General features: G+C 55.5%; 4 protein-coding genes across 5 annotated transcripts; 2 read left to right on the top strand and 2 right to left on the bottom strand.

The window, feature by feature from the left end:
• Nucleotides 1–9,629: 9,629 nt before the first annotated feature.
• PPFIA4 (PTPRF interacting protein alpha 4) lies at nucleotides 9,630–43,311 on the top strand (the record flags this gene model as incomplete). Of its 2 annotated transcripts, XM_080358137.1 has the most annotated exons (29): nucleotides 9,630–9,866; nucleotides 18,304–18,405; nucleotides 19,060–19,224; nucleotides 19,810–19,884; nucleotides 21,738–21,833; nucleotides 22,250–22,471; nucleotides 23,155–23,301; nucleotides 23,425–23,563; nucleotides 24,170–24,249; nucleotides 25,585–25,716; nucleotides 27,283–27,345; nucleotides 28,324–28,415; nucleotides 30,327–30,468; nucleotides 30,708–30,913; nucleotides 32,003–32,243; nucleotides 32,431–32,466; nucleotides 32,996–33,129; nucleotides 33,282–33,445; nucleotides 34,014–34,107; nucleotides 34,350–34,431; nucleotides 35,059–35,259; nucleotides 36,403–36,465; nucleotides 37,569–37,595; nucleotides 38,519–38,694; nucleotides 39,992–40,089; nucleotides 40,739–40,914; nucleotides 41,125–41,193; nucleotides 42,005–42,182; nucleotides 43,253–43,311. In XM_080358137.1, the coding sequence occupies 29 exons, from the start codon at nucleotides 9,630–9,632 to the stop codon at nucleotides 43,309–43,311; spliced, it is 3,696 nt and encodes a 1,231-aa protein (XP_080214263.1). The 2 variants fall into 2 exon arrangements, with proteins under 2 accessions (XP_080214263.1, XP_080214264.1); XM_080358138.1 differs by lacking the exon at nucleotides 37,569–37,595.
• A 2,404-nt stretch (nucleotides 43,312–45,715) lies between these two features.
• Nucleotides 45,716–51,414, bottom strand: MYOG (myogenin; the record flags this gene model as incomplete). Its single annotated transcript, XM_080358184.1, has 3 exons — nucleotides 45,716–45,837; nucleotides 47,559–47,640; nucleotides 50,935–51,414. The coding sequence occupies 3 exons, from the start codon at nucleotides 51,412–51,414 to the stop codon at nucleotides 45,716–45,718; spliced, it is 684 nt and encodes a 227-aa protein (XP_080214310.1).
• A 13,642-nt stretch (nucleotides 51,415–65,056) lies between these two features.
• LOC308049117 (adenosine receptor A1) lies at nucleotides 65,057–90,024 on the top strand. Its single transcript, XM_080358552.1, has 2 exons — nucleotides 65,057–65,436; nucleotides 88,971–90,024. Exons 1-2 carry the CDS (start codon nucleotides 65,096–65,098, stop codon nucleotides 89,602–89,604), a joined length of 975 nt encoding a protein of 324 aa, XP_080214678.1. The 5' UTR covers nucleotides 65,057–65,095; the 3' UTR covers nucleotides 89,605–90,024.
• A 3,957-nt stretch (nucleotides 90,025–93,981) lies between these two features.
• Nucleotides 93,982–104,366, bottom strand: MYBPH (myosin binding protein H; the record flags this gene model as incomplete). The annotated part of the gene is made up of 10 exons (XM_080358222.1): nucleotides 93,982–93,992; nucleotides 95,811–95,997; nucleotides 96,426–96,562; nucleotides 97,379–97,538; nucleotides 97,693–97,832; nucleotides 98,173–98,368; nucleotides 98,920–99,008; nucleotides 101,539–101,706; nucleotides 103,651–103,785; nucleotides 103,979–104,366. 10 exons carry the CDS (start codon nucleotides 104,364–104,366, stop codon nucleotides 93,982–93,984), a joined length of 1,611 nt encoding a protein of 536 aa, XP_080214348.1.
• Between the last annotated feature and the right edge of the window lie 9,401 nt (nucleotides 104,367–113,767).

Here is a 113,767-nt window from a genome sequence, read left to right as displayed (position 1 = left end):
TTTCTCTGGTGTTGCCAGCAGTCCCGTCAATACAGCAATGCTGACGGGTTTTCATGGAAATCCTCTACAAAACATTATTATTGCAGGTGATTGGAGTGGGATTGCGGCAACAAGCTTTGGGGGATTTGGTTTGTATTTCTAATGGTTTGGGGTAACTCCTCCTGCCTACTGGGAGGGGTCGGCAGCTGGGTGAGATACAGCTCATGGAGCTTGTTGTGGTGACCATGGGGTCACAACAACCCCATGAATGCTACAGGCTCGGGGAAGGGTGGCTGGAAAGTGCCAAGAAGCCACCAGCATCCTGGCTGGTACCAGCACTGGTGTGGCCAGCAGGCCCAGGGCAGTGACCGTCCCTGTGCTGGGACCTGGGGAAGCCAAACCTCGAATCCTGGGGGCAGTTTTGGGCCCCTCACACCAAGAAAGGCCTTGAGGTGCTGGAGCGAGTGGAGAGAAGGGAACGGAGCTGGTGAGGGGCTGCAGCACAAGTGTGATGGAGCGGCTGAGGGACCTGGGGGGTTCAGCTGGAGAACAGGAGCTGAGGGGAGACCTTCTGATCTCTGAACTGCCTGAAAGGAGCTTGGAGCCAGGGGGGTCGGGCTCTGCTCCCCAGGAACAAGCGCCAGGAGCAGAGGAAACGGCCTCAAGTTACACCAGGGGAGGCTGAGGTTGGATTTGGGAACAATTTCTTCCCCAAAGGGCTGGGGGCATTGGAACAGGCTGCCCAGGGCAGTGCTGGAGTCACCATCCTGGAGGGCTGGACAGACGGACATCAGGTTCTCAGCACATGGGGCAGTGCCAGGGGTGGGTTATGGTTGGACTCCATGATCTTGAGGGTCTTTTCCAACCACAAAGAAGATTGTGTGATTCTATGATTTTCCCTTACTTCACCATCACACTGACTGGGCTCTCACATGAGCTTCTGCCCACACTGGGATCCTCATGGATTTAGCAGTAACTTCAAACCTGTCGGCCTCTCTCCCCTCCGTTGTGTTTTTGGCTGTTGCAAACCCAGAGATGATGTTGGAAGGTGAGCCTGGGCTTGCAGAGTCTCTTGGCCAGGCTTTGGGATCCCACTTGTCAGAAGGATCACCCAGCTTGGAGCCCCTCCAAGGCTCATTCCCGTCTGTCATCTCACCCCAAAGCGCAAAAGCACGACGTCTGTATGTCGGTGTGTCTTTACCCCAGCAATCCCTTCCCGTGCCAGATTCCTCCTTGCAATAAACCGAGATTACTCCTTTCTCTGGGGTCAGCTGAGGACATGCAGCCCATTTTGGAAACAGGGAAACTGAGGCAGGGACCATGACATGACCAATGCAACACAAAAGAGGGTGACACAATCCTGTAAATGGGCATACGTGACCGAGTTTGGGTGCCAACCCCTATGAGGGGTGCTCACTGTCCTCTGCACCTATATCTGTGCCAGAGGACCCGGCAGAGGTTTCGACTCGTTGTCTGACAAACTTTTTGTTGCGGAACAATTGTGTTTCTGCACAATGGCGAGGAGCAGGTGGCTTTCTGAAAATACCCACTGGAAGTTGTGTGTAATGCCTCCCCTCCTACTGGGAACTATAAATATCGGTTGAATACTAACGCTTACTTCTCTCTGCAAAGAAACAGCCAGATCTGGACATTTTTCCTCCTGGTTTCTCCTCTGGCTTAGCAGCTTGGAGCGAGCAAGGGCTGGGGATGGGAACTGCTTTTTGGTTTTGGAACAAGGCTTTGGGGCAGAAGCATGCCCATTAAGGTAAGATATTGGGAGTATCTGTCTTTTATTGCCTGCCGTATCCTCTGTCCCCATGCTTTAGGGGCACCTGCTGCTCCTCTGCTACCTCCAAGACAGGTCCAAAAGCTGGAGATGCTCCCCACATGTCCTCTCTTGCCATGGTTGCATCTCCAGCAAGGGACAAGTTGGACATTGTCCTCTGGGAAGCAAAGGACACGTTGCTGCAGGTCTGGGGATCCCAGGTGACATCCCAAGCCTGGATGTGCAAGGAGGCACCATTACATCTTTTCTCAGGTCTCCATCACAACCATAGTGTGGATCTCCGCAGCGGTGACTCTCCTTCTCCAAATCCATCTCGCCTTTGAGTATGTGAACCTCATCCTTTGCTACTGAAAATTGGCACCTTATTTCTAGCCAGAATGCCTCATTTCCCTTATTATCGCTGGGTGTCCTGGCCACGGGCTGTCCCTGGCAGCAGCCGGGTGCCATCTGTGCGGTGCCCTGCCGTCGGGAGGCTGCACTCGGGAATGTGGAGGCACCGTCGCCATATGGACCCCGGGGTAAGTTGGATCTTCCTTGTCCCTCTCAGGGGACTGGAGGTCCCCAGAGGCCACACTGCATCCCAGGAGTAAACGTAAGGAGCTGCTGGGATGAGGCAGTATCTGGTGAATGGTTTTCTTATTGAAATGCAGCTTTTTCCCTGTGGATCAACTTTGGGAGGTTCAGCTGGAGAACAGGAGCTGAGGGGAGACCTTCTGATCTCTGAACTGCCTGAAAGGAGCTTGGAGCCAGGGGGGTCGGGCTCTGCTCCCCAGGAACAAGCGCCAGGAGCAGAGGAAACGGCCTCAAGTTGCACCAGGGGAGGTTGAGGTTGGATGTGGGGAACAATTTCTTCCCCAAAGGGCTGTGGGGCATTGGAACAGGCTGCCCAGGGCAGTGCTGGAGTCACCAGCCCTGGAGGGTTGGACAGACGGACATGAGGTTCTCAGGTCATGGGGCAGTGCCAGGGGTGGATTAATGGTTGGACTCCATGGTCTTGAGAATCTTTTCCAACCAACGTGATTCTGTCATTCTATGATTGCCCAGGAAGCAGAGACCAGAGCGGTCAAACTTACAGCCAAGGCTGCTCAGGGCCAGGCTTGTAAAACTGGAGGAAACCTGTGGAATACCCAGAGCAGGGTCTGTGCCCAAGCATGGGGATAGAGGGGGGAACAGAAGGATGGAGGGAGGCCCTGGGGTTCTGTGGGGCTGTCCAGAGGGATGTGAGGAGCTCCTGGCACACGTGGGGCTCAGCTGGGTGTCCCCAATGCAGACAAACCCCATCCGGACACTGTGGTAGGGCAGAAACACCTTGGGAGGTGACATCTCAGCCCACAGCACAAGCACATGGCGGAGGTATCACAGTATCACAGTATGTTTGGGATTGGAAGGGACCTGGAAAGCTCATCCAGTGCAATCCCCCCATGGAGCAGGAACACCCAGATGAGGTTACACAGGAAGGTGTCCAGGCGGGTTGGAATGTCTGCACAGAAGGAGACTCCACAACCCCCCTGGGCAGCCTGGGCCAGGCTCTGACACCCTCACTGAGAAGTTTCTTCTCACATTTAAGTGGAACCTTTTGTGTTCCAGTTTGAACCCATTGCCCCTTGTCCTATCACTGGTTGTCACCAGCAGAGCCTGGCTCCATCCTCCTGACACTCCCCCTTTACATAAACATTAATAAGGTCACCCCTCAGTCTCCTCTTCTCCAAACTAAAGAGCCCCAGCTCCCTCAGCCTTTCCTCACACGGGAGATGCTCCACTCCCTGCAGCATCTTGGTGGCTGCGCTGGACTCTCTGCAGCAGTTCCCTGTCCTGCTGGAACTGAGGGGCCACAACTGGACACAAGATTCCAGATGTGGTCTCACCAGGGGAGAGTAGACAGGAAGGAGAACCTCTCTCGATCTACTGACCACCCCCCTTGTAATACACCCCAGGTACCACTGGCTTCCTGGCCACAAGGGCCCAGTGCTGGCTCATGGTCACCCTGTTGTCCACCAGGACCCCCAGGTCCCTTTCCCCTACGCTGCTCTCTAATATGTAATTCCCCAACCTATACTGGAACCTGGGCTTGTTCCTGCCCAGATCAAGACTCTACACTTTCCCTTGTTAAATTTCATCAGGTTATTTCCCTCCCAACTCTCCAGCCTGTCCAGGTCCCGCTGGATGGCAGCACAAAGGCACAGGTGTCTCTGAGACCTGCCACAGGTGAAGATTTCCGCTTCTAGACTCTACATTGCAACGGCAGTTCCCACTGTTCAACCAGGGCATTTCAGCGTTCTCTTTGTCTTGTGTGCAGGAATAATCTCAGTTTTCTTAGCCGCTAATTGCCGCGTCTCCTGTGAGGGTAAAGTGCAAAGCGGGCTCCGTGGGTTGATGGAGATGTTGAGGATGTTCTTCCTTTGCCATCCACAAGCCGTCCCGTGGCTCGGTGGGTCAGGACTGACCTCCCATGGGGCAAACACCTGGAATCGGTGGCCGGGACATGGTTCCATGTGCGGGATGAGCTTGCTGGAAACGTACGGGTACGAGTAATCGTGTTTAACGCAGCATCACAAGGAAAAGGTGCAAAAAGAAAGCGCTGCAAGGAAAAACCAACAGCAAAAGGGCATCGCCCTCCATCTCCCTCCCGAGTCTGGCTGGGCAGGGGTCAGCAGGGGACACCGGGACCCGTCCCCGGCTGGTTCCGTGGAGGAGAAACCATCCTTGTGTCGGTGAGCTGCTGGTGTGGGCTCTGCTGCTGCTCTTTTGAGGCCGGCTTGGGCGGCTGATGAGGATTTTCCAGGAGCAGAAAAGATCAAACTGACGTTTTTATGGGATGATCAATCTCGGCGAGCTTGTTGCCTCCGAGGTGCGTGTTCAACCCTCTTTGCCAGCTGCCTGCTGGGGCCATGATCTTGCTGACAGAGCCGTGGAGGTTTTTGTGCTTTCTCTTGTCAGGGCTGAGATGAGAGCGAAGCTGTTCAGAGCAAAACCACCAGCCTGTCCCTGTCTCGGTGCACGGGCGGGTTTGTGCGGGGGTCAGTTCGGGGTGGAACAGGGAAAACCGGGGTGTTCCGTGGGTGCCGTGCTTGGCACCACGGACCGAGCATCCTCTGGGCACTCACACCCAGCGAATAATCAGCTCAAGGGCAAAAAGAACCCCTTCGCTCCTCATTAGCTGCTTCATATGTGGGCAGCATCGCTGCAAAGCAGCCTCTCCAAGCGGGCAATGCGTGCTTGTGCTCATTTCCATCCCGAAGAGCAGGGGAAGCATCGTTTTGAGGTGGGGGGGCAGGGATAGTAGAGCAAGCACGTTTTCACTGGCAACAAACCTGCTTCCAGCAAGTCTGTGCCTGGCAGCCCCGTGGGACTAAAAATACCCAGCAAAGGGCTGGAGCGGCGCAGTGGCTGTTTTCGCAGCTCACCAGCTGTCTCCTCGCATCCTCGCTCCTCTACCCAATGATTATCCCATCAGATAAGGCCCTCTAAACCCAGGCGCTAGCATTTATGTAGTTTTACCAGATAACAGTTGAAAGGTTGGGATTCGTGGGCAGCGTTTTGCTGCTAATTGCGAGCAGGCTCAGGCTCCCCCGACACCCAGCGCTAAAGGGCTGCTTTGGTCTGTCCTCGCTGCTGCGGAGGTCAGCGGCAAAGTGTGCGATGCGTTGAGTCCATCTGCACGCTGGCGTCCCCACGGTCCTTAAAAGTGACCAGTTGCTCGTGCAGATCTACCGTAGGAACGCTGGGATTTGCTACGCGGGGATGGTGTCTTGTGTATGAACCGCCAGCTGGGCTGCCGGGGGAAGGGGTGCCTGGGAATGGGTGATTTGCTGTTGCTTTTGCAGAATGGAGAAAATCCCAGGGTTTGAGGAGGTATGAAAATGAGGAGATGCTCATGTCGAGGGGAGCTGAACCGAGGCAGGAGCTTCCTGCATGTGTGTGTGTCCCCATATGTGTGTGTGTCCCCATATGTGCATGTGTCCCCATATGTGCGTGTGTCCCCGCACCCGTGCATGTCCCTATTCCTGTGCACGTCCTCTGCTGGGAGGACAGGCTGAGAGAGCTAAGGTGTTCAGCTGGGGAAGAGAAGCTCTGGAGAGACCTTATTGAGGCCTTTCTGTACTTAAAAGGGGCTGATAAGAAAGCTGGGGACAGACTTTTGAGCAGGGGCTGTTGTGATAGGACAAGGGGTGATGGTTTTAAACTAAAGGAGGGAGATTCAGGCTGGACATGAGGAAGAAATTGTTGTCCCTGAGGGTAGTGAGAGCCTGGCCCAGGTTGGCCAGAGAGGTGGTGGACGAACCATCCCTGGAGACATCCCAGGCCAGGCTGGACGGGGCTCTGAGCACCCTGAGCTGGTGCAGATGTCCCTGTCATGGCAGGGGGGGCACTGGGGAGCTGGGAAGGTCCCTCCAACCCAAACCATTCTGTGATTCTTTGAGTCACTCAGCGTCGCCTTGTCCCGAGCACAGTTTTATGCTGTATCATGTCTTTGCTGAGCATGCTCAGGAGGGCAGAGCACAGATGCTTTGGGGAACTGTGAGGTGGGATGAGTCTGTCCTGGACCAGCATCAGTGCTGTGCAAAGTCCTTGTGACCCTGTTGTCACCGTCCCCAAGCTGTGCTCATCACCCCCATCCTCCCTTCCCAAGCACAGCAGATAGAACAGGATACAACTGTGCCCAGGAGCAGGTTGCAGTGAAGCGAAGTAGCACATGGGTTTACCCAAACCACCCATGCATGGCTGAACCATGGGGGAAGCAAAAAGAGAATGAGCCTTTGGGTGATGCTTGGGGTAAATCTCTGTCTCCTCCTGCCCTATGTGGGTCCAGCCCCTCGGGTTATCCCCACAGAGACCCGTGTCTGCAGAATCTCCTTGTGGTAAACGGTAAGTGGGTCTCTCCTTTGCAGCTGGGATAAATTTCCATCCCATTATTGCTCCCGTCAGATTTATGTCTTGGCCATTCCCTGCAGCATCTCCCCTCCCTGAGTGCCTGCAGGGCTCTTCCCTCCATGCCTTGATTGATATCTCTTAATTCACCTGCTAATTCATTTAATTGCTCAGTTTGGGACATGGGGACGTGGCTGATTTAACCGTTCATGCCGTGCTCTTGGGGCCATCTGGTTTTCCGTGGCAGGGATGTGGTTTCTCCATGCTCATCCCACAAGCAGAGGCAGAGCAGCAAGATGAGGTGTAAAAGTTGCCTCTTTTGGGTTTTGCACCTAAATTAATAGGGATAAATCAGATTTTTGCTCTTCTTGGCCGTGCTCGTGTGTGGGTACCACTGGGGCTGCTAATGAGGGGAAAGAGGGCTGGAAAATGTTTTACCTGCTTAATTATTGGAATAGGGTTCATGTCCAACAGCCCAAGGGGGCTGGAGTGGTCCCTCCCTCTGTGCTTGTTCCTCTACCAGCCTCCTTTGTACAGGGATGCTGTGGGGACACAATACAAGTCACAGTTATCCTGTCATCAGTGTCACATAGCCAGGAAGGAGCATGAACAAGCCTCAAAGGTTCAGGACAGCGTTATGTGCCTGTAACAGGTTTTATCCTACTTGAGGAGTGCGACTTCAGTCTATAAAGTAGGAGGAGGTGGGACAGACACCTGTGGGACACCCTGTCCCGTGTCCCCAGCGTGCAGGAACCGGCTTTCAGCGTAATGCACTGGGTGCACATTGAGGGGCTGGTGCTTTTTCCAGAGCTTTTCTATTTTTAGAGGGCTTTTTGTGTCAAACTTCCCGTAGGCTGATGAGCCAATGTCATCCAAAGAGCAGAGGTCCAGTTTCCCCGGCACCGGCACCGTGTGTCTGCACATCTGGATGTGCACAAAGGCAACTCCTTACGCACGCTGCTTTGAACGGGAGCAGCGCCCGCTGTGCCGCCGAGCTGTGCGACACCAGCTTTTGTTCCAGCCCAAAGGGCCAGAACGGGCTGATCCGGCCCATGGCAGGTCCTTTTGTCCCTGTGCGTGTGGTGGTTTGAAAGGAGGGTGATATTCAGACTTACGGTGGTTCAGCTGGAGAACAGGAGCTGAGGGGAGACCTTCTGATCTCTGAACTGCCTGAAAGGAGCTTGGAGCCAGGGGGGTCGGGCTCTGCTCCCCAGGAACAAGCGCCAGGAGCAGAGGAAACGGCCTCAAGCTGCACCAGGGGAGGTTGAGGTTGGATTTAGGAACAATTTCTTCCCCAAAGGGCTGTGGGGCATTGGAACAGGCTGCCCAGGGCAGTGCTGGAGTCACCATCCCTGGAGGGTTGGACAGACAGACATGAGGTTCTCAGGACATGGGGCAGTGCCAGGGATGGGGGAATGGGTGGATTCGTTGATCTTGAGGGTCTCTTCCAGCCAGAATGATTCTATGATTCTATCTGTTGTAGAGACTAAAAACTTGCTAAGTAAAGTGGGACTATCCCATAACCAGCGTTAGACCAGTGGCCCTTGCACTGAGCTTATACCCTTGCAGACAACACCTGGCAAAGGTGGCTCTATGGGTGGGCTGGTCCCCAGGGCAGCTGTGGTGACAGTGGCACATCGAGCCTCGCTGCTGGGGACCCTCGTCCGGCCGCAGTGGGCTGAAGCTCCCTTGAACATCTGTGTCACCAAAAAGCCCTGTCTGGCATCTTACTTGTGTCTGGGATGGGGACATCGCAGCCTCTGACACTGGTGGGTTTGGGCTGTGGAAGTGGAGCTGAGGCTGCAGGTACCAGCATCACCCCTGGGTTCAAATCCCTGGCTCCAGCCATGCTTTAATCCAGCCTAAATCTAAGCTGCTGCCCAAGTTGGCAGCTCTGCTGCTGCCTCCATCCCCCGTGTAGAGATTTGACTGACACTCAGTGGCCAGTCCCACCACATCTGTCCCTGTTGGGGCGCCAGGGAAGGTGGGGGTGAACATTAATCTGATCATTCAACTCATTTATTGCTGTAACTTCATGCCAGGTTTGGGCCAAACTCAGGTTTGAGCCTGGTTTTCTGCAAAGGGAGAGTTTCTGTGGCTGGGGGACACTTAGGCCATGGGGTCCCTGGGCCATCAGGTGCTCCGCAGAGGGGACAGGATTTTGGGACGGGATCTCAGCCCCAGATATGTGAATGCCAAAGGCTATTTAAGGATTTGGGGGTCCCAGGGATGCTGTTCCCTGCAGCTCCATACCACACGGGACACAGTGGGGTGCCACAACCTGACACAGCCCATTCATGGGTGCTGAGCCCACATGTTGCAGCCCTCTAGGTTTTGGTGGGGGGCAAAGGGTGCTGGGCAAGTGCCCTGGGCATTTTGAGGGCAGCAGGAGGGATCTGATCTCTGTCCCCTGTTCTGTAGGTCACTGCTGTGTGTTTGAAGAGCTGTGATGCCAAACGGAGACACATTCCCGCACCTGCGGTGACCATCCCATCCAGCCGTGGGGACAGCGGCCCATCGTCACCGGGACCCTCCTCAGCATGTCCCACCAGCCCAAATATCCCCCGGACCCTCTCTGTGCTGCCACCAGCTTGGCCACCCCACTGGGACGAGTCCTCAAGGGTGGCTTTGTCCCCCTCTGAACACCCCGTGGCTCACTGATGCTGCAGCCCCTCCGAAAGGTGTCAGAGAGGTGACACAAGGGACCCTGGCAGTGACAAGCAGTCGAGCGGAGGGATTTAAGACGACGAGGGCCTTGTCAGCGCTAAGGACGTCCCTCCATCCTCACCGGAGTGATGCCAGCTTCTGCTTAGCACCCAAGAAGAAGGGATGGGGGATCCCCCCCACCTTCATCACCCTATTGTCCCCTCCCATGCTGGCTCCCTTGACCCACGGGAGCCCATAGCGATGTGATAGGGGCCTCGCGGCTCAAGAGCACCCACCGCCCCCCGCACCGGGCACCTTCAGGACCCTTGCCCACCTGTCGCGCCCCACCATGATGTGCGAGGTGATGCCCACCATCAGCGAGGGGGACCCTCTGGGTCCCCCGCAGGGCTCCGAGGCGGACGCCGACTTCGAGCAGCTGATGGTGAACATGCTGGATGAGAGGGACAAGCTGCTGGACACCCTGCGGGAGACCCGCGAGACGCTCTCTGTCACCCAGAGCCGCTTGCAGGAGACCCTCCGGGAGCGCGACCAGCTCCAGAGACAGCTCAACTCGGCCCTCCCGCAGGTAAGGACCTGACCCCGGGGTGAGCAGGAGCCTCCGCTGAGGGACACGAAGGCCATTGGCCACTTGGATGTCATTTATAGCTCACGCCTTTAGGAAGGTCCACCTGATGTGACAGTGGTGATGTTGCTGGGTGTGTTGTCTCTCGTTCCAATACTAAAACCTGTGTGTATTCCCAGGCCAGTCCACAAGCAGCTCAGACATCTCCCATTCTCCCCTGTACCCTACTGGTCTGTGAGTCGATGGGGGCAGGTGTGGGACTGCAGTCCCTTCTGTTACACAGAGGAATGCGGACAGAGAAGGGGCAAAACCTCCTGAGGACACGCCAGGTCCGATCTAAACCCTCCCTGACACAACTTGAGGCTGTTTCCTCTCTGAGGAATCCCTGCTCTGCTCTCACAGGGGACAGCAGCTCAGGAGGAGGACAGCCTGTGTCCCCATCCACAGAGCTGGACTTGTCCTGGTTCTGCTCGGTCTCCCAAAAGCAAAACACCCGGCAATGCTTCCCCATGGCATCTGGGGTCCCTGTGGATGAGCTGTGCCCTGTCCTACTGGGTGCAGCAGGGCCACCGCCACCTCCCGTATCCCCGCTGCTCCGGAGAGAGCAAGCCAGGTCACCCTGAGCGCACACCACCCGCCCCGCCGCAGCGCCTCGGATTAAGGCACCGCGTGGATTTAGTCTCCGCTGCCACTCCAATAAAGGGACCGCGGTGCCTCGGCGCGAGCGGCGTGCGGACGGAGCAAACTGGGTCAGCGCAGAGGGACTCAGTGGCAGTGCTGGCACCCACCAGGCTGCCGGCTGCCCCGCGCCAGCCGGGGCCGTCCCCAGCCCCCTGTCCTGCAACCAGGGATGTGATCGGGGGGTGACAGATGGGAGCTACCGCTGCCCCCCGCCGCCCTGCCTGTCCCCGCATGGGCAGGGGGGCTCAGCGCACGGGCACAGTGTTCCCCGCTGCCCGTCGTGCCGCTCGCCCTCGAGGGAGATGAGGGCTCGGCATGAACCTGGGGAGCAAACCCAAAGCTGTTCACCTGCCCAATGGGACTAATCCCAGCATGTGCATGTACCAGGTAAGCAGGACGCGGTGGGTCCCTTTCCCGGGGGGTTGTGCAGGGGCTTTCCATGGGCCTGTGCCATCCTTGTCCTCCTCTGTGAGCCCTTGTGCCCAAGAGATTATTGTAACATCTCAGACCCTGTTGGGACGGGATTTGAAGTAGATTGCTTGGAGGAGGGGATTGCTTGAAGCTGGTGAAGGAGCTGGAGCACAAGTGTGATGGAGCGGCTGAGGGAGCTGGGGGGTTCAGCTGGAGAACAGGAGCTGAGGGGAGACCTTCTGATCTCTGAACTGCCTGAAAGGAGCTTGGAGCCAGGGAGGTCGGGCTCTGCTCCCCAGGAACAAGCACCAGGAGCAGAGGAAACGGCCTCAAGTTGCGCCAGGGGAGGTTGAGGTTGGATGTGGGGAACAATTTCTTCCCCAAAGGGCTGTGGGGCATTGGAACAGGCTGCCCAGGGCAGTGCTGGAGTCACCATCCCTGGAGGGTTGGACATGGACATGAGGTTCTCAGGACATGGGGCAGTGCCAGGGGTGGGGGAACAGTTGGACTCCATGATCTTGAGGGTCGCTTCCAACCAAAATGACTCTGTGAGTCTAAGAAACCTCCTTTTTGGGGCAGGGTTGGGCACCCAGGGGGCTGACAGCCCTTTGCTGGTGTCACCAAGCCCTGGTTGTGTGGTGGCTGTGCTGCCTGGCGATGTCGGGTGGGTGCTGGCCTGGGATGTGACACTGTGTCCTCCCAGGGCACAGCAGCAGCTGGATGTGTCTGTGTCGGCACAGGATCTGCATTGTCGGCAGAGCCATCGGTGGGGTGGGCAGGGGATGTATGTGTGGGGCAAACCCCGGCGTGGGGCGGGCAGGGATGCTCCATGATGCTCCTGCCCGTAGCTCCTGTCCCCCCTTGCTCGTGCAGGGTTTGGCTGCCACGTGGCCACGCCACCCCGCTCCAATCCATGGGGACATCCCTCAACCCCCAAAAGGCAGAACTCCGGGGCGATTTCCCGGGGAAACTAAGCTGCCTTAATGCGTCTTACATGATTTATTTATTCATGTGGGAATGCTCAACGCGACTTAATCGGGCTGAAAGCTCTCGGCTCCAATCCCTCTGCCTGTGCAGGGGGTGTGCGGCTGAGGACCAAGTCCTGGCGAGGATTGGGGGGCTCTCAGCAGCCCCATGGGGCTCCCAGCTCAACCCCTGCTCTCCTGGGTGTAGGAACCACCTGGGAATGTGACATGCAGGACTCCAGGTGTGTCCAGATGTGTTCCAAGAGCATGGGGTGGCACTTAGTGAGATGGCACTTCTCCCTGCCCTGCCGAGACCTGGGGGTTTGGCAGGAGTCCCTGTCCCTATTTGTGTCAGGAGGAGAACAGGCTCCCAAATCTCACAGGAGCTGCTCTGCTTGGGGCTATTGATGGCCACGAAAAACTCCTGCGATTCTTCCTTCCAGGCCCCACTCTGCTGAGCCTTTGCTGCCTCTTGGGGCTGCCAAAGGAGCTGAGAACTGGACTTTTTGGCGTGGGCAGACACCCTAAGACTCCTCAAGCTCCCTGGACATCCCTTTGCAGCTGGAGAGGGTCCTGGCATGAAACAATTACCCCAAATCCCTCCCATTTAGCTTCAAATTATATCTAGAGTTAGTACTTGCAAAAAGCAACATGGAAATAGGAACTGCAGAGGCTGCAAGCCGAGGGAAAATACTCGTTGGGTGAGACCTTTAAAGTGTCTCAAGGTTTTGGGGAAGGACGGAGGGGTCTGGTGGTTCAGCACTGGAGCTGGTCACCCTCCCACAATACCAGGATGCTGAGATGTTGGGTTCCTACTCGCTCAGCTGCACAATGCTCCTCTCCAAACAATCATGGGTGGAAATACACATCATGACCACAGGTTGAGAAGGGAGGACACCGATTCCATACAGAAGATCCCTGCAGAGTCACAGAGCTGTTGCAGAGCGGTCCAGGACATGTCACCGCGCTGCCCAGCGCCGGCAGTGGGTGATGGTCGAAGCACTGGGTTTACCCAGCAGGATTTAATCTTCGTAATCCCATGCTACACGCTGCTGGGGTTGTGTTTATCCCTTCAACTGTGACTTAGGGCTTTCTCGTCGTTCCGTACCGCTCCTGGGATGAGGAGAAACCACAGTGATGGGTCTGCAGGCTCCCAGCGCAGGCAGACGGACGGGGCTCCATCCCTTACGTGCCGAGTCAGCAGTGCTGCTTTCCCATCGCGGGCATCCTTCCCACATCACCCTCCGGCACACGCCTGGCCCGTCAGGAGCAATCACTCCAATTAGGGGCTTTAAAATGCCGTTAATCCCGCAGCTGGAGCTGGTTCGTTCCCGAGGCTCGGGCGCATTGGAGCAGCGACCGCACTCCTGTCACAAATGGGGGAATTTTGCTTGTTTTGGTGCAATCTTGCTGCATTGCTGTGGATGGCATGGGGAAAGGCAGAATCATAGAATCACAGGACGGTTTGTGTTGAAGGCACCTTCCCAGCTCCCCCAGTGCCCCCCTGCCATGAGCAGGGACATCTGCACCAGCTCAGGGTGCTCAGAGCCCCGTCCAGCCTGGCCTGGGATGTCTCCAGGGATGGTTCATCCACCACCTCTCTGGGTACCTGGGCCAGGCTCTCACCACCCTCAAGCAGAAGACGGTTCTGGGCAGAGAATTTTTGCATTTCAGCTTTTTCATGCTATGAATCTCCTCCCCCTGAGCTTCCTAAACCTTTCCTTGCCTTCTGTCTCCGTGTAGCTGGTTTCTAATCTCCCTCCAGCTCTTCCCCATTGATGCAGCCAAGGAGAAGACCCAGAACCCCAGGCGTGCCTGGCACTGACCAAATATCCCAACCCTGAGCCACAACACCCTGTTTCAATACCTCATGCGGTGTTCTGGGTCTCCCTCCCTGCTCCGACAGTGCAAAGAGCATATGTCCCCTTGCTCCCTCCTGCCCTAGAACCTGGGACTGAGCCCAGCCAGTCGCGCTTGGGGTGGTTTGGTTTTAATCTAAATGAGCCATTTCCCAGGCTGCTGGGCTCCCTGCAGGGCTCCCAGGGCTGTGTCTCATCATCCGTGCTTTGAGTGAAGATCAGGCACCTCTCCTTCACTTTCTAATCCATTTATAGGTGTCCCTGCTTAGGTTCAGAGCTTATTGGAGCCGGGGACAGGCAGCTGCATCTCCTGGGAAACTCTTGGCAGAGGAAAATCACCCAGATCCTCTTTATTACCACTTCTCTGGGACTTATGGCAATGGCATAGTGATGGAGTGGGGTGAAAGCTGTGTTCCACAGTGTGACACTGCAGCCAGCAGCTGGGGACAGCTTGTCCTCATGTCCCCAAACTCACCTGGTGCTGCCGGTGGCTCAGAAGCCGGGTGGCAGTGCTGGGGCAGACGTCTGGCACAACCGGGGCTGCTGGAAGGAGCTACAGGTGGGTGCTGGAGTGATTTATGCCTAATTTTTATTCCCAAGGCATCCAAATCAGGATTTCAAGTGCCCCCAGCCCTGTGTGCTCAGCTGACCCTTCCTGCTGCCCCGTCTCACCGCAATGGTGTTGAGAGTCAGGCTCTGCTCCCCAGGAACAAGCGCCAGGAGCAGAGGAAACGGCCTCAAGTTGCGCCAGGGGAGGTTGAGGTTGGATCTGGGAACAATTTCTTCCCCAAAGGGCTGTGGGGCATTGGAACAGGCTGCCCAGGGCAGTGCTGGAGTCACCATCCCTGGAGGGCTGGACAGACGGACATGAGGTTCTCAGGACATGGGGCAGTGCCAGGGGTGGGAGAACAGTTGGACTCAATGAGCTTGAGGGTCTTTCCCAACCAAGATGATTCTATGTTTTTATTTTTGGTGGTAAATGCCTCTTTTTGCAGCCTTTCCCCAAGGAAAAACAGTTATGGTGGTGCCTTTTATTTACTGTGGGATGCCCCAGCCCTGCTGGGTGCAGGGCACAGGATCCAACCAGCCGCTCCTGGGGGTCCGGGGGGCTCGGAGAGGAGCACCCGCTGGGATGGGTTGGGCAGGAGCTTTGTGCTGTGCCAGGAGCGGAGCCACCGCCTCGCTGACCCGCTGACCCGTGGATCGCATCGGGCTTGCAGGGTGGGGGCTGCTCGTCTCTCTCCAGTGGATTTTCTCTCTCTTAATCCCCTTGCTTTGGGGATGGAAGCCTGATTGCGGGCGCAAGCTGTACAGCTGGGCCAGCCCGAGCGGGTGGTGAGGAGGGCTGAGCGCTGACCGTCACCGTCCCCAGCGTGGCATCGCACCCCCATTCCCTTGCTACCCCCACTGCTTTGTCCTATCCATCCTGCACTCCCCGTATCCCTGTTCACACCGGCAGGGACAGCATCCATGCCCATGGGGCAGAGCAGGAGATTTCCACCCTTGGCAGATATGGGGGTTTGGATCTTTAGCGTCCCCACTGGGACAGGGTCCACAGCCAAGGTGTCACCCGTTGTTACAGCTTGGGCTGCTGAAGGACATTCCCGGGGCCATCGCAGCTGCGACGATGCTTTTACTGAGCTCCTTCAGCCTCGCCGCCAGTCTCCTGATGTATCGAGGGACTGGGGGAGTGACACATCCCAATGTCTGAAGCAGCCAGCGGTGCACGGGCACCTGCTCCAACACCTCTCGCTGCTGCTCTCGCTCCCCCACCGGCGTTCCCAGCCCCGATATAATCCCCGGGGATGCTCGCGAGCTGCTGGCTCTGGCGCAGCACTTGCATAACCCAGCGGAGCCACACGTGTGTCAGCGGCTGTGCGAGCGGTAATCCCCGCCGGCGCACAACGCGGCTCCGGGAGCTGCTTGGCCAGCACAACCATCCCTGGGGAAACAGCTCTGCGGGGGGGGGGCAGGGGTGCTTTGGAGGGCTCTGAGATGGTGCAGAGGTTGGAGAGGGAGGTTTGGGATGCTGTGAATGATTTGGGAGACAACTGATGGGGACACAGATGACCTAAAGGCTGGAGTGGTCCCTGGGGAAGCGATCGGTCTGCCCTGGTGAGGCCCCATCTGCAGAACTTGGTCCAGTTCTGGGCTCCCCAGTTTAAGAATGACAAGGGATTACTGGGGAGAGTCCAGTGGAGTCTGCTAAGGAAAGGCTGAGAGAGCTGGGGCTGTTCAGCTGGAGAAGAGAAGCTGAGAGGGATCTGATCAATGGGATCAATATCTCAGGGTGGGTGTCAGAGGATGGACCAGACTCTGTTCAGTGGTGCCCAAAGCCAGGGTGAGGGGCAACGGGCACAGACTGAAACACAGGAGGCTCCATGTGAACATGAGCAGAAACTTGTTTGCTGGGAGGTGCCAGAGCCTGGCCCAGGCTGCCCAGAGCGGGTGTGGAGTCTCCTGCTCTGAGCCATTCAAACCCCCTGGACCCACCTGTGTGATCTGCTCTGTGACCCTGCGTGAGCAGGGCTGGGCTGGGGATCTGCAGAGCTCCTGCAGCCCAACCAGCCTGGGGTCCTGGGATCCTGTGATTCTGTGAGTGGGGCTGGAAAGGAGCTGAGGGACTCGGTGATGCTGGGGTGAGGATGTTGGGTGGCAGCAGCGCTGAGGCCTGGGGCTGGGCAGCAAAGCAGCTGTTTGTAGGGATGATTATGACCTGGGCTGCTGTGATTGCTGTTTCGCTTCCTCCACGTGGCGACGTGCTCAGGTCCTGTCCCCCTGTGGGGTGACAGCATCACCGGTGACACCACCATCCCTACCAACCACCACAGCAGTGTGAGCAGGTTGGGGTGGGAAGGGAGAGGGAACATCCAGCTGGGACAAACGGAGATTAAAAAGCTCTTGATTCCTTGTAGGGACATCAGCTGTTGCAGGAGGTTTCACTTTGAGCTGTGCAGAGCATTTGATTCAGCCTAAGCCTCAACGTTTTGCTTCAGTTTGAAGGGGTTTTATTTATTTAACTTGAAAATTAAAGTGAAAGAGAATTTCATGCTGTAAAACGCCTCTCAGCCCCCAGTGGAAATTTGGTTTGTTAATGCTCAATCAAATCCTTCTCAGCTTCTTCTGAAACCTTTTTCCTTTTTAAATTCTTCTTGACGACGCTGTGAAACTGGTGTAAATTCATGAAGCGTTGCCGCATTTGCATTTTTCACCCTGAAAAATCCCAGCTGCAAAATGTTGCTTAGTCCTGGCAACACTTGGTGACTGAAAGAGCAACTGGGAGCAATGGGCAAGTGTCCCTGAGCTAATCCAGATGCTTGGTTTTCATTTAAGGGAAAATGAACTCTTCCTGCATCTGAGGAGCTTCACAGCGAGTTTTCTTTCCCCTCCGACACAGTCACAATCACGATTGCACCTGATTCCAAGGAGCCCATCGTGTCCCAGTGGATGCGCTGGCTTTGCAGCTCTGCTTGGCCGTTGCCCTGTGCACATCCCTTCCTTGGTGGCTGTCACCTCCCTGGGGGCAGCGGTGAGCAGAGCAAGGACTGGTGGCATCTGCACATCTGCTGTGCCCCATCTCTCGTGGGGGTTCAGCTGGAGAGCAGGAGCTGAGGGGAGACCTTCTGATCTCTGAACTGCCTGAAAGGAGCTTGGAGCAGGGGGGTCGGGCTCTGCTCCCCAGGAACAAGCGCCAGGAGCAGAGGAAACGGCCTCAAGTTGCACCAGGGGAGGTTGAGGTTGGATGTGGGGAACAATTTCTTCCCCAAAGGGCTGTGGGGCATTGGAACAGGCTGCCCAGGGCAGTGCTGGAGTCACCATCCCTGGAGGGCTGGACAGACGGACATGAGGTTCTCAGGACATGGGGCAGTGCCAGGGGTGGGGGAACGGTTGGACTCCATGATCTTGAGGGTCTCTTCCAACCAACATGATTCTGTAATTCTATGATTTAGGGTTTGGGCATGCCCCAGAAGAAGCTCAATGGCATCCCACATGTATGACTGGGGCAGATCTCACTCTTTCCTTTGGAAGGAGGTTTTGTCTGATGCCAGGTCCTGAGGCCATGGCAGAGGCTGGTTCAGGGCCGGGGGACCCATCCTGGCCGCTGTGGTTTGCAATGAGTTTTAGCCCAATGGGATGCACTGGGGTGGGTGCTGTACTGGGTTGCATCAAGGGGACCGTGAGGATGGGAGCGTGCTGGTGGCCTTGACTGGGAGGCTTCAAATGCCATCGAGCATCTCTGGAGCTGTAGAGCCATATCTTGTGTCATGGACATCAAACCAAATGGGGAAATATAAAGATGCTGCATTCTCCCTTCTCCAGAGCTCTTGGGGAAGCCGGGAGCAGATCACCTCCTAACCTTGCTGTGCTTCTCCACTGATTTCTCCGTGTTCTCCATGGCGTCCCATCTCGCACCGGTTGGGTCCGGATGGGAGACACTTTGTGCTGGTGATCCTGGCGGTGGGGCCGGGACACCGGCTCCATCTCTGTGCTCTCTGCTCACGGTTTTGTCCTGATTTCCCGCAGGAGTTTGCGACGCTGACGCGGGAGCTCAGTGCCTGCCGGGAGCAGCTCCTGGAGAGGGAAGAGGAGATCTCTGAGCTGAAAGCCGAACGCAATAACACCCGGGTAAGCACAGGAAACTCACTGCCTGGCTTTTGATCCCCCTCTGCTCTGCCCTGGGGAGACCACACCTGGAATCTTGTGTCCAGTTGTGGCCCCTCAGTTCCAGCAGGACAGGGAACTGCTGCAGAGAGTCCAGCGCAGCCACCAAGATGCTGAAGGGAGTGGAGCATCTCCCGTGTGAGGAAAGGCTGAGGGAGCTGGGGCTCTGGAGCTGGACAAGAGGACACTGAGGGGGGACTCATTCCTGGGGATCAATATGGAAAGGGGCAGTGTCAGGAGGATGGAGCCAGGCTCTTCTCGGTGACAGCCAGTGACAGGACAAGGGGCAATGGGTGCAAACTGGAACACAGGAGGTTCCACTTAAATTTGAGAAGAAAGTTGTTGGGGGTGAGGGTGGCAGAGCCTGGCCCAGGCTGCCCAGGGGGTTGTGGAGTCTCCTTCTGTGCAGACATTCCAACCCGCCTGGACACCTTCCTGTGTAACCTCATCTGGGTGTTCCTGCTCCATGGGGGGATTGCACTGGATGAGCTTTCCAGGTCCCTTCCAACCCCTGACATTCTGTGATCCTGTGAAATATAGGACATCGCAGGCTGCTGGTCCGATATCAGTGTCACCAGCCCCTGGGGTGGTGACGGTCTCATCTTTGTCCCCTTGCAGCTCTTGCTGGAGCACCTGGAGTGCCTGGTGTCGAGGCACGAGCGGTCCCTGAGGATGACCGTGGTCAAGCGCCAGGCCCAGTCGCCATCCGGGGTTTCCAGCGAGGTCGAGGTGCTCAAGGCACTGAAGTCACTCTTTGAGCATCACAAGGCACTGGATGAAAAGGTGAGACAGGTTATTGGGACCTGTCCTGTCTCTCTCTGAGCATCCCCCGCTTAGAGCCAACCTCCCAACCCTCCTCCTTCCTCCCACTGTGGCCATTTTTTGTTGTTAATCTGGGTGGTGACATGGGCTCCCTCAGGATGTCAAAAAGCCACAGCACCCTTGTTTTAGGAGCTGGTGGGGCTGCCAAGTGGCTCCTGTGGGTCTGAGGCTGTCGGGGACAGGGATCTTGCTTCCCTACCTCACTCACGTGGTGGTGGTGAGCGCTGGCATTTGGCCACTCTGGTTCAGTCTTATGGTTCGTCCTGATTCATATACCTCAAACAGCTCCTTGCTCTGCTGAAACACATCTTGAAGCTACCCTGGCCATGGGTCTCTTGCAAGAGTCAGTTTGGTCCAGGCTGTTTCTCTCCAACGTGCTTTCGCCGTCCCAAGTGATGGGCTGGAGCATCAGAGCCTTTGCCGTGGGTGTGGATCCACCCGAGCTGGGCTGTCAGCCAGACAAACGGGCCTGGGAGTTTGCCTGGACCCTGGGCACCCTTGTCACGGATAAATAATGATCTTTCCTCTTGTCTTACACAATTGCAGGTTCGGGAACGCTTGCGAGCAGCCTTAGAGCGAGTGGCAACCTTGGAGGAGCAGCTTGTGGACGCCCATCGGCAGGTAAGAAGTGTTTGGGCAGCCCGGGCTGGTTACATTTGTGAATTCTTCTTGAATTTGCTGAAGTACCATCCCCGAATGATCGTTCACATCAGAGAAATGGCTTTGGGGCATTTTTAATGTAAGGCTTTTATTCTATTTACATGAAGGATTGTCTGTATTTAAGGAAACCTTGTAAGTATTCTGAAAACTTCTCTCTCGCAGGCAAGGTTTCCTCTGTCATTTTGCTGTGTGCTGTTTATTTTGCTCACAACAGTAACCTGAACTTGAATCATTTTGAGGACTGAGAGTGAGTGACCTGGGATTTTCCCCACATCAGCAGGGAAACGGTTGGACTCCATGATCTTGAGGGTCTCTTCCAGCCAACATGATTCTGTAATTCTATGATTTAGAGTTTGGGCATGCCCCAGAAGAAGCTCAATGGCATCCCACATGTACGACTGGGGCAGATCTCACTCTTTCCTTTGGAAGGAGGTTTTGTCTGATGCCAGGTCCTGAGGCCATGGCAGAGGCTGGTTCAGGGCCGGGGGACCCATCCTGGCCGCTGTGGTTTGCAATGAGTTTTAGCCCAATGGGATGCACTGGGGTGGGTGCTGTACTGGGTTGCATCAAGGGGACCGTGAGGATGGGAGCGTGCTGGTGGCCTTGACTGGGAGGCTTCAAATGCCATTGAGCATCTCTGGAGCTGTAGAGCCGTATCTTGTGTCATGGACATCAAACCAAATGGGGAAATATCAAGATGCTGCATTCTCCCTTCTCCAGAGCTCTTGGGGAAGCCGGGAGCAGATCACCTCCTAACTGGGCTGTGCTTCTCCGCTGATTTCTCCATGTTCTCCATAGCGTCCCATCTATCACCCAAACCTCGCTTCTCCCTGGCATGGGGACTTCGCTGTCCCCAACATCCATCCCTTTCCATCTTGGAGAGATATTACCCCTGTTTTCCTTCCTGAAGTTTGTGTCCAGCCGAAAGGAAGCAGCCATCCTTAGACCCTCTGTCTGGCCAAATTTCCTCCTCTGTCCAGTTCCCGGGTTATGTCTCTTGGCACGTCCCCAGGCAGTGCCTGGCTTCCGATCACCCCGCAGGGCCCTGTCCCCATCCTCCCATGGCAGAACGGGGTGCAATGCTGGTGTTTATCCCCTGCTCCTGATGGCCACATCTGCACCAGCTTTGGAGTCTGTCTGGCCGCAAACCAATTAAATAAATTGGGAAGGAGTCCTGGGATGTGGAGCTCAGAGCTCAGCCCCTCACCAGGAAAACCTGGAGGGCTGGAGGGTGTTGGTCTCTTTTCCCCAGGAACAAGCGCCAGGAGCAGAGGAAACGGCCTCAAGTTGCGCCAGGGGAGGTTGAGGTTGGAATTGGGGAACAATTTCTTCCCCAAAGGGCTGTGGGGCATTGGAACAGGCTGCCCAGGGCAGCACTGGAGTCACCATCCCTGGAGGGTTGGGCAGATGGACATGAGGTTCTCAGGACATGAGGCAGTGCCAGGGGTGGGTAACGGTTGGACTCGATGATCTTGAGGGTCTTTTCCAACCTAAATGATTCTATAATTCTTTAATTCTAGAACCTGACTATTGGAGCTCGGGCTCTTTGTGTGCCTGTAGCAAGCACCACTCTGTCCATGTGAGATGGACGGGTTTCATCCTCCATCAGTGCTGAGCCTTCATCTCTGCCTTCCCCTCTCTTCCTCACCCCGTCCCTCCAGCTCCTCCCCAGCCACAGTCACTACCTGGATATGACACTGGAGGAACCCAACGGGGAGCCGGTTCCAGGCCTGAGTGCACCAGGACTTGCCTCACAGCCAGACCAGCTGGTCCCATCTGCTTTCTCTCATTAATGAATCCCCGTTGTCACACAGGTGGCGGCTCTGCAGCAAGGCGCTGCGCGGGAGGGCCCGGCGGGTGAGCGGGATGAAAGGGAGCCCAAGGAACCGGCGCAGAAGCTTCCCTGGAAGGTGAGAACCCCAGGAACCCCTCTGACCACACTCACCGAGGCCATCGGTTCTCCATCTCCCCCTTACTGACTCCAGGGTGCTGAAAACCTTTTTCCCCCGTCCCCTGAGTCCAGCCCCTGGGAAATTCCCCGATGTCCCAGTACAGGCTGTTTCTGAGTGCCGATGCTCCTGGGATCTCTACTTCCCAGAGATGCGCTGGGAAACCCTCAGACATCTCCGTTCCATTGTGCCTGTGGGAAGCCATGTCCCATTCTAACACAGACTCTTGACAGAGGGTCCCAGAGCCCCATGTCCCCACTGTCCCCCACCTCCCCGGGTCCCTACGGGGCCACATTCCCCCATCGCACACTTGCAGGTGATGCCAGCTTGTGTGTTGGGGCAGCCCAGCATCTGCCTCCCTCTCTGCTGCCTTGCAGCGCCTCTCCAACGGCTCCGTCCACCCGGACGATGAGGCTGGGCGGGTGGTGGAGCTGCAGGAGCTCCTGGAGAAGCAGAATTTCGAAGTGGTCCAGGCCAAGGAGCGCATCTCTGCGTTGGCCGCCAGCGTCGCCGAGCTGGAGGAGGATCTGGGCACCGCCAGGAAGGATCTGATCAAATCGGAGGAGATGAGCAGCAAGTACCAGAGGGACCTCCGAGAGGTTAGACACTGCCCTCTCGCACGGCCGAGCCTGTTGCAGTGACATTCACAGCAGCTTTCAAAGCTTCTGGGCTGGGAAGAGGTTGTAATCCCTGTTGTATGTGGGGTGAGGGCAGTGTTCCCCAAAAGAGGCCACTGGCTTTGGGAGATTGTCCCCAAGTCCATCAGCAGGACTTCGCTGAGGTTATGAGCAGACACTGAGATACCCGGGTGTGCTGCAGACCTGGGGCAGGGAGTTGTGTCCATGCTGGAAAGTGTTTTTAGGACAAGAAGAAATGACCTCAAGTTGCTCCAGGGGAGGTTGAGGTTGGATCTGGGGAACAATTTGTTCCCCAAAGGGCTGTGGGGCATTGGAACAGGCTGCCCAGGGCAGTGCTGGAGTCACCAGCCCTGGAGGGTTGGACAGACGGACATGAGGTTCTCAGGGAGATGGGGCAGTGCCAGGGGTGGGTTATGGTTGGACTTGATGATCTTGAAGGTCTCTTCCAACCAAAATGATTCTGTGATTGTCTGACTCTCCCTTTGTTGCTCTCCCACTCTGCTGTCTCTCATTCCTGTGCAGAGCAGGGTTTTCATTGCATGCTTGGACTTTAAGGTGTCCCATGTTAGGAGGAGCTGGATGGGCCAGTTATTCCCAAATTGGTGGTGACAGATGAGGATTTGACAGCCCTGTCGCTTCCCCAGGCCCTGGCTCAGAAAGAGGACATGGAGGAGAGGATCACCACGCTGGAGAAACGCTACCTGGCAGCCCAGCGAGAAGCCACCTCCATCCATGACCTCAATGACAAGCTGGAAAGCGAGTTGGCCAACAAGGAGTCCCTGCACCGCCAGGTACCGAAGCTGGAACCAATGTCTCCCCATCATCCTGGGGACTTGGGAGGGAAAAGTGGGTGCTGGGGATGGGACAAGCGAGCAAGCTGCGGTGCCGGACACCCATCGCGTCCTGTCCCGCAGTGCGAGGAGAAAGCCCGGCATCTGCAGGAGCTGCTGGAGCTGGCGGAGCAGAAGCTGCAGCAGACGATGCGCAAGGCGGAGACGCTGCCCGAGGTGGAAGCGGAGCTGGCCCAGCGCATCGCTGCGCTCACCAAGGCAAGTGTGCGGGGTGCTCGGAGATGGCTGGGGCAGCAGAGAGTGCAGGAACTGGGAGGAATTACTCTGAGGAAGAGGCAGGTTTGGCTCATGTCTCCAGTGCTGGCAGGACTGAGACACTCTGCTGTCATTCCCAGGCTCTGAGCTTTGGTGTCCTCTGTCTCTCCCGTGGCTGCAGGGACAATGCAGGGGTTTTAAGGCTTTCAATATACTCCGCACACACAAGGATTTCTCCCTTCCCTCAGCTCCTTTCTCCAAGGCAGAGATAGCCTTGGTGGGAGTGGGACCACTCTGGGATGAGGAGGAAGAGGAAGGACACAGGCTGGATCTGGGAGGGTGCAGGGCTGGAGGGAGGTGTGGATCCAGCCAGTCCTGCCCTTCCCAGGCGCTGGAACGGGTGCCAGTTGCTCACAGAGCACGTCTGTCTCCCATCACCTCGCTGGCAGGGCTGGTTGGGCTCCCAGCACACCGTGAGCCCGGTGGGGATGTGGGAGGGAGCACCGCATCCCGGGCGAGGATGTGGATGCAGGGATGGAGATAGGGATGCAGGACAACCTGCGTGGTTTTGGGGAGCATCATCCGAGAGGGCTGCTTTGCTTTTCCCAGGCAGAAGAGAGGCACGGGAGCATCGAGGAGCACCTCCGGCAGCTGGAGAGTCAGCTGGAGGAGAAGAACCAGGAGCTGGCCAGGGTAAGCACTGCTCAACCTGGGCCGGGGAGCCCTTGTGGGTCCTGATCTGGCCTTGGCTCCCCCTTTCCACAGTACCTGGGCACACCACAAAGGGCTGGTGTCTCTGAAACAGAATGGGAAGAGGAGCTTGGTTAGTCCTTTCCCATCCAGGTTCTCCTAAAGTAGAGCCACCCAGGAGCTCATGACACTGGGGTTTGCCCCTCTCCCAAGCACACAGATCTTGATGCTAGTGTGCCACATACACTCCTCTCCCAGCATCACCTTCTGGGGCAAGCTGGGACCTGAAATACAGGATGCTCCAGCTGCTCTTCCCCCAACCCTGGCTCAGCAGCAGAGCGAGATCGTGGGCACTGGAAGCAAAGATGCTGCCCTCAGGGACAGGAGGTTGTGTCGAGGTGTTGCAGGATGCACAGTCTGTGCTGTGCTGCTCAGGGCTGGGCTGTAAACGCAGGAGGTTGTGATACACATTTCTGGGGTCACCCAGGTGACATTACAGCCTGTGCCTTTTGGCAATCCCAGGCTGGTGGGGCTGCAGGAGCCCTGTAGATCCCCAGCCCAGCCCTCCTTACGCAGGGTCACAGAGCAGATCACACAGGTGGGTCCAGGGGGTTTGAATGGCTCAGAGCAGGAGACTCCACACCCGCTCTGGGCAGCCTGGGCCAGGCTCTGGCACCTCCCAGCAAACAAGTTTCTGCTCATGTTCACATGGAGCCTCCTGTGTTTCAGTCTGTGCCCGTTGCCCCTCACCCTGGCGTTGGGCACCACTGAAGAGAGTCTGGTCCATCCTCTGACACCCACCCTGAGATATTGATCCCATTGATCAGATCCCTCTCAGCTTCTCTTCTCCAGCTCAACAGCCCCAGCTCTCCCAGCCTTTCCTTAGCAGAAAGATGCTCCAGACCCCTCAGCATCTCTGTGTCCCTCTGCTGGACTCTCTCCAGTAATTCCTTGTCTTTCTTAAACTGGGGAGCCCAGAACTGGACACAACCAGGGAAGTCCCTGGTTATTTTGTCCCAGAGCAGAGATTTGGAGAGACCTTTGCAAATCCAGAGGGACCCATGTGGGTCTGGAAAGTGTCCCTGGTGCGGCTGTCCCTGCCAGATGCACAGGTAAGGCTTTTTTGAGGGGCAGGCAGGCAGGATCTCTTTGAGTCCCATCCTCTCTCCTCCTCATCCCTGGCTGGGGAATGGCAGAGACCAGCAAAGCCCCAGCAGTGGGTCCGATCTGTGCTGCTTTGTCCCCACAAGTGGGGCCCGGGGGATCAGCTCTGACATGGGGTGGCAGCAGGAGCAGATCTGCTCGATCCAACGTGGCGGTCGCTGTTTGCCATTGCAGGCCCGCCAGCGGGAGAAGATGAACGAGGAGCACAACAAGCGGCTCTCGGACACTGTGGACCGTCTGCTGAGCGAGTCCAACGAGCGGCTGCAGCTGCACCTCAAGGAGAGGATGGCGGCCTTGGAGGAGAAGGTAGTGACAGGGAACAGGGCATCCTGGGGGGCTGGCGGGGGGTTGAGGGGTCAGCAGCCCATCCGGCATGGACCCTCAACAAGCCAAACCCCGGGGGTGAAAGTACGTGCTCAAGGATGGAGAAATGGTCACATGCAGGATACCAGCCGGGCGCTGAGGCCGGTGGGAGCGCAGGGAATCATGTTCTGCATCACACCCCAACCTCCAGCCAGCCCTCGCTCGGCAAGACCCGCTCCCCACCGCCTTCTGTTCAGCAGTGGGATTTGTCTGGCTCCATTCCCCGTATCTCTTGTGGTGCAGCCTCGACTGCAGCCTGTGCTCGGCTGTTGGAGCAAAACCCCACTGCATTTTGCAGGAGAAGATGCAGCATTCATCCTCTCCCACCTGCCCATCCCCTCCACATGCTGCCTCAAAACCTTCCTGTCCCCCAGGCTGGATGGATCTGTGTTCTCCAAGCCAGGGCAGGGCCTGTGAGCAGCCTCTCAGCTCCCACCCCGCTCCTCCTGGGGAACTGGACTTTGAGGAGCCGGCTGGAGCTGCTGCTGCCCCAGTGTGAATGCAAGGAGCTGGGAGAGCACGGGGCTCGGAGTGAGGATTAAGCTCATGATGAGGGTGGTGAGAGCCTGGCCCAGGTACCATCCCTGGAGACATCCCAGGCCAGGCTGGATGGGGCTCTGAGCACCCTGAGCTGGTGCAGATGTCCCTGCTCATGGCAGGGGGGGCACTGGGGTAGCTGGGAAGGTCCCTCCAACCCAAACCATCCTGTGATTCTATGATTCTGCCTTTCCCTATGATTCTGCACCTCCTGTCCCCAACCAGACCCGTTTGTGCCACTGTGTCCAGTCGTTCAGCAGATGCCTGCATGGCACTGGATAAAAAGCAGGTCCCAACACATGGGACTGAGCCCAAATTCCCAACCCAGCAAGCAACAGGGAGCCAAATGGTAGCACCTTGTGAAGGTGCATTGTTTGCTCCCCAGCCTGCACCCAGCACTGCCTCATCCACAGGGTCTCTGCAGGTTTGCCATGGGCAAAAATGATGCTGTTTGGCCACCAGCACCTCCCAAAAAAGAGCACTAGGTCAGGCTATTGCAAACATATCTTCTTTTCCCCCTTCCTGGAGCCAGGGGGAGTCGGGCTCTGCTCCCCAGAAACAAGCACCAGGAGCAGAGGAAACGGCCTTAAGTTGCACCAGGGGAGGTTGAGGTTGGATCTGGGGAACAATTTCTTCCCCAAAGGGCTGTGGGGCATTGGAACAGGCTGCCCAGGGCAGTGCTGGAGTCACCATCCCTGGAGGGTTGGACAGACGGACATGAGGTTCTCAGGACATGGGGCAGTGCCAGGGGTGGGGGAACGGTTGGACTTGTTGATCTTGAGGGTCTTTTCCAACTGAAATGATTCTGTGATTCTCTGATCACTCCTGCCAGTCGTCCATCACACCATCCACACAGCGATTCCACGCTGCCCATTCTCGGGAGGCCATGCGGCCGTTTTCTAAACGGTCTCTCTTTTTCTTTCCCGTTTTTGTTCCTTTTTCTTTTTTTCCGTTATTCTTTTTTTTTCCAAGAACACATTGTTACAAGAGCTGGAAAATACCCAAAAGCAGATAGAGGAACACCAGCACGACAAGGTAAATGCCACTGCAGGGAGCCTGCCCTAATGCCTGTGCTTCCTCGCTCCTCACTCACAGGCTTCACTTGTGTTTCTAGAGGAGGGTTTACCCCTGTGCTTGTTGGTGCAGCCTGGCTACAAGGGACAGCCGTGTCCCCTTCACCCCCCAGGCTTTCTGAACCCATCACTGGATGTGGGGAGGATCTGCTCCATGTCCAGCTTGCAGAGGGACCTCTAGGTCTTCACACCTCCCCTGCACTCAGATAGAGCATCTCCATAGGGTCTGCAACACGAGTCCACATTGGCCTGTGCTGGAAAGCTGGAGGGTCTCAGCTTTTCAAAGCAACAGGAGGGTTGGGGGGCTGCATTCCCCCTTGCCCGGGGGTTTTGCTCTCTCAGATGCTCCCTGTTTGTGACAAGGACATGTGGGACTGTTCACGCTTCCCACCACGGCTGCTCAGCTCGGAGACTTGCATGACACTGCATGTTGCCCACCCTGGTTCATCCCATTTGCTCTCAGGACAGGATCCAGCCGTGCCTGGAGGATCCTGGCTCCTCACAGCCCCTGGGGACAGCACAGCCACAGCACAGGGACGGGTTCCCCATGGGGACAGGGCTGGCAGCAGGAGGGACACGGCCAGCGTTATGTTTGGCTACAGGTTCCCTTGCTGCCAGCCCTTTGCCAAGGTGAACACGCAGTCTGGAGCAAAATCAGAGCATCCCCCTGGGACTGATTTCCTTCATCTCCCAAACCAGCATCACTTCTATCTGGCCTGTGATCACCCCTTCCCTTTGCATCATCTCCCCAGCATCATCATTCATTGTTACCTGCATGAGCTGTTTCTTTAATGATGTGCCAAAGGTGCTTTAAATCTGGGATGGAGATTTTTAAAGGCAACACAAACCTGGAAACAGCTAAGGATATGGATTGCCCTGAACCTGGCTGCTCTCCAGAGCAAACCCAACCCCTGCCTGTCTCTTGTCTCACCCTGAACAGCGACGGTTGTCCGACGAGATCGACAAACTGAGGCTGGAGGTCGATCAGCTCAAGACCAGAAGCGGGACGTTTGTGGAGAGCGTGCACACAAGGTAAGGGCCACCTGCCAACCCCCCGGTCTGTACACACCCCACTCGCCTCCTGCACCCACAGCTTTGGGGGCATTTTGCTTTTAAAACCCCAAAATACAGTTGGCATCAGGTGTTTCTGGTTTCTCCCAGTGCGGGGTGGTTCATCACAGCAGGGTCGGCTCCGGCTGTGCTGTCCCCACCATGGATTTGTCCTGGGGTGGGACATAGGTTGTTGAGAATAGCCCAACCCAACCAAATGGCCCTAAATTTGCTCTTCTAAGGGAACAAAAAAGCCACTGAACGTAGTTTCTTTTTCTGCGCAAAGGGCTTAATTTTCTATGAAAACTGGATGTTCACTGAATACTTTTCCCTCTGTAGTGTGCTGGGGATGGGCTGGTGGAGAAGGGGGAATCTCTTTTGAGGTGTTGCAGGTAAAGGAGAATAGACTCCCCCAATTTGTTCCCCTCCTCTCTGCAATGCTCCTCCCACACCCTTTCCTTTAAGGAAAGGTCCCAGCTGGAGGTCCCAGCTCAGAGCACCAGAAGGAGAGGTGAGTCCATGGGGTCTCAGCCTCCAGCACTGACCGGGGTACCCAGCACAGCTGCAAAAACCACATCCTGTAAGAATCCTGGAGGAAAAAATCAGCAGAAAGCTTGAGTTACAGAGGCCAGAATAATCCCCCAGCTGAAATGTCAGCTTTTGTCTAAGGCTCCTTTATCTGTTTTTAGCTCTGGAACCGCTTGTCAGCGGCTCCACAGCTTAAATCCCCTTGAAACTTGGGCTGTGCCTTCATCTGCAACCACGGAGCTGACGCCAAGCAAGCTGCCCGGGTTAGCGGTTTCGTCTGTGTTCGATAGGGTGCTGGGCTGGGGAGTCCAGATCTGTGTCTGCACTGGAAACCAGACCCACGGTGGTGGAAAAACACTGATCTGCCTTGGACAACTGCATTTGTCATCTTAAATCAAAAAAACCCTCATGGCTCCCATGGGAATGCATGCAGGGAGTAGTGACCCTGTGCTCTGGGAGGGCACTTTGCTGTGTCGTTTGGTCTTCATAGAATTGGAAAACTGTTTTGGCTGGACAAGACCCTCAAGATCATTGAGTCCAAACATTAACCCAACCTTGGCACTAACCCGTGTCCCTGAGAATCTCATCATGGGGGATGAGAGATTGGCCATGATCCAGCCATGCATGTTCGCAGCCCAGAAATCAAACCATATCTTGGGCTGCATCCCCAGCCCCATGGGCAGCAGGTTTGGGGGGATTCTGCCCCGCTGCTCCGCTCTGGTGAGACCCCCCTGCAGTGCTGGGTCCTCAGACAGGACACACATGGACCTGCTGGAGAGGGGCCAGAGGAGCCACAGGAATGATCCGAGGCTGGAACAGCTCTGCTGGGGGACAGGCTGAGAGAGCTGGGGTGTTCAGCTGGAGAAGAGAAGCTCCGAGGAGACCTTATTGCAGCCTTTTTGTACTTAGAAAGAGCCCATAAGAAAGATGGGGACAGACTTTTGAGCAGGGGCTGTTGCAACAGGACAAGGGGTGATGGTTTTAAACTAAAGGAGGGAGATTCAGGCTGGACATGAGGAAGAAATTGCTGCCCCTGAGGGTGGTGAGAGCCTGGCCCAGGTTGGCCAGAGAGGTGGTGGCTGAACCATCCCTGGAGACATCCCAGGCCAGGCTGGACGGCGCTCTGAGCAACCTGAGCTGGTGCAGATGTCCCTGCTCATGGCAGGGGGGGCACTGGGGAGCTGGGAAGGTCCCTCCAACACAAACCATTCTGTGATTATTTCATGCGGAGCAGACCGGCATTGCTGGGGTGAACATCCACAGTGGCCTCATCCTCCTCCTCTGTCCAGTGAGCCTGGGCTGCAAGATGAGCATCCTTGCACGTCCTTGCATGGAGCAATGTCTAAAATGGAGCTTTCTCCCCAGGTCCCACATGGGCAGCGCCACAGACCTGCGCTTCCCGCTGAGCGCCGTGGTCCATGCCCCCGCCGAGCCCTTTGGGGCAGCCCCAGGGCTGCCTCGGGCACAGAAGGGCCGATTTGCCACCCGGCGAGAGGAACCAGCCAAGGTAACCCATCTTTGTTCCAGCATGGGGTCATGGCTGGGTTGGGGTCTCCTCCTCCCTTGCATGCGGGTCTCACGTGTCCTCGATTTGGAGCCATGGGGCAGTTTCCTTCACCTGAATGGGGGTGATGTGATAGGAAGGTTTTCCCCACTGAGATTGCGTTGAGGTGTGACTGGTGTATGGAGTTTGGCTATTGGAGACATGGGGATGTCGTGTAGAACCAGCGGACTTTGTTCCCCCAGGACTGGGAGCAGGCCCAGGCAGGCAGTGTCCTGGCCACGGGGCCTCACGCCTTCGACAGCGACCCCGACATCTCCGACGTGGACGAGGATGACCGCGAGACGCTCTTCAGCTCCATGGATGTGCTCTCTCCTGGTGGGCACTCAGATGCCCAGACGTTGGCCATGATGCTCCAGGAGCAGCTGGATGCCATCAACGAAGAGATCAGGTAGCAGCCATGGCCAAAACCCCCCATGCCTTGCTCTGAAATTGCTCGAGATGGGGGAGAAAACAATCTTCCAGGCTCTTGTGCCCTAAAATTGAGGTCTTGGTCCAGCTTCAGCCAGGAATCATAGAATCATTCTGGTTGGAAAAGACCCTCAAGGTCATTGAGTCCAACCGTTCCCCACCCCTGGCACTGCCCCATGTCCTGAGAACCTCATGTCCGTCTGTCCAACCCTCCAGGGATGGTGACTCCAGTACTGCCCTGGGCAGCCTGTTCCAATGCCCCACAGCCCTTTGGGGAAGAAATGTTTCCTAATATCCAAAGGAAACAGCCCTTCCTGCATGCAGCTCCCTATCTTTCAGCTGCACCTGTGCTGGCTCACGGAAAGTATCATAATTAAAGAAAATAAAGCCTCCCCATGAATATTTAAAGAAATCAGAGACTCCGTCAGCTCTGGTTGATATGGATCCTGATGGATCTTGCTGCCATTCCTGAATATGTGGGGCTCGAGTCACAGCACCCAAGGTGCATTTCCATGGGGGAGGGAAATCACAGTATCACAGTATGTTTGGGATTGGAAGGGCCCTGGAAAGCTCATCCAGTCCAATCCCCCTGCTGGAGCAGGAACACCCAGGTGAGGTTGCACAGGAACGTGTCCGGGCGGGTTGGAATGTCTGCACAGAAGGAGACTCCACAACCCCCTGGGCAGCCTGGGCCAGGCTCTGACACCCTCACCAGGAACAAGTTTCTTCTCAAATTTAAGTGAAACCTCTTGTGTTCCAGCTTGATCCCATTACCCCTTGTCCTATCATTGTTTGCCACCGAGAAGAGCCTGGCTCTGTCCTCATGGCACTCACCCTTTATACATTTATAAACATTAATGAGGTCACCCCTCAGTCTCCTCTTCTCCAAACTAAAGAGCCCCAGCTCCCTCAGCCTTTCTTCATAAGGGAGATGCTCCACTCCCTTCAGCATCTTTGTTGCCCTACGCTGGACCCTCTCCAGCAGTTCCCTGTCCTGCTGGAACTGAGGGGCCCAGCGGGGCCTGCAGGGGGGAGTGCGATGAGTCGCTGAGCTCCACCGCTCCCCCAGGATGATCCAAGAGGAGAAGGAATCCACCGAGCTGCGCGCGGAGGAGCTGGAGACGCGCGTGACGAGCGGCAGCATGGAGGGCCTCAACCTCACCCAGCTCTGCAAACGGGCGTCCATCCCCACCTCGCTGACCGCCCTGTCCCTGGCCAGCTCGTCCCCCCCGCTCAGTGGCCGCTCCACCCCTAAGCTCTCGTCCCGCAGCGCCGCTCAGGACCTCGACCGCATGGGCATCATGACGTTGGTGAGGAGGTGGCAGCGGTGGGGAGGTTGGACGGGGGTTGTGTGGGTGGCTGGGGTGGGAGTGATGCCCCGACATCTGCAGGGGGGTGACGTGGAACGGGGGTGCCCGTGTTTGCCTGCTCTGCGGGGGGGTTCTCCATTAACTGCCCCCCTTTCTGTGTCTCTCTCGCTTTCCCCCTTGCAATCAGCCCAGCGACTTGAGGAAGCACCGGAGGAAACTGCTAGTGAGTGGCTCCCATCCCGTTGGGTTTTGTCCAACCCTCCCTTTTCCAGCCTGCTCCTGGCTTTGTCCACACCAGGTCAGGGTGCAGCAGGCGCGGGATGGAGCTGGGGGATCCTGTAAGGTGCTTGGAGCCTGGGGGGCCTGGCAGGACATGGGGAGGTTCAGAAAGCCTTGTGTGTCCCCTCCGGTGACAGGGTGGCTTTGGGACATTCCCATCTGTGCTCCTCAGAGCCCTCTGCTGAGGGCCAGCAGCTTCTGTCCCCAACCTCTGACCTGGACCATGGGGCTGCGTCCTCTCTCCTCCTTGTTCCCAGGATCTTGGCCATACGGCCGCATCCTCCCCATCCACTTGGGCATCTTGAGCCATTGCCAGAGCTCTAGTTCAGGCCAGTCCTGGAGCGTGGCAAAGCCTCAGGGCCCTGGTGGCTCTTTTGGCCATGTCTCCACGGAGCAAGAGAGAGGCAGGCAGCAGGGCAAGGATGGAGCTGGGCTTTGGCCACCCAGCCTCATGGCTTCCCTTGCTTGTTCAGTCGCCTGGAGCTCGGGATGAAAGCCGAGAGGATAAAACCACCATCAAATGCGAGACATCCCCCCCGTCCTCACCCAGGACGTTGCGGCTGGAGAAACTGGGCCACCCTGCGCTAAGTCAGGAGGATGGGAAGAGGTACGTGGAGCATCTTTGGCTCTCACACCAGTGGCTGCTCTGGTGGTTTGGGGATTTGTGTGGGGCAGTGGGATGGTCTGGGGTTTGCCGTGGCTTGTGCGCTGCTCAGGAATAACCTCAAGGCTTTGCTGTTCCTCTCCCTCCGTCCGCAGCTCGCTGGAAGAGCAGACCAGCAACGCCAGCAGCACCAGCAGCCAGGACTCCCTGCACAAGGGCTCCAAGAGGAAGGGGATCAAATCCTCCATCGGGCGCTTGTTCGGGAAAAAAGAGAAGGGTCGCTTGATCCAGCTGAGCAGAGAAGGGGCCACAGGGCAGGGTCCGTGAGCAGCCCCGTTCCTGCGCGCCGGGCGGGTGAACCCTCGGGCTGGGCTCTCGGCACTGCCTGCCTCTGGGGTGCTGTTGGGGTGATGGGTGGAGGAGTGGGGACACCCCTGCTGCTTTGGGGGTGTTGTGGCCACTGGCTCTGGGCTCCCTGTGGCTCCAGGGCACTCGGATCCTGATCCCTGTGGCCCTTTCTGACCCGAGTGTGGTGTCACTCCTAATGCTCTGCGAGAGCTACAGTGACACCTAACACTGTGTCCTATCTTTAATGTCCCCAAATCTGCTTCCGTCCCCTTCTCGGTTTTGCACAGCCCTTTGGTGGGAGCTGCTCTTTGACCCCTAAATCCATTACTGCTTCGATGCTGAGCATCATGAAACAGGAGGGGGGCAGGCAGGGGTCCCCTTGGGCTTCCCAGGGATGCAGAGGACCCATGGGTTGGAAATAGAGATTGTCACCGCCTGTGCTGCCGCTGTGCATCCCCAACACCCTGGCAAGGGGACGGTGCCCACGCTGACCCCGGGGGACGTCACACTGACATGGGGGTGTCTTCCTCGGCCTGCAGTGGTGCTGACCGACGTGGAGGTGGGCATGCAGGACCCTCTGGGACTTGGCAAGCTGGGTGCTCAGGCCGAGAAGGATCGGCGGCTGCGGAAAAAGTGAGTGAACCTCCTTCCCTGCCCCAGGAAGAAAATGTCCTGCCGGATGGCCGAGAAGCCATGGTGTAGAACTGGGAACTGCTGGAGAGACTTCTCATCTTCACCCTCTCTTGAGCCCTGTTGGCTCCTTTATTGCTTTGCTGCCAGCTGGTTCTTACTGCCCAGGGTCTATTCCCCTTCCAGAGCTGTTCCCTTCCCCACAAGCCCCTGATAAATCCCTTTTCTGCTTCTGTTCCCTCCAGGCATGAACTCCTGGAAGAGGCTCGGAGGAAAGGATTGCCCTTTGCACACTGGGATGGCCCCACTGTTGTGTCCTGGCTGGAGGTGAGGCAGAGTGCACCCGTGCATCGTCCCTGTGCACCGTCCTCATGCGTCGTCCCCATGCACCGTCCCTGTGCATTGTCCCAGTGCACTGTCCTCATGCACCGTCCCCGTGTGTCGTCCCCATGCACCGTCCTTCTGCATTGTCCCAGTGCACTGTCCCCATGCACCGTCCCCGTGCGTCATCCCCATGCACTGTCCCTGTGCATTGTCCCAGTGCACTGTCCCCATGCATCGTCCCCGTGCATCGTCCCCACGCACCAAGGGCTTTGCAGTCACCGCTGGTCTGTAGTGTGCTCCACCAGCAGCTGTACAGCACCCTGCGGTCCCACTGTGCACATGGTTGGTGGTTGTAAGGTCTAGGGGAGCAGAGCAGATCCCCAGATCCCTCAGATATTCTGTAGAGCTGTGGTTTGAGTAGAGCTTTGAGCTGAAAGGCTTGGCGGGTGCATCCATCAGATAGAGGGGTGCTGAGCTGCCCGCAGGCTCTGTGCAAGGTGCAAACAGAAATGGAACCCCATATGGGTGTCCAACTTTGCTGTCGAGCTTCAAACAGGGTGGCCTTGGTCCCGCCAGAGGAGGATAGGGAAAGTCAACCGGGTATTGACGGGCTTTGCCCTGTTTTGGCAGCTCTGGGTGGGGATGCCGGCCTGGTACGTTGCTGCTTGCCGAGCCAACGTGAAGAGCGGAGCCATCATGTCAGCCCTGTCCGACACCGAGATCCAGCGGGAGATCGGCATCAGCAACGCGCTGCACCGCCTGAAGCTGCGTCTGGCCATCCAGGAGATGGTCTCGCTCACCAGCCCCTCGGCACCACCCACCTCGCGGACGGTACGTTCCACAAACCCCCAGACAGACCCTCCATGGGCAGGGGACACATCTTTCCCGGCTTTCCCCGACTCCTTGGGACCACAGTGCTCCATCGGTCAGCAGGGAGTGTCACAGGCAAGCGCAGCTGTGTAGGGGGTGACATTCGCTCCAACCCATGGAAGCACCAGAGACTTGTCCTCAGGCACAAAGATCATTTACAGCCATTGAGTGTGAAGCACTTTCCCATCTTGAGGAACCAGCAAATGCTCATGTCCCCACACCCAATGGTGTCAGCAAGAGCTGACCCGTCTGAGCAGCTGGCAAAGAGCAAAGCTCAGGGACTGGCTGCCCTGGAGAAGATAAAATCCCACCCAGACAGCACAGGTGTGATTTACAGGGCCAGCTCAGTTGTGTACAACCGGTTTGTCCATCATTTCAATACAAACCTTTTCCTGGGACCACATGAAATTCCTGGGGCAAGTCAAAGCAGCTGCAGATCCCAGTCTTGGCCTGGACAAACATGAAACGGATGGAAGGATCATGTCTTGTGCTGGTCCTTGAACCCCCTGAGGGGTTAATGGTGCCCCAGTAATGCCAAGACACATCTGTAGAAATGCAGACAGTAGAAAGAAAGGCCCCAAAGTGTCATGTGTCCCCTCAGATGCCCATCTGGGGTCACAGCTGTCACAGACAAGCCTGCAGGCTCCATGAAACAAAATAAAATGGCCTCAAGTTGCACCAGGGGAGGTTGAGAGTGGATCTGGGAGACAATTTCTTCCCCAAAGGGCTGTGGGGCATTGAACAGGCTGCCCAGGGCAGTGCTGGAGTCACCATCCCTGGAGGGCTGGACAGACGGACATGAGGTTCTCAGGATATGGGGCAGTGCCAGGGGTGGGTTAATGGTTGGACTCAATGATCTTGAGGGTCTCTTCCAACGGAAATGATTCTGTGATTCTATGAGCATAACACCAAAGTATAAATGCAGCCAAAGGTCCTTGCTGCACTCTCCCTGACCACACGGACAGCCCAGTGTCCCCGTGGGAGCAGGTGCCACCAGCCCAAGTTGTAAGGACACTGCGAGGTCTCCCCATTCCAGCTCCAAGCTGATCCTAATCCTGCCCTCGGTGCTGGTTCACCCTGACCGCTCCGCTCTTTTCCCTGCAGTCCTCTGGAAATGTCTGGGTCACCCACGAGGAGATGGAGAACATGGCGACTTCCACCAAGACGGTGAGGCTGGTGGGCCCCACCACACAGCGTATCAGTTACCGTGCTGAGCTCCGGGCATGCATTAACACACTAAAGCCCGGGAGGGAAGGGGATCTTTGCTGCATCTCATGTGTCAGCTCTTGGCCAGCATCGTGCACCTGTTTAGAAACCATCTTTCAGCCTTTAATATCCCAACAATTTCTAAAAGTGGTTTGAAAACCATCAGATGCATTTTCCTTATTCAAGCCCCCTGGGTTTTGCTGGGTTTCTGGAGCAGCTTGTCTGTTGGTTGTGCGTTAGAGGAAAGAAAGGGAAGACAAAACCCAGGAGTGATCTCAGGTAGCTGCATGAGACCGAGTCCCATGTTGGTTATCCTACACCCAAAGAACCATCTCATCTCCTGCTGACCTTAGCACACACAAATATTGTCCCTAGTGTCTGTCCCCACCACTCTGGCTTGGGGTCCCCTGGAGGGATACAGCCCTGCTACCCAAAGCTCTGGCTCCTTTGGAGAGGTGTAGGACCAGAATTTTGGATTTATTGTGTGAATTAGGCATTTTATTGAAGTTTTTTGTCTGCTGGTCAAGTGGCACAGACCTGTAACCAACACTTGTAACAGGTGGGTGGCTTTGAGGGACAGAGCTCAGTGTTACCACAGGGCCGTGTCGCTTTCCCTCGGCAGGTTCTGTGAAGTTGAACAAAACCAGCGCAGGTTGACAAGGGGAGAAATAGCTACAAACTGGGCAAACTGGGTTGGACAGCCCCTCTGGGGGCTGTGACCCATGAGCTGAGGCTTCTGTTTCTCTCTGCACCCGCCTGTCTTTGGGAGACCCAAAATCTACCCGTATTTCCCAGGAAAGACGTACAATCCCCATGTCTATGCCCATGAGAAAAGCCTCAACCTGTATCCTCCTTACTTGACTGAGAGTTGGGGTGAAACGCAGGGCCCAGTGTGGTTGGGGTGTCCCCAGCACCCCGTTGACAAGGCTGAGGTCCCCGAGCCATGGGACGACCCCCGAAGGGTCCAATGCTCAGCACACGTGGCACACGTGTCCATGGTGCGGGGCCGCCGGTACTGACTTTCCCTGTCCTTTCTGTTGACATGCTGCGTGTGTCACGCTTAGGACACAGAGGAGGGCAGCTGGGCACAGGTGAGGTCCCCGTGTCACCCTTTTCCGCGGGCGGTACGTGGGGTGGTTGTGGGAGGGAGAGCTGGACATCGCAGGGCACTGGGACATGAGCCTGGGGCATCAGTGTTCACCGAGTCCTTGTTGGAGCCTGAACCTGCTCCTCTGGGCATCTTTTGAGTATGGGCTGGTCCTCCTGGGACCTTGCACCAAGCAGTGTCCTGCTCTGCTTCAGGCAGAGTGACTTTGTCTGGGATCTCCTCTCCAAGATACAGATCCTGTGGTAAAAACCCCATGGAAGCGTGACCGGCCACCCTGCGTGGGACGCAGGTTTCGGGCTGCACACACATTCCATTTTTGCCTCTTTTTTAGCCCCAAGTTCAGGATCTATACCATGCACTGAAAAGGTGGGAGGAAAGAGTCCTGCTTGGATCATCTCTTGTGATTTTATCACTCTCAAATGTTTTACTTTTCTTCTGGTGGGTTTTATTTCAGTTTTGGACCCACAATCAGCTTGCGGTGAAAGTGAATGGGTATTTTTCTGCCCAAAACTGGCCTTTTCATTTCGAAGTCATAAAGCAGATCTTTTGGTGATTTCTAAGCTTCTTCAAAGTCAGTTGGGAAGGCACCAAAACATATTGCTTCATTTCAGCTTTCATGAATGTGCTTTTCCCAGAAGAAGCTGGTCATAAAGTTGAGATATCCCTTATGCTTTTTGGCTAATGCCTTGTCTCCTTGGGGACATCAGTAGAACACAGATCGTGGCCAACAGGACTCTTCCCTCCAGCTCCTTCAGTACAAACTAGGGTTAAACTTCTCTGGCCCAGGCTTGGTCCTCAGGACAGTGACCCCTGGGCTGCAGCACTGAGCTGTCACTGGTCTCCTGGGGATCTGGAGCTCCACCAAGCCCTGGTTTCTCCCCAGCTTCTCCATTTGCTTCTCCACAGACACTGGCCTATGGGGACATGAACCACGAGTGGATCGGGAATGAGTGGCTGCCCAGCTTGGGTCTCCCACAGTATCGCAGCTACTTCATGGAGTGTCTCGTTGATGCACGGATGCTGGACCACCTCACCAAGAAAGATCTCAGAGTGCACTTGAAGATGGTGGACAGCTTCCACCGGTGAGTCCTGTCCTTCGGGAGGTCGCTGGGGTGAAGGTCTGCACATGGAGCAAAGGATGTGGCAATTTGTGGGATTCTCCCATCTTGACCAGTTCTGGTGCTGGAGGGTGGCTCTTCTAGGCTCAACTCAGCCACCTGGTTGGGGCAGGTTGTATGGGCAGATGTTCTCCTTCAGCACACTCCTTGCAGAGGAACAAGTTTCTCCTGGCTGTGGAACAAACCACAGGCAAAAAAAGAGAAACAGGCTTGTCCCAACTGGTCCCCCACTGGCACGCAGAGCAGATCTTCCAGCAGCCCAGCCTGGAGAAGGCTTGTGCCATCTCAACCCCCTTGCCCAAACACCAGCGTCCTCCTCTGCTGCCCACCAGTACTCAGCTCAGGAATGATTGTGGTGGGAATCATGGGCATTGGCTCATTCCTCTCTCCGGCATGCAGACAGGGAGGGATGCATGGAGAGCAGGTGCTGGCCTGGCTGTTGAGTGGGCAGAGCAGCACCCCAGCCTGTGGGGTTCCACCAGCTACCCCAAACCATGGGGCTGGGGCTGTGGTTCCTCCCGTGAGCCTGGAGCAGCTCCCGTGGGCTGGTTCCCCCCAGCCACCGAGCTCAAAGTGTCATTGCTTGGATCCCTGCGCCTTCGAGCAGGTGGAACAGCATAAAACACAGCTCAGGCTGAGAGAGCTGGGGTGCTCACCCGGAGAAGAGAAGCTCTGGGGAGACCTCATTGTGGCCTTTCAGTGCTTCAAAGGGGCCAGTAAGAAAGCTGGGGACAGACTTTTTAGCAGGGCCTGTTGGGATAGGACAAGTGGTGATGGTTTTAAACTAAAGGAGGGAGATTCAGGCTGGACATGTGGAAGAATTTGCTGTCCCTGAGGGTGGTGAGAGCCTGGCCCAGGTTGGGCAGAGAGGTGGTGGCTGAACCATCCCTGGAGACATCCCAGGCCAGGCTGGACGGGGCTCTGAGCAACCTGAGCTGGTGCAGATGTCCCTGTCATGGCAGGGGGGGCACTGGGGGAGCTGGGAAGGTCCCTTCAACCCAAACCATTCTGTGATTCTATGATTCCATGATTCTAAAACTGATGGAGTGGGGAATTACTATGAAAGGGAGGGATGTTCCCTATTTTCCAGCCAAGATCTCTCCTTTGGGTTGTGTCAGTGCTGACCGAACCCTGCACCAACTCATCCTTTGGGCACATTTGAGCAAGCAGGGAAGTGGGTCCTTCCATGGGTCCCTCCAAGCCACCTGCCCCGCGATGCTGAGCCCTCCTGAGGGTTGGGTGACATCTCATGTCCTTGCAGCACCAGCCTGCAGTACGGCATCATGTGCCTGAAGAGGCTCAACTACGACCGCAAAGAGCTCGAGAGGAGGCGAGAAGAGACCCAGCACGAAATCAAAGGTCAGCAGCTACATCCGCCATCCAGCTCTGGAAAAGGAGATGAGGAACCTCCCAAGAGATGCCCGGTGATGGTCTCTCTCCTATCCCTTATTTTTAGCACAGCATTTGCCTGGGGACAAGGATTATTTCTGAGCAACCATGTCCACAGGGCTGTTCTCCATGGGGAACCTCCTGCAGTATTTCCCCAGCAGATTTCCCCAAGTGGCTTTATGCAGCTCACCCCAGCCAGGCATGAGAAGGGAGGATGTCAAGACAGGAAAGATCCCGTCTGAGCATCAGATCATCTTCTCCTGCCCATTTCAGATGCTCAGGACACCACCTGGCTGACTCAGCCTTTCTTATTGCTTGTCCTGAGGTTCTCTGCACATCTGACTGCTGCTTAGATTACATCTCATTATTGATAATGCCCCTAATTACACCAGCAGCCGTGGGCTCTTAGGATTAATTTCCACAGTTGTTTTCTGCCTGTTATTTCAGCATTAAGTTTGGTAAATTGAAGTGAGCTGTTCCTGGCACTTGAGCACTCTGGAAGGAGCATCCCAGGTTCATCCTGGGGCTGTGCAAAAGGGCTTCAGGACATGGTCAGGTCCCCATGCAACCAAGAGCATGGTCTGAGCTGGCTCTGAGACGTCCCCTCGCTCTATTGCAGACGTGTTGGTGTGGACCAACGACCAGGTCATTCACTGGATCCAGTCCATCGGGCTCCGCGAGTACGCGAACAACCTGGTGGAGAGCGGGGTGCACGGAGCGCTCCTGGCCCTCGATGAAAACTTCGACCACAACAGCCTGGCGCTCGTCTTGCAAATCCCCACGCAGAACACGCAGGTAAGAGCAGCAGCTCTGGGGATTTTAGAGAGTGGGCAGTGTGGGACACATCTGCAGCATGAGCCCACCAGCTCAGCTCTGCCTTTCCACACAGAGCACCTAGATGGCTCATGGGCTTTTTTCTCTGTTCTTCTCAGGGTTTTCTGGGATGGGGGGTTTGTGCTGGGAACTGCTCACCAACAGGGAGGGCTCATTTGTTGTTATTTTCAGGCTCGACAAGTGCTGGAGAGGGAGTTCAACAACCTGCTGGCCTTGGGCACGGATCGGAGGCTGGACGATGTGAGTACCAAACCTCTCCCATGTCCAGATCATGCTGAGCACCTGCTCTTGTGCAAGAAATGGCAGAGATGGGACCTCTGCCCTCTCCCTGCTTGTCCAAAGAGTCAGGTAGTGCCTCACAGACTCTCTAGAGCAGTCAGAGGAGCGGTATCAGTGGAATAAGCTAAAACTATTAGACAAGGCCCTGAAGAATGTGCTAATGTGCTGCCAGGCTGTGGAGGCAGGTGAGATAGAGTCTTGTGCATCATTTCTGCTCCTTGCCAGCTGCCTTCATGTTGTCTTGTAGAGTCACAGATGTTCTGGGCATGATGTATCTGTGACAGGTGAAGCAGGTGGGTTAGAGATGCCCCATTAAGCAGCCAGAAAGCTGTTTGTTTTGAGTCACTGAAGGTGGGAATTCACCTAAATATCTCCTACATATGGCTTTGATCCATGAGATATGATAGCAGAGATCACCGGGGCTCTCTTGATGGTACAGAGAGAAGGAGACGCCTCCAGATGCTGTTACCTGGCCAAGGTCAGATGCATCCCTGGGGGTCCTTAGTGGAACTTTTATGTTGACGTCCCAAGGCATCTGTGCAGGCTGGAGAGAAGAGATAGGCAAGCTGAAAAGGATAAAGCCTATGTTGGGGCATCCTGGAGAAGTCTCCTATGTCCTTGGCTCAATTTGGTCACACACTTCTGCACTGTTGGAGTTGGTCTCCAAGTACGAGCACGCCCTTGGTTGGGTGGAAGCAGTGCTGGCGTCTCACAGGGTTGGAAGGTCCTGCTGCCACTGCAGCCATGCCCGTAACCTGCTCTTCTCTCGCAGGGTGACGACAAGACGTTCCGTCGCACCCCATCCTGGCGAAAGCGCTTCCGCCCGCGCGATGTTCACAGCATCAACATGCTCAGCGGCTCGGCTGAGACGCTGCCCGCCGGCTTCCGCGTCACCAGCCTGGTGCCCCTGCCCCCTCCGTCCGCCCCCACCAAGAAGATGCCCCCAGAAGGTGGGTCACACCTGTGTCCCCACGGTCCCCTCGCGGTCCTGCTCAGGCCTCCCGGTGTGTATGGGGAACGATGTGCCACCAGGAGAGGGAGAGTCTTGCTGATCGTTATGCTGAATCCCAGAATGTCAGGGATTGAAGGGACCTGGAAAGCTCATCTAGTGCAATCCCCCCATGGAGCAGGAACACCCAGATGAGGTTACACAGGAAGGTGTCCAGGCGGGTTGGAATGTCTGCACAGAAGGAGACTCCACAACCCCCCTGGGCAGCCTGGGCCAGGCTCTGCCACCCTCACCAGGAACAAGTTTCTTCTCAAATTTAAGTGGACCCTCCTGTGTTCCAGTTTGAACCCATTGCCCCTTGTCCTGTCACTGGTTGTCACCAGCAGAGCCTGGCTCCATCCTCCTGACACTGCCCCTTTCCATCTTGATCCCCAGGAATGAGTCCCCCCTCAGTGTCCTCTTGTCCAGCTCCAGAGCCCCTGCTCCCTCAGCCTTTCCTCACACGGGAGATGCTCCACTCCCTTCAGCATCTTTGTTCCCCTGCCCTGGACTCTCTCCAGCAGTTCCAGGATTCCATGGGATCCTTGAGCTCTTGTCTGCTGTAAATGTTTTTTTTTCAGGAGGGTATTTCACACTCTGTTTGGGTGCGTGATTTCTCCCAAATAACAAGTGATAGGATGAGAGGAAACAGCCTCAAGTTGCGCCAGGGGAGGTTGAGGTTGGATCTGGGGAACAATTTCTTCCCCAAAGGGCTGTGGGGCATTGGAACAGGCTGCCCAGGGCAGTGCTGGAGTCACCATCCCTGGAGGGGTTTGAAAGCTCTCAAGATGGGGCCTCCCCAGGGCAGAGCAGAGGGGGAGGAACAACCTCCCACGGCCTGCTGCCCACACTCTTCCTCACGCCCCCCGGGTACCATTGGCCCCTTGGCCACGTGAGCATATTGGTGGCTCGTGGCCAACCTGTCATGTGGCTTCAGTGCACAGATGCTGCCTAATGAATGGTTTGGTGGGAAACTGAGGGTTAATTGGCACAGCCACTAATTGCACACTTTACTCTTTGTCTCATTTCCAGTTGGTGCCTCTGGGTCACCAAGGCTGGAGACCTCCACGGTCCGGACGTACTCCTGCTGAGGGTCAGCGTGACGGGACCCAGCCCGGCCCTGGGTAAATGCGAGGACCGAGGGTGGGGACCAAGAGCAGAGCACAAGGCCCAATGTCCTCTGCCCAGTGTCCCCCAGGCGGGTTGGCTGCTGTCACCAAGGTTTGCCATGGAGACCTCAGTGGTGGGGGAACACCCCGCTGCCGCCTGGGGCTCGCAGGACCCTGAGGTGACACAGAAGGGATGCTCAGCATCCCAACCATGAGCGGTTGGTCCAGCCCCTGGACAGACAGCTCCATTGCAGACCCCAGGATGCCATCCTGGGCAGGGGGTCCCACTAGGGTGAGGGGAGGAGAGTCAAGCACTTCAGGGAAACTCCCGGGACCCTCCCCCGTGCCAGGAGGATTTGTTACCAACTCCGTCTGAGTTTGCCAGCTTGTGGGCACATGGGCAGACAAGAGGCCCCATCCTCACACGGACTCTCCCACTTTGTTTCCCAGCACAACCCCACTGTCCATCCAGGACAAGAGCCCGGCCAGCGCCGGTTCCTCGGCCCAAACCAACAGACGCTGCTGTGGACCGAAAAGGACGCTGTCCCTTCTGCTTGTGCACCCACCGCTTCCCCCAGCTCCCCACATCTCCCACCTCTGGCTCGTCTCTCACCTCTCCCCATGCTGGCCGGGCTATGGATGCGCTCGCTGGGTGTCCCCATGCTGGCAGAAGTGAGGTACAACCCTGCGGAGCAGCACTGACACTCCACAAGTGGACTGTGATATTTGGAAACCTTCCTCTGCCTGGTTCATGTCGCCAATGGGGCTGCTGTGCTGACTCGCCCAAGCCCCGGGCATCAGGGACACTGCTGCCCGCAGGACGCGGAGCCCAGGAACATTCAGGCTCGTGAACGTCTTCACGCCGGGGCAAGCCGGGCGAGGAGCTGCCCCCAGGAGGGGCCACGGCCAGTGGTTGGTGCTGCACGGGGTGGTGCGGGGACCGGCCACCGTGGGGGCGAGGAGAGCGGCTGCCTGCTGAGGGCGCTGCGTTTTGTGGTGCTGCGTTTCGGGGTGCCGCGTTTTGGGGTGCCGCCAGATGCCACGCTGTGGGGAGGCTGCGCCTGCACGGCGGCTCCACGAAGGGCTGGAACCGCCTCATACGGTACCTGGCACCCACGGGACAGGGGACCCTCGTTGGGTGCCCGGGGAGACACGATGGGGACACCCAGCAGCCCGGGACGTCCCCGTCCCTTCCCTGCGGGTGCAGGGGAGCTGCTCTCCCCTCCTGCCGCCGAGCAGGGATCGATCCAGGAGGCTCTGAACTCTCCCCGTTTCTTCCCCGTAGGGTAGGATCTCCTCGTCTCCTCATGCCACGTTTGCCTTGTGTGGCCCCTATTTCTGATGTGATATTTATTGATGGCTGGAATGACCTTATACTTATCATGTGCTGTCTGGAAGTGCAATATCTGAGAGGCTATACAGTCATGATGTCTTTTCGGTGTATTATTTGCCTAATACAGTATTAAATATTTTTTTAATTTGAAGAGTCAGTGAGCCCTTTATATCGATGCCCTATTTCTTTCGTCATATTATTGGTACTGCATGGACTCCAAACCCTGGATCGGGTCAGGAAAGGATGTATGTGTGTTCCAATAAACAGGATTTTAAAACAGTGCTGGCTTGAGCCTTCTTTCTAGAGCCCAAATTAAAAATGTAATTAATCTTTAGCTTCCCCGAGAGTTTTTGGGGTACAGGACTGAGCCCCAGTGAAGTCACTGGTCTCTGCAGGGTGGATTGAAGTGTGGGACGTCATTTCCCAATGCTGAGTGACCATGCTGAGGTCCGGATGGATGTTCTGATATGGAGAAATCCCCAGCTTGGGAATTAGGAGAGACCTGCACCAAGGGGACGGCAGGGAAGGAAGCCCTGAGCAGTTCAAACAAATGCCTTTATTTAAAAAAACCCAATCCAAATAAGTTAGCAAAAATAATAATTAAGAAAAACAAAAACAAATGGCAACTCCACACAGAGATCAGTAGAAAAGACGGCGCGCAGCCTCCGCGGGGCTCAGCACCCGCGGGACACCAGCCGGGGAGACACGTTGGTCAAAGAGCATCTTGGAAAGGAAAATCAGCAAGCGAACCCAGCACACACATTGGCCCCCAAAATCCGACCGCCCCCACGCAGGGGGTGCAGAGCCCGACGCCGCGCGGCCGCCCTCGCGGGAAGCGCGGCCGCGGCACCCCAAGATCCCACCTCTCCCCATCGGCGTTTCCCAGCTGGGCGAGCGGGAGCGTTTTGCGAGGAGTGGGAATGGAGGTGAGTGGTTCCAGCGGTGTGGTCCACGACGCCGGAGGGGTAAATACGATTTCCAGCGGCTGGACCCTTCCAGCATCTTATTCCCACCCCGTCACCAGCTTGAAGAGCCGTCGGGTGTTGTGCCGGCTCAGTTTTGAACCCGCTCCTCCTGGAACGTCACGGCCACGTCCTCCACGGCGATGTTCTCCACGATGGAGGAGAGCGAGTGGAGGTTGCGGTCCTCTGCGGCGTCATCGGCCAGGAGGTGATCTGCAGAGAGCAAGGGCATGATGGTCCTGCTGGGGACAGGAACCATGTGCTCGGGACAGGGACCATGTGCTGGGGATGGGGACCGTGTGCTGGGGATGGGGACAATGTGCTGAGGACGGGGACAATGTGCTGAGGATGGGGACAATGTGCTGGGGACAGGGACCTGTGCTGGGGATGGGGACAATGTGCTGAGGATGGGGACCATGTGCTGGGGACAGGGACCAAATGCTGGGGACAGGGACCGTGTGCTGAGGATGGGGACCATGTGCTGGGGATGGGGACAATGTGCTGGGGACAGGGACCATGTGCTGGGGATGGGGACCGTGTGCTGGGATGGAGACCATGTGCTGAGGACGGGGACAATGTGCTGAGGATGGGGACAATGTGCTGGGGACAGGGACCTGTGCTGGGGATGGGGACAATGTGCTGAGGATGGGGACCATGTGCTGGGGACAGGGACCAAATGCTGGGGATGGGGACAATGTGCTGAGGATGGGGACCATGTGCTGGGGACAGGGACCAAATGCTGGGGACAGGGACCGTGTGCTGAGGATGGGGACCATGTGCTGGGGATGGGGACAATGTGCTGGGGACAGGGACCATGTGCTGGGGATGGGGACCGTGTGCTGGGATGGAGACCATGTGCTGGGGATGGGGACAATGTGCTGGGGACAGGGACCGTGTGCTGGGGACGGGGACAATGTGCTGGAGACGGGAACCATGTGCTGGGGACAGGGACCATGTGCTGGGGACAGGGACTGTGTGCTGGGGACAGGGACCATGTGCTGGGGACGGGGACCTGTGCTGTGGATGGGGACCATGTGCTGGGGACAGGGACCATGTACTGGGGATGGGAACAATGTGCTGAGTACAAGGACAATGTGCTGGAGATGGGCACCATGTGCTGGGGACAGGGACCAAATGCTGGGGACAAGGACCGTTTACTGGGGACAGGCACCATGTATTGGGTATGGGGACCATGTGCTGTGGACAGGGACTTTGTGCTAAGGACAGGAACCGTGTGCTAAGGACAGGGTCCATGTGCTGGGGACAGCTTCTGGCTCCACGTAGAGGAGACCCACAATCCCACCACATGGCTGGAGAGACCTGGGGACCCACTCCCACTCCTGCCCCGAGGGGCTGAGACCTTCCCCTGGAGGGGGCAACAGGGACTCAAACTTTTGGACAATTTTTTACATTTTATTGTCTGTTGGCAAGTGAGGTTTAAGTTTCTACCTCTGGGGGAAAAAAACAGGTGGATTTGGGTTGGGGTGACTGCAATAATGGAAAAAAGAAGCAGCAGCTGCAAAGGGGGTGTGGGGAGCCCGGGGCAGCGATGGATTGTGATGCTCAGTGATGCTCAGCACCTCTGCGGGCAGAGCCGAGCCAAGGGACAGTGAGGGACAAACCGTTGATGGGGACCAAGCTGCTGCAGACCAATTCCAGGGCTCACTAAGAACAGATATCGTGGGGAAATCAGGCAGGAGGAGAAGCCTGAAGTCCCTGAGCATCCAGCCAAGGAAGCACTGGAGGATTTATGAGCTCATTTCTCTGCAACAGCGGGGTGGGGAGAGGGGGACAAGGCTCCTTTTGTCCTCTACTCTGAGCATCTCCTGCTTGCAGGGGGTTGGCTCAGCGATGCTTTGCCCCAGGATGCGGTGTCCCCACAGCTGTGTCCCCCCAGAGCCCAGTGAGGGTGCAGGACATGGGGGTGACCTCACCTGCAGGGTTGGTGCCGAACTCCAGCTGGCTGCTCCACTCGGGGCTGCAGGACGAGCTGCCGGACCCGCACTCACCGGCCACCTGCAAGGAGACAAGATATGAACTGTGGGTCTCCCAGCCCCCAGCCCCACCAAACCCCACTGGCCACCACAGAAACACCCCAGGGGGACCATCCCCACACCACAATCCCTCTGCAGAGGTGGGAACATCCATCCTATCCACAAAGCTGCCCCGAGAGCCGACAGCATTTGGGGTCCCCATCACACATCGGGGCAGATGATTTGTTAAGCAGTTTAGCAGGGGCTGTTGCGATAGGACAAGGGGTGATGGTTTTAAACTAAAGGAGGGAGATTCAGGCTGGACATGAGGAAGGAATTGTTGGCCCTGTGGGTGGTGAGAGCCTGGCCCAGGTTGGCCAGAGAGGTGGTGGATGAACCATCCCTGGAGACATCCCAGGCCAGGCTGGACGGGGCTCTGAGCACCCTGAGCTGGTGCAGATGTCCCTGTCATGGCAGGGGGGGCACTGGGGGAGCTGGGAAGGTCCCTCCAACCCAAACCATCCTGTGATTCCATGAACCATAAAGGCTGAAAAAAATCTCAGTTTGGGACCCTGGACACAGGAGAAATGAAACTGTCCACCCACTGCAGGTAAAAAAACTGCTCAGTGACTCTGAAAAAGGGCCAGAGATGAACAAACACACTTTGGTAAAACAGCTTTTTGTTGAAAACCACCTACTCAGGCTCACAAAACAGAGCCCAGGGGCTGGACACCCCCAGGCCAGCCCAAGGGGATTTCTGGGGAAGCTCTTTTGGCAGTTTGATTTGTGGATTTGAGGCTGAAGGGCTATTTCAGAGAAAAGAGCTGACGGCCTGAAAAATGAGAGCGTTACTCAACGAAGCTCAGAATCAACTTCTTTTTGGTCTGTGTATCTTTATTTGGAAGTGGATGCCTGCCCGCTTTAAACCCCAAATATGATTTATAGCAGCAACCCCAAGGACCCAGCTATTTGTAGCAGCCTAGAAATGGCACCTTGAGTCTACAAACTTGTAGCTTCATGGGCTAATTCATTAACAGTTGGATTTATTTCCCACTGAAGTATGGAATTCTTACAGATAGGATGTTTTTTTTCCCCAAAAATGTTGGATTTCACACTCCATATGTGAACCCCATGGAGTAGGGACAACTCGGAGCAGAAGTGACACAGGAACAGCCCTGCAATGTTCTGGGCACATTTGCAGCGACAGCCAACAAATCAGACCTAATCAAACCCAAGTGGGTATATTGGATTTACGCCAGGAAGTCCAAAGTCTATATAGGATGGAGCTTAAAAGCCTTTTCAGTCCTTTATTCAGGCTCTGAATGTACCATGTTGGGCTACAAGGGTATTTTGTGGTTTGGTCCTTAAATCCCTTAGTCTGAAAGAAGAGGAATCTTGGTGAATTCCACTTTTCTGTGCCTCTTTTAAAGTCCTTCTATCTATATCTATATCTTTATCTATAATCTCTATCCATCTCTATCTCTATCTCTATCATCTCTATATCATTATCTATATCATTATATCTATATCATTATCTATATCATTATATCTCTATCTATCTCTATCTATCTCTATCTATCTCTATCTCTATCTCTATCTCTATCTCTATCATCGCTATCTCTATCATCTATATCTACAACTACATCTACATCTATAACCATATCAATATCCACATACATATCCATACCTATATTATCTATATCTACCTATATGTATCTATATCCATAGACGTATCACCTATATCTACTTCTACACCTACCTCTATCTGTATAACCCGTACCTATATCATCTATATCTGCACCTGTACCATCAAGACCTATACATATACCTACCTCTACATCTGCATCTGTCTATATCATCTGTATCATCTGTATTGATACCATCTATACCAACACCAGCACCTATATCTATACCATATCTATCTACACATTTTGGTATCCAAGTCCTCAGAGCTGCAGGGAAGCGCTTGCTCAGACACCCCGTGGTGGCGCCCCCGATGGTGTTTGCTCAGGGGCTTTGTGGGTTGTGTCACTTTGTAGGAAGAAACCAGGATTGTGTGTGTCTGTGAGTGGGGGGATTTAACTTTATTTTATGTTTTATTCATGTAATCTCCTTATTTTAACTTATTTTTAAAATTTAATTGGGGGGGGGGGGGGTGTGTTTGTTTTTATCTTGGTTTTGCCTTGATCATCCTTCTCAAGCCCAAGCACACGTGCTGCGCTCACTGCATTTCCAGCACTGGACCATGCAGCCCTCACTACATCCATACATAAATCTATAGATGTATATACAGGGAAAGACAGCTACTGGCCCTGCAAAGCATGACCCCCACAGGGTGTCACCCCCATAGGGTGCCGCCCCCATAGAGTACCACCCTTATAGGGTATCACTCCCATAGAGCAGCACCCCTATAGAATGTCACCCCCACAGGGCATCACCCCTAGAGAGTGTGACCCCCATAGACCATCACCCCCATAGAACATCACCTCCATAGGGAATCACCTTTATAGAGTGTCACTCCCACTAAGTATCACCCCCAAAGGACATCACGCCCATAGACCACCACCCCCATAAAGCATCACCCCCAAAGCGCATCACCCCCAGAAAGCATCACTCCCATAGTGTTTCACGCCTATAGAGCATCACCCCCAAAGCACATCACCCCCATAGACCATCACCCCCATAGGCCACCACCCTTATAAAGTGTCATCCCCATAAAGTATCACCCCAAAAGTCATCATCCCCATAGACCATCACCCCCACAGACCACCACCCCCATAGACCATCACCTCCATAAGGCACCACACTTATGGGGTGTCACACCCATAAAGTATCACCCCCAAAAGTCATCATAAAGAATCCCCCCCATAGACCACCACCCCCCTAGAACATCACCCCCAAAGCGCATCACCCCCATAGGGCATCACCCCCAGAAAGCATCACTCCCATAGTGTTTCATGCCTATAGGGCATCACCCCCAAAGCACATCAACCCCAGAGACCATCACCCCCATAGGACACCACCCTTATAAAGTGTCACCCCCATAAAGTATCACCCCAAAAGTCATCATCCCCATAGACCATCACCCCCACAGACCACCAACCCCATAGAGCATCACCCCCATAGGGTACCACCCTTATAGAGTGTCACCCCCATAAAGTATCATCCCCAAAAGTCATCATCCCCATAGACCATCACCCCCACAGACCACCTCCCCCAAAGAGCATCACCCCCATAGACCATCACCCCCATAGAGAATCACTCCCACGGGTCACCATTCCCATGCTGATGCCCAGCCCAGATTTGAGGACCCTGGGGAACACTTGGGGACACTCACCCCGGGCTGGGGGGCGGTGGGACGGAAGTGCAGGTCCCTCTGCTCCCGCTCCTGCTGGTTGAGGCTGCTGAGCAGGCTCTGCAGGCGCTCGATGTACTGGATGGCGCTGCGCAGGATCTCCACCTTGGGCAGCCGCTGGTTGGGGTTCAGCAGGGTGCTGCGCTTCAGCGCCTCGAAGGCTTCGTTCACCTTCTTCAACCTGCGCTTCTCCCGCAGCGTGGCCGCCCGGCGCCGGTCGATGGACACCGTCTTGCGCTTGCAAACCTTGCACGCCCACGGCAGACACTGCCCGGGACAGTGCTCGGCCAGGGCTGAGTCCTTCTCCTCCAAAGCCACCCTGCCCTCGGGACACAGGGCCACCTCGGGCCGCTCGGGGAATGCCGATGGCTCGTAGCCTTGCAAACGGGAGCCCAGGAAATTTTCCCCATCGTAAAACCTCTGGTCCGGGAAAAAATACGGGTTGGTCTCAAAGAGCTCCATGGGCGCGTGGGCGGCTCGGGGACGTGTGCGCGGCTCGGGGATGGCTGCTCCCTCTCCCCACGCCAACTGTTTGGTGCCATTTAAACCCCAGCGCTGACATTAAATCACGGAGATAAATATAGAAAACCTAAAGGAAACCTGAGCCCAGCCTAAGCTGCTGCCTCACATCAAAACTTGTCCATCTGATTTCATGTGCTCTCCCCGCGGGGATTACGCTGCCCTAGACCGCGGCCACGCCGGGGGGGTCCGGGGGAGCTGGCACGGTGGGGAGGGCAGCTCGGCCGCCCCGCGAACAAGGGCTTTGTTCGAGCCCAGGGGTGCCAGCGGGGATGGTGGGTGGCTGCCAGTTCCCCCTCGCATTCCTGCATCATCTGGTCCCTTCAGTTACAGGCTGGTGGGGGGAGCCCACATTGGCCTTGTGGCCAGGACACCCTTGTCACTTTGTCGCTGCTGCCCTTAGCCTCTCACACCCCTGCACCCTGTCGCCTGCTTTTCCTCCACCATGGGCTTCCTGAAGGTCTTTGGTCAAGTCTCTTATCCCAGAGCGGCACTTTTGGCACAAAATCCACGTTCGTGGCTTCTCCCCTGCACCAAACCCAAGGGACACCTTCTCCCATGTGTTCCTGCTGTTGTCCCACGCCAGCTCATCTCCATACCATCTGTACTTGCAGATAAACCAAATCCCCAACGCTGCATGCCTCTCGCAACAAAGATACATCAATCACCCCCTCCCAATGGGGAAACTGAGGCACAATCACAGGCCGGCATAAGCAGCAGCATGGGTGAGACTTTAACCCATCCCCAGCCCTTCCCTACAACTGCTCGACTATGTTATTCCAGCTTTGTCTTTTCTGAAGGGATTATTTCTCCTTCTTTTTTCCATCGGGAATGTCAGAAACCATCTCCCCTCTCCTCCTATTCCTGCTCCAGGCCAGATTCCAGCCGAGGGATCGGTCAGTGGAAAGAATGTCGGCCAAGCGCAGGGCCAACCCTGCCAGGATTTTCCTTCCCCAAATCCCCCCACCCCGGCACATTCCCTGCACCCGCTGCCAGCTCCCTGCCCCACTTTGGGTTGATTTCTGGCCTTTTTGGCACCCGCCACCATGCTCTTCTCTCTTCGCCGTAATTTCTTTGGGGCTAAGAGCTTTATAGCGCATCCTCAGTCTGATTCCAGCTCTCCCCAGGTCTCAGTCCTGGGATTTGCTCTCTCCACAGTTTTAGAATCTATAAAAAGTCTGCAGTAAGAAAAGCAGGACCCACAGCCCCGGGGTTCACCCTTGGCACAGCCTCTGCGCTCACCAGGGTCAATCAAACCCCCAACATATGCAAGAAGGAAAGAAATCCGAACACAGACTCAGCCCCTGTGTTGGGTGGAAGCACTAAAAGAGCAATGAAGAAGCAGGATTTGTCCCTGAGAATTGCCAGCTGCAGGCGTGAAGCCGTTAGGAGGGAATAACCTGAACCCAAGGGCTCCACATCAACTTCACGTCATCACATCCAGCAGTTTGACTCGCTCGTGGGGACCTTTCTCGGTGGCACTTGCTTGTGGACATGACCCTGGTGAGCTCCTCAAGCCGCATTCGGGTCCCTGGGCGAGCGATGCCCTGCAGGACCGTACAAATGGGGTTTGTTTAACTGCAAGGGGGTGTTTGGAGGATGAGGAACCTGGTGGTGACATAACTGGCTCCACGGGGCATGTGACAGACCCGGACAAGAGAGCAGTCAAACATTTAGCACTTCATAAAACACGGGCAGCATCGTTAGAGCAAGTGGCGGCCACCCCAGTGGCCTTTCCCTGGGTCAAGGCAGCCCCCATGGGCCACCAAGGCCACCGTGGCCCTGTGGCTGAGCAGGCAGTGGAGGCAGCTCATGGGGACAGGGAGGGAAGGTGACCCAGGACCAGCGCAGGATGGGAACTGGGGAAGGACCCTGCACAGGGGTGGCAGCTCCAGCACCTACATTCACTCCAGCGCTTTTTGGATGTCCCATCCAGGCTGTCCATGCTGTCACCAACACAGAGAGACGGGTAATGCTGTGCCAGCCCAGCTGCGGCTCCGCTGCTCCATCAGACCCTCTGTGCCGGGGCTGACCCCAATCCCAGACACTGTGGGGCGACAGGATGAGAGGAGATGGCCTCAAGTTGCGCCAGGGGAGGTTGAGGTTGGATGTGGGGAACAATTTCTTCCCCAAAGGGCTGTGGAGCATTGGAACAGGCTGCCCAGGGCAGTGCTGGAGTCACCATCCCTGGAGGGTTGGACATGGAGATGAGGTTCTCAGGACATGGGGCAGTGCCAGGGGTGGGTTATGGTTGGACTCAATGATCTTGGCGGTCTCTTCCAACCAAAATGATTCTGTGATTCTACGACACAGTGGGGTCGGTGGGTCCATCCTGGCAGTTATGAAATCAGGGATAACGATAACCATCATACAAGCGGCCATCACTGAGGGACGCCAGTGTCTGGAGAACCAAGGGTCTCCCATCACACCTCACACTCCTCTGAGCACCCCGCAAAGCCGGCTGTTGGGGGACGGCCAAGCGGGGTGGCTTTTCCCGGGTCCCTTGGGTGTCCGCGGCGGCTGCAGGCTGCGCCCTGGGTAATTCGGAGCCGGTGGGGGATTAGGGCTCTGCTGCCGGCTGTCAGGTTAGTAGTGATGGATGGGGGCGGCTGGGAGGGACACAAAGGAACGCTGTGTGAGCGCCGGGCAGAACGTGCTGCGATCCGTCACGGGGTGACCTTCTGGGCTGGCGGAGGCCTCGCGGGGACGGCTCACCCCGTCACAGCCGCCGGGGACGGGCAGCCACGAGGACCGAGCTAAAAATACCCATCCATTGAGAAAATCCCAGCCAGGAGGCTTTGTCCTTCCTCCTCTGGGGCAGCTTCCCAAGCTGGTGGCCAGATCCACAGTACAGGGTCATGGAGAGGTGCTCTAGGGGCTGCTCCAAATGTTTTGCATTCCCACTCTGGATGATGGTCTTGATTTGCTGAGTTTCAGGGAAGTACATAAGGAGGTTGCAGCCCAGTGCACATCCCTGTCTGGTGCATAAAGCTGCACACACCCAGAGCACGTCCCTGCTCAGTGCTCAGAGCTGCCCACACCCTGTGCATATCCTTGCTTGGTGCGTGGAGCTGCAAACACACAGTTCAGATCCTTGCCTGGTGCACAGAGCTGCACTACACCCTGTGCATGTCCCTGCTTGGTGCATGGAGCTGCACACACGTCACACATGTGCCTGCTCAGTGCACAGAGCTGCGCACACCCTGCGCACATCCCTGTCTGGTGCACAGAGCTGCGCACACCCTGTGCACATCCCTGTCTGGTGCACAGAGCTGCACACACCCTGTGCACATCCCTGCTCTGTGCTCAGAGCTGCGCACACCCTGTGCACATCCCTGTCTCCTGCACGGAGCTGCTCACACCCAGTACATGTCCCTGCTCTGTGCTCAGAGCTGCACACACCCAGCGCACGTCCCTGTCTCCTGCATGGAGCTGCTCACACCCAGTACATGTCCCTGCTCGGTGCACAGACCTGCACAGTCCACACTCTGGAGCAGCGATGGCAGGGGTGGTGCCGGCTGGCTCCTTCCATTGGAAAGGGCAGAAAAAGCAGCAAGTTTTAGGGCTGGTGATGCAAGCTGCATGGTGGAGGTAGCATCTTCAGCCTCAGCGTACAGCACCATCCCACTGATGGGGAGAGGGGTGGCCGGGACCCAGCAGAGCCCATTCTGCTGGGATTTCAGTGAAAGCAGTCCCACCAAAATGCCATTTCCAATGGGACCCACCTTCCTGTCCCCCGCAGGCACCCCACCACCCCACATCCCCTCTGGCTCTCCAGGCTTGCCGACATCCCTTCCTGCCGCCGTGACAAGTCGTAACATATTTAGGAGCAGCTGCAGGCGGCGGGAGATGCTTGGCCCTCTCTCCGCTCCCGGCCCAGGAATGCAGAGCAGAGCTCTCCTCCGACACCCGGGATTTCCGACGTGCCTGCTCAATGGAGATTTGGGATGGCGACAGCTGCTCGGCCGCGATGGGGCCACGGCAGAACCTGCCCCATCAACCCCATCCCCACTAGTACCTCGCACAGCCACCTCTCAGCTTGCTGGGGATTGGAACTGGTTTTAGGTCCAGCAATGGGGATGGTGTCCTGTTGTCTGTCCCCATTTGAGACAGGAGCAGAGGTGGCTGGACCAGCTGACAACACCTTCCTCACCCAAATGTGCCAGCTCTCCCAGTTTGGGTTCATTGATGGGTTGGGAGGGTGTTGGGATGGGGCTGCTCGTGTCCCTGCAGCACCATGTCCCCATGGGGCTCAGCATCCTCGGTCCCCATCTCTCCTCTCATCCCCACGACCCCAGGTGTCAGCCTCCGTGCCTCAGTTTCTCCATCAGGAAACCAGGGATAACGATGGGGGTATAATGTGCTGCTGGACAAAGGTTGTATTTTGATATTAACTGTATTTACAAGGATGGGTGTCAACAGGTTAAGCTGGTGGTTGGGCAGCCCCCAGTTCGCTGGATCTCAGTGTAAGGACAGTAGTGGGCGCCCCAACACACCAATCCACCACATCCCAGTTGGAGCGTATTAATGGCACCGTGACCCACAGACTATTGCCACCACCATGTGTGCCGTGACCCACCAGTTATTGGGACCCCAGTCTGGGGACCAAACCAGGTGCCCCAACACACCAGCCTGCTGGCTCCCAGTCTGGGGACCATACTGGGTGTCCTGCCCCCCCTGCTTGCCTACAGTCATTGGGGGATGTTCTGCCAGCACTAAACCTCATTTCTGCCCCGCTGTGACCTCCCTCACCCCATGACCCAGACGTGACCCTTCCCCTTCCCTCTGCAGCCCCAAATTGCAGCCGGAGGAGGGACTGACCCAGCAGGAACCCCACCAGCAAACCCAACGGGGGACTCTCCCATCCGGAGTCCCCCCATGCCAGGGACATCCTCGACACTCCATCCCCTGCTCGGTGGCACTGGCCGGGCTGTCCCCACATGTGTCACAGAGGGACCGGGGCAGACTTGGGTTGTCAACAAGGGTCTGTTTTCCCCAGGATGGGAGAGTCTGGCTGGGGTGAGCGGGGGGACAGGTGGGTGTTTGGAGGAAGCCCCATGGATGCCAGGGATTCAGCAGTGACATATGGTGGCTATTCGACCCCCTGAGAGGGACAGCTGGCTGGGCCAGAGGGATGGCGCAAGGCCCAGGGATGGGACCTGGGGACAGCAGAGTCCCTTGGCAGGGGACAGCCCTGAATTGGGACCCCTGGAGCCACGTGGGGATGGTGGAGCAGCCAGGAGGGAGCGAGTGGCTGCAAGCCAGGGGTGACCATCATCTTGTCCCTATGATGGGCACGATCCCGCTGTACCCCATGGCCCAAGCCAGGGCTGATGCTTTGGGATGAGGTTCTGGTGAATAGAAGGAAAAAGGAGCTGGTGACGCTGCTGTGGGGCTTTCAGGGCAGAAACTGGTGACTCCTGCATTTTTCTGTCCCCGCCCCATGGGACAGCAAATGTCTGGACAAGGAAAGGTGACCCCCCTATGTAAGACACGCTGCGGTAACTCGGATTGTGGGGAGGGAGGGTCGTGGAGATTTTGTGGCTTCGGGGTGGGATGCCCAAGGAGAGGAGGGACAGCAGACCCTCCCCGTGACATACCAGCAGTGTCCCCAAGGAGGGACACCCAGCCCATCCGGAGGGGCCTCTCCCTGCAGATTCCCAGCACAAGGAGTGGCTGTGGGCTCAGCCCAGGCTGGGTTTCCCCATTGCTGGGGTGTTCAGCCCCGTGTGGGGGTCGTGCTTCAGCAACACCCGGACTCCCACTCGCATGCTCAGCTGTCGGTCGCTTTGGCATGTGCTGTCGGGACTGGTTGAGCGGCTGGAGGATAATCCTGACCCCGCAGCAGTGACACCAGGGTCCGGGTGCTGCACCCATGGGGATCCCTGGGCCACCCACTGTGGGGGTGTCCTGCACCCAGGAGCTGATGGAGCTGGGGGAGGTGAGAGCTGGGAGGATGAGGAAGGGCTGGCAGCAGTGAGGAAGGCTGGTGGGTTTTGATGTAGGGAGCAAAAGTGGGGCAAATGTTTTTGGGCTGCTCCCCACACCCCATCAGAGGGGACCGAGCTCCTTCCAGCCTCTCTCAACCATCGAACTGCCTACGAGGAAAAATGTCTTGAAATGCAAATCTTTGGAGCCCTGAGCTTGTGACCGAGAATAACCCCCCCATTCCTTGGCCAGGTCACCCGAGGGTCCCGGGGGGGCTGAGGCCAGGGGCTCCTTGCCAGGAGGATGGAGAAGCCATCATCCCTCCAGCCGCTGCCGCCGTGCGGTGCAGCTGACGGGAGAGGGCACCAGCAGCCCGGGTATCCGCACATGGCGTCCCCGTTCAGGGCTGCACGCCCCAACCCAGAGGCCAAAAGCAGCTCAGATCCCTTCAACCCCTTTTTTGGGGGGGTGTAGGAAGGAAACCCCATCTGGGGTGCAGCCCCGTGGGCTGATCCAGACCTGGAACCCCTTGGGGTGACCCCCCCGCATCCAGCCCCGATTCCCCATCAGGAATAGCCCGGCTATTCATTTCCCACCCCCTGGGGAGAAAATCTTGAGATTTGTTTTTTCCCGCGGCGTAATGACCCCAGCAGGTGCTTTTCCTGCCCGAGGGCTGAAAATAGCTCCCGGGGTTTGGCTTCCTCTGGTTCCTGCCCCCCTCCCAGGCCCCCTGGTCAACTTTTGGGCCAAAACATCCCAAACCAGGGACGGGAGGCTCCAGGGAAGTGGGGGAACTTCCCGGAAACCCTTTCCTTTGCCTTTTTGTGCTCGGCTGGAAGTGGAATCGTCCTGGTGAAGGAAACTTTGGCCCCAGCTCTGGCAGCAACACTTGCCCTCGAGTCTCTCCTGGGGGCAGCTCAGCTTTCACCCCATTGGGAGGGACAGGAATGTGCCTTGAAGGTTTTTTCCTTCCTTTATATTCCTCCCGCAGGAGCTGCATCCTTTATCACTCATAGGATGCTCTTGCCCAGTGCCTGTGCCACATCTGGTCCCTTTGGCCCCATGGATTTAATCACTTTTGGGGAGTAAAATGACTGGGAGGACCTAAACCCCTTGGCCACCAACATATTTGGGTTGGTCTCTGCCTTATCAAGAGCTTTTATTTAGGGGGTTGAAACCTGGAGCCCATGTTGCCCCTGGAGTTGGGCATGTCCCTTGTCCCCAAAAGGGGACCCTGGGGTGCACCTGGGGCTGTATCTGGATTTTTCTTTCCCAGGGCTGTGTCCCAGCTCCTCTCTTAACCTGGGAGATACACAGAGACACAGCACCCCAGCTCCTGGCCCCCCACGATATTTCGGGAAGGCCGAGCAGGGGTGAGATGGGGTGTCACCCTCTTTCATCCCCACACGAGAACACACAGGATGGGGACATGGAGGGGGAACTGTCCATCCCCTGCCCCATCCCTGCATCTCCACCTTGTGTGGAGGAGATGGACACGTATGGCAAACACCGCTTTGGCTGGGGCTTTCTGTGGGAAAGGGCTGATCCTGGGGGAGCGGAGAGGAAATTTGGGGTTACACTCCCAGCTGCCTTCACGCCTGTTGGAGCTCTCTGCCCTCCAACCCACTGCTGTCCCAGCCCATCCCTCCTCCCACGGTGACATCCACATCCCCCTGGGGCTGGGTGAGCCCGGGCTGGGTCCTGCACCCCAAATCCCCCCCACCCAGGGCAGCCAGGGAATGAACAGCAGGAGAAGCAGCCGAGGCTCCCTGCCCCGTGTCCCCCAAGGCTGACACCGACTCCAGGCTGGTGGCAGGGGACTCGTCCCCGAGGAAAGCAGCCGGCTGTGGGAACATCACCACCCACCAGCTTGGGGTTGCTGTGTGCAATTGCAAAATGTCACATGTGCCGCGGCAGCGTCACCGTCCCGCAGAAGCCGTCCCCCGGGGAGCGCGGGCTGTTTGTGCTCAGACCCTTCGGGTGATGTTTGTGCTGCTCCGGGCCCACGGCGAAAGGATCCCAGCGGGAAGGGGAGAAGGGGAAAGGGGCAGGAGGTGGATCCCCTCTGCTGATAAAGAATTTTCCATGTCTCCGATAGGAATCTGCAGGTTTAAGCACGTGGGAAGGGTTTAAACTGCTTTTTCCTACAATACACAGGCCATGCCCAGTGAATTTCTGCTCTGGCTTAATTTCTGGAAATAAAATATCCTTAGATGAGTTGGGAGAAAATATTCTCAGATTGGTTTGGCTCGGAGGCTGCAAGAATCAGATGGGAGAAGAGCTTTTGCTTTGGAGGGTGGTGATGTGGTGATGGTTTTTAAGTGTCTGGGGAAAAAATCCCGGTTACCAAAATGGAGAGCTGCCCAGAAAGCTGAGAAAGATGCAGCAAGTGACAGCTGGAAGCTAAAAGTGGAGAATTGTAGAATAGAAACACGGGACATGTTTCGAAAGCAAGAAATACAAATTTTGGGAACAGCAGCCGCGGGGACGTGGTTTTGCTTTACGTCCCATGCAGTGGGGCTCTGCTCCATCCTCACACCAGGGACACTGAACCAGCTCAGCCGCTTCCCTCTGTCATTGTCACTCCTTTGTCCCCTGCTTTGTCCTTCACCCCACATCATCCACCACCTCTATGGGGTGCGGGGGATAAGAGCCCATGTCCCCAGGCCACCACAGCTCCAGGTCTGGGACCAGCCCTGGGGTCTCCCAGGCAGAGCACCCACTCAGCTATTCATCCCCACCCCAACATCTCCCCCCAAATCAATCAAAAAATTATACCATCTCGGACATCCATCAAGGGAAGAAGTTCCCCTTATTCATGTCTTGCAGTGAACCAGCACTCGCAGAAGCCACATTTTTCCTTTTACATTTTCCTCCTCCCCTCTCCCTTTTCCTTTCCTGGGAAGTCACTGTTTCACATGAGTCTTTGCCCCACAAGGATCTGTCATCACCGCCGCGCGCTCGGGAGCACTCACACCACCCGCACCACCACCGGCACCCGTCCCGCCTCCCTCCCCATGGGCACAGCTCGGCGGAGGTACCAAGTGCTGTCCTGCCTTCCACGGGACATTTCAAATAAAAAGAGAGCCTAAAAAAGCACTGGGTTTGTTTAGGGGTAGCCATGGAGTGGGGGCAAAGAGTTTTAACCATCCTGTAACCTGATTTGCACGGGTGATAAGGATTAACCCCCTCCCGCGCTGCCGAGGCTGCTGGAAGTGCTGGGCAGGAATAGCTCCTGGCCGGCAGCCGGGCTTGATAAAGCTCCCGGGGCTCCCTCGGGATTAAAATAAACCCAGCGTGTGGTGAGGAAGATCCAGCGGCGAGGAGGCAAAGGGCCGGGATGGGGCGCGGGGGCGCGGGGCCGGACCTCTGCTCTACCCGCCGCTGTGCCAAGGGCGGCGCTGGCGGAGGGTGCGCCGGGCTTTGGATTCGGTTTCTCTTCCATCGAGCGATGTCTCAGCAGTTCCTCCCTGCCAGCAAAGCGCAAAAGCTCCGTTAGCATCCGGCTGTGCCAAGGCGCGCGGCTTGGCCGGGGCCCAGGTGCCTGCGAGCAACATCTGGCTGACATCTGGCAGGGCACCCGGTGGGGCTTGTCCTCTTCGACCAGTGCACCGGAGCCTCATGAACATGGGGGAAGAGGGGACGTGGGGTACGTCCTCATGTCGCTACCCACTTGTGAATGGTCACAGACACCCCCCGTGACTCAGTTTCTCCCTCGGGCATTGGTGGTGCTGCCAACGCGCGGTAAAACCTGCTCTGAGCTGAAGTGCGCTTGGTGGAAAGGGTCAGTCCGCGGGGAAGCAGCTGTTTCACCGGCCGCCCTCTGGGATTTGCTGGTTTAAATTATCTCCCAGGAATCTTTTTCGATGCTGTGTCATTGCTGCTGAGTATCTGCTGCAAAGCCCGGACAGGGATGCATCACCCTGCAAAAGCGTGGTGCTCCTCGCTCCCAAAATCGCGTCCTAAGGGCCATGTATCCTGTTAAATGGGACGCAAACTGGGCACAAGTCATGGAGCAGCCCTGTATCCCCAGTAAAGTCCCGCCGGGGCTCTGTGTCACCGTGTCACAGGACCGGTGGCCCCAGGGCTGGTGTTGCTGGGCGAGTATCTCTCCGCAGCCTCTCAGCATCCTTGGAAAAGCTCCAGGTTTTCTCTTTGTTTGCTCCTTTTTCACCTTGTGCCATCTTGTCTGCACCCACCAGACCATGGCGCTTGGGGGGTCACTCGTCCTAATTAATATCTTGCAGAGACGTCAGCCCTTTAAGCACACAGCCCCGTGCTGCTGGCACCAACCATGCTCCTAATTAACTTTCCTAATTAAGAGGCCCCTTTCCATGACCAAAAGGGCTGTAAGATGGTTCCCGTGATGGAAGAGGTGGAGAAACCCTCAACAACTTGAACCCTGAGCACCCGGGATGGCAGCGCGGAGCTGCTCCTCATGTAGGTAAACTGAGGCAGGAGGGGGAAAGCTCAAACCCCCAAGAAAGGCTGAAGAAGAGGTGGGTGGAAATGAGCTGCCCTGGCCCCAACTTGCCTCTTTGGAAAAGCCTTTTTTGGCTGCTGCTGAGCCCTGGGGGTGTTTAGTCGGGATTTGGTGTTGTCAGCAGGGCAGGCTGGCTCAGCCGGCCCCGACACGCCAAACCCTCGGGTGCATTGCGCTGGCACGGAGCCGGACACGAACCGTTCCTTAGGTTGGGTCCTGTCCCCGTCTCGCAGGAGGTGCCGAGGTAGGATAGCTGGTGCAGGAACATTGAAACCACCCCGTGTCCCTCTGTGCCCTCCATCGTCCCACCTCTCCCGTCAGTATTTGCCTGTAGAATCATAGAATCAGTTCAGTTGGAAGAGACCCTCAGGATCATCGAGTTCAACCACAACCCAGCCTAACTCTGGAACTAATCCATGTCCTTAAGAAACTCATCTACATGCCTTTTAAACCCGTCTAGGGATGGTGACTCCAGCACTGCCCTGGGCAGCCTGTTCCAATGGCCAACACCCCTTTGGGGAAGAAATTGTTCACCAGATCCAACCTCAACCTCCTCTGGTTCAACCTGAGGCCATTAAGCAGCATCATCCAACACTTCTTTGGGATCATCATGACCTGTGGCACCTCTCTGGCCATTTTCTCCTTCCAAACCGCAGCAAGAGCCCGGAAGACCTGAACAACCTTTTGGGTGCTTGATGTTCCCCAGAAAAACTACCTTTCATGGGTTTTTAAGGAATCTCCACCACTCAACAACAACCTGGTGTCCACAAGGGTGAGCAGATGATGCCGTGTCCATCTGGCACAGGCTCTGTGCCACCACCTGCAACAACATTTGCTCGTTCAACCTTCGCAACCTTTGCCAAAGCACTGGGACAGTTTGCTGTGTGCTCGGGCACACTCCCAGCCAGGCAGCTCATTTTTGGCACACCATGGGGTTTTTTTAGAGGTGCTGCTAAAATTAAGTACACTGGGCCATGATGAGTCCAGGGAGGGGGAACAAACTGCAAATCCACTAAGGAACAGGAGTGGTTTTTTAATCATTCTGGTTAGGAGATTTGCATACAATTAGGCCAGGACCTGCCCGTGTTCGCTTCCGCATTGCTCTCCCATGATGAACCTGCCGGTTTTCCTGCTCTGCTCCCAGCCAGAGGTTGATTGCGGGGACGCTCACCCTGGGAAGCTGCTGGGCGAGGGGTTTAGGGGCTCTCTGGGGGTCCCCTTTGTGCCCCCACCCCACGCATTGCCACAGCTTTAGGGCTCCAGCTCTATAGGGGGGTAACATCTTCCTCCCCGCGGTGGAGGACGTGTGAGGAGATGCGCCGCGAGATGCTCCAGCAAACACGTCCCAGAAATAGCACGGTGTTTACGTGCACCCGCCATCCTCCGTTTATTTTTCTCTCTGCAGAGCAAACGGATCGTTGAAATCCAAGTCAGGTCCCCTTGCCCTGCTGCTGGCACAGCTCAATGGCCCAGGTGGCACGTTGCCACTGTCCCTGGCTGGTCACAGATGCTTGACCCCCCCAGCCCCATGCTGACTACTTGGCCAAGGTGGTGATGGGGAAGCCCATGGGCCACCAGCTGATGGAGGAGACCAGCACTGGGGTTGTGCTGGTCCCACAGCTGTTGCCATCCCTGCCCTGGGGAGTGCAGGCTGGGAGGGAGGAGGGGGCTGAGGGTCTCCCCCAAGGGGCAGATCTGGGTGTTGGGACATCCCTGACCAAGGCAGAGGAGACAAGTCCCACCAAAGGAGGGAGAAAGGATGTGGAGAGAAGCTGATGGGGCTTGGGAAAGCCCCAAATCTGAGACTGAGGCTGGTCCTGGCCCCTGCAGCACTTGGATAAACCAGCCCTGCTCCTGGGCAGGATGAGCCTTGCAGGTGCCTGGTCCATACCTGAGGGGGGCCCTGGGGGCTTGGCAGTTAAGCTCCACGATCAAGCCCCCAAACCCGTTGCTTCTGTGCTACCCAGCCCAGTGAGGGAAATTTTGGGGTGGCCATTTTCCCCCAAACCTCTCCCAGGACACTAAACTGAGTCTGGTCCAGCCTCAGCACCGGTTTGGGGTCACTGTTCCTTCACAAGCCACCTCTGGGAACAGGACAAACCCTCCGGCTGCCCCTACAGCTCTGTTTGTCACCAACACAGCCCCTATGCAAGGGACACTGTGCCCCGCCTCACCAGCATGGGGGTGCAGCCCCCCCAGCGCCCAAGGGTGCCGTCCAGTGGGTGAAAGGTCTTTGGGGCTCACCAGCAGTGATTTGGGGTGAGCCCTTGTCACCCAGAGCCCGGGCGAGCACCCCAGCACTTTGGGTGGGTTCAGGTCTGATTTGGGGTGCTGGGGCTGGACCTGGAGCGCTGGGTGCTCGTCTCCGCCCTCCCCCTGCTCCACTTCTCCACCCTCCCCCGGGATCCTTTGCTCACACCCGACCTCAAAAACCGGTTCTAATGCTAAAACCGAGAGCGGACCCGTGTCGGGAGCTCGGGGTTGGCGCTGCCTCCACTGCTCCCCCCTCTGCCGGGTGCCCCCCCGCTGCATCTCCCGGTTCTTCCCGGCCCCGCCGAGCCCCAAATCGGGTCAGTCGCTCTTTAAACGCCCGGAACGGCCGCACCATGTGATGCTCCCGCTCCGGCTGGGAACTGGCAGAGCCTGCGGGAGCCCAACGGTGCCGGGCACCGGGACCGAGCCCAGTCCGCTCCCCGAGCATCCCTCCGGCCCCCCCAGCATGTCCCCCCCGTTACCCTGCGGGTAAGAACCTCTTGCTATCTTGGGCACCCCCAAAACCAGCCCTCGGCTTGCAGGACAAGGTGAGTAGGGTCGGGACCGGGCGGGGGCGGGGGGGGGCGGTGCGAGGTCGGCGGGGGAGGAGCAGTTTGGGGGTGAGGGGGCCCCACTTCGGCTGCACCGGCCCCTCGGGGCTCTGGGGGGCGGCCCCGAGCGCTCCGCTGCTCCCCCTGGGGCTGCCGGCGGCTCCCGCTCGGTTGTAAAGCGGGATGGAGGTGGGTGCAGGATGCGCCCCGGGGAGGGGGCAACCCCAGGGGAGGCAATAACGGGAGAGGGTTGTTTTGTTTGTTGGTTTTGTTGTGTTTCCCTCCACCCCCCCCGGCCCCTGCACAGGCTGCATCTCGGCTCGCAGCGCAGTTACTGACCGTCTGTCTCCCTGTGCGTTTGCAGGTGACCGCGGGACCCCAGCGTGAGCGGGGAGGGGACCCGAGCATCATGGCACACTCCGTCTCAGCCTTCCAGGCTGCCTACATCTCCATCGAAGTCCTCATCGCTTTGGTGTCCGTGCCGGGGAATATCCTGGTCATTTGGGCTGTGAAGATGAACCAGGCGTTGCGGGATGCCACTTTCTGCTTTATCGTCTCGCTGGCGGTGGCCGATGTGGCCGTGGGGGCCCTGGTCATCCCGCTGGCCATCATCATCAACATCGGACCGCAGACGGAGTTTTACAGCTGCCTCATGGTGGCTTGTCCCGTCCTCATCCTCACCGAGAGCTCCATCCTGGCGCTGCTGGCCATTGCCGTGGATCGATACCTGCGGGTGAAGATCCCTGTCAGGTGGGAAAACGTGTCGGGACTGGCTCTGCAGTGGCTGCTGGGGGGGTTAAAAGGGACTGAGGATGCCCCAGACTCTGGGAGAAGCACTAGGAGAAAGGTCCTTCCTCCGCTCTGCCGGCCCGGACACATCTGGCTGCAGCAGCAACTGGGGCAGGCTGGGCTGGGGGGGGGGTGTCCCAGAGCCTCCAGTAGCTTCAATGGGTGGTCAGGGGGTGCTGGGTGTGCAGGCAGAGGTTGCATCTTGGCACCTGATCCCCATGACCGGGACAAATGTGTCCTACATGGGAGAGCACCGGCGGGGCGCTCCAGGGAGTGAAAAGGAGACGATAGATTTGTGTTCAGCCCAAGTTTTCCCTTGCCATGGGGAGCCTGGGGGTAATAACCTGCTTGCTAGTGGTCATGTGCGACACAGCTTTGTGGTTTTAAGGGACCAGAGGTGACAGATTGGGATGTGTTGTGGGGCAGGCACACCCAAGAGAGATCCCTGGCCATGGGGCTGCCCCACAAATGGCTCCTCTCCTTGTTTTTCTCCATCTGATCATCTGTGTCTGTTGTCAAAGCCAAGCCCATAGCAAATACCATTGGGCATAAATGAGGAGAACGCACTTTATTTGAACTTTGCTGCTGCAGGAGGAGATATTTAACCACTTCATGGCTGACTCCCTCCCTGCAGGGGGACCGGGGGGTGTCAGTGGGGCTGGAAGGGGATGTGACACCCACAATCAGTGCTGCTCGAGGGCAGCCCACACGTCCTGGTTGTGCAGCCACTGTCACTGGTCCCTCTTGCTCTGTCCAAGGACATTCGGGGCTCTGCAGGGACACCTTGGTCTGGCTTGTCTGCTCGGGGAAGGTTCCCGCTGCCGAGAGCACTGCTGGAAAACTCAGGATGGCTGAGCACACACCCAGCTCGTGTCACCCACTGACCCCTTTGCAGCTCCGATACACCCTCCGTTTGCCAGAGGGGTCCACGACCCTTCATCAGCACAAAGACCCCCCCAAAAGGGACCCAATGTCCTTGTGTTAGATGCTGCCCAGACCCCACTGGGTGTCAGACCCTTCCTGTGGCAGGAATCACCTTCCTGGACAGGGATGGGGACAGGAGGCACCTGTGTCGCGATTGACCCGCTGCTCTGATATGCTCGGTGTTCCCAGATCCACTGGGTCAGGCTGGAGGTCTGTTACTTTGGGACTTTCCCCCAGCCACAGGCTGCTCAGCGATGGAGCAGAAGGGAGGGGGACACAGGCCAAACCCCCGGTCCCTGCCCACCCCCTTCCTGCCGCACACGATTTCACAGCCTGTTCCAAACTTTCTCCCTAAGTGTGATTTTATGTTACGAAAAATCCTCGTCTTCCAGGCTGTCGGTGTAACCGGAGCGATTCTCACCCTGTCAGTGCTCGCGGTGCTTTTTTGGTCCTCCTGCATCCCCAGTGCGATGGGGATGGGTTCAGGTGTGGGAGGACCGTGGCTTTATACATAGCAACACTGCCTCGCTCACATCTGTCATTTTTCTAACAAACTCTGTCTTTTTTCCTCCCTTGCTGCCTCTGAGCATCAAATGAGCCTTTTTTTGAGGAGATTTCTGCCGTGAGTCCAGGAGCTTTCCTGGGAGCAACATTAAGTTATTGCTGTGTATAGTTTGGGTGGGTTTTTCTCGTGCAATATCGACCCTGAATTTTCTTGTCTCATTTTGTGCTTGAGCACTCGGCATCATGAGATTTTCCTCTGATGTTTTGTAGCCTGTTTTAATACTGAAAGTTTTCACAGCCTCAACAAGAAGGGTTCGGCTTCACCAGCTTTCCTGTTCACTTATCCCTGGATGTTTCCTTCTTTCCCTGGTGTGAATTCCCAGCAGTTGGCAAATGTGATGATTTTAGGTGATTTTGTGCCCTAGGCATAGCAGCAGCAAAACATTGTAGATGGCAAATAAGACAGAAAACACCACTAAAGAGTATTCCCAGAATCTGAAATGCCTCAAGTTTCTCCCAACCTGTTGCTAGATGCCAGCAGATGATACTGCAAATGTTTTTCCAGTGCTGACAGCTCAAATTGTGGCTTTGTGGTGCCGTCCCTCACTGAAACACCGAACCCATTCGTTGTGCAAATTAGGACAGGATGCTGAGAGCCTGTGACACTGGGGCAGGACTCGGGCCCCTGGTGACACATGTGGCCACTCCTGCCTGGGAGATCTCAGGGGGAGCTGCCAATGTCCCTGGGGGTCCATAGGGAGTGATGGCATCTCAGAGAGATGGGGAGTGATGCAGGACGGTATGTGCCTCAGCAACATCCCAAGGACAGGCAGGACATGGAGTGGGGACATCCCTCTGGCACATGGCCAGCCAGCGTCATAGAATCACAGAATCATTTTGGTTGGAAAAGCCCCTCAAGATCATCGAGTCCAACCATAACCCACCCCAGCACTAACCCATGGCCCTGAGAACCTCATGTCCGTCTGGCCAACCCTCCAGGGCTGGTGACTCCAGCACTGCCCTGGGCAGCCTGTTCCAATGCCCCACAGCCCTTTGGGGAAGAAATTGTTCCCCAGATCCAACCTCAACCTCCCCTGGTGCAACTTGAGGCCATTTAGTCCCATGAAGGGGTGTGCATGGGTTTTCACATCCCTGCCACATCCTGGCCAACTGGGGAGAGAAGACAACAAGACTGTTGGCTGGGAAGTGTTGTCTGAAGGAGAAGCAAAGTCACCACTGGCTTTCTGTTTAATTAGGCGGAGCGGGGACTGGAAGCGCAGCTTGGCAGGGAGGGGGGAACACGGTGCATCGCAGCCCAGATCCAGCTCCTGGCTGCCCACACACACCTGGCCCTGGGGCTGTGAGTTTGGGGAACAGCCCACGGGTTTTCTCCTTCTTCAGCAAACACGTGGACCCGGCTGCTGCCACACATCTGGCTGGAGAGCGAGCCCTGGGGGGAGATCGGGAGCTTTGCTGTCCTGGGATCGGGGTTTGCTGGCAGCATCTTGAGCAAATGGTGCTCTGAGACATTTGTCATGAGCCTCAGGATGGCAGCGGGAGATGCCCAAGTGGCATCTGCTGCTCCATCTTGGCCTCATATGGCCATGTTTCCCAGGGCCACAGAAACATGGAGTAACATCGGCCACTTGTGTATGGTGGAAGCAGGTTTGGGGGAATGGAGAGGAGTCTCTAGGTTGGCAGCTCATTTCTCCTGCTCTCGGAGGCAAACCCAAGGCATGCCCTGTGCCCACAGCATGGTTGAGGGAGTGAGATATCCCACCAAGCCCTCTACTCTCTGTCCCAAACCCCTGGGTAGCATCCGTCCTCACTGCTGGGTGCTGGAGGAGACTGCCTCCCCACAAGGGGCCTTTTCCCAACTGTGGTGGGATGCAAGAGCATCACTCCAGTTGAGAAGGTTAGAGCAGAGGGTACCAGGCTCCCCAGCCTCCACAGGAACTGCTGGAAACCACCTAAAATAGATTTGCTTCCTTCATGCTGGTGGAAAAGCTCACATGTCCCCTCTCGCATCCGGTAGCAAGGCAGGACCCCCGTCCTGTCACCCCCCCAAGCCAGGCACAGCGGGGTCCCCCGGTCCAGCCCAAACTTCCCTCTTGCAGCCACACTTGAGGAAGATGAAACAAGTTCAAAGGGAGGGGAAGCAGCCGGTCGGGGCCGTCCGGCAGGAACCGGCCCCTCGGCGTCCCTGCGGTGACCGGCGGCAGGATGCTGGAGGGGATGGTGCCACAGGGATGTTTGGGGTGGGATGTAGCTCCTTTAGGATGCTGGAGGGGATGGTACTGCAGGGATGTTTGAGGGGGATGTAGCTCCTTTAGGATGCTGGAGGGGACAGTGCCGGGGGGATGTTTGGGGGGAAGTAGCTCCTTTAGGATGCTGGAGGGGACGGTGCCGGAGGGATGTTTGAGGGGGATGTAGCTCCTTTAGGATGCTGGAGGGGACGGTGCCACAGGGATGTTTGGGGGGAAGTAGCTCCTTTAGGATGCTGGAGGGGATGGTGCCACAGGGATGTTTGGGGTGGGATGTAGCTCCTTTAGGATGCTGGAGGGGATGGTGCCACAGGGATGTTTGGGGTGGGATATAGCTCCTTTAGGATGCTGGAGGGGACGGTACTGCAGGGATGTTTGAGGGGGATGTAGCTCCTTTAGGATGCTGGAGGAGATGGTGCCACAGGGATGTTTGGGGTGGGATATAGCTCCTTTAGGATGCTGGAGGGGACGGTACTGCAGGGATGTTTGAGGGGGATGTAGCTCCTTTAGGATGCTGGAGGGGATGGTGCCACAGGGATGTTTGGGGTGGGATGTAGCTCCTTTAGGATGCTGGAGTGGACGGTACTGCAGGGATGTTTGAGGGGGATGTAGCTCCTTTAGGATGCTGGAGGCAACAGTGCCGGAGGGATGTTTGGGGGGATGTAGCTCCTTTGGCTCCTGCCTGTGCTCCAAGGATGGTTTGGGTGTCTTGGCTCTGCTCTGTGATGATGTGTTGGGCTTTTTGGAGAGGGTCACAGCAGGAGTAGTCGGTGTCCTTGGGACATGCTTGAGCTGCTGGCGCGGGGATGCTGGATGGACCGTTGCAGCTTGGTCCCATCTCAGGGTTTTCTTGGGGGTTTTACCCCTGTCTGCTTGTCTTGGACCAGCAATTCTTTCCACAAACGCTTTTAAATATGTGCCAGGAAGAAAAAAACCTGGACAGATCTGTTGGTAACAAGAGCCTGTGGACATGGAGTCTCTCATTCCACATCAGGGACCCCCACCCTCTGTGCCTGGGCTCTGACATTAGGGTGACCCCCCCAGCCCTCCAGGATCCCGAGGAACCTCTCGCTGGGCCAAGATGCATTTTGTGTTGCCGAAGGTTTCAAACACACGGGTGAGGCTGCAGAGCTGCGGAAATTAGACCAAACCGGGCTGGAAATTGCTAAGAAATGAGGGAGGCAAGAGGCTGGGACACAGGTCTGTGGGTGGCTCTGGGGATAACTTTGGCATTTTCTGGTGGTTCCAAAGTTCCCTGTCCTGAACGTGAGGAGATAACCCAGCTCAGGGATGGCAGGAGCATCCCTTGGACTGCAAGTGGGAGGTGAGGAAGCCTTGCAGGCAGCCTGCGAGTCCCGGATGGACACATTGGTGGAAGGGGAAAGTTTCTCCCCCTTGACCACGCTGTTTTCCAGGCTTTTGCGGGGATTGCAGTGCTCTTTCCCCTTCTCTCCAAGGCTGCCAAGAGCCACAGGCATGGGGCCAGCTGGGGCTGGGTCACAGGGAAGCCCAGGAAGTCTCGTCGCCTTCGTCCAGCTGGGTCATGGAGCGGGACACGTGTCTGAGACGGTTTTCCCCACTTTCCTCTGCCGAGAAGTCACAGAGGGTCTTGGCAGGATGGGCTCCCTGCTGCTATGGGATGGGGGATGAGGAGGATGTTGGGATCAGACCCTGCTTTAGCCTAAATATCCAGGCACTAAAGCACCAAAGAACCCATGGAAAGTCCTTCCAGCATTCCCACCATGATATTGACAGGAAACTTCCCTGGACACTTGGGCCCTGAGACCCAGCAGATGTGTCCGGGATGGAGATGGGGAGGGTTTCGGACCAGGCTGGGACGCATGGTGACCCCAGTGCCTGTGCGACCTGGTCCCCTGGGGACCGTACCCACCGAAATGGGGAGGTGTCAAACCTCAGAAACGATTTTTCAGGCTGGCTCAAGGGTTCTAACTTCTGCATCTGAGGTGACATGTTTGACATGTCCCCAGGGAGGCTGGACATGTCTCTACCCAACCTGTCCAACACAGCAGACAATAAACAAGAGTGATCCTACCTAGCCAGGCAAGTGAATGAACCATGTCCTGGCTCTTCTGAGGCTTATTTTTAAATTCAGAGGGAACATTTCAAAAGTTTCCAGGTGACCAAGAGCCAGGAGCGTGAGCTCAAAGACCTGTGGGGACCTCGCACCCAGGAGCTCATCAACCTCCATTAGGCAATGAAAAGATGCCATCCATCCTTACAGGCCCTGCCCTGCAAAAGCAGATTGAATTTCCAAGGAAAACACTCCCATTTTTCCTAAACTTGAGAAGTTTTGGTGACTGGCAGGTCCTTGCAGCCGCCTCTTTTATTTCTTCCCTGGCTGCCTTCCACCAGGTGTATTTTTAGCAAATAAGGGTGATCTATGGAGACCTTCGTTCCCAAGGAACAGGCAGATCTGAACCAAGGATGAGGGAAAAAAGGCAGGAATGACAGTTCAGAGATGTGCTGGAGACTCGGGGCTGTTCCCAACTGCAGTTTCCAGCACCCTGCACCAGCTCAGCGTGTAGGTGCTAAATCAGAACAGCGTTTCACACCGAGCTCTGCTGGAACCAGCCCAGGGTGCACGGACAAGCTGTGCCGGTCCGCGACCAACACCCTCCTTCTGGTATCACCAAAATTCTCAGAGCCTTGGAAACGGGGAAGGGATTTACCAGCAGGTTAGATCAGTCTTGAGATCCTGGTAAATACCCAGGTGAGCCGGTTTGCAGCCCGAGTCTGTGATCTGCAGAATAATTTGCAGCTGAGACTGTGCTAAGTCAGATCAAAGCTGCGCGGGCTCTTCCCTCGGCGCGGGGACGTCTGGATCAGCTCGGCCGGAGCCTGCACAGCTGCTGCAGTGGCACCACGAGACGTTTGCCGACAAAATCAGGTCACTCGAAAAAGCTGCAGATGCTGCTGTGCCAGCCAGCGGGAGATTCAGGCTGTAAAAAGTGTCCCCAGCTCTGGGGCTCTGTGGGGCAATTCTGGGGTTTGTGAGTGTCCCCCTCCTTGGGGTGCTGTGAGGATCTGACTGGAGGATGCTCCGTTCTCGGTAGCACAGAGGGAAGGGGAGAAGAGCAGTGAATAGTGTGCAGGAATGCTCTGGATTTGCGGATATTCAGGGTTGTTCCCAAATATTCTGCATGGAAAGGTCAAGGGGAGATGCGTGGCCTCCAGATGCCCCGAGCAGCAGCACCCTGTATCCTCCCCACCTGTGTCTCTGAGCGGGGAGAGATGTGGTCCCCATGCTGGGTATCATTTCCATCATTTCCATCCCAGGGTATCATTTCGCCCTGACCCCGTTACTGCAACTCAACATCTGTCCCCTCAGCAGCGCTCACATCTGCCAGCGTTGCACTGCAGGGAAATGAATGAAAACCAGCTTCTTCTTGCTGATGTTCTCCCGCTACACCCCAAAATCATGCTCTGGGGATATTTTAATTGGTTTTTTTTTTCCCCATTTCTACTGATTTTTAAATTTAAGCATTGATAATACATCACCAGTAAATTTGAAGGCATGTTCCCAGCAAGGACAATAGCACATTTGCAGACAGGGAAACTGAGGCACAGAGCAGGACCTTGGCTCGCTCAGTGTGACCCTACCAGGCAGGGATGGAGATTGGGGCACAGCAGGTGTGGACACTGAGATATGCTGTAACTGCTTGATCCTTCTGATCATGCTGGGTGCAGTGATCAGCTGGGCTCATGTCCATGACCCCAGCCCATGGCATGGTGATCCATACAAGTAACTCAAAAAAATGGGGTTATCCAGGAGGCCAAATGGTCCTCCTGGGCTGCAGGTCCCTGATGGGCAGAGCCTGGAGTCAAGAATGCCAAAAGTCACTCGTGTCAGCAATCCATCCTGATTCAAAGTGACAGCAGCTCCAGCCACTGACAGTCAAAAGTGGCTGAGGTACACCTGTGGGGACAATGTCCTTGGCAAGAGTGCTCCTGCCCATGAATTCATCCTGTGGGGAACACGGGCATCGAACCAGGTGGTGAAGGATGGATGGAACCCAGCAAGGTTCTGCCACCTCCATAGCAGTGATTCAGGTGTACGCAATGGTACCATTGACCCAAGAGGGCCTACTCTGCAAAGCCAGCTTGCATTTCTTCATCCCATGGCAATATAAACCAAGCAGAAGGTTCCCATTGAGCGGAAGGTGAGGAGCAACGTCAGCCAGGGCCACCTAAACATGGTGGGATGGACAACAAGGTGCCCACAGGGAGTACTTGAGCAAGGCGAGGTTCCTCGCTGTGTCCACGTTATGACAGTCCATCAGACCCATGGTTGAACAACAGAGCCCCCCAAACACCTGGGAACACCCAGACAGACTGTCCCACTTCCAAGAGCACCTCTGAGCACTTTGGGGTGGGTTTTCCCTTTTCTGGAGTGACTGGGGTATTTCCGAGGGTACTGGGTTAGTGGAGGCAATGGTGATGCACATCGGGACATGGTGTCCTGTGCTTTCCGTGGACCCCGTGCAGCTGCTGGCAACCAGACAAGTGAAACACCCTACAGGAGGAGGCTCTGCCAAAGGCAAAGCTGCTGATTCAGCCTGCCTGGTCCCCGTCAGCCCAGCCTGGCCCTGCAGGCAACATGTCAGGACTGAGTCAGGCCCAGCTCACCGTGGTGTGGCCATCACCGCTGCCACCCCATGCTGGAGCTGGCTCAGAACGTGCAGGGGCCCTTTTATGGGGGTCCTGGGTCTTTTTCCATCTCTGAGATGGAAGAATGTGACTCCATCAATGGGAGGTGTGATCATCCCTTGGTCTCTACAGAAGTGTTCCCACCTCTGCTCCACGCCGGCCAGAGCAGGTGATGGAGCAGAAATAAGTGACTCATGGGGTCAGGGCTGGGTGTGCGGGCGGGCTCAGGCACCATGGATTCAACACCAACCCTGTCCCCAGCCGCTGGCTCTGGTGTCCTTGTCATTGCACAGCCCTTGGCACACACAGGTGGCATCTGTCTCGCTCTGGTTGGACACGTACCATGGGGCCACCAAGAGCTGAGCCACCCTCACCTCCTGTCACACCCAGGGTGCATCCCAGCAGGGTTTATCTAGCCCATTTGTGGTGTTAGGATGAGCTTAACTGTGTCTTAAAAGTGTCAGGTTGACTTTGTTGACCAGATAGGGGATTTTGGCCATGAGCTTGGATGGAAACAGCTGGGCAAAAGCCCACCAGATTCCATTTGCAAAGTCTGATCTGGAGGGACACCCAGACCCACAGCTGCAGTTTGCAGTCAGTGACGCAAGACCCAACGGGGTCTCCTGTCCAGAACATCTCAAAGCAGCTTGTACCCAAACATAAGGGACTATTGGACACTGGACAGGCTCTGAATGGACTCAGCAGCCACCCAACTGGGTGGCCTGGGACCTGCGAGTCCATGGGCCTCCAAGACAGCACAGGCAGGGCTGGTCAAAGGCTCTGGGGGCTATTGAGCCATCGTATCCAAGTGGCCATGCTGGAAATCAGCCTGACAGCGGGGAGGAGCGACTTGTCCCATGGGGTCACAGCCTGAGCCGTGGCGTGGACAGGGGGTTTGGTGGCACCATTCGGAGCAGACGTGAGGGTGTCCAGAGGGGTCTGAAATTCAGAAAGTCAGCGTATTGGCTGGTCTGTATTCTGGTGTGGAGACAGGGGGGATAGAAATGTCGTTGCAACACAGAGATGGGTGGAAAATAGGAGGAAAATGTGGAGGAGGCACAGTGGTGAAATGACCTGGGAGATGAGTTTCTTCATGACACACATCTGAGTCGTTTCGACTGACGGGCTGGAAGAAAAACCTTTGGCTGGAGGAAGGAGGGGGAAAAACGCTGCAGGGTCCTGCCCGCAGGGGTGTGAGGGAAGCACAGACACAGGCCATGGGGGTCGTGATCCCCGTGACAGCAAGACACGGAGCACCAGGAGACCATGCAGGTCAGAGGCTCCTGGCGGGGACGGGGACAGCTTGAGTGACTCGTCCCCTTGGGGACAACAGCACCATCTCAGAGCCTGGGGGAATAACAGCCAGCACAGCTGAGCTAATATGAACAGTATTGGTTTATTCTGGAGATAAATTAATGATTTTTCAAAGTGATGCAGCAGGGTTGGATGCAGGAGCTGGAGAGAGCCCAGCGTGCAGGTTACAGATGGGCTGGGAGGAGCGGTCCCAGGGAGCTGGTGCTTTTGGGCCACATCTCACCCAAGGTGCCCCGAACTTCAAAGCTCATGAAGTGAAAAAGCAGCTGTCCCAGAGTCTGCCCAGGCTTCTGGCAGGGAGATTCCGTCTCTGGCAGCACAGCTGCCCAGCTGCCGGGGCAGCCACGCGGCTCTTGTGCAGGGTGCCCAGTGGCAAGAAAGAGCAATTGATGCTCTCCAGGGTGACCACAAAAAAGCCCCACAGCCAGCGGGGTGTCCTGCAGAATAGCGATGAGCTGAGCACCCCGATCCCAGCACCCAGCCCCGCCGCGGCGTGCCGACAGGCACGCAGCCTTTCCAACCGGAGAGCGGCTGAACGGGCAGGTCTGGGTATTAAGGAGACATCACTGGTGATGCCATCAGCAAGAGGGTATAAAATAACCCTGAGAGGTTGGGATCGTCCTTCCTATAGAGCACAGGCAGCAATCACTGATGATGGGCTGAGGGCCAGATGGGCAATGGGGGGCAAAGAGGGGGGAAGGACCATTTTTGGAGACATAGGGCAGTGCAGAGCAGGATCAGCTGCTGGAAAGTCTGTGGCATCTGGGTTTGCTCTTCGTTGCACTGAGCTGGGGGGACACAGCAGCCCCCCTTACACCCTGGCTCTATCTCTCGCTGCCTTTTCCATTGTTTCCCCCATCCCATCCCATCTCATCCCATCCCACCCCACCCCATCCCATCCCATCCCATCCCATCCCATCCCATCCCATCCCATCCCATCCCATCCCATCCCATCCCATCCCATCCCATCCCATCCTTCCTGGGCTTTGCCCCCCAGCACTGAGCAGGGACCAGTTTCAGCAGCCGCCGCAGTCTTGGTTGGTTTGGTTGAATTTTTGTTAAGAACCAAAGTCTCTGTTCACAAAAAAAGGAGCTGGAGGGCGAAAGGGGGTTTGTTCCTCAGCCCCATTTGCTTGTTTTCCTCACCAGCCTTCCTCAGTGCTGTCCCCAAGTGTGGCCATGGTGCCCTGGCACACAGACACTGGGTACCAGCGATGCCCAAGCAGGATCGCAGGGATACAGAGACAGAGAGGTGGCATCTCCCAGTCCTGAGGGGACAATAAAACCTTTCCATCACTCCCCAAAGGAGGGCCAAAACGTAGAAAATCTGGACATCACCATCCTGGCTGTCTGTTCACCTTCCCTGGGCCATTTTTCTCCCTGCATCCAGAGACAGGGTGATTTTTCTTGGCCTCCTTCAAACAAGGGAGGTGCCAGCTCCTGGCACCAGGGATGCTTTCTCATTCAACTCAGTTCATCGTGCTTCACTTGGCATGTCACAGCTCCCCTCTGCGACTCAGTTTCCCCATCTGTTCACAGAGGGAACGATGCTACAAACTCTCCGAAAACACCGAGAGGCTGACGCTGAGAAATGCCGTCTCAGACATAACCATAATTAGCACAGTCTTACAGACTAAATTATTTCTTTCATTCCTGCACTGGTAACAACAATCAGTGGCTTAAATCTTGTAACATGCAAAACTGAGACACTAATTTTTCTCGGTGCAAACGGCTCTGTTCGCCTGTGGCACTGAGCAGACGAGACAGGGACAACTCAGAGCGCAGCCGTGTCCAGATGGACGTGGCAAAGCCTGTGCAGACGCAGGCGAGCGGGATTTATTTTAATGGACACCTTATTGTGGCCTTTCTGTACTTAAAAGGGGCCCATAGGAAAGACAAGGACAGACTTTTGAGCAGGGGCTGTTGCGATAGGACAAGGGGTGATGGTTTTAAACTAAAGGAGGGAGATTCAGGCCAGACATGAGGAAGAAATTGTTGTCCCTGAGGATGGTGAGAGCCTGGCCCAGGTTGGGCAGAGAGGTGGTGGATGAACCATCCCTGGAGACATCCCAGGCCAGGCTGGACGGGGCTCTGAGCACCCTGAGCTGGTGCAGATGTCCCTGTCATGGCAGGGGGGGCACTGGGGGAGCTGAGAAGGTCCCTTCAACCCAAACCATCCTGTGATTCTATGATTCTGTGTCCCTTGTGCACCGGGGAGGGGTGATGCTGGGTCCCTTGCAGTCATCACGGGGACCATCACTCTCCTTGTACACGGTGAGGGCTCGATCCTGTCTGGCCCACACATCCCTCATGTCCATCCCCTTCGCCAGCCAGGCTGCCTGGGCAGACCCAGGCTGTGTCTGCCCATTGCTTCTTGCCTGGATTAAATTTCCAGAGTAATTAAGTAGATACACAGGGTGTAATTTATGCCTAGCTGATGCATTTTCCTGCAATTCCTGGTCTTGGGTCTCAGCTTTTTCTCTCAGCCATCCTAATGGAAATACTGAGCTGATTCCTTCCAGGCAGCAAGGTCAATCAGTTTTCCTCCAAGGGAATAAATCATGTATTAAATCTGAAAGAGAAAACAGAGTTTAAGTAATAAACTTCAGGTTTGCTTTGCACTTGCACTTTTTATTTGTTTCCTTGGCAAAAGATCGATTCTCTGCGGTGAGGGAACATTTGATTGTGGTGTTAACTGGAGCTTTCACTCGCAATTTGACATTTGGTTTGGCTGATCAAGGTACATGTATCTGCACAGGACAGATTCATCTCAGCATAAATAACCTAATGGCTTGACACGTACGTACTCCAGTCCTCATTCCTGTTTTTATGGTGTTGTGGAGGGGTGAAAAACACAGGTTTTATTCATGTTTTATGGCAAGTTGTGTAGGACAGAAGTTGGAAGTCAGCTGTGGCATGGAATGATTTTCCCTTATCGGAAGTACATATAGCCAACTCATTAGCAAAATAAGAAATTAATCTGACTTCTTTTTTTTGCATTTGAAATTGATCTTTTAATCAGACCAGGGGAAACGCACGTTGGACAGAAGACGCTGAACTGGTTGTTTTGGGTTACTGTGTCCTCTGCGGTTTAGAAACAGTAGATCTCGTCGGCACTCCTAATTCTCATTTAGGCATTAGGCAGAGAGAACAACCTCTCTCATTTTGTGAGCTTCCAGCCAATTTTTCAGTCTTGAACGTACCAATCTTTGGACTGGGCTAAGGACAAGAAGGAAAACGTTCCCTTTGCACCAACAAATTGTGCTGTGAGCATCCTGGACAGCAATAACAAGATATAGCCTAAGAAACTTAGGAGCTCAGTTGTTGATTGCAAAATGAGGAGTCGGGTTAGCAAGCAGAAGTGTAAAAACCCAAGAAATTAAAAGGCAGATGATACCAATCTCTTGCTCCAGCTGTAATGTAGGATATGTCTTTTTGTGAAGAGTCCTTCTGCATTGGAGAGATAAAGACCCATCTCAGCCCTGCTCGGTGGTTGGGTTAGTGCCCCTTCACCGGAGATGCTGTCTCCTGTTTCCCACCTCCATTTACCTGGGGAGCAGAGCGTGATGTCCTGTCGAACACACATGTGATGCCCACAGCTGGTCTCAAGACTCCTCTTATTCCCCTTCCACTTAGAATCTCCGATCTGCTCCTGCTTAATGACTTTCGGTGCTTTTCAGACTCACCAAGCCGGAGGTTTCCTCCAGGTACCAACTTATCCTCTGATGTAGCAGCATTCGGTGGTGACATGCAGGGAATGACGGTGGCACTGGGCAGCTGCCCTGGTGCTGTGCAGATGGTATCAGACATTTTCTTAGCTGAATCTTCCCCCCATGGTACCAAACACTTTCTTAGCTGGCATCCTCGCCCCAGCACTGCCGGCTTTCTGCAACCCGCAGCAGTTTGTGGGATGGGGCAGGAGCCATTAAGGCTCTCAGAGCCCAATCACACCAGGCGTTTTAGATCTGCCGTCTCATTTCAGCTTCTCACAAGGCCCACATTTCACAGAGTTGGCATTTTAAGTGGTTTTCAGAGCTGGCTGCTTCCTTTGCCCCCCTCCCGTCTCTGTTTTGAGGGCTGATTTTGAGTCATCATTTCAAAGAGATTATTTTGCATAAAGAACAAAAGTATGCAATGCATAGAAAAATTCAAGTACAATACAAACAGTAATTAAAAAAAATGTCTGCTTTAATCCAGCAAAGTCCTGGATTCACACTGAAGATAGCCAGAGCTGCCTTTTATCCCATCTCCTTAGTGCTACGTGAGTGCATCACCCTGACTGATTCTGTTCTCTGATTCTATGACTTCTCTAATCACGCAGTGACATACAGAGACACGCAGGATCAGCTGCTGAGCCAGGCCTGGCTAATCAGCTCCCAGTTAATCACCATGACAGGGGCAGGGCTGATGTGTGAGAGCCTTTGAGGTGGCCAGAACCCCAGGGTGATGGTCCAGTGGAGTGAGGGTGGATGATCCAGGACTCCTGGATCCAGTTCTGGGATCCTCAGCACAGGGCAGACATGGACCTGCTGTCTGGTGTTCAGCTGGAGAACAGAAGCTCCAGGGAGACCTTATCGTGGCCTTTCTGTACTTAAAAGGGGCCGATAAGAAAGATGGGGACAGAATTTTTAGCAGGGGATGTTGCGATAGGACAAGGGGTGATGGTTTTAAACTAAAGGAGGGAGATTCAGGCTGGACATGAGGAAGAAATTGTTGTCCCTGTGGGTGGTGAGAGCCTGGCCCAGGTTGGGCAGAGAGGTGGTGGCTGAACCATTCCTGGAGACATCCCAGGCCAGGCTGGACGGGGCTCTGAGCACCCTGAGCTGGTGCAGATGTCCCTGTCATGGCAGGGGGGGCACTGGGGGAGCTGGGAAGGTCCCTCCAACCCAAACCATTCTGTGATTCTATGATTCCTGGCCACACACATTCTCTCCCTGCCATGATGTTGGTTGAGAAACACTTTCAGCCCCTTATCCAGAGAGGGATGCACGTGGGGTTTGAGTGTGTCCTCCTGAAACGTTCTGGCCCTGCAGAAGTTGTCTTCTGCTGGAGGTGGGGTCGCTCCCAGCACAGCAGGGGCTCAGCTGTGTGATGGGGACATGTGGGACCCACCCTCAGACTCCACTCCAAGGAGAAGTTCAGATTTCTATTTTTGGCAACAAAACTGTTTAGACACTAAAAATGTCCAGTAAAGGTATTGCACAGGGGTAACACTGAAAACAAGTCCAATGTGCCCATCACACTGTCCATCAGCGATGCAGCCAGCCCTGCTAATTTCACCCTCAGCTCTTATGGACCAGACTGTTTCTCTCTGTGTCCTAATTCCCAAAGTCCTGCTATGGAAGAATCTCAACTTCTGTTTCTTCTCTCTTTTAAAGCAGCACTTCTCACACTTTGCATTGCACAGAAATGCTCAAAAAATTCTGCTGCCTGAAACCAGGAGCCAAAACACAAGAACATCACATTTTTTTCCCCCAGTTCTGAGGTTCTGCAGCTCGTTTCATGATTTTGCAGCCGTTGCCAACAGCGTTAAATCATTTCCTTCCCACCTACCTCGGGGTGCTGAAGGGAGAAGCCAGTGATCCAGGAAAATCCTGGAGGGCTGTGACCACACATGGTGGAGCTGGGAGGGAGCCCTTGGAGCTGCCTGGGGGCAAATCTGTGGGTCAGTGTTACTTGTACCTTGTTGACCAGGGACACCGGGTGTAGCCTCAGGACTGTCATATGGCAGCAAGAGGGTGACACATCCAGAACTCAGCACCCTTGCGTGCACTTGGGGCTGCCCACAGCATCGGGTGGCGTCACGGCTCCCTTTGAGGCATGAAGGGTCTGCCTGGGATTAGAGGGCAGCACTCCCCAATAGGCACAAATTAAATGATCATTTCCATCAGGCATCAGGTGCCCTGGGTGTCCCCAGCCCTCTGCTTAACCCCCATCCACATTTGAGCTGAGGGGGCTGAGCACTGGGCGTGTGGTCCTTGCTGAGAATTGCTGCTTACGCAGTGACAAGGCACTTGAAGGCATCAGGATCCAGCTTAAAATCCAGGCTTAAACCGAGCCCAGTTTGAAAACAAGACTAATTTCATGTGCACAAAGGATTTCTGTTTGCTGCTGGGGTAAAGGACACTGCTTGAACGATGTCAGAAGAATTGCCTTTCTCACTGATGACACAGGCTCCTTTGCCTTCTTTGGACAACAGCAATGTCTCCTCCACACCCAGGGCACAGACGTGCCCAAGGTCCCTGTGCTTCAATCCCCCTCTGCTGCTATCTCCAGCCCTCCCGTGCTCCCCCGTCCCCTTGCCACATCTTGTCGCGGTGGGATGCCCAAGGGAAGCCCTTGGCACTGGTCCACTCTGAAGGCTCCGTGGTGGTTACTCACATCCCACCTCTGAGCTGAGGGCAACCGGGTAGGCAATCTGAAAGAAGCTCCGTGGTTACTGGAAGCCTGGGTTTGTTCCCAAAGATGGGTTGTGATTCATCGCCAGAGCCCAGGGAATCTGGTGACACAGACATCCCAAATGAAGCTGCAGAGATCCAGCCAGCAGCTACTTCTCTGCTGAGACCACGAGCTGCCCCAGGAGGGGTCTGCAACTGCTTAGCAATGAACTCATCCGGGCTGCTGTGATATTGTGGCTGCTCCTACCATCCCAGGGACCAGAGATGTGATAAGGCTCTGGGCCAGCAGGCAAAGATTTAACTTGCTCCTCTTGAGTTTAGACTCAAAACCAACAACCAATGATAACACGACCAATGATAAGGCAAGGGGCAATGGGAGCTAACTGGAACACAGGAGGTTCCACTTAAATTTGAGAAGAAACTTGTTCCCGGTGAGGGTGGCAGAGCCTGGCCCAGGCTGCCCAGGGGGTTGTGGAGTCTCCTTCTGTGCAGACATTCCAACCCGCCTGGACACCTTCCTGTGTAACCTCATCTGGGTGTTCCTGCTCCATGGGGGGATTGCACTGGATGAGCTTTCCAGGGCCCTTCCAACCCCTGACATTCTGGGATTCTGTGAAAAAACAGGTGGCCAAGTGTGAGCATGAGTCGGCTCAATGAAGAACCAGTTAACACCAGAGCTGGTCCAGGGGTTGTGATGGAGCCACAAGATGCAGCTGAAAATGGCTGGGAGTGAAAGAGCAGGACCTGCTCCCACCCTCTGGGAAGCTCTTGGATCAGTGAAGTCCTAAAGTGCAATTTTTCCAAGTATGTCACCCTTGATAAGAGCTGGTAATGATAACTTTGCCTTCCTGCTGGCTTCTTCCCATCTCATTCTAGAATGGTTCTTTGTGAAGGAGAAACTGTAGACTCGAAGAATTTAGGTCAGAAGGGACCTCTGGATGTCATTTGGTCCAGTTCCAGTGCAAATCAGAGCTAACGTCAAAGTCATTTTGAGCTTTAATTCAGGAGTTAGACTCAATGATCCTTGTGGGTCCCTTCTATGTGTATAGGTGTTGGGGAGCAGGGAAATGAGCCCTTAAGCAGCCTCACGAGGCTGTGGGTGATGCCATCCCATGGCAGATGCCAAAACGGAGGTGTGCTGAGATTCTTGGGGGGATGTTTGTGTCCCTAGGGCTGCTTTGGGATGTGCCCACATCCCTCTGCAGTCCTCAGAGATCTTGGTCCTGGGAGAGGTGTTGGGGCAGGCTGAACCCACGCCAAGGCAGCAGCATGTCCCCAGACCCTGCCTGGGCTCCAGGAGAGCTGCAAATGGTCCAGGGCCTTGTACAACAAACGTTTTGATGCCAGACAGGCTCTCCATCACCAACCAGCACCAACGTCCTTGCCGCAGAAGGATGCACTCTTCTGGCTCACCTGAAAGACTCTCTGTGGGTTTTGAACCCTTTTTTTATGTCTTTTCATGTCAATTGGCATATGACAAGTGACAGATCTGGGATTTGGGCATCAGGACGAGACTGCATGCATCCCAGAGGAGAATCTGATAGGGCCACTCTCTTCCCTTCCAAGCATTTGTAGGAACAAGCTGTCATGGAGAGCTCCATCCAACTTCCAGCTTCAGCTGATGTTGGTTGACATCCGTCCATCCCAAGGCCACCACTCACATGGCCATGCACCCACCAGCTGTCACAAACCCACATTTCTTCCAAGGTGGAAAACCAGAAGCGACATGACCATGAGATCAATATGTTGAAATGGTGTTGGCATCCCTCTGCCCAGGAGATGTTTTCTCACATCCTTTCCATGGTTGTGTCAATGCCACCTGTCAACTCGGCTGTGAAGTTCCTAGAATGACGCAGGAGGGTGTGAAAGGCCTTCGTGGTGGGCACCATCCAACAGCTCCAGCCCTGTGGACCCATCACTAGCATTGACTTGCTGCAGTTGTTGGGTGGATGTTGTTGGGAGTGTGAAGAACTGAGTGTCTCGTGTTTGAAACCAAAGAGCAGCAAAGCTCCCAACTGCCATGCAGAGTGATGGCAACAAACAGAAGATGCACTCAAGTGACGCAAGGAGGATGTTGGTGCTAAGAGACGCTTATGGCAATGCTGAGACCTTTTTAGGTATTTTAATACATCTACAAATCCTTGATAACCTTCAATATTTTGAACTTAGGGATTTACCAAAATGAAGCCCAAAAGGAGGAAAATAACCAAGACGAGATTGAAGAAGGAATCAGCATGTCATATCCAGGACTAGAGGTGACAAAGGCCTCATGATCAGGGTCCCTCTGTCACACAATGTCTCTTCTGCAGCTTTTCCCACCTCATGCAGGTGCTCAGGGACCTTCTCATCCCAACCTGGAGCTGTAGCTGAGATGGTCCCTCACAAAACCCAGATGCCACTTCACGTTTCTCAGCTTCACATTTCTCAGCAGCTTTGAGCACCAACTGCCCAGTGACCTCCAGGACGCTGAAAGATCTGAAGCAAAGATACTGCCTGGAAAAAAAGGAGCAGAAACCAAAATCCTCTAAGATCAAAGCACTTTTGTTGAGAGATTTTCAATTAGATCAGGACATGCTCTGGCTGCTTTTCCTCGCTGTGTTCATAATGCAGATGAGCTTCATGTCAGCTTGGCCTCCTTTCCTCCCACCACATTGGCTCCAGCTTCATTTCATTAGTGATGGCCTGCCTTCATTAGTGAATTAATTCCCTAGGAATTGCACTGCAATAAACCCCACCAGAGCAAGGACTAGCAAAGCCGCATCTTGGGGTTAGCTGGACATCTGCAAGTATTTTCTGGACACAAAAATATATTCCCAGAAATACTAAAAAACAAACAAATTTTATTCAAACCAGACCTGGAATCTTTGAGGTTTTTTCAACCAAACCAAGAGGACATGTTCTGTGAGTGTTGGATTTGGAGATGTGGGAAACGAGCCCTCATCTCTCTCTTGGGGAACAGATCCCAAGACAAAAGACAAATCAATAGAAATGCGATGAATACGCTGCTCTGCATTGGTTTTCAGATGTGTCCTGATATGTTAGGTGGCCATGGGGATTCGCCCACCCCATGCAGACCCCTGAAGAGCAGGTCCTGGGCTGAGCTGGGCTCCCTTGGCCACAGACGAGAGGGATGCAGAGGTCTGACCACACCAAGATGTGGCAGAAGAAGTTAAATCTAGTTTGGGAATCATGAGCGGAGAGAAAAGAGGGTGGATAGTGTCCCCAGGGTGAGGGCCTGGGGAGCATTTTATGATGTCCTGGAGAAAAGGGGCCTCATTGTCTCCCCAGTGACTCCATCCTCAGCCTAATAAGCTTTGTTTGACTGCAGCATCTCCAGGAGCATCCCATTGCGAGGCAGCATCTCTCCCCAGAGGACCCTGCCCCACATCTCCCTGTTAGCTCAGCACAGCCCTTGGGGACAATTTGTCTGCCTCCTCCTCCAACCATCACTTCTTGCACTTCCCCTGGGGATGCAAACAGCACTCTAGCAATAATTGATATTTTGCCTCTTTGCATTATTTTCCAAACCCTCAAAGATGTTTTTGTTCCACATCAAACCAAAGCTCCGGCCCATCTCATTTCACTGGGATGTCGATGAGGCTGGATGGTTGTTCTTCTGGCCTTGGCAGGGTGTCCAGGAGGACTTGGGGTGATGCCCATCTCTGTGGGGAAGGGATGATGCAAAAACCACCAAGGAGAGAGGGCAGGAGGAAAAGGCAGCAATTATGGTCAGGTTCAAACCCCACAGACAAAGGGAACAAACCCAAATTGTATGATGATGCCGGTGATTGTTATCATGGATGTTTTAGTCACAGCTGTTAATAAAAATAATAGCAGTAATAAAATTGCAATGATGCCAGCAATTGTTCTGATGCTGATGATAATAATGAGATTATTTATTAATTGTGAGCCATTACCAACATTTTCTAGTGCTTCTGCCTTCCAGACCCGTCCCAAACTCCAGCCCTATCATATTAATAAAAAATGAGGTAAATGAGAAAGATTTTTTCTCTATGATGTGAACAAGGCAGAAACATGAACAGTGAAGTCTGTCGCTGACCCCTCTTCTGCTCACAACCTGTGCCATGGGGGTGAGGATTAGGGGGGACCCAGCATTTCCTTCCTTTTAAGTTGGGTTTGCAGCCTTTAGCACAGCTGAGCCCAATGAGAGCTGCATGGCCAGACCCTGTGGGGTGGACGGAGGAGGAACTCCAGTCATTTCTTGGCTTTTGTCATTCTCCTTGTAGGGCTGAGGGGGGCAATGGGCACCCACGAGCCCCCGGGGAGCACGTTTCCCTGCAAGATGCTGCAGCTGCCCCTGCTCTTGGCTTGTTGCTTGAAGGAGAAAAAGCTCCAGCTCCAGATGTTGCTGTTTTCTATGTATTTTTCGGGTTCAGCCGTGGTTCCTGTGACCGTGCTGCATACGTGCAGGGGGATGCATGGACAAGCTTTGCTCTCAGTTGCTGGCTGCTTCTCAGCATCACAATTCAATCTTGCCACGTCCTGCTACTCAAACCACTGTGCGTGTCGGACCAGGGATGCTCAGCGAGGCGGCGGAGCTGGATGTGCAGCAGGGAGGGATGGATGTGGACCATGGAAGAGATATGAGTGTGTGGCAAGGAGGAGGGATGGATGCACAGCGAGGTGGAAGCACTCATGGGGGATGATCTGCCCTCATCCATATGGGGACAGGCTGGGAGAGTTGGGGTGTTCAGCCTGGAGAAGAGGAAGCTCCGAGGAGACCTTATTGTGGCCTTTCAGTGCTTAAAAGGGGCCCATAAGAAAGATGGGGACAGACTTTTGAGCAGGGGCTGTTGTGATAGGACAAGGGGTGATGGTTTTAAACTAAAGGAAGGAGATTCAGGCCGGACATGAGGAGGAAATTGTTGCCCTGAGGGTGGTGAGAGCCTGGCCCAGGTTGGCCAGAGAGGTGGTGGCTGAACCATCCCTGGAGACATCCCAGGCCAGGCTGGACGGGGCTCTGAGCAACCTGAGCTGGTGCAGATGTCCCTGCTCATGGCAGGGGGGGCACTGGGGGAGCTGGGAAGGTCCCTTCAACCCACTATGATTCTGTGTGAGGCAAAGAAGGATGGATGTGCAGTGGAGAGATGTGTGTGCAATAACAAGGATGTGTATTGAGAAGGGATGGATGTGCAGGGAGGAGGTGGGAGGGATGTGCACTCAAGCAGGGAGGTGGGCGCGCAGCATGTGGGGTGGTCACTGTGCTTGTGTGCGTTACACCCTCTGGACCATGTGGGCTTGCGTGCACCCGGGGACCTGAGGTCTGCACGACCTCCAGAGCTGTCCTGATAGGCATCTGCAACAACACACTATGTTCTGGAGCTGCAGGGGGCCAGGACCATCCAGGCTGGGCCCCCCGCAGCCGTTCCCCATCCCCTCTGCCTCAGCTGTGAGACTGAACAGAGGATCCTCTGATCCAGCCCTGGCTCATGGTTAACAACGGGGTCTCAGTGCTCCCCAAACCCAGGCAGGGGGGAAGGGGGAGAAGCAGTGGGTGCTCTGGGAGCAGCTCTGTGCCTGGGTGCTGGTTGCAAACCCCAGGAGGGTGGTTGGGGATCGCGGCGACACCGCTGCTGTCACACAGCTCTGCAGAGCGGGGAGCACCCGGGACTGCAGCACTTTCAGCAGAATCAGCAGAAGACCCTAGAAAACCCCTGGGAGTGGGGAGATGTGACCCAGCATCAACTTGCAAGGGTTGCAAAGAGGGCAGGAGCTCAGGCAGGGGGGTTGTTGCTGTTATTATTGGTGTGTCCCCCCCGAGCTGTCTGAGTCTGGGGAGGTGGGAGCAGGGTGTCACAGCTGGAAGGGCACATTAGACCTCCTCAAGGACCTGTTATCGGTGACATGGGGTGTGGGGGCCAGCACGCAGCCCCACGGGAGCCTCTGGCATCCCTCTGCTGCCCACTGCTCCCATGGGCCCCCCAGACCTTCCCCTGGTGCTCTCCCACCACCCCTCGTCCTCCCCGTGCCCTGGCTCTCCCTGCCCTGTGTCTTTCTCAGGGTCTCCTGCCCTCTCTCCTCCCCACCAGGAATAAATCACCCTCCGGCTCCAGCCTTTCGGAGGAAACAGCCACCCACATTGCCACCTCCTTCCCACGGGACCTGTTTGTCACTGGGAGGCTGGGAATCTGTTCCCAGACCAGAGGGCGTTCATTCGGAAAATCTCTCAGGGACCATCCGATCTCCTGGGGACCAATGTCACCCCCTCTACTCTGCACCCCTCCATGTTCCCCGCTTCAAGGGGGTGGAAAGCGGGTTTGAGTCCTTGGCTGATGTATTAAAAAGCCCCAAAATGCTCCAGTGTTTTTCGCCACAGGGAAGGGCTGCAGACATGCAGCAGGGAGCTCCAAGCACCAGAATGGAGATGCAGGTTTGCCAGCCACCTCCATGTGGTCCCCATGGCCGGGTTAACACCAGACCACTGGAAAACCCAGTAAACTATTAGAAAAACATGATTATTTTAGTCGCCTCCAGTGGAAAGCAATAACACTCAGACTGCAAATCTTCTCAGTGTCCAAGGAGCGGCTTTCCTTTGAGGGCCAAGGGGAAAAATCAATCCAGCAGGCTCCACTTGCTGCTTGGAGAGCTCTGGAGGAGTGAGCCCAGCCCTGGCGTGCTCCCTGGTGGCACTGGGGGGAGCAGAGCCCAGCACGGCTTCCTCCTCCTCCTCCTCCTCCTCCTCCTCCTCTTCTAGCCCTTGGCACCAGCCCATCAGGAAAGAAGGTTTTGTCGATCGGCCCAGCACATTAGGAGATGAAACAGGCTGTGCCCAGCAGCTTCCCCAAGGCTCCATTAGCACCAGCGGATCTTTTCTCCAGCCTGGCGGGTCCCCAAGGATGTTTTTGTTGGCGATTTCCTCCCCCGGTGCAGAGGAAATTGTCCGGGACAGGGTGCCGGCAGGGATGGCGCATGGTGGGAGGAATGGGCGACCCGCTGCTGTGGGCGTAGGGTGCTCAGATGTAAGGTGGGCTGCCAGAGCATCATGAAAGCCTCTTAGATATGAGGGTTGAATGCATAGACACGATCCAGGTTGCTAATGCATTTGCTGGCTTGGCATCAACCCCCAGAGCTCCAGCATCACGTCTGAGGTCTCACCCATCCCTGGGGCCGGGGTGGTGATGGAACACAGGATGAGATTCCCCAGGGCACATGCAGAGAAACCAACCCATTAACACATCTATCAGCACAATTAGAATCATAGAATGTTCTGAGTTGGAAGGAACCCACAAGGATCATTGAGTCCAGCTCCTGTCCCTGCAGAGACTTTTGCTGAGGAAGGAAGGAAGGAGCATGATGCCATCTCAACATCAGCACTGCCACCCCATCTGGAGCAGTTTTAACCCCCAGGCAGAACATCCCACTCGTGTCTAATTCTTCCCTGCGCTTGTTGTCTCGTCCACAGGTACAAGAGCATGGTGACACCCCGGCGGGCAGCCGTGGCCATCGCTTGCTGTTGGATCGTCTCCTTTCTGGTGGGACTCACCCCTATGTTTGGCTGGAACAACCTGAACAAGATGCGGAGGACTCAGGAGCTGAACGCCAGCCACACGCAGTTCGTCATCAAGTGCCAGTTTGAGACGGTCATCAGCATGGAGTACATGGTGTACTTCAACTTCTTCGTCTGGGTCCTGCCTCCCCTGGTGCTGATGCTACTCATCTACCTGGAAGTCTTCAACCTCATCCGTAAGCAGCTCAACAAGAAGGTCTCCTCCAGCTCCAATGACCCGCAGAAGTATTATGGGAAGGAGCTGAAGATCGCCAAGTCTTTAGCGCTAGTCCTCTTCCTCTTTGCTCTCAGCTGGCTCCCTCTGCACATCCTCAACTGCATCACCTTGTTCTGCCCGTCCTGCGAGACGCCGCACATCCTCACCTACACTGCCATCTTCCTCACCCATGGCAACTCGGCCATGAATCCCATCGTCTACGCCTTCAGGATCAAGAAGTTCCGGACAGCTTTCCTGCAGATCTGGAACCAGTACTTCTGCTGTAAAACCAACAAAAATGCCAGCACCACCACGGCTGAGCTGGGCAACTAGGAGCTGGGAGAGGGCAGAGAGGGCACGTCCGTGCCCAGGCTGGTCCCCATGCAGCCGCTGCTCCTGCTGCCACCGAGGGGATGGTGACAACCCGGGAGGGCTGGAGTCACCAGCCATGTGCAATCTGAACAGCCGCGTCCCCCCCGGCTTCCCCGGGGGGTTATTTATTCACAAGCATCGTACTGTTTTGAGACTGTAGCCTGCACTGTTCCTTTCCTTATTTTGTTCGTTTGGGTTTTTTTTCTGGTTTTGTTTTGTTTTTTTTTAAGGGTTGCCAAGTATTTAAGGAGAAATTGTACAGACAATGGCGCAATTTATCTTCATGCAAATAAAGTAAAATGATAAAAAACCACACAGGAGGTCGATCCTCTGCCATTAACCTCTGGCTCCTTGGAGCGTGGCAGTCGATGATGCTGGGGGTCACCTCATTCATGGACCCAGGGGGGTACTTGGACACCAGGCAAATGGGTGATCTGGTGGGAGCGAAGCTGCTGAGACCCAGGGGAGCCCAGGGCAATGGGATTTCTGCAGCTCTGGGAGCTTTCGAGCCTTCTCCTTCCCCTCCGTAACCAAGGGGAGGTGAGCTGGGCTGGAACACCAGAGTTAGGAAAAGGTGTCCCATGGCAATGCCAGCATCCTCAGGGCGATGAACCCACCATCCCTGTGGAGCAAAGGGTGAGTGTTCAACTCCCAACACTACCAAAGAGGCAAGAGGACACCCCAGAGGACACTCTGCAAGAAAACCATGTCCCTAAGAACCCCATCTAAACGCCTTTTTCCCCCTTTTCTCCTGCACAAGGCAGAGGCAAGTCTCTCCCAGCCCCTGTTTCATGCCTCCCATGTCGCTCCCCACCACCCTTCCCGTATCAAAACCCTTTGGACCCAAACTTTATGGGTTGATGCAGCCACCCCCATGACGTGGGGGAGCAGACAGGGACTAGCGCCCATTTGTGGGTGAGTGTGGGATGGCTGCAGGTCACCATGTTGGTGTTGTTGTTGCCACAGGGCCACTTGGCCACCCCCGAGTGTCTGCCCCAGGTTTGGCCATGGGCAGGGACTGTCATTGGTCACACCTGAGGATGGGATGGCTGGAGATGGGCCGTGACCCCCACCCAGCTCCGTGGTCCCTCTGGGTGCTGGCAGCCACACTGTCGGTCCCAGCTCTGCAGAAGGAGCTTTTCCAGTGCTGAAGTGATGCTGGGAAGAGTTAATTAGGGTTATTTTCTTATCAGCATCCCTTGTTCACCAGTGTCGCATTGGAAACACACTTCTACGACCCTGCCCCAGGAGGGCTGTGCCTCTCAGACATCACAAAGCTCCTGCAGTAAGTTCCCGCAGGGGCTGGGAGGGATGCGGAGAGGAAAAGGACCTTGGATGGGTGAGATTTATGGGCGGCTCTTTAGCTGGCCATGCACGTGTAACAATGGGGCTGCTGGATGTCCCTGTCACCCACTGGTGCAGTCAGCTCTGATCAGCCTGGAGGGAGCTCCTCCATTTCTCTGAGAGGAAGAGGAGGGCAGCAAAGAAGGGTGGGAGGAAGGATGAGAGGAGGCGAGGGGCTCAGCCTCCCACGTTCTGCAAGGTCCTCAATATATTGCATCCAGGCTCCTGGCTCAGACCACACCAGGCACAACAGGAGCAGAGCAGAAAAACAACGGCAAGGACAGGAGCAAATCCCAATAGAAAGGCCCTGAACACCCTCCAAGACTCCTCGAGGTGAAGAATCCCAAATCCTTTGCCAGTGGTGCCTGTGGATGCTGCAGCCCCAGGGTAGTGCAGCCAGGACCCCTCTGCCCGTGGTCCCTTCACACCGCAGCAGCTCAGCCCCATATTGCGTTGGTGTTTACCGAGCATGAGTCTGATTCCCACTTGCATCTTATTTCTGCAAGTGGCTGCTTTCCTGGAACTGACGCCTGTGCCTGATCCTTGCTGAGGTGCCCAGAAACCTGACGACGGGGATGCTCATAAATTAAAAGGCATGTGGGTGATTGCTTTCAGAAAAAACATTTGGTGGATTTTTCCACTCCGTGCTCTCCGGACCTTTCCCGGGGAGAGCTCACTAAAAGTGGAGGCTGTTACCCTCACGGGTCCCCTGTGGGGTTACAAACACACTCTTTGCCCTGCAGGAGCATTAAGAGGACGTAAAGGGCACAGTGTGCAGCATGAGAGAGTCTTGGAGATGCTGCTTTTCCCCTGTGTTAGCAATCCCATGGCTAACACAGCCCCTATCACCCAAAGCCACAAGCTGAGATGCCAGGGACATCAAGGGGACCAGGGCATCTCCATCGGTGACCAAGGCCAGCTGTGAGCATGCTAGGGGAAGATCTGCTCTCAACCTCAACCCCGATGGCATCATCGCTAACCCCAACCACCTCAATAAACCAGCCTGACCTGGGATAAAAATTAATCTGACAATGCCCTCTGATGGTGAAAATGGTGTCTGGTGTGGATGTGCTGTGTTGAGGAGCAGCAACACCTCCCCTGGACTTCAGCTTGTGCATGGAGAGTGGGTGACCAGTGACAGGTGGGGACAAGGCAGAGGGGCTGCAGGAGAGATGCTGCAGAGAAGCCTCAACTATTGCAGCTGTAGGTGCTGCCTGGATTGGCTCTCCAGTGACACCAAGGGTGGGAGGGACTCAGACTGGATTTGCACCCCCATTTGCAGTGCCAGGGCCTTTTTTGGGTCAGGATCGGAGAGGGAGGTTGTGCTGGCAGAGTGGGCACCCGTGCTGCTGACCCCAGCTTAATGACGCCCTTAGTCAACTTGATGGATCTGTCTGGGCTTTCTGTTAATAAACAGCATCTGACCCGAGCTGTCTCAGAGCTGTAAGCAATAAGTCATCTTTCTGCACATGAGTGATCAGCAGTTAACAGGGCCAACTCCTCCTCCTCCAGATAACACATCACCATGTGCTGGCCCCACCATCTCACACTGTGGGGAGGGGATACTGGTGGCTGGATCACTGTATCACTGATGTGGGTAAAGAAGTTGTGCTTTGATGAAGCAGCAGCAGCATGCCACAGTTTTCATGTTGCTATTTCCCCATGCAGCCAGAAGGAAACTTTTCCCCATTCTCTTCTTCCTTGTTGGGTCACTTCTCATTTAATCATCTTCATATACGTTTTAGAAAACTGGTGCTTTCTTTGCAAGCTCAAAAACCATTTCTCCCACTCCTGGTTCTGTGGGATGCTATAGGAACCCACAGAATCCCTGGCAGCTCTCTCTCCTCTACCTCCCCCACCCAAGCCAACTCTACAACAAGCAGAACACTGTGGTGTTCGTTTGTTTTTATTTTGGTTTGTTTTTTTTTTAATGAGGACCAAAGATGAGCTTGTTTTCTTGTCACACCCAAGGACACATTCAGAGAGGACCATGCCATGGTGGGATGAGGTGCAGGCCCCCAGGGGTACCACCGGGGAGGTGGCAGGCCTGCAGGCAGCAGAGGTCATGGCCAGAAGCATCACCATGTGCCACGCTACTGAACAGCAGCTGCAGCATCCACCTGGAGTGAAGGAACGAGATCTGAGTCCTGCAAGGGAACCGCTGCTGGGAGACCAGTGGTCAGGGGTGAGATGGGAAATCACAGCCCAGATGCTGCTCTAATGCAAGACAAATCCAGGCCAGGTCTTCCACCCTCTCCTGCCCCACAAAATTCAGATGTGACCTTTTACCCCTGCTTTTCAACTCCCAACCCCATTTCATACTCCTTTATACCTGCCCCCAATCCCAGCACCCATTCGCAGCCGACTTGGTGCCCCATGTTTCTGAGCCAGGGCTGCGAACTGAGGTTCTGCCCACTCGTCTGCTGGGCACAGCCATGTCCCTGCTGCACCTTCTTCCTCCTGGCCATATTTACAATCCTCCCTCCACCCCCAAAGGGGCAGGTTTTTCTCATGCTCTGCAGCATCCCACTCCACCAGTGTACCTCCAGCCATGGGATGAGGTAGCCCTGAGCTGAGGATCCATCAGAAGGTGACACTCATAGAATCACAGAATGGTTTGGGTTGGAGGGACCTTCCCAGCTCCCCCAGTGCCCCCCCTGCCATGAGCAGGGACATCTGCACCAGCTCAGGTTTCTCGGAGCCCCGTCCAGCCTGGCCTGGGATGTCTCCAGGGATGGTTCAGCCACCACCTCTCTGGCCAACCTGGGCCAGGCTCTCACCACCCTCAGGGCCAACAATTTCTTCCTCATGTCCACCTTTCTCCCCTCCTTTAGTTTAAAACCATCACCCCTTGTCCTATTGCAACAGCCCCTGCTCAAAAGTCTGTTACCAAACTCAACCCACTCCATTCCTGAAGAACTGATCCACTCTCCTTCCATCCCACAGCCCCAACCCAGACCTACCTTGCTCTTCATCTTGCCCTCCAATCTGTCCTCACTTGGGCACTGCAGGAGAGCACAAGAGATATAAAACCCCTGAAATCTCAACTCACTCCCCTTTTGACTTCCAAAAAAACCAAGCCAGGGCACACCAGCCCACTTATGCGCACACACCAACATGCACCTGCACACACCACCCCTGTGCACACACACTCTTAGGCAATCATGCACCCCACAGTCACTGCCTGTTCTTGGCCAGCCTGTCCCCAAGATCCCAGCCACTGTGACTCCCAGGTGCTTTGTGTCCCCAGCACAGCAACAAACTCAGTCTCTGCCTGACCTCACCATGCTGCCGCATGGCTGCACCGACAGCCCTGCCTGCAGGGCAGCGTGGCCGGGGCCAGCCGGGTCAACGCTCGCTGCACCGGCTGGAAGCTCTTGCACCAGCTGCTGTGGAGTCGAGCACTGACCCGGTGCCACACTGGCAGCCCTGTGGCTTCAGGAAGGACACAGGGTGCCGGGTGCCTGCCGGAGCAGAGCCCTGCCTGCATGGGAAGTAGGGCAGAGCGTGGCTTGGGGCAAACATGTGCTGGGAAGCCATGGGAGGAGAAATAATAAGGATGACGTGTTTATAAGGACACACACTACAGGCTCAGGGAAGAGCAGCTGGAAAGCTGCTCAGTGGAAAAGGACCTGGGAGTGTTGGTGAGAGCGGCTGAACATGAGCCAGCGTGTGCCCATGTGGCCAAGAGGCCATCAGCATCCTGGCTGGTACCAGCACTGGTGTGGCCAGCAGGCCCAGGGCAGTGACCGTCCCTGTGCTGGGACCTGGGGAGCCCAAACCTCGAATCCTGGGGCAGTTTTGGGCCCCTCATGAAGAGAAAGCCCTTGAGGTGCTGGAGGGAGTTGAGAGAAGGGAACGGAGCTGGTGAGGGGCTGGAGCACAAGTGTGATGGAGCGGCTGAGGGACCTGGGGGTTCAGCTGGAGAACAGGAGCTGAGGGGAGACCTTCTGATCTCTGAACTGCCTGAAAGGAGCTTGGAGCCAGGGGGGTGGGGCTCTGCTCCCCAGGAACAAGCGCCAGGAGCAGAGGAAACGGCCTCAAGTTGCGCCAGGGGAGGTTGAGGTTGAATGTGGGAACAATTTCTTCCCCAAAGGGCTGTGGGGCATTGGAACAGGCTGCCCAGGGCAGTGCTGGAGTCACCATCCCTGGAGGGGTTGAACAGTCTTGGAGATGAGGTTCCCAGGGACATGGGTTGGGTTAACGGTTGGACTTGACGATCTTGAGGGTCTTTTCCAACCAAAATGATTCTGTGATTCTGTAGTGAGTGTGGGTGGACACGCACCCTCTTGCCCACTGAGGCGGGTCTGCAGCAGACGGCAGAGGCGTCTGCCAGGGGAGCAGAGCGGGGCACATCCATACAGGGTTGGGTTGGGTGCTCTGCTGAGGCAGGGAAATGTGAGCTGGGAAGTTTGGGCAGGATCCCGAAACATAAATTAAAACAACCCAGGTGCAAGTGGAGGAGTTTGGGCACAGTCCCCATACGCGTGGCTGGCGGGTGGCTTGGGACACAAGTGCTGGTGGGCACAGTGAGGAGCAAGCGACTGTCCCATCCTCCACCAGCATCTCTGGCCCTTTGGCTCTGAACTTCCTGGTTTCCTCCCCACTTCTTAGACAAGACTGAGAGAAGGAGATTTCAAGATACTTTAAGACCATAAACCAAATAAGACCAAAGCTCCAGCCTCACAAGGCTGCCCAGTGTCCTTAGGCTCCCTCATCACCAGGATTAAGATAAACCAGGGACAAACCCAAGGACTGTGAAAGTGAGAGCAGGAAAAGGCAGACACAGAGACCTTCTCCTCTATCTCCTCGGCCAATCTTACCTTTCACATCAAGTTTGCAGTCTACTGAGGCTTCCCCCAAAGGGTTCACAGCTTTGCAGGTGTAGACACCCCCATCGAAAGGGCTGGGCTTGCGGATTTCCAGGGAGCAGACACCCTGGTCAATCATTGCGATGTATTTGGGGTCTTCCCGTATCTCCATCTGATTTTTCATCCAGATGATTTTGGGCTAGAAGGCAGCAGGATTTGCTTATTTGTTTAAAGCCGGGAGAGAAATGACAAATATAACTGGCCCCAACATGCAGCCACCTCCCTTTGCCTTGGCGCTGCCTGAAGCTGCTGGCCCTGGTGGGATTCAGTCAGAAACAATTTGAAGAGCTAAATCTCCTGTTTTTAAGCCCTAATCTTCCCCAGACTTCCTCCCTCAGTGCAGAAGGCAATAAGACATGGTTTCAATTCAGACCACTCTCCCATCTTCATGCAGAAACACTCTAAATCTGCCCAGGTTTGACTTGGAGGACAGCTGCAGCCACCTAACCTCATCCAACCCTAACCCAACATGACCAACCGTCTCCCAACACCTCCAACCACCTGCAAAAACCCCACCACTGGCTGCCCGCACACACGGGCGATGTTGTCCGTGGAGGAATCACTGACCTGGGGGAAGCCCCGGACGCTGCAGAAGAGATGTGTGCTGTAGCCTCGGGTGGTGGTTCGGTCTGTCAGGGGTTGGGTGAACTTTGGAGGCTCCATCATGTCCCTTTGGGGGATCTTCTCTGCCTGGTAGGTAGTTTCTAAGAAAATAGTGAATTCTAGGTTGAGGCAGAATGCAGGTTCCTGGGCTGACCAGAATATGGTTTTGGGAACTCAGCCCAAGGTACCTCAACATACTTCTGCTCCCTCACAAAATAAGCCAGACAACACCTAGCCCGACCTGAGGCCCTGGTCTTCAGCTTAGACCAGCCCTGTCTATAAATCCCTTCTCATCCAGTGATGCCACATTAATGCCCAGTCCCTGCGGGGGACAAGGGAGATGACAAACTGCAAACCAACACCATATGTGCAGCATGTCAAATCCAGACCAGGCACCTCTCTGGATCTCCTAGTCCATCCCCAAAATCCAGTGCACAGAAATAGGAGCTGGAGGGAAGGTCTGCAGGTGGCAGAGACCCCAACTCACTGTGTGCTACGAGGGAGCAGGATGGGAATAGATAGGGCTGAGGGATGCTGGGTTAGAGATTTGGCTCTGAGATGGAGCAGGGGTCTTTTCCTCTGCTTGTCCTGAGCTGCAGGGCCCAAAACCAGGGCTGTTCCTCACCCCTCCTGGCTCCTGCTTCCATCTCACCCCAGGCATGTCCATCCTTTGATCCCTTCCAGAGAGCTGACCACGGCACAAGCTTTCCCCAAAGGAGATAGGAGATGTAGAAGGAGGGAAGAGGACCCCTGGACCTCCACCTTGGGGACACATGGCCTCACCCTGCAGGGCTCATCCTGGGGACCAGCCCAGCAGCATCACCACGACACTGAGGAAGCCCCACTAGCTCAAATGGAGACAGGACCCCTCTTGCCCACCACCACCCCCAAACCCCAAGCCAAGTGCTGATCCCTACTTGTCTTCTGGATGTGGGCCACCCCGGAGGCGACGGCTGCTGTTTCACTCAGCCCGCAGCCGTTTTCCGCGAACACTCGGAAGGAGTAGGTGTTGCCAATGATGAGGTCGGAGATGGTGCAGCTGGTGCGGGTGCAGTGCTCCAGCACCGTGAACCATTGCTGGGAGGGAAAAGAGAAACAAGAGTGTTGAGGAAAAGCAGCTTGTCCAAAGGATGGGGAAGGTGTGGGGGACTCAGGGGGGTGCAGCTGCCCCTCTCCCAGTCAGGGCACCCCAGCACCAGGGCGCAGGAGTCCTGGGGATGCCCAGACTCACCCCACTCTTCTTGTCTGACTTCTGCACGATGTAGCCCTTGATCTCAGAGTTCCCATTGTCTGCTGGGGGGCTCCACTCCAGGGCCACATTAAAGCCCCATACGTCCACCAGCTTCAGGTTCTGGGGGGGGCCTGGTGGCTCTGTAAATACAAACTCACACAGGGTGGCATCCTAATTTGCTCCCACCAAATTCTGCACCTTGACCATCCTTTACACCTCATTTTTAACCTGTTTTCACCCTTTTGCAGCACATATGGGATGAGAAGATGTGATGGGGCATGGGCTGGCAGGAACCCTGCATCCCAAACCAGAGGATATCACCTCCATGATCCTGGAGAGGATCCCACTGGAAGAGGGACACAAAAGTCCCTTGCCTTGTTGCTGACGCTGTCCCATCCCACCCAGAAAAAGAGCTTCCCCCATTTAAGAGGTAGAAACAAGTCCCAGAGAGACCCTGCAGGGCCCCATCTCCAGCCTTACCAATCACTTGGATGTCCAGGGTGGCCTTGTCCTCTGCTCCGTTTATCCGCACGGTGAGCTCATACTTGCCCGAGTCGCTGCGCTGCGACTGGCGGATGTAGAAGATGGTGTCCTTGTCTGTGTTGCGGATGTTGATGCGGCTGGTGTCCAGGGGCTGGCCACCCTTGGTCCAGATCACCTCGGGCTGCGGCTTTCCCTGGAGCAACAGGCAGGTTGGGAGCTGCTGGAGCGCAGGGTCCCAACTGGTCCTGCTGGGAAGGACGGGTGGGCAAAACCACCCTGCTGTGTCCAGGCAGCAGCGGCCTGGATGTGGCCTCTCGCATCCAGCAGTCCCCAGGGAAGAACCTACAGCCCAACCCTGCCAACCCCACTGATGGGAAGTCATCAGGCTCCAGGGATGATGCTGGAACATGCTCTTCTCCCAGAGTTCTCATAGAGCAAGCCCAGCTTTACATGCCCAGGGCACTGCAGGCAGAGCTGTGCTCCTGTTGCCCAGGCACTGAGACAACTGTGTTTGATGTTGTCTCATTACCAACATCATCAATAAAGACATAGCAAAGGAGAGCTAGACAGGAATGGGGAAGGGATTCCCACCCCATTTCCCACCCCCAGCCCATGAGACACAGTGACCAGGATAAGTAAGCCCATGGTTGGTCCCAACCATATCAAGGTGGCTAGAAAAGTCACTGCAGGAGCTAACCTGCAGTGAAAAAGCCTGGGGGATTAAATCCCAAATCGCCCACCTACCTGGAAAGGGATCATCATGTTCACAGCATCCCCAACGTGCCTGAAATATGTCTGCCGCAGGTGACGGGGCAAGCGGATCTTCGGGAGCTCTGGGGACCAGAAAGTCATGCCATGGGGCCAAGGCAATCACAACCCTCAACTGGCTGACCCACCTGGTGCATTCCCCTGCATGGTCATCAGGAAAACCCACCCAGAAACATAGCGACCTCTGCCTTCTCATCTCCTGGACAGGAGTCTCGACAGCATAACCATTGCCTGAACCCCAGAATTATATCCATCCTTGAGATACCAGGTCGCCAACTCAACGGCAGCACCCCAATGGACCATTTACCCCCTTCACTAGAGCCAGGTTATGGAGACCAACATGGGTTTAACCAGAAGAGCCACAGCACAGCCCACACTAGCGAGGCAGAGGACAGCATTTCCCAGTTAGGAAATATTTCCCCCCCAGCTCAGAGCAGGCTTTCCAGAGGCACACAACCCAACTTCCAGCAAGGACAAGGCTCACCAGACCTCCACCAAGGCCATCAAGGGACCAAGGCGGTGCATGGTTACTCGCAGCAGAGCTGTGAAAGCCCTGGGCTTAAAATGAAGGCTAACGTCCCCAAGGGAACATAACAAAGATAAGCAAAAAACCCACTGGAGAATGCTGATGGAGAGTGTGTCTCCTTCTCAGGGTGAAAATAGCAGCCGTGTAACCCTACCGGCCCGGTGCCGCTTGGTGATCCTTCTGGAAAGGCATTGGGTTTACGTGAGCCCCTCATAAAAGAGCTGCGTGTCTGTGCCTGGATTAAACGTGCTGCAGCTTAGCTCTGGGGAGGGGGAACGGTCAGAATTAAACTGGGACTGAGCGACAGTTAAACAGCTGAGAGGGTGAAACACCGGCGGTGGGCTGGGGAGGGCAGGGAGATGCCCGACGGTCCCAGATGGCCCCACCAACAGCTGAGATGGTCTCTCCTACACTCGTGCTGCTGTTGCTCTGGGGATCCACACATCGATGCTGCCACTTGGGCTCATCAGTCTCAGCGGCGCAGAGAAACCTGATCTTGGTGGAGGAATGTTAATTCATGGGTGTTTGACCCGGCTCACGCGTGCCTTGCTCAGCCGGTGGCTGAGGGACACACTGCCACGGGTGGGAAGGCATTTTTCCTGCCCCAGCTCCCTGCAAAACACGCCTCCCACACCAAAACTTCATCTGGTTTCTCCTTGTCTCTCTCCGCTTCCCAAACCCACTCGTCCCACCTGTATTTAAACTCTCTGCCGTCTGTCTTGCTGCTATTTAAAATCCCTTGTGATGCTATAAATGAACTGGTGAGAGGTACAAAACGTGGTCCCGAACAAAATGTGAAGACCAGAAAGCAGCAGATGGGGCAGAGAGGAGCAGACTCGCCACCTGATACCCACCAGTGCCACCGGGGTGGACACAGGGAGGCAGAGGGACACTGAGAGCTCATTTGTTCCTCAGCAAAGCCAGGCAGTGTGCACAGGGCTGTATTCCAAACGAAATGCAAAAATAGGCAAGTGCAATTTGCTGATGAAGAGTTTCCGTTAGCAAAAAGAAATAGAAAGAAGAAGAAAACCCTGCCAGCATGGGGTAAGAACAAGTCCCACGTGGGTCTTTCAGCTCTTTGTGTTTGACACCTCTCAGTGGGTACAGGTGGCTGGGACATAACTCAGGCAGCAGGGACGGGAGGGTTGGACTGGTGGGTGCAGCATGGGACTGGAAGTGGGAAACAGGAGCTGTGTATTTGGCATCTCTTGCCCGTTCCCCGTGCCTCAGTTTCCCCAGTCCCACAAGGTATGGTGGGATCCCTTTGAGATCTGGAGGTGAACACGGCAGCAGACACCAACCACTAAACCATGTCCACCTTCTCTGAGCAAACTGAGAGGACAGACCCTGCAGGACCCTTTCCCGATGCTAATAGTGTTCTCCAAGCCTTTTCTTATGAAAAGCTGATGGTTCCTGGAATAACTCGTGTTATTATTATTGCTGTTCTTAAGCAGCTGAGGAATCCAGGATGTCCTTTGAGTAATAGGAAAACTTGTGCATTAATAATTCCTTGTAAAGGGAAAATAATGCTATATTTACTGTTTGATAAATGAAAACCAGCCTTGCAATTGTACATCAGCCTCAGCACATTCGCAGCACCCCAGGAGGAATGCGAGTCTTGCCAAGCATGGGAGCAAGCTCTTCATTAGCGAGTTCAACATGATTAAAGTTCCTGTGCTCCAGACTACCAGTTCTTGGCTTTCCATAGCTAAATAAACAAAGCTGTCCGGTGTGTATGTGATGGGATATTAGAGATGTAATCGTGGCCAAGGAGAAATGTGCTGAAAGTGATCCCATTTCTGAGCTCCTGTGCTGAAGTGGGAAAACATGGCTCTGCATTTTGAGTCCTTCACCCCCAAAGCCTCATCAACTACAAGGTCAGTGGTCTGGAGGTCAGGAAGCTGCTCCAACCCACCCCAAGGGAACTGCACACAGTTATTGAGAATAACATCTCGGCCAAAGGCTGGATTGGCAGGTGTGAGAGGACAGAGGCTGCTCAGGGATGGGCTGTGATTTCTCTGGGCTGCTGACAAAGCAGATGGGAATTACACGGCAGGAGCGGTACTCACGGAGGATCTCTCTGATGACAACTGGCTGGTCCAAAGTAGCTGGGACACTGGCCCCGCTGGCACTGATGGCCTTGACCCGTATGTGGATCTTGTCACCGGAGCTGAGGTTCTGGACCGTGTACCGGGTGGAAAGAAAAGGCTCCTCGTTCGCAGCCTTCCAGTCTGTACCTGTGATGAACCCAGCAGAGCACTTCAGGTGTGCGACGGACAGATGGACACACACCCCAAACAGGGGGTGACACCCAGAGGCAAAAAAAACACTACTCTGTGAAGGCTGAATTATTTGAGACAGAAAAAGGTATTTCATAGGGGAAATTGGCCACCCAACCCTCCCCAGGAGTGTGGGGTATGAAATGCTGGCAGAAGCTCAACTGTTGAGCAGGGTGTTATTTGCTAGTAGGAAAACGCATTAGGCCAGCAAACATGGTCCCTGCTGACCTTCCAAGTGCATTTCTGGAAGGAGTTAAGATCTTCTGACCACCCTGCCAGCCAGTCTGCTCCTCTTACTGCTCCAGGATAGCTCCTTGGGGCTTACCATGCTCCTCAGAGCATCCTCAGAGCATCCTCCGCTTTGGGCAAGGTCTGCTCAACACCCACCACCAGCCAGCTAGACCTCCCCAACTGCTCCTCCTGCTTGGAGGGGACATCTCAAGCTCACCCCACTGCCAAGAAGTAGAAGCTCTCCCACATCAGCCAGCTAACAGCCTCATAATGTAACAAACCTTTTAGGAGGTTTCTCAATTTACAAAACACACCACCCCAGGCAGTAAAGGGCTGGCTGTACCTGGAGGGCAACTAGAGCAAACCCTATGTGCCAAGGCTGACTAAGCCACCATGTCCACCTTGAAAGCAAGAAGCTTTTCCTGTCAGTGCCATCAGACCAGCCCAATCCCAACAGCTCGTCTTTCCCTTCACCACTGGCATTACTTGAACCTCACTCAAATCTCACCATATTTTAGTCAACCCAGGGTCTTGCACCAGCCCAAATACAGCAGTCATGGAGCCTGTGTGGTTATGACTGAATGACTAGAGCTCTCCTGTCACTCAGCCAAGCCCAAAGCAAGCTAGGAGAGCATCCAAAGCTGTGACCTCCAGGAATGGCTGCATCTTTCCTTGCCCTATGCAAGGGCCTCCTCACACATCCCATCCATCTGTGGTTCCCTCCCCAGTCCCCAGCCCAATGTTGAAAGCCTCTCACAGCCAAGCATGTGTTGAGTGTGTCTGCCACAAGCTAATCAGCCAAGGGTCACAGATCAAGTTCCCCACCGCCCACAGAGCACCTTGGTCTCCCAAACCACTCCAGCCTCATGCAGCCCACCAGCCCCAGCCTCTCTTTGCAGATCCCCAGGTGAACCTGCTTTAGCAGGTGGGTTGGACTAGATGATCTCCAGAGGTCAGTCCCAACCCCAACCATTCTGTGATTCAATTCCCCCAGCCACACAGGTCATTCATTCTCACCCCAAAGCCAAGCAGGCCTTCAAGACAGTGCCCAACACATAAATCTTATCTGCCTACCCCATTCCACCAACCAGCAATGCAACCAGAGAACCACAGATCATCATTACCACCCAGCAGCCCACCTCCATCCACCACAGCCATCCTCCTGCCAGGCATCTGGAGCCCCATGTCTCTGGGGCAGGGCTCTCCTGGTGACGCATGCCAGCCCCCCTTGCACTTCCCAGGATCCTTTCCTCCCTCATCCTCCCACCTTATCCCATTCCTTCTCCACTTCTTCTTGGGCAAACATGGGAGAACTGCATTTTCTTCCTCCTGAGATCTTGCATGACCATCCCAGCTCCAGGTCTGAGCATAGCTGGAGTTCATCAGAGACCATCCTCAGTGGGTACACTGGTCTCTCCTCCACCCTCTAGCTGGACATGGCAATGACATAAAACCCCCAATAAAGGGATCACTACTCCCCGAAGCCAATGGGAAACCTCTCTACTCCATGGAAAAAAAATATATACCATTTTAAATAAAGTCTTTTAGGCAAAAAAAAAAGGAAATGGTGCTCAGGGAAATGAGCTGCTGGGTTCTGCCCAGCTCTATCCCACACCTCAGCAGAAACACACAAGCTCTCCGTGCTTATGAGGCAAGAAAGCACAAGCCTACTTCCATCTTTGCAGATCTCCACCACGTATCCATCCAGGCCCGACCGTCCTGTCTGCTCTGGGGCTTTCCAGGTCAATGTAACGGAGTTTTGGCTCACTTCTTCCACAGCCAAGGACAAGGGGGAGCTGGGTGGCTCTGTAACAAACCCGCAGTGCTGAGGACTCGAGGCTCTCGAGTACAACCACCCAATCTCCATGTTGGTCTTCACCCCCCGCCCATCCTCCTAATCCCACTCCAAAAATCCCCTTGATGACTTCATCCCTCCATCCCTTCACCCCAGCATCCCCATGTCTCCCCTTCCCACTTCAGTGTCCTGTCCCCTCCTCACCTTCTTTTGGTTTCTCAGGTTCAGGGGCTGGGGTTTCAGCTGGAGGGGCTGGGGGACCTTCTTGAGGGGCTGGAGTTGCCTCTGTGGTGGGGACAGGAGCAGATTCGCCTGCGGGGGCTGCGGGCTGCTCTGCGGCAGGGGGATGTTCAGGGGCTGGGGGCTCTTCAGCAGCTGGGGCTGATGCTGGTTCTTCCTTTGGGGCTGATGCTGGTTCTTCCTTTGGGGCTGGTGCTGGTTCTTCTTTGGGGGCTGGTGCTGGTTCTTCCTTTGGGGCTGGTGCCGTCTCTTTCTTAGCAGCTGTCGACTCTTTCTTTGGGGCTGCTGATGCTTTCTTTGGAGCTGCCGCCGCTTTCTTTGGAGCCGCTGGAGGTGCAGTTTTGCCCGTCATTGCTGCAAAGCCTGGGGGCTGCGGAAGGGGATATTTTGGGGTCTCTGCTCCGGGATCTCCGCTCTGGATTGAGGTCCCTGCTCCAGACCAAGGATGTCTCCTCCAAGTGTGAGATCTTGACTTTGAAACTGGAATCCCTGCTCTGGACCAGGCGTCTCCACTGCACGGACGGTTTCTGCTCTGGTATGGCTGTGCTGGGAGCGGGGGAACCAGGTCACTGAGCCAGAACAGGGGCTGAGAGATTTTTATAGGCTTCGGCTGGCACTTGTCACCTCCCTGCAAACCAATCTGCCTGCGCAGGCGGGGGCCGCCAGGAATAGCCACCGGGGACCTGCACATTCAGCAGGGATAGCAGCACATGGTCCTGCCCTCCCATCACCCCGCCACCCCCCTGGTCTCACACGCACGGGACTGGGCAGGCCAGGGCCAGGTCACCTTTCTTTGGGGACATGGCTCCTGTCCCCAGCACCAAGAGGCCGTCCAGCCAAGGACTTTCCAGCTCCCACACTGCATCTCCAAGCCCCCACCCCCAGCCTCCTCGATTACCCTGCACCCCCCATGCCTTGCCCCAGCCCCTGCTTAGACACCAGAACCCCCCACTCCAATCCTCCCTGTTAATCCTGCATTGACCCCCCCAATCCAGCTGTTCCCCTCCATGTCCTCCCATAGGTCCCACTGTAACCCCAGATCCCCAGCCTCAACCTCAGTCCCACAATTGTTGAGGCTGGAAGGATCTTGGGATCCTCTGGGCCAACCCACCTGCCCACGCCCCTGACCCACGTTCCTGGAGAAGACTGATCACCAGTCAGCCCTACACCATGTCCTCCAGCCTCTGCCCTGCCCATCAACCAAGACCTTGTCCATGGACTCTGGTCACCCCAGGACTCGTGGCCAGACCTTCTGTTAGCCCTCAAACCCCAAAGACCCCACTGACCGAGGAAAGCCCCATTAGTCCTATAAGATATAACACCACTCACCCCCTGTCCTTGCTTCCATCACTTGCCAGGCTCTGCATGAGATGCTACTAAAAATATCTCCATAACCTATGGTCTTATTCCTCAGCCTTCTGCAAATTCAAGTTGACAGAGCATTTTCTCCTGTTCCTCAGCTGCTTACCTGCCTCCAGGGATGCTGTTGTGGAGAGGCCAAGCAAGCCCGGCTCTCCTGGCTGTTGGTCCAAATGCTCACGGTTTCATGGTCCTCGGGAAACATCTCGAACCATGGACATCATGGTCAAGAGGCATCTCTGAGACTGCCAGAGCATGAAGCTATATATTCTGAAAGGGCCAGATGATCTGAGCTTTGCTAACAAGGGGGTGGTTTTCTAGGTGGGGGGAGCTGTGGTCACCCAGGAAGGGGAGGGAGAGAAGAGCAAAACCCCATTGGCCAGGCTGGTCTTTAAAGGGATGATGACATCCCCAAAAAGAACCCCAGGGCTCTGAGCGATGTATCCCGGCTGGAGGAGGACCCATGGATCAGGTGTGAAGAGGAGATGGTGAGAGGAGGCCAGGGCAGCTCTGTGGTCCATCAGGCTGTCATGGAGGTGTTGATCTTGGCCAGAGGCTGAGCTGGGCTCCTGGCTGCAAGACAGCAGCAGGTGAGCATTGATGGTTGCAGGGACATGTCATCCCAAGGTCCCCTGCCACTAGCGCTTTGCAAAAACAGACAGCAAGATGTGCAAATGCCCAGTCCCAGAAAGAGCACGAAGGAGACCCCCGCGCTTTCTGCTCGCCCTGCTCCTCCTGTAAGCTGAGAAGACAGCTTGTCACAACCACCAGCCCGGCACGACAGACGGGGATCGGATAACACAAGGGCAAACCTGGTCCCCATGGGCTTTGATCCCACCCGGCAGCAGCACGAGCCTCCTGCTCCAGCTGGGGAGATTCTTCTCCCCTGGTTATTTCAGCAATAGTGTTTGGCAGCAGGATGAACCCAAGACACCAAGAAATGGTATCAGTATCTCAAGGAGGGCATGTTTGTGGAAGGTGTCCCTTCCCATAAGAAGGGGATTGGGACTAAATGATTTTGAAGGTCCCTTCCAACTCAAACCATTCTATGATTCTATGTTTCCTCCAAAACTATGTGATAACACAGATGTTCCTCGATTACTTCCACCAATGAGGGAGAATATAACTAATGAAGGCTCCTCCTTCCCCAAAATACCCTTGGGACGCCTGAGGGATGACCTCCCTGAGGCAGGAGAAGGTGATATTGAGCTCCTGGACATTTTTGCTGCCTGAAGACCATGTATGGATGCTGACAGCCCCTCCTGCTCCCTGGACCAGCCTGGAGGGGGCTCAAATTTGCCAAGTGGGTCATGAACTAGAACATCTTCTGTAGCTACTCTGGCAAAGGACAACAGCCCTGCTCCCCAGCACAATGAAACAGGGCTGGAGGAGACCATCCATCCGTCCTGCTCCCACAACCAGCAGTGCTACTCAGAAGTTTTCTGCGTGTCTTTTATAAAAGCAATCATGATGTCTAATCTAAACCAAAATCATTTGCAAAAAGCAGGCTTTTTTTAATTATGGGTCAAGAAAAGCAATTTTAAAAGCTCAGGGAAAAAAAAAAGATCGATACAAAACTCTAGTTCATAAGGAAATGAGCACTCAGATTTCTCTCCTATTTCAATTTGTGTGAGCGTGGTTGAAAAATAGAAGAAAGGAAAATAACATCGATGCAATAATTTCACTTGAAGTTCTTTATTTGAAGAAAACTTGAATTTTTCAACCTTCTTGATGATGTTTAGACTCTGTTTTCTCTGCTGACTCACAGGATGACTCAGAGGTTACGAGCAAGTGAATCAACATGGTTTATCATCCAGACTTATCTGGGCCACGTTACTGTAGTATATTGGCATTCTATTTATTCACACATTGCCGACAAGACCACGGCACATTGAGCAAACTCAAGCATGGAAACACTACACTCACTGTAGATGACAAAGGCATCGTGGCAGGTTGCCCAAGTCCAAAGTTAAAGGGTTTCCCTTGATGATCAGACTCCGGAGCTGGAAGTTATTTACTTACCACAAAGGCTTCACTTGCAGATGCACAACAGGGAGGGAGAATCTGCTCCCATGGAGTCATTTCACCTACAGGGATGGGAACAGGGTGTCTCAGCCCCCCAGCTTTGGGGTGAGAGAGCTAAAATGAGTCTGGCATCGGCAACAAAAGGAAATGCCCAGTGGTGCGATTCCTCCACCTTGGCACGAAAACTAAGAGAACATGGAGTGGGCTGCGCTGGCTGCTCCTGCAGGCAGCTGGGAGGGTTGAACATTAAAATTTTAGTAATAATTTAAATATCAAATACATTTTTGCCTGAAACTCCTGAAAAATGTTTCAGGTTTTAGCCAAAATGCAGGGTTTTCTTGTTTTCCAGTGAGAAAAGATCTCTTCTCTACAGAAAGCAGGCACTTTTTATAAATTGGTTTTGACCCACATTTCCAGCCCACTGCACCATTGATACGTTGCCTTACTTATCTCCCAGGTGACATATAGGTCTAAATAATGAGAGTATCTTTTCTTCCTTAAAGGATCAGATCTTCCTCATGTCACTGTTACTCAAAACCCCCAAGAGACACCACACAGTCATCATTCAGCTGGGTTTATCAACAGGACCCCACTGCAAAGAGAGAAACCCAAAAGCATCAGGTCTACCCGTTCACCCAGACTCCCCAGCTTAGGAAATCACAGCATCGGAGACCTGCCAGGTGGGGTGGGGGAGACCCTTGGCGACACCTTTCCCCATCCCAACAGCCAATACATCGGTGCGGGAAGACAGAAGATGCCTCTGACAGGTGGGGCAAATCCTGGAGGCTTTTGGAGATTAAGACCATCCCCTAAACAGGCCTCCAGGATTAGACAGGACATGATGAGACCTTCCCACTTGCACATCGTAAAGCAAAGCAGAGATGCCAAAGGCCCAGAATAAACAAAGGGCCCACATAATCTGGGTGGGAAGGGCTCCTTGAAGCCATAACGTCTTCTGCTCTTGTCCCTGTCCCTGTGAACTTTTCTGGAAACCCTGGTGGGCTCTTTGCACCCCAGGAGGACTGTGAAAGCAGCGGGGTGGATGTCACATGCTGCTACCTGGGCCACCACTGGTTCTGGGCATGGCATCATGAGGTCTTTGGCACAAGCAATGTGCTTCACTGGGGCAGAGGACAGAGCCAGACAGCAAGGAATGGCAAGGAGCAGTCAACCATAGCCTGTATCAGCATGGGGAAGGGGACAAACAAGACTGACAAGGTCCCCATTTCCATCCCCAGTGGGATATATTCAAAGCCACCCAACAGGAGAGAGCAGGAACCATCCCCACCTCCCTACCGTCACATAAACTTCTGTGCACATTGTATGGACTGTGAGTCTACTGGAGACACCACAAATGGCCAGAAAAATGCCCAAACCCCCTCAACTTAAGCAGCAAAAAGGTTCTAAATCCCCCTTTTGGGGAAGGACATCACTGCCAGTTATGGATACAGCTAGAGATGGCACCTGAAACCTGCAGAAAACCAGGGAGGCCGTATGGAAAACACACAGTGGCGACCACCAATGCCAGCAGGATTGTGGCTTGGGGCAGCCACATCTCGTCTCCTCGCGGCATGTCCAGCCACCGTGTCACCGGGATATTCGCAGCGCGCTGAGTCAAGCGGCCGGGGCAGGCGGCAGGTGGGCTGAGACGCAGACAAGCTTTCCACTTTGTGTGTCGCACGCAAGCGGACACTTACTTCATCCCAAAGCAATGACCACAGGCTTGAGCTCCCGGGGCCAAGCTGGGACATGGGCTCAACCCCTCTCCCAAAGCCCCCCTGGGGTAGTTCTTGTTGTAGTGTCACCCTGGAGCAGGAGTTTTAAACAAGTATTGCTTTAAAATCACAGAATGACAGACTGGTTGGGGTTGCAGGAGCTCTGCAGATCCCCAGCCCAGCCCTGCTCACGCAGGGTCACAGAGCAGATCACACAGGTGGGTCCAGGGGGTTTGAATGGCTCAGAGCAGGAGACTCCACACCCGCTCTGGGCAGCCTGGGCCAGGCTCTGGCACCTCCCAGCAAACAAGTTTCTGCTCATGCTCACATGGAGCCTCCTGTGTTTCAGTCTGTGCCCGTTGCCCCTCACCCTGGTGCTGGGCACCACTGAAGAGAGTCTGGTCCATCCTCTGACACCCACCCTGAGATATTGATCCACTGATTAGATCCCTCTCAGCTTCTCTTCTCCAGCTCAACAGCCCCAGCCCTCCCAGCCTTTCCTCATCACAAAGATGCTCCAGACCCCTGAGCATCTTTGTGTCCCTCTGCTGGGCTGGTGGGGTAGCAGGTAATGCAAGGATGTCCCCGAGGCGTGTCCGAGGGGTTTGCTGAGCGCTGCCCTTCCCTGGATGCTCTGAAGAAACTGGGATCTGGTCCCTTAAGGAGCAGCATGACCTGGACCTGCCCCATGTCCCTCTCTAACCCCAGCACCTTGGTTTGGGAGCATCTGTGCTGTGCCCCCCTCCCTGGAGTTTGCTGGATCAGAGGGAGAGTTTGGCCATCCCCAAATCCCAGTGACTCCCTCCAGGCCCCAGTAAACCGGGAAGACAAACCAGTTTGGCATGGTCCGACCCAGCTGCACCCTTCCCTGCTGCCACCAGGGAGCATCATGGGGACATTTAATCACGCTGTCCTCATCCACCTGAAACCCTCCAGACATCGTGCCAGGCTTTGGGAAAATGCTGTTCCCTTTATGCACGGTCCTTAGTGTCCCCGGTGTCCCCCCCAGCCAGCTTAAGACACAGGGTGCCAGCTGCTGTGACCAGGGCATGTCCCTGCAGGGTGCTGCTCCCTGTCCTGTCCCATCCCTGCTGTCCCCATCCAGCACAGTGTGGCAGCCCTGGGCCTTCCCTGGAGGAAGCGTCAACCCAAAGCATATCCAGAGCAGCTGGGCCAGGACATGGGCTTCAGAGACCAAGGGAGTTTTGATCTGTTGGCCCAATAACCTGCAAGGAAACAACCATGGAAGAGGATGCTCCATCCTCCTCCTTGTCTGTGTGCATGTCAGCACAAGAAGGACACTCTTGTGGTTTTGACCAAGGGCCAGGGCTGAGGCTGGTGGTGGCTTTTGCCATGAGCACATGCGATTGTTCCCATCTCCCGTGGGTTAGGAGGTGGCAAAGATCCCAATGGATCTGGGGACAAGAGGGAGAGATATGGGGTCCTGTGCCTCCCAAGCACTGGTCCTTAGAAAGGAGACAGACTTCTTCAGCAAACAGTGGGACAGGCAGAGGGACCATCCCCACCACCAGCTGGAAATGCCCTGGGATCTCACTGGGTGACAGTGGCCAGAGGCATCATTCCTGCCCAGCACCTGTAAAGCCCTTGAGGATCCCATGGGTGGTAAAACACTGCGGGAATGCAGAGGGACGTGCCGGGCTCTCACCCAGCCCTGGGTGCCACTGAAAGTGAGAAGCTGATTTAATTTCACCACCTGCAAAGCCCTTGGGGAGGTGGACACGGCCAGGAGGGCACCAGGGCTGGTTATTTTCTGTCCCTGGCAGTGTGACTTGCAAAGGAAAGTGTCGGGGCTCTTCATGAATTCACATCCTCCTGCAAATCAGGACCCGACCCACATCCCACCCCACTACCTGGATGAGAAAAAGCACCCTCGTGGTCCCTTTTTAACCACGGTCACACTCATGGGGTGCAGAAGAAGCTGATGTCCTTTTGCACAGCAACCAGGAGGGACGCGAGGGACACGGAGGGAGCAGCCAGCAATGGGTTATCTGATCCCGGCAGCTCCGGTGTAAACTTAGCATGGCCTTTCAGAAAGTACTTGCTGTGGCAAAACACGCAGTAAATCACTGTTCTGAATGCCAACAATATTTTGAGATTAGCAAATCTTACAGAGCTCCTTGGGTTAAAGCTCAGTTTGGGGTCATGGTTTGCAGACCTGACAGAGTAACTGAGGGGGGTCTCACCCTCCAGGTGCCCCCCAGCCCGCAGGAATTGCACCCAACTGCAAATCTTAATGTTCTATGGAGGAGATGGGGAGAGGTCTGGGGTCAGCATGGGGTGTGGGGCTGCAGGACCCCCGTGCTCACAAGAGTGCCCACCCGAGGAGCAGGACCAGCCCTTGGCCTCAAGTTGCACCAGGGGAGGTTGAGGTTGGATGTGGGAAACAATTTCTTCCCCAAAGGGCTGTGGGGCATTGGAACAGGCTGCCCAGGGCAGTGCTGGAGTCACCATCCCTGGAGGGTTGGACAGACGGACATGAGGTTCTCAGGACATGGGGCAGTGCCAGGGGTGGGGGAACAGTTGGACTCGATGATCTTGAGAGTCTCTTCCAACCAAAACGATTCTGTGATTCTATGATTCCCCTGCCCTTCCCTTCCCAGCCCACTCAGCCCAGCTTGGAAAACTCCCAATTTCCTCCTTTTTAAAAATCAAGTAGCAAAACAAGCTCCCCACTGGCTGCCCTGGACCTTTCCAGCATCTCCCCAGGGTGAGCCACTGTGACCCCCAGCACCATCACCCTGTCCTCCCCATCCCCGGTGTCCCCGGTGTCCCCAGCACTGGAAGGTCACTGAACCACAACCCTTTGTGGTGGGGATTCCCAGGACTTCACAAAAGCCACCCAGGAGGTTGGACCTCGGTGCCACCACCTGCTTCCAGACACACCACTAAGGCTCAGCTGAGGTTCATCCTGCACCAGGGTGGGACAAGGAGGAGGGAGCAGCCCTTTGAATTGAGCAGGATAAGGGGCAGCAAGTATGTGGGAGCCAAAACCAGGTGCATCCTGATGGCAAATAAGCTGTAGGCTTCGCACACTGCAGGGGATCAACCCCTGAAGCACATCTCAATGCCAACATGGTCCAGAGGTGGCATTTTAACCCAGGACGAGTCGCTGGCTCTGTATGGGAGGGATGGGGGGAAATCTTGTGCTACACCTGAGGCTCTGCAGCTCAACCCTTTCCATCTATGGATGCCCATTTGCAAACAGCAACACCAGCCAGGCCGGGAGCCTGTAAACTGAGACGCCTTTGCACCTCCTGACCGTCCAACGGCCTCGGAAAGGAGCAGTTTCCCTGCACTATATTTGCAGCCCTGCACCCGTCCTCCCTGCCCGCCCAGTGCTGCCCAAACTCCTCTGCCAAAAATCACCTTCGAGAAATCCTAAAGGCGGGTTGAAATGTTTGGGATTAAAACCATTAGGTTCGAGGAGAAGTGGCCAGATTAATTTTGCTCTCTAGTCCCTGGGAGCTTTGCAGCCCCCTCTGCAACCACCACACAAAAAGCTTATTTCCTGCAAAAATGTGCAACCTCTGGGGTCTATGACTTGGAGCTGGGGTGTCTGCACCCCAGTGTTGGAGCAGGGAGGGCTTTGGGGGACAGGGGATGCATCTTGCTAAGAAGTCATGATTTTGGTGTCCCATGAGGGTTGGGCTTGATGATCTTGAGGGTCTATTCCAACCCAAATGATTCTGTAATTCTGTGTTACATGGGTCCCTGTTTTGGGGAGCTGAGAGTGATTATGAAGCACTGAACAGGGCAGTGAGCAAAGCACCAGTGGCAGGAATGGTGTGAACACAAGTGTACTGAACATACACATCCTCAGCCCAAGCACGAACCCCCCCGGAGCCGGATAACCAGAGAGAACAGCCGCTCAGGAGGAAGCTCTGTTCTCTCACCAGGTTTCCCAGAAATGTTTATTTGCTCTAATGCTGCCATCCAGTGGGAGAAATTCCCTGGCATGGGAAAGGCTGGAAAGAGGGGCTTGGGGACCCCAGCCCTGGGGTTGGGGGCACCCACCAGCACCTTGGGCTGCCCTCGGGGACCCCCTGCCAGGGGTACTGCGGGAAACCAGCATCTTCATCTCCAAACCCCAACCCCAGCCTGGCTGTGATGGGCAACACAAAACCACTCAGATTGCTCCAGCATTTAATGCCCTTTTGAAACACAACACTCAGCGAGAGGATGGGGAAGGGGTGAAGGTGCACTGGGAGGGCGTAAGAGGCAGCAAGCTGAGCCTTCCTCGGCAGGAGGAGGATGACGAGCTGCGCTGCGAGCAGGGTCCCCACAGCAAGGACACCCCGGTCCCATGGGATGCTCACCACGGTGTCCCCTGGCTGTGGGATATTTGCAGTCTGAGCACATCATGCCTGCAGAAAGCCAAATTCCAGCGTGTATTCATCAGCACTGGAGCTGCAAGGAGGGGAAAAAACTCCCCGGGCTCGGTTCAGGGACGCGAAACGATTTTGGCAGCGGTGACACAGCGGCACAACAGTAAGTGCTGCATCCGCGGCGGCCGGTAGATCCCACAATGCGCCCGTTTGTTGCCCCGGTGGGCGGCTGGCTTCCCGCAGAAAGGAGCTTTCAGTGAGAATAGTCAAAAGTTCGACCTCTTTCAGCAGCGCAAGGTTTGCCGGGC

This window comes from Nesoenas mayeri (assembly GCF_963082525.1).
Source record: "Nesoenas mayeri genome assembly, chromosome: 23".
Taxonomy (NCBI): Eukaryota; Metazoa; Chordata; class Aves; order Columbiformes; family Columbidae; genus Nesoenas; species Nesoenas mayeri.
This window is presented reverse-complemented; position numbering and strand designations above follow the sequence as displayed.

Bases quoted from the DNA above. Each gene is read 5' to 3' on its own strand.
- LOC308049117 (XM_080358552.1), top strand. From the start codon at position 65,096: ATGGCACACTCCGTCTCAGCCTTCCAGGCTGCCTACATCTCCATCGAA. The intron at 65,437-88,970 runs GTGGGAAAACGT...TCTCGTCCACAG, and splicing joins CGGGTGAAGATCCCTGTCAG to GTACAAGAGCATGGTGACAC.